General features: G+C 45.4%; 13 protein-coding genes, 1 long non-coding RNA gene and 3 pseudogenes across 16 annotated transcripts; 8 read left to right on the plus strand and 9 right to left on the minus strand.

Moving 5' to 3' along the window:
* The first annotated feature begins 22233 nt into the window (after positions 1–22233).
* LOC120652291 (probable NADPH:quinone oxidoreductase 1) lies at positions 22234–22982 on the plus strand. Its single transcript, XM_039930068.1, has 2 exons — positions 22234–22572; positions 22671–22982. Exons 1-2 carry the CDS (start codon positions 22479–22481, stop codon positions 22910–22912), a joined length of 336 nt encoding a protein of 111 aa, XP_039786002.1. The 5' UTR covers positions 22234–22478; the 3' UTR covers positions 22913–22982.
* A 4852-nt stretch (positions 22983–27834) lies between these two features.
* LOC120652281 lies at positions 27835–29785 on the minus strand (annotated as a pseudogene).
* A 1912-nt stretch (positions 29786–31697) lies between these two features.
* LOC120652282 (trimethyltridecatetraene synthase-like) lies at positions 31698–34300 on the minus strand. The gene is made up of 2 exons (XM_039930061.1): positions 33161–34300; positions 31698–32591 (listed from the first exon to the last, which is right to left on the minus strand). The coding sequence occupies exons 1-2, from the start codon at positions 34097–34099 to the stop codon at positions 31953–31955; spliced, it is 1578 nt and encodes a 525-aa protein (XP_039785995.1). The 5' UTR covers positions 34100–34300; the 3' UTR covers positions 31698–31952.
* A 146-nt stretch (positions 34301–34446) lies between these two features.
* On the minus strand, positions 34447–37342 carry LOC120652290 (annotated as a pseudogene).
* A 1242-nt stretch (positions 37343–38584) lies between these two features.
* On the plus strand, positions 38585–39537 carry LOC120652292. The gene is made up of 2 exons (XR_005666514.1): positions 38585–39033; positions 39140–39537. It is a non-coding gene; the product is annotated as an uncharacterized LOC120652292 (long non-coding RNA).
* A 2096-nt stretch (positions 39538–41633) lies between these two features.
* On the minus strand, positions 41634–42999 carry LOC120652293 (transcription termination factor MTEF1, chloroplastic-like). The gene has a single exon (XM_039930069.1). It carries the CDS (start codon positions 42982–42984, stop codon positions 41812–41814), a length of 1173 nt encoding a protein of 390 aa, XP_039786003.1. The 5' UTR covers positions 42985–42999; the 3' UTR covers positions 41634–41811.
* A 1321-nt stretch (positions 43000–44320) lies between these two features.
* On the plus strand, positions 44321–47469 carry LOC120652295 (ER membrane protein complex subunit 4-like). Its single transcript, XM_039930070.1, has 6 exons — positions 44321–44587; positions 44677–44733; positions 44896–45049; positions 46377–46474; positions 46560–46625; positions 47132–47469. Exons 1-6 carry the CDS (start codon positions 44480–44482, stop codon positions 47168–47170), a joined length of 522 nt encoding a protein of 173 aa, XP_039786004.1. The 5' UTR covers positions 44321–44479; the 3' UTR covers positions 47171–47469.
* A 436-nt stretch (positions 47470–47905) lies between these two features.
* Positions 47906–49259, plus strand: LOC120652296 (probable galacturonosyltransferase-like 4). Its single transcript, XM_039930071.1, has one exon. It carries the CDS (start codon positions 47906–47908, stop codon positions 48959–48961), a length of 1056 nt encoding a protein of 351 aa, XP_039786005.1. The 3' UTR covers positions 48962–49259.
* A 1947-nt stretch (positions 49260–51206) lies between these two features.
* LOC120652297 (putative MO25-like protein At4g17270) lies at positions 51207–55573 on the plus strand. Of its 2 annotated transcripts, XM_039930072.1 has the most exons (11): positions 51208–51431; positions 52084–52248; positions 52334–52452; positions 52774–52848; positions 53329–53422; positions 53521–53580; positions 53768–53833; positions 53913–54011; positions 54693–54737; positions 54824–54926; positions 55076–55573. In XM_039930072.1, exons 1-11 carry the CDS (start codon positions 51321–51323, stop codon positions 55135–55137), a joined length of 999 nt encoding a protein of 332 aa, XP_039786006.1. In that variant the 5' UTR covers positions 51208–51320; the 3' UTR covers positions 55138–55573. The 2 variants fall into 2 exon arrangements, with proteins under 2 accessions (XP_039786007.1, XP_039786006.1); XM_039930073.1 differs by lacking the exons at positions 54693–54737; positions 54824–54926; positions 55076–55573 and adding an exon at positions 54463–54686 and having other exon boundaries at positions 51207–51431.
* A 5597-nt stretch (positions 55574–61170) lies between these two features.
* On the minus strand, positions 61171–61940 carry LOC120652298 (skin secretory protein xP2-like). Its single transcript, XM_039930074.1, has one exon. It carries the CDS (start codon positions 61881–61883, stop codon positions 61383–61385), a length of 501 nt encoding a protein of 166 aa, XP_039786008.1. The 5' UTR covers positions 61884–61940; the 3' UTR covers positions 61171–61382.
* A 649-nt stretch (positions 61941–62589) lies between these two features.
* LOC120648127 (E3 ubiquitin-protein ligase SP1-like) lies at positions 62590–63754 on the minus strand. Its single transcript, XM_039924878.1, has 5 exons — positions 63653–63754; positions 63470–63544; positions 62917–63039; positions 62768–62833; positions 62590–62664 (listed from the first exon to the last, which is right to left on the minus strand). Exons 1-5 carry the CDS (start codon positions 63752–63754, stop codon positions 62590–62592), a joined length of 441 nt encoding a protein of 146 aa, XP_039780812.1.
* Positions 63755–64311: 557 nt separating this feature from the next.
* On the minus strand, positions 64312–68394 carry LOC120652299 (plasma membrane ATPase-like). Its single transcript, XM_039930075.1, has 12 exons — positions 68338–68394; positions 68041–68160; positions 66773–67897; positions 66565–66669; positions 66335–66479; positions 66070–66234; positions 65730–65968; positions 65595–65627; positions 65408–65489; positions 65128–65288; positions 64875–65048; positions 64312–64782 (listed from the first exon to the last, which is right to left on the minus strand). Exons 1-12 carry the CDS (start codon positions 68392–68394, stop codon positions 64312–64314), a joined length of 2877 nt encoding a protein of 958 aa, XP_039786009.1.
* A 5163-nt stretch (positions 68395–73557) lies between these two features.
* LOC120652300 lies at positions 73558–86059 on the plus strand (annotated as a pseudogene).
* Positions 86060–86838: 779 nt separating this feature from the next.
* LOC120648128 lies at positions 86839–88680 on the minus strand. The gene has a single exon (XM_039924880.1). It carries the CDS (start codon positions 88678–88680, stop codon positions 86839–86841), a length of 1842 nt encoding a protein of 613 aa, XP_039780814.1.
* Positions 88681–102868: 14188 nt separating this feature from the next.
* Positions 102869–111740, plus strand: LOC120652301. 2 transcript variants are annotated; one of them, XM_039930076.1, is made up of 14 exons: positions 102869–103126; positions 104023–104104; positions 105068–105171; positions 105334–105460; positions 105744–105838; positions 106322–106445; positions 107174–107254; positions 108057–108155; positions 108233–108388; positions 108461–108515; positions 108602–108675; positions 109055–109099; positions 110173–110340; positions 110940–111740. In XM_039930076.1, exons 1-14 carry the CDS (start codon positions 103089–103091, stop codon positions 111390–111392), a joined length of 1701 nt encoding a protein of 566 aa, XP_039786010.1. In that variant the 5' UTR covers positions 102869–103088; the 3' UTR covers positions 111393–111740. The 2 variants fall into 2 exon arrangements, with proteins under 2 accessions (XP_039786010.1, XP_039786011.1); XM_039930077.1 differs by having other exon boundaries at positions 102917–103126; positions 104023–105171; positions 105414–105460; positions 110940–111698.
* Positions 111741–112669: 929 nt separating this feature from the next.
* Positions 112670–116605, plus strand: LOC120652302 (rhomboid-like protein 19). Its single transcript, XM_039930078.1, has 8 exons — positions 112670–112942; positions 113298–113422; positions 113825–113885; positions 114215–114381; positions 114765–114876; positions 114975–115177; positions 115735–115869; positions 116092–116605. The coding sequence occupies exons 1-8, from the start codon at positions 112910–112912 to the stop codon at positions 116219–116221; spliced, it is 966 nt and encodes a 321-aa protein (XP_039786012.1). The 5' UTR covers positions 112670–112909; the 3' UTR covers positions 116222–116605.
* A 162-nt stretch (positions 116606–116767) lies between these two features.
* Positions 116768–119399, minus strand: LOC120652303 (probable glutathione peroxidase 4). The gene is made up of 6 exons (XM_039930079.1): positions 119220–119399; positions 119013–119089; positions 118851–118912; positions 117704–117822; positions 117212–117379; positions 116768–117092 (listed from the first exon to the last, which is right to left on the minus strand). Exons 1-6 carry the CDS (start codon positions 119271–119273, stop codon positions 117063–117065), a joined length of 510 nt encoding a protein of 169 aa, XP_039786013.1. The 5' UTR covers positions 119274–119399; the 3' UTR covers positions 116768–117062.
* Positions 119400–138647: the final 19248 nt, after the last annotated feature.

Consider the following 138647-nt stretch of genomic DNA (forward strand, 5'->3'; position numbering starts at 1 on the left):
CTAGCAGTCCGGATCGCGACGCTTCTTCCCGTACGTGTGGATACCTTGGAGGTGCCGCATCTGCTGCGCAAGAACGAGCCGCACGTGAGGAGGTTCTCGCAACTGCACTGCCAGCTTCCATCTGCACGACATCGACGCGCTTCAGATGTTACGCATCCGCGCGTCTAGTGGTAATCCCGTGATCTATAACTGCAGTAATCCTGCTTTATGCGGTAGAAAAATTTTGTTTTTACTACCCCATATTCCTTCAGCGGTATCAAGAGCTAGTGCTGTGTCGTTATAGATTCGGATATGTGCATATGGAGATATGCATAGTTGCAGATCGATCTATGACCTAGTTTCGTAGACTTGCTGCGAAGGTTGTGCAACGACATACTCCTACCGGTCGATTTTCCGCCATCGGATTTAAGTGATGCACATAAACCCGGTCGCTGGGGTTGGAGATCAATGTGATTAGTCGAATCGAAACGTAGGGCATAAGTCAGATGCATGAGATGCATAGGGCAGTAGATTGGATCTACTGCGAATTCTGTTTTGTTGCAAAAGCGTGTTTTACTGTAAAACAGTCATAACTTTTGTATACGAACTCGAATTGAGGCGAATTTTATATTGATTTGTATCTACAGAAAAAGTTAGACTTGGTTTTGAATAGCAACGCTATTTTTGTGAAATTTAGATTTGTGAAATTTGTCCTGGAAGATAGGGTTTTCGGCAATTTAAGTTCGGACGTCGGAATCGCATAACTCTGTTTTGCAGGTTTTGTGATCGGTATGGCCCATATATGTATGTGATGCATGTGTGTAATTGTTCCATGACCTGCGTGTCGTGATTATGACAATTCGGCTAGAGCCATATGAATTGTTGTATTTGATGTAATGGCCTACGTGCCAACCTGTGATGATCCAAGTCGTGAATGTAATTTTATTTACTAGCTATTAGGTGTAATAGCAAGTTCTAGTTCTTGGTGGCTTCATCACATGGAGGATGGTGCACATGAAACATGGAGATGGAGATCAACATGGTGAACAGATTCTATGGAGATGGAGATCATCATAAGAACATGGGTTGTACTGATTCACAGCTATATGCTTGCCGTTCTTATCGTTTTACTTCAATATGCGATAATGAGTTTTTAGCATACGATAGCAGTAGAATGACTGATCCCTCACAAATTTTAAGTTATCATGCCCTACCAACTAAACCTTGCAATGTCACAAGTCGTGTGTGATTGGTAGTGGGTCTATGAAATTAGGGCACCATCAATTTTCGTCGACTAGACAAGTTCGTATTGGATACTTACGCGCATAAGGGTTGGTCAGCTTGACAAGGTTATCTTAACGGTCAAGGACCTTGGGGCATAAAGGTTGGGAGGCGAGACATAGAAATGTCACCCAACAACAAGAGTCATATGAGATATGATTAGCAAGGAGTTGCTTACCGATCTATCTTGTCTTCTAGCGGTGATGCTAAAGCTCACTAGTTGACTTTATAGTTGTGGGTCTTGAATTACTAAGAATCAAAAAAGAGATATTGATTTTAGTGGGAGTAAATTCTGTTAAATGTTTAATGTCATTTACTCCATCATGAATACGTTTGTCTTAGTATTTTGCATTATTATTTTGTTGTAGATCATGGTCCGCAACAACACCTAATCTTTTTCATTGCGTTCGGTCCTTGAGAAGGACAAACTGAATGAGACTAACTATGCGGATTGGATCCGCAACCTGAGAATTGTTCCTAGGGCTGAGAAAAAGGAAGATATTCTGGATACCCCATTACCAGAAGAGCCTGCTGATGATGCACCTGCTGAGGAAAAAACTGCTTACAAAAGACTTGTGACAACAACCTTGAAGTAAGTTGCCTTATGCTCGCTTGCATGGAACCTGACATACAGATGCAGTTCGAGACAAACCATGAGGCACACGATATGATCGTGAAGCTTCAGGACATGTTTCAAACTCAGGCCAGGACTGAAAGGTTCAATGTGTTCAAGGCCTTTGTCGAGAGCAAACTAGCAGAAGGCGCTACAATGGGTCCGCATGTAATCAAGATGGTTGGTTACACACAGAGGTTGGAGAAGCTAGGCTTCCCACTTGGCCAAGAGTTGGCCACTGATTTTATTCTCGCCTCTTTACCGCCAAGCTATGGGAACTTCATCTCGAACTACCATATGCATGGAGCTAAAAAGGGCCTGACTGAACTGTGTGGCATGCTCAAGACAGCAGAGAGTGACATCAAGAAGAGCACAAGCGGCGGCCATGTGATGGCTGTCCAGAACAAGCCTGCTTTCAAGAAGAAAGGTTCTTCTTGAAAGAAGAAGGGCAATGCTAAGGTTGTGAACCCTAAGCCAAACCCTGCACTCAAGGCTAAACCTAGACCAGCCGCAGATAACGGGTGCTTTCATTGTCACAAGAAGGGACACTAGAAGAGGAATTGCAAGATGTACCTCACCTCGTTGAAGAACCATTCTTCCACCTCAGGTACGCTTGTTATTCATATTACAGAAATATTTCTCGCCAACTCTTGTGTTAATTCTTGGGTATTTGATACCGGATCGGTTGCTCACATATACAATTTGATGCAGGGACTAATAAAGAGTAGAAGCGTTGGAAGAGAAGAATTGACTTCCGCGTCGGCAATAATGCAAGAGTTGCTGCTGTGGCCGTCGGGACGATGCAACTTCACCTACCGTCAGGATTTGTCTTGGAGCTTAGTAATTGTTATTTTGTTCCTAGTTTGAGTCGAAACATTCTGTCTCCTTCATGTTTGATGAAGGATGGTTATTCTTTTGCGAGTGAAAACAATGGTTGTGCTATCTCTAAGAATAATATGTTTGCGGCTTTTGCGTCCATTGTGAATGGGCTATTTGTTTTAAATCTTGATGATTCACCTATCCATAATATTAATGCTAAAAGGCCTCGGCTTGCTGATTTGAATCCTACCTACATGTGTCATTGTCGTCTTGGTCATATAAGTGAGAAACGCATGAAGAATCTCCATTCGGATGGACTTCTAACTTCGTTTGATTTTGAGTCATATGAGACAAGTGAAGCTTGTTTGCTAGGCAAAATGACCAAGACGCCATTCACAGGTTTTCCAGAGAGAGCATCGGACTTACTGGAACTCATACATACTGATGTATGTGGACCAATGGGCTCGACTGCTAGAGGTGGATTCCAATACTTCATAACTTTTACTGAAGACTTGAGTAGATATGGCTATGTCTACTTGATGAAGCATAAACCTGAAACTTTTGAAAAGTTCAAAGAATTTCAGAGTGAAGTTGAAAATCAGTGTGGCAAGAAAATTAAAGCTTTACAATCTGATCGTGGAGGCGAATATCTAAGCCACGAGTTTAGCAGTCATCTAAAGAGTTGTGGAATTGTTTCACAACTTACGCCTCCTGGAACACCTTAGAGAAACGGTGTGTCTGAGCGACGTAATCGAACTCTGTTGGACATGGTTCGATCAATGATGAGCCAGTCGGACCTACCGTTATCGTTTTGGGGTTACGCTCTAGAAACAGCAGCTTTCACATTAAACAGGGTACCGTCTAAATCCGTAGTTAAGACACCATATGAGATGTGGACTGGAAAGAGTCCTAGTTTGTCTTTTCTGAAAATTTGGGGCTCTGAAGCATTTGTCAAACGTCTGCAGTCTAACAAGCTTGCACCCAAATCGGATAAGTGCATTTTCGTGGGATACCCAAAGGAAACTTTAGAATACTGCTTCTACAATCGATCTGAGGGCAAAGTGCTTGTTGCTCGGAACAGAGTTTTCCTATAGAAAGAGTTTCTCAAAGGAGAGAAAAGTGGAAGAACTGTGCAACTCGAAGAAGTTCGAGATAAGCCAATAGGTTCTGACTCTACAAGTGACGCTAATGTAGCTGAACAAGTTGAGACGCCTATGGCAAGGGAAGCACCGTCACAACCACAAAAGTCGGCAAAACTCCGCCAAGCGCGGGAATTACTATTGTTGGACAGTGATGAGCGTGCGACATATGCAGAAGTGATGGTAGACCCTGACTCCGTGAAATGGCAAGAAGCCATGAAATCCGAAATAGAATCCATGAAAAAAATCAAGTTTGGAACTTGATTGACCCACCTGATGGTGTAAAAACCATAGAGTGCAAATGGATCTATAAGAAGAAGAAGGATATGGATGGAAATGTTCACATCCATAAAGCTCGACTTGTTGCAAAAGGTTTCCGACAAGTTCAAGGAGTTGACTACGATGAGACATTCTCGCCCGTAGCGATGCTTAAATCTGTTCGGATTATTCTAGCTATTGTTGTACATTTCAATTATGAAATATGGCAGATGGATGTCAAGACAACTTTTCTGAATGAAAATCTAACCGATGACGTGTATATGATGCAGCCCGAGGGTTTTGTCGATCCGACTAATACTGGAAAAATATGCAAGGTTTGGAAATCCATTTATGGATTGAAGCAAGCATCTCGGAGTTGGAACATTTGTTTTGATGAAGTAGTCAAAGAGTTTGGCTTCATTAAAAATGAAGAAGAAGCTTGTGTTTATAAGAAGAAAAGTGGGAGCTCTGTTGCATTTCTAATCCTGTATGTGGATGACATATTGCTGATTGGAAATGACATTCCTATGCTTGAGTCTGTAAAGACTTCACTGAAAAATAGTTTTTCGATGAAGGATTTGGGCGAAGCAGCATACATTCTGGGCATCAAGATCTATAGAGATAGATCAAAAAGGCTTATAGGATTAAGCCAGGATACTTATATTGACAAAGTGTTGAAACGGTTCAACATGGAAGAGGCAAAGAAATGGTTCTTGCCTATGTCACATAGCATACATCTCAGCAAGACTCGGTGTCCTACGACTACTGATGAGCGGGATCGCATGAGCAAAGTTCCATATGCTTCGACAATTGAATCTATTATGTATACAATGATAAGTACCCGTCCAGATATTTCTTATGCTCTAAGCGTTACGAGCAGATACCAGTCTGATCCGGGTGAGAGTCACTGGACAGCTGTGAAGAACATTCTTAAGTACTTAAGAAGAACTAAAAATGTGTTTTTGATCTATGGAGGTGAGGAAGAGCTCATTGTAATGGGTTACACCGATGCTAGCTTTCAAACTAACAAAGATGATTCAAAGTTCCAATCAGGTTATGTATTCACAATAAATGGTGGTGCTGTTAGCTGGAAGAGTTCCAAGTAGGAGACGGTGGCCGATTCTACGATAGAAGCCGAGTACATTACAGCTTCGGAAGCTGCGAAGGAAGGTATTTGGATAAGGAAGTTCCTTATTGAGCTTGGTGTGTTCCCTAATGCCTCTAGCCCGCCGGATCTCTACTGTGACAACAGTGGAGCCATTGCGCAAGCCAAGGAGCCAAGGAATCACCAGAAGAGCAAACACGTTATGCGGCGATTTCATCTCATTCGAGAGTTCATCGATCGGGGTGAGATCAAGATATGCAAAATACACACGGATTTGTATGTTTCAGATCCGTTGACAAAACCTCTTCCGCAACCCAAACATGAGGCGCACACAAGAGCAATGGGTATAAGATACATTCTAGATTGACTCTAGTGCAAGTGGGAGACTGTAGGAAATATGCCCTAGAGGTAATAATAGAGATGATCATATTTCCTTGTATTCATGATTAATAAAGTGTTCATTGAATATCCATGAAAAGGAACTTGTATTGATTAACGATTATGTGAATTGTTTGTGAAACTCTTTACTTGTATAGTTATTCTAAAGATGTTCTTAGTCGGAGTTCATGCAAAGACACACATGAATATTAGACTAGCACGTGTATTAGTTGATGACTATGTTTCACAGGTCATGAACATGGAGATGTCAAACTAATAATATGGACTCATGTAGGACACGAGTCTGAACTGACTCAACACGAGAGATGGTGATTTCTCATTACACAATATGTACGTTGTGTCCTTAAATCTGAGATTATCGTATGTACTCAAGATGTGAACTGACTTACTTAGGAGACATCAAACGCTACTCCGTAACTGGGTAGTTATAAAGGTGGTTTTCGGGTTTACCAAGAAGCATGCTGTTAGACATGGTTAGTCGAGATGGGATTTGCCCCTCTCTGTCTAAGAGAGATATCTCTGGGGCCCTTCGAGTGAGTCAGATCAAGAAGTGCATGGCCATGCTGAGGTTTAGTGTTAACCAAGTGCAGGATCAAGAACACGGACTATAGGGGGGTGAATAGGCAGTTTAAAATCTAAAGCCAACAACACTAGAGAAATTTAATTAGTAACCAAGGAAAGCCCTATGTCATGCTATTACTATCTCTAGATGGGTTTGCAACCTAGGGTGATAAGATACAAATCAAGCTCTAGTAAAGTAAATTGCTCAAAGTAAAAACAAGAATTAAAGTGAGCAAGAGAAGTAACCAAGCTTGACACAAGAATTTATCCCGTGGTGTCGATGACTTGCCGGTCACCCCTAATCCACGTTGAGGTGGATTCCAAGAATCAACCGCTCATCTATCAAGAACCTCTTGATCTTGAGCCGGCTTGAATCAAGGAACCGCTCCACACCTCGATTCCACTAGAGTTGCTCTTCACCACTCCGGTGAGGTGAGCACAAGACCTCTCACAACCGAAATCGGGGCTCCTCAACAATCTCCTTGGAGGAGCTCCACGAAATCCTCTTCTCCAAGCCGTCTAGGGAGCGGCAACTCCCAAGAGTAACAAGTCGATGACACTTGCTTGAAGTTTCCCTAGTGCCACAAAGCTCAAACTATTGATGCAATGCACTAGAAAGCCCTCACACTCTCAAGAATGCAATCTCTAAGCAAGTGTGTGTGAGAGAAGGATGTCTTAGCTCTATAGTGTCAAGAATGTAGTCCAAATGGCCAAGAGAGACACCCAATGGCCGGGCATTGGGTATATATAGGCATCCCTACAAAAACTAGCTGTTACACTCTTTTCTGCGAAGTCACGGACCATCCACGTTTCAAAAACCGGACCGTCCGCCGTTATAAACCAGTGAGTCAGAGTGCATTTAATGCATGTCAGAACTAGCCGTTACAGCCCTGGCGGACCGTCCGCGCCACAGGGGCGGACCATCCGCAGTTATGTGTTCCACACCACCAGAGACGAACATCGTCTCTGGAACAATTTGAAAAAGCCCTGAGGACCATCCGCGCCCAAGGGGCGGACCGTCCGCAGTTCATCCTTGAAATCCACCAGAGACAACAATGTCTCTGGTACAAACTGTCAAAAAGCCGGCGGACCGTCCGCTCCCCAGGGGCGGACCGTCTGCCGCACAGATCATAAACCCAACCAGAGAAAACACCCTCTCTGGTACAATTTGAGTTAGAGCTGCGGACCGTCCGCCCACCTGGGCCAGACTGTCCGCCAGTCACACGTAAATTCCACCAGAGCCAAACATGCTCTCTGGAACGATTGCGGACCGTCCGCGCTCCAGGGAGCGGACTGTCCGTGCTTGTGCATTCAGCTCTCAAACTTGTTCTTTTTCAAAACTAGTCAAAACGTCGTTAGCCCTCATGCATGCACCTAGACATTTTGAGCAAAATGGCACTAATGACCCATCAAGCACGAGTACTCGACCCCTCTTGATAGTACGGCTATCTATCCAACAAATCCGGTCACTTTTCATCTACTAAACACCTTGTGACCGGTAAAATACAAAACCCATATTTTATACCTTTGCCTTGAGCCCGAGCTTTGCTCATCATCTCCAAAACTCCACATGTTCACAACCAAATCTCTTTCATCCGTGGCTCAACCTATACTCATTATCTCAAATGAAATCGTTAATCCACAAACCGTTATCATTAATTACCAAAACAAAAATTAGGAGCCTAGATGCTTTCACCAAGGATCTGAATCACGGCATCGAGAAAGAGAGGTCAGCTTAGAGCAAGACCAAATATCGTGAGGCAAAAGAAACAACATGTATATGACAGTGTGACGGCTCGTCTGATATAATCTTTGTGTGCGTATAGGAGTTGACATGTCTTGCTAGAGGCTGATGTCTACTATTGGGCCGAGTAAGAGTACTCGGGCCATGTCTATTCGCATGTGAGCCCATAGGGTCACACACTTAAGGGAAAGAAACCTGATAAGGATGAGATCCGAATTAGACTGGGTTTAGGTGCAGTAATGGACCTCTCGGACCCAAAAGAGGGCGCCCAAAGTGGGGCCAAAGAGGAGCCCACCTAGGGGGTGCCCCAGGGGCTATAAAAGCAAAAAGGGGGGCCTCCCAAGGGTTAACCCTAACCCTATCTACTGTTCATGCGTGTGAATAGTATCTGCTACAGTAGCCGCCTCTTTTCTGGCCGCCCCTCCTGTGCGCCAAGCCCTAGGTCGCCCTCGCGGACCTAGCAGTCCGGATCGCGACGCTTCATCCCGTACGTGTGGATACCTTGGACGTGCCGCATCTGCTGCACAAGGACGAGCCGCACGTGAGGAGGTTCTCGCAACTGCACTGCCGGCTTCCATCTGCATGACACCGACACGCTTCAGAAGTTTCGCATCCGCGCGTCTAGTGGTAATTCCGTGATCTATAACTGCAGTAATCCTGCTTTATACGTTAGAAAAAATTTTCTACCCCATATTCCTTCATGTAGGTCCCTGACCTTTATCCCATTCTAACTTTGTTCCGCCATAACGAACCAATAATACTAGGTTTCTGATATTCTGAAGGCAGTTCTTAATCCTTTTTTGGATCTCCCGTTGAAGATTTCAGTTGATATAGCCACTATATATGCATGACATGTACAGTCACTTTATTAATGCAAAAAGGTAGTGGCAACCTTATCATAACCTATCACATTCAACAACACTGTTTGACTATACGGACTACCTGCATATATTGTTTATTTAAACGATTTCATTTTCCTTGCCTACAAGATACCTTAACCACTTGTTCTCATATACATTTATGTTAATATATGCAGCAATAAAATTATTTTGTGTGACAACATTTTATAAATAAATCTTGTAATAGAAAATTCATGCATGTATAGCTGATTTTTTTTTATTGAGATTCAACACGAGCATCAAGCTCTATGCAACGGCAAATCACCAGATACAATATCCATTACATACCAGGGCACATCGCTCATGTAAACGCATGAACCACCTTCTAAAACATAAGCTCCGTGCGTAGCTAAAGAGTCAGCAATCTTATTACAATTTCTATTACACACTGAGATAGTACACGAAGAAAACTCCGATTGCATTATGTCTCGAATTTGAACCACCAAAGCCCCAATGCAGCTCCGATCAACATCTGTTGACCTGAGGGTCGTAGCTAGAACCGTGGCATCCATTTCCAAAATAATTCGTGACATACCTAGCTGAGCTGCATGAAGAATACTCTTATATGCCGCAATGGTCTCAGCATGTAATGCCGATGAGGCATGCTGAATATTCCCAGCCCCAGCAGCTAGGACCTCTCCATTCATATTTCTCACCACAAAGCCCCATCCTCCAGTTCGTTTATCAGAGTCAAAAGAGCCATCCGAGTTGATTTTGTAAATGTTCTCCGGTGGAGGTTTCCATGACTCTTGAGTTTTGGAAGTTAACTTCTTTTGGGTCTCATATAGCTTGTCAAATTGCATGAGGAAAAACATGACAGAACCACATGCATCAGTTGTTGTTGGCATCTTCTCACCAGCATTAGTCTTATTCCTTACTGACCACCATCTCCATAGGAAAACAAGCACTTTCAATTGCATACTCATTTGTAACTCCCAGATCCTAGCCAAAACTTCTAAACCGGATTGGCAGCTCACCAGATTAGCTCTGATATCTTCCATGTCCAGTAACCGCCAACATATTTTTGCAAATTTACATTTGAAGAAGATATGCCCACAATCCTCATCCAATCTTCTACAAACAGGACATATAGTATCTAATTCCACCCCACGTCTAGCCACATTTCTTCTAACAGGAAGGTTGTTATGTGCAAATCGCCATACAAATATTTTAACTTTATTAGGGACTTTAAGTTGCCAAATCTTGATCCATTGAAAATTCCTCTCAGATCCATTGCCACATGTAGAGCTAGAAGCGTCATGTCCTGTCTGAGCTTCTCTTCTCAATACAGCAAGCTTATAAGCTGATTTGACTGAAAATTGCCCTTTTGCATCAAAATGCCAGGCAGGCCAATCCTCCATTTGATCATTAATAGGAATTCGTAAAATTTCATCAGCATCTTGTGGCCAAAATATATCATGAATTAATTGTTCATCCCATTCACCTGTTAGTGGATCTATAAGCTCACCGACTTTAGTTAACAAAAAGGACCTTCTAGGTGTTGCTGGTTTTCTTGTTGAGCCTTTGGGCAGCCAATGGTCTTCCCATATCTTCACTTTCTCTCCGTTCCCAATTCGCCAAATAACTCCTTCTCTCAGAAGTTCAACTCCTCTCAAAATGCTTCTCCAGGAATATGAAATCCCATCTCTAGGAGCACAATGGAGAATATCAGAGTTTGGAAAATATCTTGCCTTTAGCACTTGGCCACAGAGAGTGTTAGGGCTGGTCAGCAATCTCCAAGCTTGCCTACTTAACATTGCTAAATTGAAAAGATGCAAACCGCAGAAACCTAGACCGCCATTCTTCTTGGATCTGGTTAATTTATCCCAACTCAACCAATGAATTTTATATGTTTTGTCCAGCTGGCTCCACCAATATCTCCCATTAATCATGCTGAGATCATCACAAAAACCTTTTGTAAGGTCAAAACATGACATAGCATAAGTGGGAATGGATTGTGCAACAGCCTTAATAAGGATTTCCTTACCAGCTTTTGATAGGAGTTTTTCCTGCCAACCCTGAATCCTGCTCCAAACCTTCTTTTTGATGTATTCGAAAACTGTTTTCTTTGATTTCCCAATAGAGATTGGTAACCCTAAATAGCGTTCACTCCTTGCTTCAGATACAATAGAAAGGCAAGATTTGATCTCACTTCTAATCTCTTGACTTGTATTTGGGCTGAACATAATTGATGATTTATCTCTGTTGACTTTCTGTCCAGCCGCCTGTTCATACATAAGTTCCTTTGCGTCATTCTCCCTTGCTCTCATCAGTATCAAGGAATCATCAGCAAAGAATAGATCGTTTATTCTTGGTGCTCGTCGACAAATCTTAATGCCTTCAATTGTACCCCTTTGTTCAGCTTTCTGTAACATAGCCGATAGACCTTCTGCACACAAAATAAATAAATAAGGGGACAGCGGGTCACCCTGTCTTAAGCCTCTTTGGGGGAAAATACGATGGGTATACCCTCCATTAACTTTGATTTTGTAAGTGAGAGAAGTAACACAGTTCATAATAAGCTGAACCCATCTAGTATTAAAGCCCATACGGATCAAGATTTTCTCTAAAAACAGCCATTCCACTCTGTCATATGCTTTGCTCATATCTAATTTAATTGCAGCTAGCCCCTCCTTGTCTTTTCTTTTAGCATTTAAATAGTGCATTAACTCATAAGACAAAAGAACATTGTCAGTAATTAATCTTCCAGGCACAAACGCACTCTGTGTGGGGGAAATTATATCAGGCAATATAGATTTAAACATGTTTGCAAGCACCTTAGAAACAATTTTGTATAACACATTACAAAGACTGATCGGCCGAAAATCTTTTAACAGTTGCGGCGAACTTATTTTAGGAATCAACACAATTGTAGTATCATTCCAGCCTACAGGCATTGGCCCCCATTTAGAACATCCAGAATTTCAGTTTTAACTTGATCACCAATTAAAAACCAGAACTTCTTATAAAAAATAGAAGGCATACCATCAGCACCTGGAGCTTTGAGATCACCTATACTTTGTAGAGCATTCCATACTTCCTCCCCTGAAAATGGCTTAATTAAAGCTTCATTCATTTCGCGTTTGACTCTAGGGTCAACACAGCTCAACACTTCTTCAAAATGTGTACTTGTAGAAGATGTGAAAAGTTGTTGATATTGGTTAGCAATAAAAGATTTTAGCTGGTCCCCCTCAACCACACTTCCATTGTCATCCTTCAATTTTCTGATCCAATTTTTAATTCTCCTTTTTTAGGCAAATGCATGAAAGAAAGCGGTATTCCGGACTCCCTTTGTTAACCATGCGTTATGAGCTCTTTGCTTCCAGTAAATATTATGTTGGTCTAATAATCTTTCCAGCTTAAAACGCAAAATATGTTCCCGGTTTACAAATTCTTGTGAAATATTCATTCTCCTACATCTCTCCAAGTCACCTCTGATTTTTTTAATTCTCTCTTCTAACTCCCCAAGAATGTTTCTGTCCCATTCCCACAGCTGTCCTAAAGTTTTCCTCTGAATCTCCATCATACCTCTACAGCCTTCCTCTATAGCTTTACCCCATGATTCCATCACTCGTGCCTGGCAGTCCTCTTCCTCAAGCCATTTTGCCTCAAACTTACGAGCTGGTTGCACATGTTCAAAACATTTATACATATTACTTCCCACATCAATGATAACTGGACTGTGGTCTGAGTGCCTAGGATCCCCATTTACAACCCTCACCATCGGGAACATACATCTCCAGGTGCTGTTCGCAACAGCACGATCAAGTCGCTCTTTTGTAAAGGAAGAAACCACATGATGGTTATGACGCCAAGTGTATGGGTCCCCCACAAATCCCAAATCCTGGAGATCACAATCTTCCAGTGCTAATCTAAATTTACCCATATTTGATTCGGCCTTTGGCTGTCCACCCTCTTTTTCAAAGCCAAATAATATCTCATTGAAATCTCCACTGCAAAGCCATGGCATTTGAAACTGATCCTTCAGATTGCGCATCATCCCCCATGTCTTATCCTTCTCCTCATTTTTTGATTCCCCATAGATACCTGTGAATCTCCACTCAATGCCATTCTGCCATTTTATCACACTATCAATGTGGTATTTCGAAAAGCTTTTAAGAGTGATGTCAACTTCTCTACTCCAAAACAAAGCTAAACCCCCACTAGCACCTTCACTATCAACTGTCACTAGGTTAGGTAGCTGCAACTTCCACCTCAACCAGTCCATCCATTTCCCATCATGCTTAGTTTGACAGGAAAAGAATGTCAGGGGCCTCCCACTTCTGGACATCCAGAAGTCATCGAATTGCCGGGCCATTCTCCAATCCTCGGCAATTCCAAGTTATTAGCCTCATTTTTCCACGCGAGGCTGCTTCAGCAGCCCCGCGTTCTCATTTTTAGTTTTTTTCAAATACTCCAATGTCTCACTCTCACTCCTACCCTCTAGAGGAAAATTTCCTTCAAAGGGCGGCACTAGGGCCGTCGAGCAACCAGCAAGGACTGCCATAGAATCACCTTCCTAACCTGCAATATTATTCAACAAGCTATCATCAGACTTTCATTTTTTTGTGTAAGTAGATAGCTTCATATCATCTCATGGGCCATCATACAAAATTAAGTCCTTTGAGAGCCTGATAACATCATTGGAAATTATATTTCTAGATCTTGAATAAGCTCCAGTATCATTATCATCATCATCAAGTACTCCAATTTCTTTCCCTAACCACTGCCATCATCATCAGTTCTCTTTGTAGAAGACTTTCTTGAATCTGAACTCCCCCAAGTACCTGAGGAGTTATTCTTTTTTGAAGAGCTACCACCCAGAGGGTACCATTCACCTTGATTTTTGAATCTTCTCTCCTCGGTGCACATAGTTTTTCACTATATGGCAAACATCCTTTCTCATCACGAGTAGCTGGGGTGGGACATTCAATCTCTGAGTGGCCAATAATACCACATGAAAAGCAAAAGAAGGGAAGCCTCTCATATACCACATCATATCATTCCTTCCTTTGTCTCCTAGATGAAAAAACAGAAACACCTCATGGCAAAGGGTCTTTTAAAGAGATCAATACTCTTGCCCTTAAATCCTTTCCCAGAGCCCTTTTCTGACTGTCCACATCAATTTTCAGCACTTTTTTTCCCAATTTTTCCTGCAAGCTTTAAGCCCCATCTTTCATCTCGAAGTGCTAAAGGTAGGTTCAAAATGTTCACCCAAATAGCTAAATCATCAAAAGAAACCTCACTTGGGCGTAAATCATAATTAAACTCCTTTAGAATTACAACCTGCCTTCCCACGGCTTGTCGTCCAATATACCACGGAGAGCCGTCTAAGATTCTCTTCTTATCCATTTCAGATTCAAACTCAGCAATGAACAGATTATCACCCACCATTCTTGCCAATAATCCCTTTGGATTACCCCATGCCGGTCGCATAGCAGCCATAATAGTTTGCAACGGTAAAGAATTAGGCGCAAGAACTTTACCAATATCTACATGATTTACCACATCTGAACTTGAATCCTCACCATCTTCCAACACCAAGACTTCTTTCTCCTTTGCAGTAAGATTGAGCTTGCCAAACAACTCTGAAACTTGTTCCTCAACTCCATGGTGTTGCATTGTCACTGTGTTCCTTGTAGCTGTTCTAGGAACATACGAAGAATCCTTCCCTAACTCCAAACCTACACCCTCCCCCTTACTCTGATTCTGCTCCATTAGCCCCGACCACCTAGACACACGGATCTGACCAAGGACAGGCAGCGATGCTAAAGATCACCCCTTAATCATCCCGAATCAGATCCTGGTCCAATAGAGAGAACCAAGAGAATAGGGAGAGAACGACCACTAATCTTCTTCAGAGACACTTACTAGGCAAGCAGCACACTCCCCTTGGGTGCCCGCACAACTTCCTCCGATCTCCAGGCACCAATCGCAAAAGTAGAAGGGCTGGAGATAGGAAATCGCCTCTCTCTACTGTTCACTACAGAACACTCGAGAAGGCAAAGCGAAGGGATTTACCAGTCGGTAAGTTTTTCCCGATCAGCCGATCTGCTCCTGCACTAGTGTATAGCTGATTTTGATATACGCATTGAGTGATACGAACTATTGAAGTTTACAAAACCTGGCAGCATGGATATTCTAGTCGCTAAGCTAGTTCACCCCGGTAAGGCCGATTATTTAATTTGTGCAAAGGACCTACACACCTGTGATTTATGAAATTAAACCACTGTAAAAAGGCGTATCCACGTCGCTTGTCTGTTTACGTATTTTGTGTAATCTACCTGAAATTATGAATGTATGATCCAATAATGCATGCAAGAAACGAGAAATTATGGAGCATGCACTGCTTGAAGAGGACATCGAAGGAGATGCTGCATGCTTTGTCCTACTCGTCTATTTCCGTGCAATGATGTGCTTCATTGTCTAGATTTTTTTTAAGACAATGTCTCGATTCTAGAGGACAAAATTAGGCAACATGTAAAATCTGAAGGCTGTTCACGCGCACATTGGATCAAATTAAAGCCGTTTTCATCATGGTTATTGGTGGGTATCGCAGGAGATTAAACAGAAGAGCTAATTAATGCTAATAATGAGCAACAATGGCCATGCATGCGGATCGAGATATATGGAGCGGCAAGGCATGGTGTGCTCACCGGAGATCGGACTGGTCGGCGACGCGGTGCGCCTTCCAGCGCTTGATGGGCCAGCGGGAGAGCACGGCGTTGCCGTACTCGGGCGCCCAGCTCTCCGCGAAGACGTAGCGCATGCCGAGCCCCTCGGCGAGGTCCGACAGCGGCCGCATCCCGCGCCCCTGCTCGGCGCGCACGTTCTGCAGCGCGACGATGTCGGCGCCCACCTCCCGCAGCACCTCCGCCACGCTCCTCGTCCTCCGCGACGACGACCTCCTCCACTCCGGTACCCTTGCGGCGCTCGACGCCGCGTCCCCCGCCGCCGTCGCCTTCCCCTTCCAGGCGCCGCCGCCGTCGCTGCTGCTGGCTCCCCCGGCGGCGTCCATTCTGCCCCTCCCCGACGCCATGATCTCGTCGTCCTGGAGGTTGATGGACACGCGCAGCTGCTTCGCCGGGGATTGCGGGCCGTGCGCCTTCAGGATCCCCTTCCTCGGCTGCTGCTGCTGCCGCCGTCGCCACGCGCCAGCGGCGCCGGTCGTGCCTTGCGGTTGCTCGTCGCCGTCGGCGTCGTCCGCTGCCGGCGGCACGGCCGATGCCATGGAGAACATGGCGGCGTTGAAGGTGGCCACGCGGATGGTGACCGGTGCCGAGGACGCCGCTTGGCGTCGTTGCTGCGCCCCGGCGCGGTCGGGGCTCCCGGAGGCGGGCCGGCAGAGGACGACGACCCGGGGCCCCTTGGAGCTGCTGGTGCCGGCGCTCGCGCGGCGGCCAGTCCGACGGCGTGGCGGCAGCGAGCGGAGGCCGTCGATGAGGCGCTGGAGCGCGTCCTTCACCGTCGCCATGGCCGGAGGCGAGGAATCGAGGATGCACGCCTCTCTCTAGCTATCTTAGTGGGATGGCAAGCACGACTGAAGTCGAGAGCAAGGTTACCGAACCGGTGGGAACCGGTCCGGTTTGACCGGCGGTCAAACCGGACCGGCCCGGTTCCTGTTCTGACCGGTATGAAACCGGCCAAAATTCAAAATTCAAATTTGAAATAAAAAAATGAAAAATTTTCAAAAAATTTCTAAAAATACTTTAAGGTGTGACGAATCTAATGGTGTCAAACTTTCTCAAAAATTCGGTCAATAAGTATAGTTTTGGACATTTTTAGTTAAATCGAAAAAGAAAAAAAATAAAACGGACAGCCCATTAAGGCCCATAGCAAATGGGGACCTTAATAGCGCCTACAACTGAGGGGGGGTCACGGGCGCCCCAGAGTCTTCCCCACCCACCCCGAGCCCTGTCCGCCGCCCCCCCCCCCCTTAGCGACCGGCGTCGGAAGCCGGCAAGCCGCCTCCACCGAGCGGCCGGCCGGCCGGTAGGACCGGTAAGCCGGTCCTGTTGCGGATCCGTTCGGCCGCGTGGCGGAACCGGCACGGAGGAGCGGTAAGCCGCCATATTACATCGGTTAGCCGGTCGTTGTGGCCGGTCTTCCGGTCCGGTTGGGTATCCGGAGCTCCGCGCCGCGAAACCGGCTCTAAGGAGCGGTAAGCCGGCCTGATAGAGCGGCTAGCCGGACATAGGCTCCGGTAAGCCGGTCCGATTGAAGGCAAAGGTATTAATTTTTTTTTTGCCCTAGGATTTAGGTGTATGACTTAGGTATATTTAGAATGTAGGTAAGATTTAGGTAGATTTAGGATTTAGAATGTTTTTGGATTTAGGATTTTTTGCACCATGTAGTAGAATTTTTGTAGATTTGATTTAGGTGTATTAGATGATTTTTGACACTATGACTTAGGAGTTAGAATATTAGATGATATGTTTTTGTTGTCCATGTATACAGATAGACAATGGCAGGCAGAGATGTTGTATGGGAACACGGTGAAAATCTGTATCCCGGATGGCGATGCAATTATTGTCGTACGCAGAAAGGAGGAGGTGGTGCGACTAGATTGAAACAACATTTGGCTGGGCGCGGGGCGGAGGTGGTCCATTGCAGGAATGTGCCACCTGATGTGCGGGAATTCTTTCAGCGTGAGTTGGATAGGGCAAAGAAGGCAACTGCTGACCGAGCCCGAGAGAGGTTGAGACGGGAGAAGGCTGCAGCGGAGGGAAACTATCCCGGTGATGAAGAAGATGAGGAGGCCCAGGTGCAGCGTGCCATGGATCTATCGAGAACGGAAGCAGAGTTTCGACGGGGGGTGGAATAGAGAGGAGGTGCATATGAGCGTGGAGGGGGTAGTGGTTCGACGAGGGGGAATGTTATGCAGAGGATGTTTCGAAGGTCCACTTCGCAGAGGGAGAGTCCTGTGGTGGAGGACTATAACTTGGCAGCTGGTGGGAGAAGAGGAATGATGCAACCAAGGATTGATATAGGCTCCTGGACGCAGAAGGGTAAGAACGCAAAGGAAGCTATTGGTAAAGCTTGGTCAAAGTTTTTCCATATTGCAGGAGTTCCTGAAAGACAGGCTGACAGTCCATACTTTATCAGCGCGGTCAGGGAGACACAGAAGTGGGGTAAGTTTTCTTTCATTGCAATGATACCTATGAGCTTATATTCTTGTATCTCATGATTTTCATATGGTTGCAGGTGAAGGTATCGCATCACCCACTGGACGGGATATTGATGGCAAGTACCTTGATCAGAATGAGCAAGACTTGAAGACGAGGTACGTAAAGTTTCAGAAAGACTGGCCCTTATTTGGCATCACGTTGATGTGTGATTCATGGACTGGTCCGACGAGGATGAGTGTCATCAACTTTTTGATATATTGCAATGGGGTCATGTGGTTCCATAAGTCTATTGATGCGACTGGAAGAACTCAAGATGCTACATATTTGTTCAAGGTAGTCCCTAAACATTTTCCATTCACGTTGTGTATGTTTTGACATGGTACTAAACAATCTGTCTTCCATTGCAGGAGATTCGAAAGGTGGTGGAAGAGATTGGACCGGAGAATGTCGTGCACGTAGTGACCGACAACGGCTCGAACTACAAAAAAGCATGCAATGAACTACTAAGTGACGTGTATGACCACATAGCTTGGACACCTTGTCTAGCACACACCGTCAATTTGATGTTGAAGGATATAGCTCGAAGACCTGAACATGGTGTTATAATCAAGCAGTGCAAGCGAATTTCAAATTGGTTACACAATCATGGTCAGTTGAATACAATGATGAGAACCGCAATCGGTGGTGAGTTGGTGAAGTGGAATGCCACTCGATTTGGAACCAACTACATGTTCCTAGAGAGCATCTATCGGAAACGTGATCGTTTCATGCAGTGGATGGCATCTACTGAGTTCCAACATAGCAAATGGGCGAATACCGAAGATGGTAGATTTACTCATGCAAGTTTTTCAAGTATGGAGTGGTGGGATGCTCTGAAATATATCATCGACACGGTTCAACCAATATACAAGTTCCTCCGCTTCGCTGATCAGGACAAGAAGCCAAACATGTGCGAAGTCGTGATGGCCTACCAGACTATGAAACAGGAGCTGCGTTCTTTGTTTGGAACAAATGTTTCCACACTGAAAGAGTATATTGAGGTGGTGGACGAGAGGTTGGGTGACGTGTTCATAGGCACGTATGTGGGTCCAGGTAAGCACACACGAGTCATCTATTTTTAAACTCTATTGACCTAATGCTTATTTGAAGTGATTTCTATTTTGCAGCTGCTGTCGTAAATCCGAGGTATGCATATACGATGGATCCAACTCAACAAATGTTTCGTGGACTCAAGGATACATTTCAGCGCATGACGGATCTCCAGAGCGCCATCCAGACATTGCAGGAGTTTGACGTGTTTCGGCAGAAGGTTGGCGAGTATAGCAATGAAATGGCAATGCGGATGGCGATGGACCCAAAGACATCCCCATGTAAGAGTTCCTCCATATGAAATTGTTATTTTCTCTATTCGAATATATTGCTTACATACTCGGTTGCACATGCAGCGTCCTGGTGGATGATGTTCGGATCAAGTACTCCAAAGCTGCAGTACCATGCCATGAGGCTTGTTTCACAATGTTGTTCGTCCAGTGGATGCGAGCGGAACTGGAGTACTTTTGCCTTGTTGCATACAAAGGTTCGCAATCGGTTGTCGCACAAGAAACTTAATAAGCTTGTCTATGTCAACTACAACCTTCGTCTCCGACTTGAGGAGGTCTCCGGCCCACAGATGCGTGAAGAAGGTGATTTCATTGACCAGCTGGCCCGTCTTTCTTTCTATAATGAGAATAATCCGGTGCGGGAATGGATGGAATATGGTAGATCTAACCGGGCTCCAGTTCTGGATGATCTACGTGAGGCTACGGGGAATGATTCCATCAGCGATTGGGCACGTACAAATATAGGTGACACTCACCTAGGGAAGAGAAAGTTGCAGAAGGGGACTAAGCAGGGTGACCCGAAGCGTCGAAAAGGCAAAGGAACAGCAAAACCAGTGAGCAGCGACACCGAGACTGATGATGGCGAAGGTAAGCGTAGTCCTCCGTATCAGGAGTCCGAGGATAGCAGCTCGACCGATGATGGTGATGATGGTGATGGTGCTGAGCCTGATGCTGGTGGTGGTGGTTGTGGTGCTGATGCTGCTGCTGGTGGTAGTGCTCGTGGTGTTCGTTTCACAGGTATATATTGCACATACAAATACACACATATTTCCAACTATTGACTACTAATTATGAAATATGGTTGATTGCATGGGAAACTCAGTTCACACATGCTACTCAGGACACCGACCATGGAGCACCGCAATCGTAGAGGAGAACAGGTGGACTGACGGACTATGACAGTCCACAAAACTCTTCTTCCTCCTACAGCGATTCGAGGCACTCTTTTCACTATCCCATTCCTGATATTAGCATGCAACCACCGACGAGATGGGTGTACGAATGAGAAGACCCTCATTTTTACACTATGTTAGTTCAGGAATAGCAGACAACATCGTCGTGGACGGGCCAAACTTAGCAACACTACAAGGCTGAGCTGCTTAGAGTGCGAGGTATCGCTTTGATGTCCACCGCCGAATACCAAACCACATCCCAAATGGGGGTCTTCCCATTCCTACGTTGAACTTTCATTTCATGTGTATAAGTGTATGACTCCGTATTTGTATGCACGCTTATTACTATTGTATTTGTATGCATGATTATAACTCATTGCTTTGGTAGGGTCATTTACATTAAAATGTGCATAGCTCATGTCGAAATTTCCTTTTATTTCACACCGGGTGATCCATTTTTCAAGCGTCGGAAAAATACTCTAAACTACCGGTATACCGGCCAAACCGGCCGGTATACCGGTATAACCGGTCGGTTTACCGTTTAAAACCGGGCCGCCTAAACCACCGGTATACCGGCCAAACCGGCCGGTATACCGGACTATTCTACCGGCATACTGGTACGTACCGGTATAACTGCAGAATTCGAATTCAAATTTCATTTTGTTCGGTTCCGACCGGTATCCGGCCTAACCGGACCGGTAAACCGGTACCGGAGCCCGGCGGTTAGACCGGTCCGGTCAGGAATGGAAACCCTGGTCGAGAGACGGCAGAAGCTACACGACTCACATAGTGCAGAGAAACTTTGGCAACAATAAGCAGGCACTGAAGCAAGCAGCTCACTGAATCGACCCCTTCAACACCGGCCTTCCTGCGGACTGCGGTCTACGTCTGCAACACTATAGTAAAGTTGCTGCAGTTGACATGATCCGGTGATCCACAGAGACGGACGGGTTTCTCATGTGGGCCGTCCCATATCTTTCATCATCCTCAACTGCTCCCTGACGGGTGTGGGTCAATGCATGCAGGCCTTCAGTAACAGGGGCTTTTGCAGCTTCTTCTTCTTCTTTGAGTGGCTTTTGCAACTTCACCTTAGGAAGAGGAGGTGATTTTACAAAGCAATACACCAACCAGAACCAAACACCCTCGCCCCAATGCTAAAAAGTTGTCCTTTTAGTAATAGAGGTGCTCCAACAAACAACCAATTTCATTGCTGATACCAATTTTTTTTACAATTGTCAAAACACACATCCTTCTCCCTCAAACGTAGGGGGTTCCTCCCTCTACCCTATCCTTTGAGTAATATGCTACAGGATTTGCTACCAAAATATAAAAAGTATTATTGGTGATAGAGAAAAAAATATACAGGATATCTGAACGCTCACAAACACGCACGCACACTCATCCCTATGAATACACGCACGCAACCCTACCCCTATGAGCACCTCCGAGAGACTGAGTCGACAAATCCTAGAGATTGACAAAGTCACCACAGGTGCTCCGCTGTCGACGGGAACGTCGCCTACCACCGAAAGCACAAACGCCGTTAAATTCTAGAAAATTCGCTCCCACGGAGAGTCGAACCCAGGACCTCAGGTGCTACTGAAGCTCTTATAACAACTAGGTTACAGGCGCTTTCGCTACTATCTCGGCTAGTGTAATAAAAAACAATACACCAACCAGAACCAGAAAGATTTGGTCTGGGCTGGGTCTACATGTTAGCTAGGGTAAGCCCACAAACCAAATAGACTCAGCGTGTCGACGGGCCAGCCCAATTAATGGACCAGCCAGTAAAAGGCCAGCTATGGGCTGCTCAGCCTGCTAGCCGATCCACGTCGTTAGCAGCACCCTGCTATGGGGGGCAAGGAGATGCGACCGACCCATGACGTCCCTCATGAACTCACGGCTGATCTCACTCATGCTCCCGGCTTCTCGCTGCCTCGGAGGCCAGTAATCATGGGGGAGAGGGCGGACTAATAATCTTCCCGTCCGAATACAAAATTCACCTGAGGACATAGGAGTATTTGATTTTATTAGCAGAAAAAAGCAGTGGCTGTCACTTGTTTACTCGAGTGACGGTCGTCATTAACCACTAACCTCGCCGCCGCCGGCTACCCTGCGCCTCCAGCTTCACCTCCCCTCTATTTATTGGCTCAGCCTGGAGGAGCAAGAGTGTACTCGAGGTAGGAGAGGATCGGAGCTTCGGAGGACGACGGCCAGTAGCACTGAGTACTATCCTTAGTGAGTAGAGAGGAGCAGAGGACAGTGCGGTTCTGCGTCGAGGATGGAAGCGCCGGCGGCGAAGCCCGTCATCCGCGTGGCCGCCATCTGCGGCTCCATCCGCAAGGCCTCCTGGCACCGCGGCCTCATCCGCGCCGGTACAGCCTCACCGCCACCAGCTCACCGGCGTTCTATGCTCATTGCTCTTCGCTCCTCGTCTCCATCCTCTTCCTGCTAACGCACACCATACTGGCAGCCGCGGAGTTGTGCGAGGAGTCCATCCCGGGGCTTCGCGTCGACGACGTGGACGTCGCCGGCCTGCCGATGCTCAACACCGACCTCGAGACCGACGGCGGCCGCGGCTTCCCGCCCGCCGTCGAGGCGTTCCGCGCCAAGGTCCGCGACGCCGACTGCTTCCTCTTCGCCTCGCCCGAGTACAACTACTCCATCACCAGTACGCATTTCTGGTTTAATTACTCCCTTCGTCCTAAAAAATAAATATAATTTTAGCACTCAAATTTTATATCTCACAAAGAGCGTAGTTTTAGTTTGTAATCAACAGACTAAAACCTCCGACATAACTACTTTGGATCCTTTGATGAACCGATTCAATTGTGCGATCGAGGATGAAGAAACCGATCGATGGAAACCATGTGATCCCCTATATACTCTCTACCTTCTGATATGCACTTTGGAAAACTTGTCTGATCCGACAATTCCTACCACGTAAACCATCGACACGTATTATGTTTCAACAAAGAAAAAAATTGTTTTACTTCATGAGCGTAGGGGGTTAGATGCCCATTGCCCACCACATACTTATCAGAGCCTACCGATGCTCAACACCGACCTCGAGATCGACGGTGGCCGTCGAGGCGTTCCGCGCCATGGTCCGCAACGCCGACTGTTTCCTCCTTGTCATCGTCTCGCGCGAGTACAACCACTCTATCACCGGTACTCTCTCTCTCTACTTTTACGACACGTGCCTTTCGTGCCACCAGCTTAGAGCAAGGTTAATAATACAGCCAACTGTTAGCTGTAAAAATTCTTGTAGCCTACCTCTCAGCTAATTAGTATAGTAGTTTAGTTCTTCATCATAAATATAAGGCCCACATGTCCCTCTCACAAGATTTGTTGGTTCTTGTGCCCAAACTGGCTGCAAGCTTGCAGCCCACCTCTCCTGTCTCTCCTTTTCTCTCTTCTCCACCTTAACATTTAGCCCTCTTACAGCCTGTTATAATATTTGTTCTCAGAGACAGGTTCTTCGACGACGGTTCTTCAACAGAGTCCCCTCTAGTCACTAGCTACTAAATCCAGTGGCTTCCCTAGAGTCAAAAAGAGCCCCGGCACTTTGCTTGAATTGGACCAATGGCTACTTTGGACCCTTTGTGTGAGGACGAAGATCCACCAGTGGACCCTGCGGGACCGTCCTGGTTGTGGACCCTGCAGTTTTTGACTGGTGAGGGTAGTTTGGGAATGGAAAATGTGGTATGGCTCCCTCCATTATTGTCATGTCTCGGTGCGGCAGGTTGCAACTTATTCTTACTGCTCTCTCCTTCCTCGCAACCTCATCGCGATTCCATTCTGAGGATCGCGCGCTGCTTTGCTTCTCAACAATCGATCTGACACGCGGGAGCGCCTCCTTCCTTTTTCATATTTTTCTAGCGTGGAGCGCTCCTCTACTTTCTTTTTTCTTCCGACCAAGTTTGCTGCTCACGATGCAGGTTTTCGTGGCCCACGATGCGCAGTCCCCACCCGCTGTTAATTTTCACCCACCCCACGTGAGTGACGTTATTTTCTCTTTTCATTTTTTCCTTTACGTTCCATAATTGTTGTTTTTTTTTCTGGATTTTTCTTTTACCTTCTATATGTCTGAAGTTTTCTTGACAACTTTTATATGAAAATTATACTAAAAAATTATACCTAAGACTTTGTGCTTGGAAGTTGCATGATAAATTTGTGCGTACAAAAGTTGTGTGAGAAATTTTTCGGATAACATATTCGTACAAATTGTGCTGAAAAGTTATCATCTATAAGTTATTTTAGAAAATTACACATTAAATTTGTGCAAGCCGCTAGCTCTCGGTCACGACGCCGAGGCGTCCCTGCCGAGCCAGCAGCTTCACCGGCGCCGGAATGCTGCCACCAGCCACCAGGGGGTGGACCGTCCACCCCCACGAACATTTCTCTTTTTTAGTTCTCCCGCTACAGAATTAATTTAGGTTTGAAATTTCTTGGATACATGCGCCCTTACATCCTTGATATCTTTGCATTTTTTGTAGAATTTTTGGTGAAGATTTGGGTCGTCGATTTGTAGTTCCAATATAGAACAGGGGTGGACAGTATATTTCAAATATCGGCCACCCCCACGGACATTTCTCTTTTTTAGTTCTTCTGCTACAGAATTTATTTGGGTTTGAAATTTCATGGATTCATGAGCCCTTACATCCTTCGTATCTTTACATTTTTGTAGAATTTTCTGTGAACATTTGGATCGTCGATTTGAGTGTACAGTTTATAGAACGGGGGTGGTTGGTCTTTCAGGCAACCACCACCCATGAGGCCATGCTCACTTCTCTTCTTTTAAGTTCAGAAGCTGAGTGAAATGAAAACAGATTCGAATTCGAATCGGCATAACGACATTCATGCTGCATGATGTATGGAAGCTGCCACACCCGTAGCTGCTATCCAGCATGCACGAGATATGCTCAGCACTCCTGCACAACATTCTCTCAGAATCACCGCCGGCTGCTCCTGCCCTCGGTGTTTCCTGCTTCCGTTCTAGGCTTCCAGCTGCAACAACGCAGAGATCCTCTACGCCGCCTCCTGTCGCTACTCCGTCTGGTCGTCTGGATCTTCTCCGCCACCAGGTCCTACCTCTCCTTTTGGTTCCTCACGGCGTCATATTCCGCCGCCGCCTCCCGGTCCACCGAGGCCACTGCATGCTCCTACTCAGTACTCACCGTCCAAGAACACAGTTGCAGGATAACACCCGTCGACCCAAGCAATATATAGATGGAATTGTTGGTTATTGCTGAGTAAAGTTACATAACCCCGGTCCTTAGAAGAGGCCCTCGTTTCTCCATATTGGAAAGCGGCAATGGATACCGAGTTTCAGGCTTTTATTAAAAAATCAGACAAGGGCATCTTGTGTCTCCAACTCCTGTTGACTGTAAGTGGGTTTATAAAGTTAAGCGCAAGGCTGACGGCAGTATTGATCATTATAAGGAATGTTTAGTTGCTAAAGGATTTAAGCAACTGTATGGTTTGGACTATGAAGATACTTCTAGTCTGGTTGTCAAAGTGGCTACCGTCAGACTTGTGTTGTCATTTGCTGTTTCAAAGAAGAGGACTATATGGCAGCTAGATGTTCAGAATGTGTTTTTACATAGTGTTCTAGAGGAGGATGTTTATATGAAACAATCAACACTGGCTATGAAGATTCACGGTTTCCTCGCTATGTTTGCAACTTTGATAAATCTCTGTGTGGATTGAAACAGGAGCCTGGCAGTTGAGCAATAAGCTTCAAGATCTTGGTTTTTAGGCATCAAAAGCTGATACTTCTCTATTTTTCTTGAAAAAAGATATTGTTATATATTTCTTGGTGTACGTCGATGATACAATTGTTGTCAGTTCTACCCCGCAAGCAGTTGATGCACTGCTAACAGATCTGCGTGATGATTTTCCACTTAAAGACCTTGGTTCTCTGCACTATTTTTTGGGGCATTGAAGTGTCAGCCAATGAAGATGACTTGTTACTCATTCAGTCCAAATATGCTCGTGATTTAATCCATCGTGCTGGTGTCACAGATTGTAAGGCTATTGCTACACCGATGGCTGATATTGCTTTCGCGGTCAATAAAATTTTTTAGTTTCTTCACTCTCCTACATCAGTGTAGGTCTCCTCGAGATATCACCGACGCACCGCGTGAGCCTGGCTAGGCGGAACATGGATTTTTCTGTATCGCCAGAGCCCAGGCTCAGGCTCGTGACCTCCTTTTGTTGCATGGCGTGAGCCTGCTGTATATACATGCAGCCAATCACCTTCCGCCTCGTGAACTCCTCGGTGGACGGTGGACCCAACCATCAGTCAAGCCCTGATTTGTCCGAGGCTCAACGGTCCTTAACTATGTCCTGCCCAAGTAGGCGAGCAGGCCCTTCGGGCAGAAGCTATCCTCGATCGCCAACACTTTCATTCCGTTCAAATATAAACTGTAGATGGTATATAGGCCCTGTTTGTAATCACGTTTTTCGCGTTTGCGATGGAATTTCAGTGAGATAAGTGGAATAATCCCGCCGAACGCCCCACAACAGACGCGCAACTGCCGGTCGTCCACGGTGTGGAGTTCGAAGAAATGAATTGTCCGCCCGCATTCCAAAAAGCGATCGCGGAGCACCGTTCGTGAAAACGTGAACAAACAGGGCCATATATATATGACCACACTACGGGCCCGTTTGGTAGAGCTCCGGCTCCTCGAAAAACAACTCTGGCTCCGGCTCCTCTGGTGGAGTGGCTTCTCGGGTGGAGCCGAAGTCGTTTTGAAAAACGTTTGGCAAAACAGCTCCACCAGTTGGATTGAGGTTGTGAAATGTCTAAATTGTCCTTTCTTTTTTTCTTTTTTTTCCTTTTTTCCCCTCCTTTTCTTTTCCTCTCCCTTTTCTTTTTTCCCCTCCTCCTCCTTATCCATTCGGCGCACCCCCCCCCCCCCCGCCTCGCTCTCGCCGCCGCCGGCTCCCTCCCCAGCCTCATGATCCCGCCGGCGGCGGGCCCCTCCCCAGCCTCGAGCTCCCCCCGGCGGCGGCTCCCTCCCCCGCCTTCCACCTCCGTCTTCCCCCTCCGGCGCCCTCTCCTTCCACCTCCGCCGTCCGTCTCCCCTCCTCCCGGCGTTGCTGTCGCACGCCCCGCGCCGCTCCCGCCTAGGCCCGACGCCCGGCGCTGCCGCTCCAGCCCAGGCCCAGCACCCGGCGCCGCGCCCCTCTCCGCCGTCCGCCTCCTCTCCGCCCAGTGCTGTTGCCGCCCGCCCAGCGCCCCTCCCTCCCTCCCAGCGCCGCTCCCGCCCATGTCCGACGGCCGACACCGCCGCTCCAGCGCCCGGCGCCGCTCTCGGAAATCATCGCCGCTCCTACTAGTGGGCCCAACGAGGGCACCAGTGGAAACAGAGGGGTGGAGCCACGAGGAGCTACGTTTTGGTGGCTCCACCCCTTGTGTGGAAGCTGCTACGGGCTCCAAGTGCGGCTTCAAGTCTGGAGCGGCTCCATTTTAGACCCTTTGGCAGGGCTCCGGCTGGAGCTGGGTTTGGAGCCGGTTTGGGAGCCCTGCCAAAGAGGCCCTACAAATTAAAGGTGCACCTTATATTATGCTGTGGATGCTGGATGCGAATTTCTCGATTCCGGACATCTCAGATCTCCAAGTTCGAACATTAATGATCAAGGATTTTATTTTATTGATAACCTGGCTTAATAATGCATGGGATACATAAATTTAAGTTGGTAACATATCAGGTGCAAAACAATCTCTTTGTGCAACCGTACAAATTTCTAATCTGAGCTATAGGATCAACAAACACGCAATGGACAACAAACACAAAACAATAGAGTATCCGTGGAGCATAGAGGTGATGTCTTGACGAAGTCTTATATCGTCGGCACAAGCACGCATGCAATGCACGCATGTGGAGGCCAAATTTGCATGTGCCTCGATCGATCAGGGCACAGCATAGAGGTGAGCCGGGAGCTTGGGCTCGGCGACGGCCTCGAGCGGGACCCTGCGGGGCACGGTCAGCCCGAACGTCTCCTCCATGCTCAGCTCCTCCGCCGCCACGCCGTCGGGGAGCCTCCACGCGAAGGCGTGCAGCAGGTTCGCCAGGATCATGTGCACCATCTTGAGCCCGAGGCCGATGCCGGGGCACATCCGGCGCCCGGACCCGAACGGCAGCAGCTCGAAGTCCTGCCCTTTCACGTCCACGCCGCCGCCGACGAACCGCTCCGGCCGGAACTCCATGGGAGCCTCCCACACGGCCGGGTCGCGGCCGATGGCCCAGATGTTGATGAGCACGCGCGTGCCTGCCGGGACGTCGTAGCCGCCCACGGACACGTCCTCCCGGGACAGCCGCGGCGTCAGGAGCGGCACCACCGGGTGCAGGCGCATCGTCTCCTTCACCACAGCCTCCACGTAGGGGAGGTTCGGCATGTCTTCCTCCGCCACGAGGCGGTCGCGGCCGACGACGCGCTCCAGCTCCTCGGTGGCCCTCGCGAGGACGCCGGGGTTCCTCAGGAGCTCCGACATGGCCCACTCGACGGTCACCGCCGAGGTATCCGTGCCGCCGCCGATGAGGTCCTGCCGAGGTATCCATTATTGGCAATTGCTAATATATAACCAGCAGCTAATTAAGACTATTATTAGACTAGACTTACTTACCAGAGTGAACCCCTTGACACCATCCCGGTGGATGGGGACCTCAATGTTGGGGTCGTCGGCGAGCTCGAGGAGCACGTCGACCATGTCCCTGGCAACGAACCCCTCGCCCTCGCGCTGCCGCCGCTCGTTGTGCTCGTCCAGGACGTGCTCCAGGAACCGGTCCAGCATCCTGGCCAGCCTCTTCATCCTCCTGACGTACCCCTGCGGGTCCAGCCAGCCGAGCCACGGGATCACGTCCCCGACGTTGAGCACGCCGTTGAGAAAGAATATCTCGTTGATCATCCACCTGAACTCCTCCGGCGTGAACGGCGAGCCGGCCCCGTCGACGATGTACTTCCTGCCCAGCACCATGCGCGAGATGACGTTGAGGTTCACCAATGTCACCATGAACAGGTGCTCCCTGAGCGCCACCGCCGCTGCCGCGCGCCCGCCACCGGCCGACGACGACGCCGCGGCGGCGCGCAGGTCGCCGAGCATGGAGCGCACCTCCTCGGCGCGGACGTGCTCGAGCGACGCGAGCCGCCTCGCGTTGAAGAGCTCGGCCTGCCAGAGCTTCCGCCCCTGGCGCCAGTAAGCGCCGTAGGGCGAGGAGAAGAGGCCGGAGTTGTTGTAGGAGGTGTAGCGGCCGGCGGCCGTCCGGGGGCGGTCGACGAACGCCAGGTCGCGGGTCTTGAGGAAGAACCTGGCCGTGCCGGGCGACGAGGCGACGACGGCGTGGGAGGAGCCGAGCCGGAGCGACATGAGCGGGCCGTGCCGCGGGCGGAGTGGTGCGGGAGCGGGCCGAGCAGGTGCAGGCTGCCGATCACCGGCAACGGCCGGGGGCCCGGCGGGAAGTTGTACTTGCGCGCGGGGCGGCGCCCGCGGAGGCGGAGGACGGACGCGACGAAGAGGGCGGCGGCGAGCACGACGGCGAGGAAGGATGCCGGCGACGACGGTGCTGCTGGTAGCTCCATCGGGCGGGATGCAGGACACGGACACCCTCCAAATTGAAGGACATTGTACAATTCGATCGGTGCTGGCATGTAGTATCTGGATTTGCATGTGTCCGGGCGTGATGGCTTGATTACGGCCACTGGGGTCGGTGTCGATCGTTATACGCTACTGATCAGATCGGCAGTGTGTGGACTGTGTATGCGTGGATCGGAGGTTGCATGCGAATCTGCGATGCATTTTGGCCAAGTATTATTCTACCAAACACGTGCAACATGTGTGGCTACGATTCGTGCAACAAAGATATATATGGTGATATGGTGTCAATCATGAGAAGAGAGATTAGCGAATTATATAGAGCTCCAGATGCCTAAAATTACTAGTTCTGGTTCTGCCAGCAACCCATCTGTATCATAGGTCTGGTCTGCGATCGAGTCCAGCTGACTGGTGTCGAACCAGGTCGATGTAAGTGGTGAAGGACAACCGGTGGAATGGGGAGCGATGGGGGATCTAGCAGTAGGAGCCACAGGAGATGAGGAGAATAAGGGGACGGGGGTACCTTGGTCCTGCTACCTGAGCGTCTTGGCCATGACCACTTGACTAATATGAATACAGGTTTTGTGTAGAAGCCATGTCCTAGATATGCAGGAAATGGATCCAAAGGAAAAAGGATTTAAGTAAACATGGAAGATAATTCAGGAGGCAGGAGCAACCGAGCAAATTTGATTGAAGTATTGCCCATGCAGCGGTGCTCATCCGATCCGTTAGCGTAATCGATGTTCTCCCTTCAATATGATACCACTTAATGGGAAGCCAAAGGTGCCCAATATTTAAAATTGAAATTCACCAAAAGTGACTATTTTTTTGAAAATTATCTCAATTTTTAGGCCATAAAAATGCTTTACAAAAATCATGGAAAAAAATGTAATATTCCGATGCTGGGTTGAAGAACTTTACAAAATTACAAAATTTTGATGTAGCTTCAACATTCTCAAAGTAATGTGCGATCAAATATAATTTTACAAATTCTTTCATACTGTTATAGGAGTAGCGTTAGGTTTCTTTCATAATTTTAGGTGCTGAAAATTATTTATTTCAGCTTAATTATTTAAAACTAGTCTATCAACCTGTGCTTCTGCACGGGCTAGTTAGATATATCTAATAATTATCTATCTTACGCTCTCTTTAAACAATTAAATATTCTAATTCAATACGGTAAAGATACATATTTATCATTATGTAGTTGTAATAAACGTGATAGGTTTCGTTACTAATATTTTTTTCTCACTTTGCATCACATCTTCATATATGTTTGATCTGTATCTAATTGAACATTTTGTTTGAGCTATGTAAACAACATAAAAATTGATATTCTTATCTCTTCTCTTATACATGAATATATGGTGACACACACATTATGATTAGTACTTTTATATAAATAATAACATATGATGAAAATAGTAATTTAGAATTTTATATTGATGCATTTTAAAATTTTATTATAATAATATAATTTTGATTCAGGTTTTGGATTTATTTTAAATTTTTATTATGATATCATTTGATAATATATATGAAAATTTAAGGGGTTATTTAATATTATTTTATAGTGACATAAATGAGTAATTTACATAAAGATTAGGGGGTTACTTTAGATTATTTTTTATAATGGTAGAGGTCGGTAATTTAGATACATGTTTAGGGGGGTAGTTTAGTCTATTTTTATAATGTCAAAGGTGAGTAATTTATTAGAAAAAGATAACAGATCCTATGGATATTATGATTATTAGAGTTGCCAAATTGATGCCCGGATGTTTCTAATTTTTGTGAGATTTTATAGAATTTCTCTATTTTTTAAACTGTCCACTTAGGATTCTAGGTGGCTTCACCTGAAGACTTCAAAAAGAACCTCCAATTAGTAATAGTAAGGTAAGATTTGCTAAATGGTAAGTCTTATCTTGCACCAATAACACTGGATAGGAAAATTTGAGTTAAAAAATAAACCTACACACACAATCAAGGACAAAACACGAAGAAAAACAACATAGACGGAATGAGAAACAGTATCTTCTTTATTGCGGCCACAAGCACATCCAAATCACGCATATCGTATACGCCACGCAGATGGAGGCAGCAAGCAGACACACCTGCCAGTTTTCCATCATGCATGCACGCATTCATGCATCACGGTCACGGCCCAATAGCATAGAGGTGCGCCGGGAGCTTGGGCTCAGCGATGGCCTCGAGAGGAACCTTCCGCGGCATGGACAGCCCGAACTTCTCCTCCATGCTCAGCTCCTCCGCCGCCACGCCATCGGGGAGCCTCCACGCGAAGGCGTGCAGCAGGTTCGCCAGGGTCACCTGCACCATCTTGAGCCCGAGCGTGTAGCCCGGGCACATCCGGCGGCCGGACCCGAACGGCAGCAGCTCCAGGTCCTGCCCCCTCACGTCCACGCCGCTCCCGATGAACCGCTCCGGCCGGAACTCCGCCGCCGCGCGCCCCCACACGGCGGGGTCGCGGCCGATGGCCCAGGCGTTGACGAACACGAGCGTGCCCGCCGGGACATCGTGGGTGCCCGTGGACGCGTCCTCGCGGGCCAGCCGCGGCGCCAGCAGGGGCGAGACCGGGTGCAGGCGGAAGGTCTCCTTCACGACGGCCTCCAGGTAGGGGAGCTTCGGGATGTCCTGCTCCGTGACGAGGCGGCCGCGGCCGACGACGGCGTCGAGCTCCGCAGCGGCCTTGGCCAGGACGTCGGGGTTCCGCAGGAGCTCCGACATCGCCCACTCGACGGCCACCGCCGAGGTGTCCGTGCCGCCGGCGATGAGGTCCTGGATGTGCGTGTGTCCATTATTATTATCATCCGTGCCAAGAGCACCAGGAGAAGAACGATGAAGCAGTTAAATTAGTCTGCTAAAGTGATTACTGATGGTCCGTACCAATAATGTATGTACAATTCCTCCTTAATGTACAAAAGCTTCTTCGTACTTGTAACTAATAAAATGAAACGATTTGCAATTCCTCTTTGTCCGAAATGTTGCAATCGCACTCCACGGCCAGACACACCTCAGCAGTGTGCCTGTCGCCAGGGGAACCGAGTACACCACTCGATTCATTATCTAAAAACTGTGCATCGTTGTTTAGCTTTCAGAATTGTCAATGTCGTCACTCGTAGTGGAGCTAAAAAGTGTTGTACTCGTAGTGGAGTATCGTTGTTTAGCTTTCACTTTCAGAATTGTTGGTGATGCTCACAAGTCAGAACCAATCGGGAGTGGAAGTAGCAGTCAGGCTGGTTGGTCGTGCATGGACTTTAATTTGTGCCTTTCAGGAAGATGGAGCTTCTCACTTCTTCAAGAAATGGCAACATCTTGTTAACTGAATTTAATTAATCTATTCTTACCAGGGTGAACCCCTTGACGCCATCCCGGCCGATCGGGACCTCGAGGCCGGGGTCGTCCGCGAGCTCCAGCAGCAGGTCCACCATGTCCGTGGCGACGAACCCGTCCCCATCTCGCCGCCGCCGCTCGTCGTGCTTGTCCAGCACGTGCTCCAGGAACCGGTCGAACATCTTGCCGAGCCTCTTCATCCTCCCGACGTACCCCTGCGGGTCCAGCCAGCCGAGCCACGGGATGAAGTCCCCGACGCTGAGCACGCCGTTGAGGACGAACAGCTCGTCGACCATCCACCTGAACTCCTCCGGCGAGACCGGCGAGCCGGCGGCGGCCTCGTCCTCCCCGTCCCCGACGACGTACTTCCTGCCCAGCGCCATGCGCGAGATCACGTTCAGGCTCAGCATGAGCAGGTGCTCCTTGAGCGCCACCGCGCGCCCCGCGGACGACGACAGGGCGCGCAGCATGCCGCGCAGCTCCTCGGCGCGGACGTGCTCCTGCGACCGGAGCTGCCGCGCGCTGAGGAGCTTGGTCCGCCACAGCCTGCGCGCCTGGCGCCAGTACGCGCCGTAGGGCGACCAGACGAGGTCGGAGAAGTCGTAGGCGGTGTGCCTCCCGGACGCCATCCTGGGGCGGTCGATGAACGCGGCGTCGTGGGTCCTGAGGACGAACCTGGCCGCGTCCACGGACGAGGCGACGACGACGGGGACGGAGCCGAAGCGGAGGGACATGAGCGGGCCGTGCCGCGCGGATAGCGTGAGGAGGGAGCGGTGCGGGAGCGAGCCGATCAGGTGGAGGTTGCCGATCACCGGCCACGGCCGAGGGCCCGGCGGGAGGTTGTACTCGCGGGTGGCGGCGGCGCTGCGCCGGCGGCGGAGCACGGTGACGAGGAGGAGCGCGGTGGCCAGCACGGCGGCGAAGGAAGACGCCCATGGCAGCTGCAGCTCCATCGGAGCTTAGGTGGTGGGAACTGGGACGTGGCGTGCTCTGCGTCGAGATGGCTGCAGCACCTCATGTGATGGGATATATAATGCGGGGTGATTGGGCGATTGGTGTGTTATGCGTCGAGATGCCAGACATTTTTCAAAACGCGGGCGAGTACAACCGCCGAGGGTTTGCGGCGCGCGCAAAGCAAAGGCCACGACGCAGCCGGCGGCGACGGAGGCGGGGCTGAGCTCCACCTCCACACGATGCTTCTTCGGCAAGGTCGTCGTCGCAGTTGATCATTCAGAGGAAGCGATAGGGGAGCAGTTCAAAAGGACAATGATGATCCGTCAGACTTGTTCAGAGTGAGATATAGCTTTCCCTTTCGTTAAAGCATGTGATGGATGATATTTTACCCGTCAAAATATTAGAGCAGTTGATGTAGATGTATACATCACTTGCAGTAATAACTTGTTATGACAGCAGATTCAGCTCACAGCCAAAGTAACCGGTGACACGCACACATATATGCGCTGGATACAGATCTTATTCATCGTTTGGTAGTGCAGTGCTTCCAGTTCCAGACATGGGAGTTTTAATGTAGAGAAGATGATGAATTAGGCGGCAGGAGTGAACTTGATCGAGACACTGTTCACGCAGTGGCGCTCATCCGTGGGCGTCTTGAAGCCTTCTCCCTTGAACACATGGCCCAGATGCCCCCCCGCACACTGCGCACGTGATCTCTACCCTCCGACCATCAGGATCAGGCTAAAATCGATGAAATGTGAGTGATCTGGATATATCAATCAACATGAAAAAGGTGCATGCGAGACTGTAAGCTGATGGAGGTAGAGGCATACTGTTCGGTTTATGGCTCCTGGAAGCCCCTCAAAGAACGCTGGCCAGCCGCAGCCTGAGTCGAATTTGGTGTCCGACTTGTACAGGGGGGTTCCGCAGCCAGCGCAGTTGTAAACCCCATCAGCTTTAAATTTGTTGTACTCTCCTGTGCCGGGTAACCTGAACATGAATGTGAGCGTAGCTTGAGGACAGATGCTTCATTATTTATTATGCTGGGATCAATTTCAGAAAGCCATTTACACATCAACTGACAAAAAGGGCATTATTCTTCTGAACCAAGATAACAGAAAATATGCTGGAACAGATGTTTGCTATGCTGGGCTTATTTTGCAGCAATGCAGATTTTCTGGTTGTCACTCCCTCAGGCCAAGAAAATCCATGCGTAGTTAGTCATTTAATCTTGAAGTTAGTACATGCAGCCAGTGTAAATTAGTCTAATTACAAGGGCCCTAGCACCCAATTCGCACTAATCCTAGATCCACCGAGCCTAACTTCTTGTTATTTGAGATGCCATGACTGAACATATTCTCAAGAGATTGATAAAGCATTGAAAACTAAATCAACAAGTCAATTACTAGGGTACTGATTTGCACTAGTAAACTACCAAAATAGGCATAAGCATTTTCTTCTTAAATGTAATGATATGCAGCTCTCCTGCGTGTCTTTGGGGAGGGGGAGGCATAAGCACTTGAAATTTATGCAAATTTTAATTTTGACTGTTTAAAGTGCTAATGTATGATAAAAATTAAAATGATAGTACCCACCATTTTCAATTTTTGCCTGACTAGCACAAGCATCTGCAAATATAAAACGCTGCTGAGCAGGAATGCTGAAGACAGTATGAAATTATGAATTGCTATGCAACTAAGTTCCGTGAAAGGAAGCCATCTTGGTTAGGATAGTCACATGCTTGGTGTGATCATGGACTTCCGAAGACTAGCTCTCACATGTTTAGTTTCAACTAATTTACAAGCGGATGGGTCAGGAACCTGGTCTGCCAAAGAACACCAAATGAGACTCAAATAGCATGAAACCTAAACTCTAGCGCCATAACTAAAAACAATGGTAGAAATAAAGATATTTTTCTCCTTTAGATAAGTATATATGCACTAGGTTTCCAGTTCCAAGTTTAGATGATTTATAGTGCTACTGGTAAATCCTATTTAATTTGTAGGTGTAGGATGAGTTAGATTTTCTATCCTTTCTTTTGACACTACAGGATGACTTTCGAGCTACTTGTATACTATATATATCATTATATCAATTCTAATTAAAGAATAAGAATAACTTGAACCTGATGGCTGCAAGAGAGATTCTTGAACATGTTATAAGCTTTGTAGAGCAATGAGCAGAATTTTACTTCCAACAAAGATATTTTGGCAACAGAAATCTTAACACTCGTTCTGAATCATACCTCCAAGAGAAAACAGACAGTTACCTTTACCCTTTCTTAGATGCCAGTGCATCCGCTATTTCCCCTGAGCTGTATAAGCCATGTTCAGATCCACACATTCATGAGATGGTCCTTTATCTCGAGAGGAAAAAACAAACTATGCACAAATTTATTGGCAGAACAGCACGTTACTGTTCCTATTTTTTATTTGGACAGAACAGAATTGCTTGTATTTCACTAAACCAGACAAGTCAACTATGCACAGGAAGGCACGTGGTAAGAAATGAGAAATCATGACGAGCCAAACTTTCAGGACATACATCAAGTCAAGTGGCAAGCTTGCAGTTAGATAAACAAGTTGGCTTCGGGTTTCCCCTTTTCTAGCTCTAAATCCCTTTTATAACATAAGTCAACTTCCATACGCCTTGTTACAGAAACAAAACACCAACTTGGAGCTGTTGAGATGAAAATCTAAGAGCGTCAACGAGGAGCTACAATCCCTCGTCGGTGGCTCAAAAACTCAGCAATCTCAATCAATCGTTGGCCATGGCTCCCCAAGCGCCTGCTACTGGTACAAGACATCGGAGCTACGACGAATCGCACGAGCATCCAATTCATCCATAGGCCCAAGAAATGGGGGGAAAGGTAAGCAGCACGCCCAGGCACGGATCAACCACCAAACGAGGCGTGGAGCATCACGGATTCACGGGGTAGTACGCGTGGCCCGTGGTTGTAACTGGGTGGACGGAGGGAGGGGAGGAGAGGATACGGGGTGGGGGGGAAGAGTACTGACTCGGTGCCCTTGAGGCGGAGGATGCGGAACTGCTCGGGGGAGAGGATGGCGCGCCACTCCTCCTCGCTCCTCTGCTTGTCGCTGTTCCCGGACGCCATCGCCGCGGCGAGGGGGGAGCGGGGAACAGAGTGGGGGCAGGGGGTACGAGTCGCGATGCGGTGGCCGGTGAGGTTAGAGGTAGCAACGGCGATGGTTTTTGCTGAGGCCACCCGCGGCTTTGTTTCGCGAAACAAATCAAACAATATGTTTTGCTACGGAGGAAGTATCATGTAAGATTTATCTTATATGTATAAATTTATATGTCTATCGATAATTTCACCAATCTCGAAATCTCTCAAACGTCTCTTGGACGCGTTCATAATTATAGGAAATACCTACAAACATGCGTGCTATAAAATGATTATGCATCTATATGTGATATGTGTAGGAGTATACAGTTTGGGGTAGAGGTATTTTACTTTGCAGGACAACGAAACAGATGGGAGAGGTATGCACATTCTTGCTGCGAAAAGGTTCATTGAATCTGGACGTGTTCCCACTTCATACTATGCCTTTTAGCAATACAAATGGACTATGGATTGGATTAGCAGTACTTTTCTCTCACAGTAAATCAGCACCAGTCACTAGCCACAACCAGCCGAACGGAGCGACTTTGATCACTGACATCTAGCATGTAATAATATTCCATTCGTTCCAAATTGTATATCGTTTTATTAAATTTAGATGTATACTTTTTAATATGTATTTAGATATAGTATTAATCTGGCTGTATAGTAAAATTTATATATTTATATTTTTTAAAAATAACCTACAACTTGAAACAGAAGGGGTGCGTTACAATGTTCATGGTCAGTGATAGATCAGTCAGTGATGAATGCTCGATGCCTTTTGATCCCTCGTCCCTGCATAATCTCGCTAGCGATACGTCACGTCACCCGAGAGTTTCGTGCGGATGGAGCGGTGTCGGCGAAGGGCATGTTCAGCTCGAGCGTCAGGAATATATGATGACTCTGTTCGTTGCATCCGGCCAACAGTATTTTTCTCTCACACCAAATCAATATCAGTCAGTAGCTACCAGCCAGCCAGTAGTATTTTTCTCTTACAATAAATCAGCACCAGCCACTAGCCACAGCACAGTGAGCAGAGTGGATGATTACGGACCCTAATGCATCCTTTAAAAAAATTAGAAAAACAGTGATTATATCTAAATTTTTATCATATTTGTATTCATACGACCCAACTATGCGCGCTCACAAGGCAAGGCAAGTGCATCCTCTTTAATTTGCATTAGCTTTACCCCTGTCGAGCATCATGATACCCTCTTCTAACTGATGATCCCAACGACGCAGCTTAAGTCATCTAAGACGCTCGATGGCAGCGCCGCAACATATTAGTACAAGTTCTAGTGAACTTCAATTGTTATGTTTTGATATACTGTAGTCTCTACTCCTAAAAGCCCGAATGGGCGACTCGTACGTCGGCGACCCTCGCACCCCCCGCTCGTCAGTCTGCCGCCCGTAATTCTGCGCCCTTCGTCGCGCGGCTGTCTAGGTCCTCTTAATCTTTAGCCGTACAATCGTTGCGCGGAAGAGCTGTACCAATCGGTTTGCCCTGCACGCGTATGAGGACGTGCTCGGGGGCTGCTGCGGCCATCTGCACCATCCAGAACCTCGATTTGGTGAGTTGCCCGATCGATTTTCCCATCTGCACCTCATTCATCCCACGCACATCAGGTGCTTGTGTTTTTGTCCAACCAATTTCGTCCAAGTCGGCGATGACTCCTCTCTCCCGCTTGTTGGGAACGGGCTCATGTTGGCATTGTGATGCGGGAGGAGGCCGCTGCAGTGGGTAGGGGCATCACGGAGGTGCCATCGGCCATTCGGCCGTCAAGCCCCTCTTGGGCCCTGCTCATAGAGGTGACCCTGTTCGCTGGCTACCACCACTTTCTGTACCCTGGTTAGTTAGTAGATGTTAATTTAGTATTCTATTTTGACTCAGGACTCTCTTTTCTTTTGTTTGCAGGACTGAATTCTGCTGGTTGAGTGGCCATGAGATATATCGAGAGAAGGGTATTAGGTTCAGACGAGCTGATTCCCAGGTATCCTCTTTATGATGTTGCTGGTCGTTAGTACCAAAAGATGGAATTTATCTTATAGATTTATTTTCACCACTCGGTAGGTTTCCCCTTTTACTAACTCAAAATGCAACTGTTACTTCCACACAACTGTCTAAAACAAGAAAAGCTTACCTGGACAAGTATGCACAGGAAGTAGCACAAGAAGGTATTTAATCCATTCGTGGACATGGTGTACATGATATGTTATCCATTCGTGTAATATTTCATTCAACGGATCAAAACAATTTTGGTGCTGTTGAAATATCATTAAGGTGATGGTTTCATGGTGATTTAGGTTGCTCTATGTTTGAAGCAAAATCAAGCAATGTAGGCAATGCACTCGGCATTTTGAAATATCTCTTGGCCACTTGTCATATGGCATTTCCCTTTATTATTCTAAATTCCAGTTCATTACCAATCCTACTTGTTGACTTCTTAGTTTCCGGTTACATTTCGAGCTTGTAGAAACTAGGTAATCTTTTTCTTGTAATTAATTATAGAAACGAATTAGTTCAGTACCATTTGTTGATTTGAAGGGACAAGCCAACCTGTGGCCACTCAGTTACCATCATTAGTTCTGCACATCAGAGATCCCTTCCCCTGCTGATGCTCAACCAGATGGGCGGTGTGTTTCATGTAAAGCTGAGGACCTGCACACAGTGCTAGCATTTATAGGTTCACCCATAGTATTGTGATGTCTCCACTATTGTCGATCCTTAGACATATTTCTCTCATACTAGGACTGTCGATCTATCTGATTGGCATGTTTAAATCACTTCCATCATCAGTAGTCCTGTTCTCTACTGATGTGCTCAATTATTAGTGCTTCGGACATGCATTTGGTTGTAAGTCAGTATTCCTATCACTTTCATGCATTTGCTTCGGACATGCTATTTCACATCACAGGAACAAGGATGGGATCTTAATGATGTGGAGTTCAATGAATTCTAGGGTTGTATCCACGAGGGCTTTGCTTTCTATGGTTAGCAACGGATTTGATTTAGTTCTTCAACTTTTGGTTAAGGAAAACTGGTGAATTATTTCTGAAAGATTTTAACATTAGGATGGCATATGCTACCTAATCTTACCAGTTAATATAGATTGTTCCAGTTCTTTGACCAACATAGATCAGTATTGAAATGCCATGGTTCTGAATAATCGATGGAGCCTGTGGTTAAAAAAAAAAGTGCAGTTAATATTTAATAGATTAGCGCAACAGTCAATTACTTGCTTAAATGCCATAGAAAAATCTGGTTCAGAATCTGAACTTGGAGTAGTAATAGCATAACTTGAAATTAGGAGTAGTACTAGCATAACTTGAAGTTCTTTCGGCAAGAGTGGCAGGTCGTCTCGTGTGATTAGTGTAGTCTAAACAAATTTGTGCATAATGTGGATGTGGGTCCAAATTTTTTTTTTGGTGTATGTGTGTGTGTGTGTGTGGGGTGGGGTGGGGGGGTAGGTCCAAATTAATTTTGTGACTGTAATTCAGGGGGAAAAATATGAGTGAAAGGAAAAAAAAATTCCATAGATATACACTTAGTTGTCTATATTTTGGCATTTGATTGGAACATGATTTGTACGGGCAAAGGAAGGTATTCTGAACTTTTATGCTTTCGCATAGATCGCCTTTTTGTAGGCCAACATTCAGCACCGTATAACATCACCGGACGAATTTATACGGTGCTGAATGTTGGCCTACAAAAAGGCGACATGTCCAGCAACTGAGTGTAGCAGAGATGCGGATGTTGCGGTGGTTTTGCGGGCACACAAGGAGGGATATAGTCCGGAACGAAGTTATTCGAAATAGGGTCGGGGTGACACCAATTGAGGAGAAACTTACCCAGCATCGGCCGAGATGGTTTGGACATGTCCAACGAAGGCCTCCTGAGGCGCCGGTGCGTAATGAGGTTCTTGAGCGGGTCGATAATATAAAGAGGGGTAGAGGTAGACCTAAACTGACGTGGGATGAGTCGGTTAAGAGAGACCTTAAGGATTGGAATATCTCTAAAGATATAGCTTTGGATAAGAGCGCTTGGAGACTAGCTATCAATGTGCCTGAACTTTGAACTTATTTTTTTCGGGTTTCATCTCTAGCCTACCCCAACTTGCTTGGTGAAAAAAAGCTATGTTGTTGTTGTTGTTGTTTATGCTTTCGCATAGAGCTAAGGGCAGCTGATTAACTAAGGTCATGCTAACCCTTCTTTCGGAATATGCACTTAATTTTATGTATTTTGGTGTTGTTGATTTTTTTTTTGCGAGTCGTTATTTTCTTATACATGTTAATATCAATTGACTTGATAATGTTTTTATTGCCTATGATCTATGTATTGTTGCGAATATTTTAATCGTCCGTAGCAACGCACGGACACGAGCCTAGTATGTATCTAAAATCCAGTTCTCTAGACAAGTAGCCAATGCCTTTGTTCACTTCATGTAGTTGCAATGCAACCATGGAACCAACTAGATTCATGGTATCATACTTACAAGCGGCCAATGCCAATCCGTATGCACATGTTTACACCGCCGAGAACCACTCGCTCCGCTCGATCGCTACCAATGCGACGCCGCCGTCCGGCCGTCACACCGCCGCCGCAGCCTCCTTCGCCGCCGCGCCGGCGTGGTCGCTGTCGTCCACCCACGTGGCGTGCCACAGCGGCGACCGCCTCCGGGGCGGCGTGGACCCGACGCAGCCGGCGAGCGTGGCGCGGAACTTGGCCTCCCCGGGGCGGAGCATGGCGGGCAGCGGCAGCTTCACCCCGCGCGCCGCGCACGCCTCGTGGCGCGGCGCGATGCGCGCGGCAAGCGCGTACGAGAAGTACTCCGGGAACTCGAGCAGCTCGCCGGCGTCGCGGCCCATGGCGCCCAGGAGGTACTCCGCCTTGGGCCGCATGTTCCCCTCCACGCCGTAGCAGAAGAGCGCCGGGAAGCGGCGCGCCATGGAACGCGCGGCGCGGGAGGGCAGGCCCAGCGACTCGAGGAACTCGATCCGGGGCAGCAGCTTCTCCTCCACCGAGAAGGACAGCAGGTCGGCGCGGCGGTGCAGGTCGGGCACGCCGAGCGCGCGCAGGAAGTAGAGCGTCGGCCGGAGCCGCGCCGCGACGGGGGACACGAGCAGGCGCGGCCGGCGCCGGAGCACGCGCGGGAGGTCGGCCTCCGGGACACCCGCCTCCTCCGTCAGGAACCGGAGCGCGGCCGCGATGGTCTCCGCGGGCATGGACAGCAGCTCCGGGCACATCCCCGCCGCGCGCCGGAGGTCCGCGGGCGGCACGCCAGCCGCGAGCAGCACCGCTGCGGCGTCCGCGGATACGGGCGGCGACGGCAGCACGGGCTCCGGCGCCGGCGCCGCGGGCGCGGGCGGGAGGCCCGGGACGGCGAGGCTGGTGGGCCTGGTCCGCAGCGCGACGGCGACGACGCGTAGCCGGCGGCGAGGCGCCACCGGCCGCGGGAGGCCGGCTTGGCGCAGCAGGAGCTCCTCCATGGCCGGGGAGAGCTCGAGGAGGTTCCGTAAATCAAGCTGTAAACTTTGGCTGGCGTCGCGAGGGAGCAGTGAGGTGAGGTGGATGGCCTTGGCGGCTGGTGTCGTGGCGAGGATAAGGCGGGCGGTGTGGGGTAAAGGCGGGAAGCAGCGTGGAGAGCTGGATAGCGCGGCTGGGAAGGGGAAGGGTGATTGGGCCAGGTGTGATCCCCCGGATTCTTCGTAGGGGCGCTGGGGCAGCGACGCCCTTGGAGGGAGACGACGACCCAGAGCCATATGTTTTTCCTCTTTGGCCGGCAATGCTCTTCCTCTTGTCGATGAAAACTGGAAATGGTGGGAAAAATTCATGGCCACAAAGCAGTGTTCTTGAGCAACAAGAAGAAGGCTGTTCGGCTGTCTGACCAACGGGAGGGGGGCGATATTGTATCAGATCAGGAAAAATCTATGACATTGGCTGGCCCCGCGATTTGGATACAAACAACAGTATGCAAAATCTTCTAGGCCACAATGACATGCCGGACTTTTTAGCTGAACAAATTGTTCACACTTTTGTTACTTCTACTAAAAAATTGTTCACACTAGACCACACCAGGATTTTTGGCACTTTAAAGTGCCAAAAGGTTTATCCAAGCAAGGCCGGGAGTGTACAAATATATGGACAGGAACTAAACACCCCTTGTTATCTTGAAGACTTTTGAAAATTACTATCGAGGTAGTCATAATAGTATTAATTGTATTCATTGCCACCAAGTTTACGAGGGGAAGAACAATGGAAACGGGGAGGAGGAAGCAAGAGACGATATAGCACCATTTCGTGTCTCGGTAAAAAGGGTCATGGGAATGAAAATTTCAAAACTCATGTAAGGTATCAGTTTTACAAATGGAGAAGATGTATGGGGCGAAACAGTTGATTTTTTTGCTAGGAGGCACGAGTAGGACTGTCTTCATTATTTGTTGGAATTGGGCTTTATTAGCTATTAAGGTCTAGGAAAACACAAAAATGATTAAACGGGTTTACTAAACATCTACATGATTTTTTGATGGAAAATATTTATCTATTACTCAGGACTAATAACACCATCCCACACAAACTATAACAGCAATATACACCACGCTGTACAATGTGTAGCATGTTTCACTAATTGTGCGACTTCTAGGGCAGCACTATTACATTATCTCTTTATGGCCAAGAAAGCTACATCCTTTGAAGAACAATCCATATGCCTAACACAATCCAACAAGAATACAAGTCAGTTGTCCCTACTTATAAAAGTAAAACAAGTCTCACATATTGCGGTTTAGTTGTTCAAAAGGTTCGATTGCAAGGAGCACAAATTAGATATAGAACGCAGTTTTAGTAAAATAGCATCGAGACAAGACAGATGAATTTGATTTTTTTTTAATTTGATAAATCTGATACGCCTTTTTTGGTGTTAAAATTTGGGAAGTTGGGCATGTAAAGTTGTAAACAGACCCGCGCCCACGGTCAAACCGTGGGCCTCGAGCTAAACAGGCCCAGCACGCACCACAAAGTAGCAGACCACAGCCCACGCGCTCCAGAGCAGGCTACGGGATTAATACGCTAATACGCGATCACGTAAGGACCTATCCGAAAAACCCACCGTCCCACTAGTTGGGCTGTTGCAACTTGCAACTCGGGAGGAGCAGTCGCCGGCGCCCCCCGTCCCGATCCCAGCCTCGCACCAACGCCGAAACCGAGCCCCGCGGCGGCGGCAGGGCAGGGCAGCTCGTTGATCCCCGAGCAGCGGCGATGGATAAGGGCAAGGGCCTCGCGCGCCGCTGGGCGGTCGACCTCCACGACGCCTCCTCCTCCGCCGTCCCGGACCCCCCCGGCTTCACCAGATCCGCGCCCGACGCCGTAAGCCCCGCCACCCCTCTCGCCCCCACCGGTTTCCCGCTCGCTTGGGTACATGGCGCCGGAATTCACATGGTTCCGCTGCCCCGCAGGACGACGCCGCCGGCGCGCGCCAGCGGAAGGACTCCGAGACCGCATGGAAGGCGCAGGTAAGCCCCGATCGATCCTCCCCTCCCTCGACCTAGAGTGGTTGACCCAGCAGATCCGGGCTGCGCTCTCGGCGCCACCTGGCGGCGCGGATGGTAGGCGTCGCGCGCAGGGTTTTGCGGGGCCTGGATCCTGATCCGCGTGTGCTCTCCTGGTGCGAGCAGAAAGCGTGGGAGGTCGCGCAGGCGCCGTTCAAGAACCTCATGATGATGGGCTTCATGATGTGGATGGCCGGGAGCACCGTCCACCTCTTCAGCATCGGCATCACCTTCTCCGCTCTGTGGCAGCCCATCAGCGCCCTCCGATCTGTCGGAAAAGGTTTTTCTTTGCCTTTTGTCCAAGCGAATTCTCTGCGTTCTACTTTAGGACAGCAGCTTGGTACATGTTCGTTACCCAGTTAATTGGAATTAGAAATTTACAAATTACAATAGCTGTTCAAGTGAGACTAGGAGGTCAGATGTCCTTCGGTACTCTATCCTTGTGTTTCTGTGACTTCTGTTTCTGTCTGTCTACTTGCTTCTTCTGACTTCCATATTCTGATCTACAATTTTTCGATAGCATGATGTGTCTGTTCAAAATTTTTTTTGTCAATTTTGGTCGCCTGATGTGTGGCCACATTGAATTATTCTGAATGCGCAAGTGACATTAGGTGGATCTTAGTCTGGGAAAATAAAATATTGTCTTACTCTTATAATCCTTGTTCAATGGATAAAATAAGATGTGTTCACGTTTATCATTCCTAAAATAGGAGTTACTAGTTCTTGAGTATATATTATGGACTATAAAATCATAATCCTGAACCATTGCAAATTTGCAATGAAGGCAACCAAGAAGATGAATGCCAGAAACAGGGCATGGTAGAGCTGCTATAAACTGTTTTCTGCAGTAAATCTGACCATGTGTAATGTCACTCTTAACCCCCATCCCAGTAGAAAGGATTAAGATAATGGGCAGCCATATTATGTGCATGACTAACTATACTGAACTCAATGTCTTCATGTTAGTAATGTATTTGCAAATAAAATCTTTGGTCTTCTGTAGGCACATTGTATGGAAAATTTTTAGTTTTTTATGTGTGATATGCCCCCATAAAAGGATGCAGTGTCGGTGCTACCTTGTACCTGATTTAAAGCTGAATAGTCGATGCACAAAGATTTATTCTGGAGTCTCCAGAGCAATGCAATAAGGTCTCCCAGACTCCCAGTGCTCACATTATGAACCATGAGTTCATGACAGTGCTGCTATTGGCGAACCCCTAGGTTTCACTTGAATTCTACCTTTGTCAATTAGTAGGCAAAGCCCATTACAAAAATTCACTGTGGATTACAAAATCTTCTTTGTTTGTGGTCTCTGATCTGGTTATTTGTTTCCCCAGTGTCAAGTGCACTTGGGAAAAAAAATGAATGTAATCTTAACCAGAACTATATAACCATTAACCGATACTTCTGTTACACTCTGCTTTTGAATTCTCCTGGAAACAGGACATATTATGCGGGTTCTCTTTCTAGCTTGGGATGCATCCATTTTTCTTTGGGTCATATCAAGCATAGAATCAAGCCAGCACATATCAAAATTGTGATTACCTTAGTTGCCTTCTCAGACATTGAGCCTTTTCTTATGAAACATCTGTTCCATGTCTTTGCAGTTTTTGAACCATTTAAGGACCCTAGGGTGGACACCATTGCTCCTAAGTTGCTCTTCATTGCTCTAAATTTGGCTGCGATGGGTTTGGGTGTATGGAAGGTAAGTTCCACTAACATGGTTTGTTAAACAAAATAATCTTGTCATTTATATGCATTTCAGGTACTTAATATATTTGCTTCTGCAGCTTAATACGTTGGGTCTTCTTCCAACAAATCCATCAGATTGGGTATCTTCACTGGCACCTGCTCGGGTATGTTCCATACTCTCTTAATTTCTTGACTTCCAGTTTTTGGTCTAAGGGGCCATTACTTTTAGAAGCTTTTTTCAAACTACTTTTCACCTTATTAATTTGCATTGTTGGTTTCATTTTTTAACTAATGATACATATTACTTTTCAGCTGATTGCTGTTGACCCATGTTTTTGAAAGTTGTACTGGTTCCAGTTATGAATAATTTTGATATCAGATGGAACACTGACTCATCTGGCTGATCTACCAACTAATGGTCACCGCCAATAAAACATGTCAACATACATCTTTGCCTTAATGAAATGTGCCAATTTTACTGCACCGATTAAAACATGCTTTATAAGTAGCCAAATTCAATTCATTACACAAATCCCTGTACCTCCCATTTAAAATACCTTCCAAACCAACAGTTCTAAAGGTCCAATAACATGTTTGCTTGCCAAGTGCCATGTAATGGTCAAAGTATATGTCGGCTGCCTGAACTGATCATCTCTTTTTCTTGTGACAGGAGATTGAATATGCCGGTGGGGGCATCCCCTTGATCTGAGGTCGTTTCCCGCCTTTGAAGTTCCACTGTTTGGAAGATGATCTGTACTAAGTGAAATATTATCCTACACACAGGAGAAGTGTAGTTCTCATGTGGACAATTTGTATTACTTTTCGCTTGAGCTGTACTAATTTTGTGACTGCGTGCCAGTGCCCCCGTGGTATCTATTGAACAGTAACAGACTTAGGTAAACATACTTTACTCGTTTTGCCAGGTTCCTTGTTTCAGAAGGGTCTGTTGCTACTTGCTAATTTTATCATTGGCTATGAGAGACAAGAAAGGACAGTGATTAGTGAGCACCTGTGTTTGCAAATGCATCTGGGAGGGCTTGATTCTTTTCTGAATGGCATCTTGGACTTTGAACTCCTGGTACATCCTTTCTGGGAATGGAACCGAACGATCCAAGTATAGGCATCCAGCAACGTTGGGAAAAGGGAATCACCCAAGTATAGGCAAGCGTTGGCCACCATCTTCCATCCTTCCCCTACCTTGCCTCCTAGCCCTCCACCCCAATGCCTACCGTCCTCCATTGACGCGACCTTTATGTATCCCTCCGCCCTCCACTCCTTCACCTTCTTTCCCCGCCATTCTGATGGTGGGCCCCATCGCCTCCTAAACCCTTTACCCACCATTTCCAAGGACCAGGGCGGCCACCACCTCCCCTTGTTCGCCGCCGGCAGCCCCGCTCGGCCGCCTTTGGGTCCTTGTGCCGTTCCCCCTCTCCGGCGACAGACAATGTCTTGCAACTGCGCCATTGTCGTAGCCGTCTTTATTGTTATTATCATCCTTGGTGCCGGCCATGCCGTCACCGGCGCCCGCGTCGGCGCCATGATGATCCGGCAGCCGTCGTCCTCCCAGATGTTCAGGGAGGCGCCCGCGTTCTGGAACGGCGCCGAGTGCGTGGCGGGCGGCGGCGGCGGCGGCCGGGTGGACATCGCCATGACGCTGGACGCCAACTACCTCCGCGGCACCATGGCAGCCGTGCTCTCCATCCTGCAGCACACGGCGTGCCCCGAGAGCATGGTGTTCCACTTCCTGACCGCCGAGGCCGACGACCGCGGCCTCGCCGCCGCGCTGCGCGCCTCCTTCCCGTCCCTCGACCTCCGCGTCTACCGCTTCGACCCGTCGCGCGTCCGCGACCGCATCTCCCGGTCCGTGCGGCAGGAGCTGGACCAGCCGCTCAACTACGCCCGCGTCTACCTCGCCGACACGCTGCCCGCCGACGTGCGCCGCGTCACCTACCTCGATTCCGACGTGGTCGTGGTCGACGACATCCGGACGCTGGCCGCCGTGGACCTCGCCGGCCACGTCCTGGCGGCGCCCGAGTACTGCCACGCCAACTTCAGCAACTACTTCACCGACGCCTTCTGGTCGCACCTGGCGCTCAACGGCACGTTCCGAGGCCGCCGGCCCTGCTACTTCAACACGGGCGTCATGGTGATGGACGTCGTCAAGTGGCGCGCCGGCGGGTACACGCGGCGGGTGGAGGAGTGGATGGCCGTGCAGAAGCGCCGCCGGATCTACCACCTCGGCTCGCTGCCGCCGTTCCTGCTCGTCTTCGCGGGGCACATCCGGGCGGTGGACCACCGGTGGAACCAGCACGGGCTCGGCGGCGACAACGTCAAGGGTCGCTGCCGGGGGCTCCACCCGGGCCCGATCAGCCTCCTCCACTGGAGCGGCAAGGGCAAGCCGTGGCTCCGCCTCGACGCCCGGCGGCCGTGCTCCGTCGACTACCTCTGGGCGCCCTACGACCTCTACCGGTACTCGTCGCCGGTGATCGAGGAGTGGTGACGACCATTCAGCATGCATGCATTATTGCAGCACCTGAGGATCATCGATCGGAGCTAGTAATGGTAGGACAGACACTTCTTCTTGCAGAGGGGAATCGAAGAGGCACACATGCATCTCCATACACGCACGCGAGGAAAGTTGATTTCACAAGACAAAATTGTTGTGCTCTGTTCTTTCTTGGGGTCTTCATCATTGGAAAGCAGAACGTACGAGGAGAATTAAGGCACAAGCTGTCTTTACTTTATATTCTCCCCCAAAAAACTTGATGCATGGCTATCTCTTTTTTTGACTGTGCATGTCACCCTCTCAATTTTGTACAGTATATACATACATACGATGTTGTAATATGTACAGATTAGTATGCATGGTGGGGAAACTAATGCTGACAGATGAATGTACACTGTATTGTGCATTTCAGTTCATGTTAACACAGACACAGATTTCATATACTACTATACATCTTTGGTCCAATGCATATTTTCTGGGCTCTATTTTATCTATCCATTTATTTTCTTGGTTAAATAAAAGGCAAGCCATTTATTCAAAGAAGCAAACAAGTAAATCAAATTGTCCATCGACAGTGAGACGTCTATTGTAACTTGACCAGAAGCGGCGTGAGGGATAGAATGTGCATGGGTGTGTCTAGAGGGATGAGTATGCTTACATTTATGTGACCATATGCATCTGTTTTATGTTTTGGAAAAAATAAACAAATATTACATTCATGTGACCATATGCATCTGTTTTATGTTTTGCAAAAATAAATAAACAACTATGCCTCTCTCATGCCTTCTATATGTCCCACATGATGGAATTGTAGATGATTGTTCCATTAAATAGTAAACACACGTGGGAGTAGCTATATGCGTGTGGAATGGATTTTCCTTATATACTAGCATAGTGCCCATACATTGCTACTGTTAATATAATAGATCTACATAATACCATCAACTTTGTGTTCATTCACTTCATGTACAGGCTGTGCCGTGATTATGTGAGACATTGATTGTCTATGTTCCAAATTCCGATTGGGATTCCAATTTATTTGTCAGGGTTCCGACTCTGATTCGGATTGATTTGTCCTGACTCCAATTAGGATTCTGATTGACAGACCAAGGAAACGTTGTTTGCTTTAGAAATAGTACACACAGACACGAATAATCTATTAGGAATGCGGTAATTGCAATGATCACAAAATAACTAAAAAACTTTCATTACTCTACATGTAAGAAATACTATAAAAGGATATTGCGACATCATTATTGTTGAAGAACGCACCGTCCATCTTCGTGCAGGAGGTAGACGTAGAGCCATCGAGGTAGCAAATATGAATGGACAAATACTTGTAACTGTGAGGTGCATATAAATTATTTTACCTAAAGAAACAGGCATGACTAGCAGTGAAAATATGGTGTAGTTAAAGTAAAGAGGGTCAATACTGCAATACTTTGATTTCATCAGTGAAATGCTATAGAGATTTACTCTCTCCATTCTAAATAGTTTGTTTTAACAAATCTAGATACATAATTTTTTCTATGTATCATAGTGTATATCTAGATTCATAACAAAATTTATTTATGTAGATTTGCTAAAATAATCTACAATTTGAAATGGAGAGAGTATTGTTGCCACAGTGAGTTAATGCAAAGAAGCTACCACGGGCACTTTGGAAACTAGGGTGAAAGAGAGGGTCGACGAAAGGTAAAGATGCGTTTCAAATTTATTCCTTCATGACAAATGCTTGTTTATAAGTTATAACTACCCTTACCTCTCCAAAATGCTTCACTTTTATTTATTCATCCGTTCATAACACTTTCTACATATTCAAGTGTTTTTTATTCATAAACCTTCCTTTGCCAAAACTATATACTCCTATATTTCAATACTATCCATCTGTTCCAAATTATAAGTCATTCCAAGAATTTTGGAGAGTCAAACTATCTCAAAGTTTGACCAAAATTATAGAGAGAAATATAAAAATTTATGACGACAAATAGGTGCAATATGAAAATATAGCTAACAAAGAATCTAATGATACTTAATTGGTATCATAAATGTTATTATCTTGTTATATAAATTTGGTCAAACTTGAACAACTTTGACTCTCCAACATTTTTGGAACGACTTATAATTTGGAACGGAGGAAGTACTCTGGAGTAAAAAGAAAGAAAAGGGAGGGGTTAAAAGCAAAACCTAGGTGCGGCAAAAAAGACAGGAGTCGGAAAAGGGCGTCGCAACCGCCCGAGGCCGGGCCGCCCCCCATAGATTGACGACAGTGTGCATTATTACGCCCCGTTGCTTTGCCGTCTGCCGGCCGGCGAGTCGACAGGGAAAATCTCCGAGGGGAGGAGACCGCGAGATGTCCTTCTTCTTCCGCATGGCGTCGCGGCTGCGGCCGTCGACGCCGGAGGAGGTCGTCCGCTCCATCAAGGACTCCTTCCTCGCGCTCAACACCAGGACCCACACCAAGGTGACTTACCCAATCTATCCTCCTCCCCTTCCCCCCTGCTTCTCGCGTCCCCGCCCGGCGCGCCTCCTGTTCTTGCGCCTTTTCTTTGGAGATCTAGAGGCCGATCCATCCATGCGCGCCCGGTTCTGGATAGACCCCGGTGACGGAATCGGATGCAAAGCTGTCATCTTGTCGGCGGTTGATGTCCAGTTTCGCTGGTCATCTCAAATTCTCAAGATCATGGTTGTTTGGTTCTCCCCCTGTGCCCTGGGGGATCATTTTCCTTCTTTTTCTTTATAAACCAAGGAGTTCGGATCGGTTGCGGTACTCTCTTGCTATGTATTGATGGGTTGAAATGGGATAATGCGGAATCGTTGAACCCTTCGTCGTGGTGCTTGAATGAACCAGAGCATACTGATTAGTTAAATTAAAAGGGTGGAGGAACTATGGAGTTGTTAGGATGTCGTGCTCCTGTAGTGTTTTGTTCATCTCTACTGCGTTGACAGGATGCGATTTCTTTATTTCTTATTTCCCGTGTTCCATGCTCCTGAAAGCTGCTAGTACTCTCAGATTATGCTGGTGATAAGGCTTCTTTGAGTTCTTTATCAAATTATGAAAACACAACTTGTAAACTGTTTGGTGCGCACATGACCCGTATTTGCCTCATTGTTAGGCTCTGGAAGAGGTTGAGAAAAACATTGCATCCTTGAGATTGTTGATCTCTGGTGATGGAGAGGTGGAACCAAATCAAGAGCAGGTCCTGCAAATAACTATTGAGATTTGCAAGGAGGACATCATTTCCCTCTTCGTCCAGAATCTACCTTCCTTGGGTTGGACAGTACGTTGGCTCTCCAGTAAACATCTTACGTCTTTACCTGTTTCTATATAATGACGTGTTGAACTGATTGGTTCTGTGGTTGCAGGTAAGAAAAGATCTGGTTCACTGCTGGTGCATTTTGCTGAGGCAGAAAAATGATGAAAGTTATTGCTGTGTGCAGTATATTGAAAATCATTTGGAGCTTTTGGATTTCCTTGTTGGTTGGTAAGCCATCCATTTCTTGTTTATAAGATGTCAAATAAACCATTGCCACATGAACGTTGATTTTTGGTGATAGTTTGATTAGAGATAGGTGGCCTGTAGTTGTCTAGTTGCTTTTGCTTGTCTCACGGCACATATTCACCTTTTTAGACATTTCTAATTGTCAATGAGGTCTTAATTAGTCGTGTGGCGCTAAAGTTTGGGCCTTTTACTCCTTGATTTTCATCTATATGTGGTAACAGCTTGTTACTTTGTTCATCCATTTTTTTGTGTCTGCACGATATCCTTTTATTTAAGCTTAATTGTTTGATTTTTTTCTTACAGCTACAAGAACTTGGATATTGCATTGAACTGTGGGAATATGTTAAGAGAATGCATAAAGTACCCAACTCTAGCAAAGTAAGGGTTCAAATTTCCCATTCAATTTTGATTCCCATTTGTTTGCAGTTCATAGGACATTCGCAACCAAGCATACCTTAATAAATATAGTACTACATGCATCAAAGAGAGAACAAATTGCAATGATCTATGTGTTTGGGTGTACCTTGCTAAACTCCCCTTTTCTATAATAAGTAACACATAAAAGTTGCTTGCTCTCCGATGACGCATGATAATCGCTATAGCAAGGGAAACCAGAAGATGGACAGATGATGTGTGTTTTTTAAAAAAAGACTGGGAAGTCAAAAAAGACAACACCATTGCAAGATTACAGTTACATCTTTCTAGTTTCAACTTCCAATGCATTGTGTACTAACTCAGCCGTCAGACCAGAACTGTTCCATGTTCAACTCAGTTGAGAACTTGAGATAGATCCCTAAAATAGCACTGAGTTCCCTAAACGTTAAACTGGATGCATTTGATTTTGAAGTGCTCTTTCAGATATATATTGGAATCTGGTAGCTTTGAACTGTTCTTTGAGTATGTTGAGCTGCCAAACTTTGATATTGCTTCTGACGCTCTGAACACCTTCAAGGTAATTCCATATGTGGAAATTTTATTTTGTGTAATTTGAACTCCTATTGATGGTCGAAGAATCAATATTGATGGTCGCTTTTGATAAGATTGTTGCAGGATCTGCTTACCAAGCATGAAACTGTAGTTGCAGAGTTCTTGGGTTCCCACTACGACCAGGTCACTATCTTGTTCTGAGACACCTTTGTTCACTCATGTCAATGATAAAAAGACAAAAGACAGCAGAAGACATTTGTTAGATAAAGTTTCATTGAAGCATCCTCTAACGGTTGAATCAGACAACCAGCACACCAGATATATTCTGTTTGTTTTTGTGTATCACTCTGATTTTTTTAATCTTTTCCAGTTCTTTGAACTCTACTCAAGGCTCTTGTTGTCGACTAATTATTTAACAAGAAGGCAGGCAATGAAGGTTTGACTATTTTCACTTCACTATATTATCGTCTCATTCACTTCATAAGGAAATTTATAGTGAATCATGTTGTTTTCAGTTCCTATCAGAATTTTTACTGGAGGCTCCTAACTCTCAAATAATGAAGCGATACATTGTGGAAGTTCGTTTTTTGAACATTATGATCAATCTACTAAAGGTATTGTCTATATTATTTTAAATCTTCTTTTGGAAATTACCTGAGAATATTTTTCATATAACCATTGCACTATTCTGTCGCTTCCTACTTTTATATTTATAACTTTACTGTCTTGTTTTATTCTTGTGGATGCTTTACAAATTGAACAATTAAAATACTCATTTGATTATACTGACCAGATTTTACACTATGAATTTGGAAGGTAAAAGGCACTATTGCAATTTGCATTAAATACAACATTTTGCTGAAATTTCAAATGCCAAGGTCATCACGCATCAATACAGGTTCAAATTTTTGGGTTATAGGATCTGTTTGTTGAACCCTACTTGTATCAGTTGGCTATGATAGTTGCTTGCCAACTAAAACTTTTTCCAGCATAAAAAAAACTAAATTTTTTCCAACCTATGTATGTCTTCAGAACTTTTAATTAATGGGTGCTTGCCTAATTTAGGTAGCTCTTGTGGTAGTTCTGTTTCTTGACAAGATGGGTGACACAAGTTACAGGCTTGCTGAAAAAAAGTAAAAGGTTCAACAATTTAATTTCTCGTCATACATAATACTCTACACCCTATCTGAAGGGTTATTACTGAAAAATACGTTGGTACATATGTTCCTGAACATTTTTCACGTGCTTCAAATTTATCATGCATCTCTGTTTCCACTAACTTGCACCTTTTGCAGGATTCGAGTAAAAATATCAGAATATGTGCCTTCCACGTTTTTAAGGTGTCATCTTTTGAAGTGTACTTACATTTACATATGCAGCCGTGCATTTGAATGGCCCCTATTAACCATTTCCTATGCTCAAGCAGGTATTTGTTGCCAATCCAAACAAGCCTCGCTGTATAATTGAAGCTTTGCTACAGAATCGTCGTGAACTGTTGAAGCTACTTCACAATCTTCCTACCAGTAAAGGTACTGTTGTGCATGAATGTTTTATTTTCCACATTGAACCACTTGGCCAGTTGGGGAATCTAGACTCCCGGACTGACCAGCACACCATAATGTTGAGGAATGATGTCATGGAATTATTGTAAGATTGTTGCTTTTCCTCTGTTATACAGGTGATGATGAACTTGATGAGGAGAAAGATCTGATAATTCAGCAAATCCAGAAGCTGGCATGATCATCAGCGCGGAACCTTACAGTTATCGGAGCAATGGTACCATGTCCTTTTGGAGGGCTTCAGCACCCGTCAACCATACCACTAGAAGGCCCAAAATCATGTATATAGCACTGCATGCATATAGCCTCCAAGGGCTGTTGAATTTTTGGAGGGTTTTGCTGTTGGTCTCAGGAGACCGTGGCAGACGATTGTCCTTTTTGAAGGATTTTACAGTTGGTTTTGGGGGGACCAGAGTAATTGGATATATACAGGGAAAAGATAGCTGCAGAGATGAATGAACGAGAGAGCAGGTTTTCTTTGAGAAAAAAAGAGACGAGGTGTAACCAATGTAAATTTGTAATGTGGTGTGTGCTGTCAGCAGATTCAGAGTATGTGTAATTGATGGTACTATTTGGAAAAGAAATATCTAGTACTCTTGTGCTTCCAGAACTTAAAACACCATGCAAATAGTTATGAAAAATTACTACAGAATTCTAACGTTGCAGAATATGCATATCCTATCGTCGGACCTTTCCCAAAAATATTCAAAGGATTCCTTGTAGCAGGACTGTTATACTGGGGAAATTCTTGGAAACTAGCATGAAACATTTAGAGATAATCAACAATTGAAACTGAAGCGTGGAAACATGTATTCCAGACATTCGACCCCCCACAAACTGCATTAAGATGAGATATAGGCAACAACAGCATCCAAGCTCAAGCAGGTAGCAGTAAAATTCAGAACCCGGAGCGCAGCAGCATACCATACAGTACAAACGCCGAGTTACAGAAGAAAACAAATCAAACGACAGCACGTAGACCATTGTCTTGTTCACAACTGATCAGAATCCAGAAGCCTATCGCCAGGCTCAGAGCTCGTTAATGAGAATTGGCTACCATATGGCCTGATGGCCGGCCAACACCTGGCTGATTTTCATGCTCGCTGGCCGGTGCCTGGGCTTCATCTACCGGCAGCACCCGCCGCAGCTCTTGCACCTGCGCCCGCTGCAGTGAGGATGCAGCGGGACCAGGATGTAACTCTTCTTGTCACGGTATGTCTGCAAATGCAAACGCAGTTCCAACAAGATGAGCATCAGTACCAACATGATTAGAGCAGATAATACAAGTCTTAGTTTAAAAGAAAAACCACATAATACCTAAGAGGAACCAGTTATCTTTGTATTAGGCACGTAAATTAAAGCTGAGAAGAAGGATTGGAATCTAAGGTTGTTTCAGTGCACATGTATTGGGGTTTTTGGTAATATGGGCCAATGCAACCTAGATAGTAGATACATATATGGTCTATTGCAGGGCCGTTGCGTTGCATGGATGTGGTGCTGATAAATGAATGATCGTCCAATGTACCCATAACATTAACACGTATCTTAATATTAAGATGACAATAGATTTTGTAATGATGAGTTACTCCTTCCGTTCTAAAATATAGGTCGATTTAACTTTTTTAGGTTCATATATATTCTCTCGCCTTCCCTCTCTCTCATCCATATCATAAAAAATTTTATGTACGATCTATGAGACCTAATGTTGGTTGTAACGTTGCTTTTTTATTTACTTGGTATTTACAATAAATTTGGTCATCTTCTCTGTTGGTGGAAACAACTTCTATGTGTCCTCTTATGCTATGAAATGTGATGCACGGAACGAAGCTTCAAACATATATTGTTTGCTTTAGTGGGTTATAAGTTATATTATAACATATTTGTTTAATTAGTCTCGCGCGGTATAGGCTTATCTTTACCTATATATAAAATGCGGACTGATTCTGTCGTATGTTGACTTTGGTACGTCGCTAGCTGCTTCCATATGGGTCCTAATTAACCTCTAAAATATGGTCGTCTGCTCTGAAACACGGATTGATTCTATTCAGTTTATCGAGCCGCTTACAAGTAGGCCTCCTCTCGGTGTGCTCGGCATCGCCCGCGTCGCTCTAGATCGTGATCGGACCTCCCTGCCCCAATGACCGTGCGGAGACGTAACAATCCAAAAATTAAAATTCAAAAAAAAAATTCTTACACGTGGCCCCCACATGTCAGTCTCTCTCCCTCTCTTCTCCCTGTTTCTCCCTGTCGCGCACATAGCGCGGTATGGCGCTCGGAGTTTCCCGAACGCGTGCGTGGCCGTCGAGGAGCGTCGCCGCGTGCTCGGCCGTCGGTGACGTCGCCAAGTCGACCACGCCGCCTTCCCGAGCTCGCCACCTGCCTCACTCTCCTCTGCGACTCGTCTCCTCTCCTTCTCCTCCTTGCGTTCGCCATGAACGGCGTTTGAAGCAGCTCGCGTTGCCGGCCCGATTTCGCGAGTCACTCCCCATGGAATTCAAATCCTTCGCAACCAAAGCTTCTCCACCTCTCTAGCACCCTTCCCAACCCCACCAAACCTAGCCCCAAGCCCCATCTCGGCTGAAATCAGAGATCCCCAACCCGCCATTACCGCCGCTGTTCGGAGCTCTGGTCGTACGTCGAACTCCCTCGTCCGATCATCGTTTTCTTCACTTGACGGCTCAAATCGACCCTAGGTGATGCATTGAAGCTCATGCTCCCCTTGCTTTTCCATGTTCACCAAGTTTCCGCGCTCGTTCCACGCCATGTCGCCGCCGGCCGCTGTGCTTGCCGCCGCCGCACGCTGCGCGCCGCGCTCGCGCCGCCCGCCCCCCCCCCCGCCACCCTTGCGCGCGCACCAGAGCCGCCCTACCCCACTGATGCCCGCCGCCGCTTGGCCCCACCGCCGCCTGGAACGGCGAGCGCCGCCGCCGCCGCGTCACCCCAGCGCTGCCGCCGCCGCGTCGCCCCCCTGCGCCGCCGCCGGCTATTCCGCTGCCCGGGGCCGCGCGCGGGCCCTGCCTGGGCCGCGGCTGCGCCCTGCGCGGGCCGCCGCCGCCGTGGGCCCTCGTCCCCAGCGCCGCCGCGAGCCGTGCGCCTGGCCGGACCGCCCCCTCCCCTGTTTTGTTTCCCTGGCCGGTGGGACCCACGGGTCAGGGTAGGGTTAGTTATTTCTATAGTTGTGCTGAAACTTCAAAAATGTGTATTAAATCAAGGAAAAATGGGAAAATATGAAATAAATTTTGATGGATTTGTTAGAGTAAGATCTATGGAGGAAAAATATCCATGATGGAGAAATGACCTTTTTACCCCTGCAAGAATTTAGATTGTGTTTAGTCTTGCTTAATTGGTTTCTATAGATCTGTTAATCTAAAAATTATTAAATTTTTGCAGTAGCTTACTTTAAGCATGAGTTATCCACCATAAAATTTTAATACTCATAGGACCTAGTTTAGTATATGAATATAAAATGTAACCAAACTTAAATATGTGTATAGGAATAATAATATTTTTTACATGTAAATTTTTATACAAATTATAAGAGGCAAATAATAATATCTTTGCTAGTCATATTTTATTTTATAGTAAATCATGCTCTAATTGATAATTTGGCCTCTAATTGTTTCTACCACTAGGGTTAAAGTTAATTATCACCATACTTGCATCCTGTTGTGTAAATTGTTAATTTGTTTAATGCTTATCATCTAATGGCAAAGGCATGTTGGCATTTACTCATTGTCTCATATGCATGACATTTACTCATTATTTCATATGCATACATATAGAATCCGCGACCGAGGAAGTCGTGTACGAGGTGATCGCGGAGCCGCAGGAGCAGACGGAGCCAGCCCCACAGGAGTTTCGTGACGACCCGGCCCAAGGCCCAGTGGACCCTAGCTCTGAGCAGCAGCCCGCAGGCAAGCCCCGGTGCACATCCTATTATTTCAAATTATGACATCTATATATGTTTCTATTACTTGTGCATTAGGTTTAGGAATTATTTGGAACTCTAGTTGCATGATCCCTAGGTTCCCTGGAGTTATACTAGTATGTATATGACGATAAAAATGCTATGCTTAATAAGATCTCGGTAGAAGTCGAGTGATTTCTGGTCACTCGCGAGATATAGGATGTCTCGTTATTTTGAGTATATGGAATATTGGAATAGGTTGGAGAAGGAAAAGAAAATAGAGACCGGGCGGGGAAAGGCTAGCCCGTCTGTGTCGATTAAGGACCGTTCGTTGTCTGGCCCTGTGATCGAGTTTGAATTGTACTAACTGCATGCTGGGAGTAGGAGGTAGTCGAAACCGGTAAGCCTAGTACTGCCTTGTTTCGAAAGTACAGAGCTTCTACCCACCCCTTAGGGCAGTCGAGTGGCCGCGGAGAATTGGGACGCATATGTTTACTTTTGGTGGTCTCTCGTAGGGCTCGGTTGACTATATGCAGGTGGGGCGGTTCTGTAGTTCGAGGCGGGGAGGGGAATGGTTGGTTTGTATTGTCCGACGGGGCAAATACGTGCCGTGTTGGTTAGGTCCACCTTGCAAGGTTAAATCGGATCGATTCGCCGTCAGTCGCTCTTGGATATGAGCACCTTGATCGCAGCACCGCATCGTAGTAATGTGATGGAATATTAACGTATATGTTGAAGGAAATATTAAGATTACTAATTGATATTCTATTATGATTGTTCTAGAAAGGGGTTCTGCAAATGTCTAGAGGATATTAATTTATATAGAATGTGAGCTAAAATATTGAAAGTAAGGACTCACTCTTATTTGCTTTTCCGCAAAACAACCCACAGCCAAAAAGCCGTGTATGTCTAGATAATGGGCTATGTATACCCATAGTCGGGTAAGTCTTGCGGAGTATTAGTATACTCAGGGTTGTGGCTCAAACTATTTCAGGTCAGGATGAGATAGACTTCTGCCCTTGTTGTGCTAAGTTCATCCAGCTTGGCGCGGATGGTTGGGAGGTGGTCGGACCAGATGCTTAGTCCTTGCCAGTTACCAAATCACACACCCGTGGGCTGAGTGTGTGATTCGATGCTGCGCTTCATGTATTATAGAAGTCAAGTTTCCTATATCGGACTTTGTTTTAAACTGAAGATGCACTTGTATATTATTTATGTACTCAAACCAGGTTTGTAAACTTGATGCACCCTAGTTGGTATTGTAGTTGTATTTTTATGTACTCAACATGTTTGTACTGCCTGTGCTCACCTTAGTGTGAGACTACTGGTGTTTGTTTCGATCAGAAGGTCTGTTTCGAAAGAACTGTCAAATTAAACCGTTAAGCCAAATGTGCCTGATGTGTTCAAATGATGGTCATTTAGCTTAATTTTGAGTTTTAATTTGGCGGTTCTGTGACAGGAGAGGAGACCATCAATGGTGGAGGAGATGCAGGGGATGACGCCGGAGTAGTACTCGGCAAGAGAGGTCTGGAGAAGGCTGGAGCTGGAGAAGTTGAGGTAGATGCAGAATAAACCCGATGCCGGATGGAGTCATCAGAGAAGTTGAGGTAGATGTATGGCCGCGAGCGCGGCGATGGCTACGAACGCGTCGGGCGAGCCACGCCTCTATCAACCGTTGCGCGTCCATCCAACGCCGGCATTGTCACCAGCTCACCCCCCTCCACTACCGTGCTCGGCCATGCCGGAACTCGGAGGGGCCTAGAAGACAGCGACGCACCGGCCTCAACTCCGTCACTCCGGCAAACACAAGGCGAGGTGGCGAGGACGACCGGGCAACAGCCAACAGGCTCCTCGCGCCGTCGTGTGCGAGTGCTGCAATCGGCCGTTTCCCGGCCCGCACGCCCTCGCATATGCCACTCCGCGCTCCCTAACGCGCCACCGCAGAGCCCTCGCAAGCGGCAGCATGCGCGTGCTGTCGTGGCGGCTCCGTAGCACCGAGGCTGCATGATCGAGTAAGAAAGGATAGAGAGAAGAATCCTGAGCCTGAGTGGTTCAGGTGAACGAGCATAGAAACGGAACCAGCAATGAGGAGAGGATAAGGCTGACCGGACGCGAGACGTGATTTTATTTTCCTTTATAAAATTCCAGAGGATAAGGGTTGTTCTATAAAATCTACTAAACAATAACGTAGTTTCCACCCATAGTAACGCCCGGGCATATTTGTTAGTACTATTTATAATAATATATATGCTCTCTCCGTCTCAATATAAGGCGTATGTTCACTCGTGAGTACGATTTGACATCAAATAAAATTATAAATCATTGGAGATGATAGTCTATTGATAACTTTTATCTTAACCAAATAGAGTTTGCGTTACATTTTGACACTCAGACAAGGCTAGAGAGACTAGAGAGTAATTCTTAGTCCACCCGTATATGCCGCATGGGATCGATATCGGCCATATCAACGAGACAATTCATATGAGATCGAGCACATCCACCAGCAAATGGAACCCTGCCTACTTGGACGAGAGCGCCTTGCGGACCCTGGAGCCCACCCTGGCCTTCCCCTTGGCCTGCGGAGCCTTGTCCCCAGCCTTGGCGTCCGCCGCGGCCACCACCATTCCCGCCTTGACGTCCGGCGGTGGCGCGGGCACCGGCGGCCCCGGCGGCGCTGCCTTCTTCTCTGCGACGGCCGGTAAGCGCACAGGAACAGGCTGCGGAGACGTGGCCGCGGGGGCGCCGCCAGCCGGAGCCGGCGACGGCGTGAGTGGCTGCGGCGGGGCCGGCACCGGCGGGCCGCTGTGCTTATTAGGGTCAGGCACAGGCGCGGCGCCGTCGCCATCGCCGGCGGGCTTGGCAGTTTCACCATCCCCGTCCTGGTGGCGGACGGTGAGGCGGCGGAGGGGCCGGAACGCCGGCCGGGCGTGGAAGGCCCTCTGGAGCCTGTCGCAGATGCTCGGCGGCTTGCCAGCCGCGGGGTGCGCCGCCGCCGCCGTAGTCTCCTTCTCCGCCTGCATCACGTACAAGCTTGCACTTGCACTGGATGTAGGTGCTCTTCCGAAGGGCAGAACAAACCTTTTTTATAGGCAAACAAATGGCAGCTCACACAACAGCAGCTAGTGCCCAGTGGTGACGTGAACCAGATGGAATTCAGCAGTTTGCGTCCGTTCTTTTCAGCTGATGCTCCACGCACGAAACGAGCTAAAGAGAGCATCCATGAACCGACGAGAAGCGGCATCACATTCGGCAGACAAAAAGGCTGCCTTTACATTGCTATAGAAATTAAACTATCGCCTGTCGAGATCTTTCGGAAAGATCTCCGTGTAGAAGTGAACTAAACTCGTTTCCAGAACTGACAAAGGCGGTTTTTAAAAAAAAAAAGAACTGACAAAGGCGGGCTTTTCCTGCACTACGATCTACAAGCACACCACTACATATCAAGTAGTAGTATGTCGACATTCTCGCAACAATTTTACAGCTCGTTTCCAAGTTTTCTGTTTCTCACTCTTTCCTGATTCCTGGATCCATCAGCTCATGTTCTGGTTCTGCATTCGACAAAATAACCAGTTATCATTAGCCCGCAGCATAGTACACGGAGCTGTGTGATACAAAATATCAGAAAGGTCAAACAGTTCATACAGGATAACTCCAATCCAGGAACTAACAGTGGCCATTAACAAGATGTTCATAGTCAAATCAAAGGAGCTAGAGTGAAGTAAAATGTCAGTCAACCTGCTGAGGTTTTCTAACCTGTAGCGTCAACTTTGGAGTGCAATTCCCAGAATCACCTTTAACAGCCTATTCAGATTACACGAGATAAAACCATAAATATAATGACACAGACACTTTATCAATGTGCTAATACAGTTCGATCCAACCAGGAAAATTTACGAGTAATTACCTCACCAACAACAGTTAAGTTAGTGCCTGTCGGAAGAGTCCATTCAGTTCTCCTCAGTCCAAGTATCTGCAGAAAAATATCTTACAATTAATATCTTTCCTTCTGGCAGCATCATGCCATCACATACAGTTTAGGATTTATTAGATAACCCTGATTGAGCATTCACATCCACATGTTCGAGGTTGCGTCTCAAAGTCGTCACTTGCTAGGCGTAAAACAGAGCCATCTGCATTATGAGCCCTAACAACCTCGAAACGCCCAGTACCATCATCCTAATAAAAGTAAGATGTTAGACACTGTTTAATCTGAAAGTTATAACCAGTCATGAACACGGGAAGAAAAAAGATGCAGTGATGCAGTGATGCTCACGAAGGATATAGAAGTCGTGATTCTTTTTTTTCTTTTCAAAAGGATAGACATATGAATAGAATGGTCAAGAAAAAATTCTGAAGGATTTTGCAATTGTCAAGCTATCATATCTGGACATCCGTCAATGTAACAGGTTTTTCATCGAGTATGCACAGAGAATCAGAAGCGCATTAAGGGTTTGCGTCAACAGCTCAAGGAAGCTAGATATATAGTTGCAGACAGTTACCAGGTACCAAGGAACCTCTTTTCTTTTAGAAGATATCTGTTCAGAACATCGAATCCATTGTTCAGCATTATTATTTTCCTTCTTCCTGACCGTTATGTGTTCAGTACCATCTTCATCCTCCGTCCTCTTACTACCACGTATTCCTTGGCATCCTTCTGCTTCTTCAAGAAGATCTGTGATACCTACAAAAGCCAGACATGTCAGCCGAAGCACAAGCAGCAGCCACATTGGAAGTAATCTTCAATCAACATTTTCTTGGAATCAGTAGTTACATTGTTTTCAACTATTACGGCTTCCAGGCCACTCTGCTCGCCGATAATTGGCGTGTCTGATCCAACTCGTCCGCTGAGAGTCACAAGAGGAAGGTACCCGGATGAGGCGCCCAGTGTCATAGCTGTCAAGGACGCACACAAAGGACAGAACAAATTAACATGTAAAGAACGGTCCTATATACTTGGGCATACCATCGAACACTTTGAACGCACCTTAGCGCAACTTTAAAATTACCACAAATTCCGCGTCTAGAATCTAGGCAATCTAAGCTTTAGGCGCATGGGTGGCACCGCCGGCCGTCGTGATTACCACTTTATCTTGTCGTCGATAGAACGGTATCGAACAGAACACAGTTTAAATCCGAAGCAAATATAATAAATATTAGCATACCAGGACATGAATCAAACCTATAAGATTTAAATTTTGGGTTCATCACAAACAAGTAAAACTGTTGCAAATAAGTTAAAGAGGGAACTCTAAGACGTACGTACTGGAAAGGAAATAATTTTTTAACTTATACGACATAGGACACAAACACGTCTATAAATAAACAAACGACCTACGAGGACCGGACCGACGTGCACCTCGTACATCATGAGTTCCTAGAAAAAATGCGCAGCCAATTCAACGAAGCGCGCCGCCGGCCGGGCCCGCTGTGCAATGCATGCGTATGCGTTTACATGGTGTAGTAGGGCGACTTGACCGCCGAGATGTCGATGCCCCGGAGCTTGGCCGACGACTCGAGGTGGCCCCTGAGCGTGCTCGTCTCGCGGAACCTGGCCACCTCCGCCCGCCGCCTGGCCTGCTCGGCGATCTCCGAGAGCTCCGCCGCGTAGCTGCCCCTGCCGCCGCCGGCCTGCAGCTCCGACGAGTCGGGCGCCGGCAGGCCGTGCAGGCTGCGCTGCGTCGTCGCCCACTGCGCCTCGCGCTCCTCCCGGCCGTACTCCTTCTTCGTCGTGAAGGCCGTCTTGTTCTGGACGTTGTTCCAGGCCCTGCCGCTCAGCACGTAGCGGACGGCGAACTTGAACAGGTCCAGGGGCACGAACGTCACCAGGCTGTAGAGCCAGATCACGCCCGCCCAGCCCCACCCGATGGGCTGCATCTTGGCGAACCCCGACTTCCAGTAGACGGCAATCAAGGTGGCGATCTGAAGAAATTAAACCACGGCAATTAAGGCAGTCAGGATCATCAACATGCATGCTCCTGTGCAGCAGTGTGCAGGATCAGCTAGCTGCTTACAATCTGTGCGATGACGAAGGCCGCGCCCAGCATCAGGCCGGGGCGCTCCGCGAAGCACCAGCTGCGCGACCGAGTCACGAAGATGAGGGCCTGGCTGATGATGCTCACTTGCAGGTACAGGGCCGACATCATCTCCTCGTCGCTGCCCCTGATCGATCTCACGTGGAAAGTGCTCTGCATGCAGTCCAAACCAAGACGAGGTTATTCAGCAGAACAGTTGCGATGCTTCGTTTTCTTGGCAGGACATGCTTACCGAGAAGAAGTCTGTGCTCTTCATGGCCCAGAAGAAGATGACAGTCATGAGGGCCATGTAGGTTCCATACACAATGCCCGTGGCAAATATCTCATTCAGCTTCCAGCTATCAGGGTGTGGGGAAGGTTTTACTCGGTCCTTTGAGATAGTCATGATTGTGCCTGAAATCATACAACAACCAAAGTTCAGCGCATTTATTTTATTTTTAAAAAGTAAACATATCGCTAGCTATTGAATGTTCAGATTCCCGTTCTCCTCTGAATCTGCATTGCAAACCTACCGTCGTTCAGAATGGCAATGACCAGAATCATGAACGGTGAGAAATCAAATTTCCAGATAAGTGCAATCAACATGAATCCAAGCTACACAACGAAGACAACAGGTTAGATTTTCTCAATAATAAAATAAAATAAAAATCACTGTGCTGCAGGTTGATGCTTCTACAGCCCGAGGAAAAAAAAACTTACCACAATACGAATTGTGATCGAAACTGCATATATCTGCAGAAATTACAAGAGCAGGAAATCAGTGTAATTGTCGCTGAAAGTAAAAAGGAAGGCATGCTCCTAACATGCAGCAGCAAGTTGGAATCCAATTCTCACAGTGTAATTCTTCATCCTCTGGAAGATGGCCCGACTTGTAAGCACGGCACTGATGATGACACTGAGTCCTTCTAGAGTAAGCACAATGTCAGAGGCACTCCTTGCTGCATCAGTAGCACCAGCCACGGCAATTCCGATATCCGCCTTCTTCAAAGCAGGCGCGTCGTTCACGCCATCTCCAGTCATCCCACAGATGTGTTTCATCTCCTGCAGCTTCTTAACAATCTCATACTTGTGCTCTGCATCAAAATGCAGCTATGTCAGACTGAATAAACCTGAAATTAAATGGGATCTGCAGTGTAATTGACTGAAAAAATAAAACCAGCAATGCAATGCTCACCTGGGAAGACACCGGCAAAACCGTCAGCCTTCTCGATCAAATCGTCCACTGGGATTGAAGCCGTAGCCTCATCTTTGTTCTGCCCAAGCAGAGCTGACGACGGGTACATGTTAGTGCCCATCCCTAGCCGTCTCCCGGTCTCCTTGGCAATGGCAAGCTGATCACCTGTAGGGTGTCAAAGTAGTGTCGGCTTGCTTGAACAATTTCTAATTAAGGTTTGTAGTGTAAAGCAGTAGAGAATTAGGTGATGAAAGACAGAATGTACCAGTGATCATCTTCACGTTAACACCGAGGTTGAGAGCACGCGTGATGGTGTCAGCGCTGTCTGATCGGGGTGGGTCAAGCAGAGGAAGCAGTCCGACGAACTCCCAAGGCTCTCCAGGGCTTTCTTTGCTCTTCTCCGGGACTACCTATAAAGCATGGCAAATGTCAGAAGACATAGTACATTACTCGAAGATGTAAAATTGACTGCGTTCTGAAAAAGGTAAGTCATGCCTGTCTTGCAACTGCAAGAGATCGAAGGCCACGCTCGGCGTACTTGTCGATCACAGTGTGAACCAGGTTCCTGACGTTATCTCCACAGTTGCAGAGGTCCAAGATCTACATGGATATGGATACATGACATGGTTAGTAACAGATGTGATCCATGCAGAAAGAAATTAAAGATAATTTTTTCGGTGGGAGACAATGATAAACAAATAACCTGCTCAGGTGCGCCCTTGCTGACACGGTGCCAGCTGCCATCGGCGAGGTCAATGTAGGTGAGGGCCGTACGTTTGTCGACGGGGTTGAAGGGGAGGAAGTGAACCTCCTCGATGCCGTCCCTGGCCTCCTTGGGATCACTCAGCATGCCGACCATGGCGGCGTCGATGGCGTCCTGGTTCTCCACCCTGGAAGCCCTGGCGGCGAACAAGACGACATCGTCCTTCTCAACGCCCGCGGCAAAGATCTCGACCAGGCTGCGGTCGACGCTGAGCTTGTTGAGGGTGAGCGTGCCGGTCTTGTCACTGCAGAGCACGTCCATGCCGGCCATCTCCTCGATGGCCGTCATGCGCTTGGTGATGGCGCCCTGCTCCGACAAGCGGTGCGAGCCGATGGCCATCGTGACCGAGAGCACGGTGGGCATGGCGATGGGGATACCGCCGATCAGGAGCACGAGGAGGTTGTCGATGCCGTCGCGGTACCGGCGGTGCTGGATGGGGTACATGACGATGATCTCGACGATGATGCCGACGGCGATAGAGGCGATGCAGAAGTTGCCGATGGACGTGAGCACCTTCTGGAAGTGGCCGACATGGTTGGTGCTGTCGACTAGGTGCGCCGCCTTGCCGAAGAAGGTGTGGACACCCGTGGCGATGACGACGGCCTCGATCTCGCCCTGCTTGCACGTGGAGCCCGAGTAGACGCTGCTGCCGGGGTTCTTGGTGACCGGGAGGCACTCGCCGGTGAGAGCCGACTGGTCGATCTTGAGGGGATCGCCCTGGAGCAGGCGCGCGTCGGCCGGGACGATGTCGCCGAGCTTGATGCTTATGATGTCCCCAGGAACGAGGACCGCCGCGTCCTCGTCGCTCCAGCGGCCGTCGCGGAGCACCTTGGTCCTGGGCGCGAGGTTGGCCATGAGCTCCTTGGCAGCGCTCCCGGCGTTGTTCTCCTCAATGAACGAGATGGTGGAGTTGAGGACGAGGAGTACGACGATGCCGACGAAGTCCTGCCAGTCCGGTGGCCTGTGGTCGCCATTGGCGAGCCCGATGGCGATGACAGCGGCCATCTCCATCACCCACGACAGCGGATTCCACATGAACCCTAGGAACTTGAGCACCTTGCTCTCCTGCACGCACGGCACAATATAATTGTCACACACGACGCGAACTAACCTGAATCAGATCTAAACAATATACACATAAACGGGAAAGAAAAAAAAAAGGAGCCAGATCAGGCTAGCTACACTAGACGGATCGATCATGATCTAACCTTCTTTTCTTCCAATTTGTTGGGGCCAAACATGGCGATGCGTGCCTGGGCATCCGATGTGATGAGGCCTTTGCTGCTGCACTTGAGTTTGACGAACACCTCCTCCACCGGGATGTTCTCCTGTCAAGTGGACGCATTGTTAATTAGATCGAAACAAAGAGCACACAACTGAAGGCCGATCTCAAAACTTCAAAATTAGCTGACCAAAAACAACACTGCAAACCGGATCGACAGATCGATTGGAAGAGGAAAACGCAACAAACGAACCAAAAAGACGCAGATCGGATCAATTCTAACCAGATCGACGGACTCATGCTTGATCTCGTTGAGGCCCTCGTCCATGGCGGCCGCCATCGCCGCGGGCAAAACCCTGGCCGCCCTAAACCTCCCACGAGAAAACGGGGCGCTATCTGTTGCTGCGTGCCAACGAGATATCCACGCAACGAGGCCCACGTCTTTGTATTTATAGAAGAGCAGTAGTAGCAATACGGCCCGTGTTGAACTCCACGAGACCAGAGTTCGTGCCAGCGGACAGCTGATCTGCGGTGGGGATCGTGATCGAACGGAACACTGACCAGCGGCGGGCGTCGTGTTCCTTCGGAGTTGAAATCCACTTTGGACACAGGGAAATAGGATCCTCAACGCCTCATCAAAAAAGGATTTTTCTGCTTCCTACATCCAATATCTCCGAGACCGACCCATGTTCTGCAACGAACAAAATAGCCATTGGTTTCAGAAGTCCACATACCACAGCAAAGCGGTAGACAATTCAAGTCACGTAATAATAGATCCAACTCCAATACATACAAGATCACTTTGCTCCTATGTCGATAGTACACTCTGTTCTGGTGGCAACTAGCAGCAATGTTTTTCTTTCACACTAAATCAGCACCAACCACTAGCCAGCCAACAGTACTTTTCTCACACAGCAAATCAACACCATCCACCAGCCATAGCCTGCCGAACAGAGTAATGTCTGCATCTAATATTACATACTTACATATTGTGTTTAATAAGATTTTTCAGTCACCAATAACTACGTATTGTGTTTAATAAAATTATACAGTACTACTACTACTATAAATATTGTAATGTTGTTAGAAGAAGTTTGATTATAGAAATAATAAAATATGGGTAATTCTTTTGAAACACACTCCCTCCGTCCCAAGTTATTTTCAAAATTTTAGGATAGATTAACAAGAAGATAAAATGACCATATTTGTCACTATTTATTATTCATATTTAACATTAATTGATTTTCACATACACAACACTTTTCAAATAGAATAAAGTGACTTATTTTTTGGAACAATTTTTAAATCATAAAATAATTTAGTTTTTTATGACAGTTGCTCGTAGTTCAAAACGAGTACAGAACAGAAGCTACACGTGGGCTGAGCGGTGGCCCATTCCCCCTCCCCTCGGGCTCTCTCTGTTGGGCCTCAAGGCTGGGTGGAGCGGCGCGTTTTTTTCTTTTTTATATTAAAAAAAAAATTTAAAAATATATGTCCGTTTTGTAATATTTCAAAAATACCCCCGGTCGCTCCCTCATAGGGCGACAGGCCCAAAGTGTAATTTTTTTTCTTCAAATTCGCAAAGAGGTCCCTGGAGAAAAAAAAAGGAGCCTGTCGCCCCCAGGGGCGACAGGGTCCCCTCCCCTTTTATAAGCCCTGGCCGCCATATGCCGCCATTTCCTTTGTCATTTGAGCCTAAAAATTCAGGAAAAAAGCTGGAGTGTTTGCCATGTTGTCACATCTTTTTGAAATGGTGGAAGAGCACTACTATTGGGTCACGTATGTCTGGGCAAAGAATGTGACATTTGGGAAACCCGTGAACGCCGTGCTGAGTAGTGGCAACCTGTGATCTCGTACTCGCAGCTAGATACACTATGGTTCCTATTTTGAGCTATTCGAGCGTGTAGTCGTCATCATCGTCGGCAGTATCTCGGCCGCTAACTCCTACCGCACCTAACTTGTCCTTCATTAAATCACGGAAAAAAATCGCAAGAACTTCCCTTATTTCACGAGCATTATGGAACCCACAAACATAACAAGTTCACATCAATAGTATGTATAGGAACAAATGACAAGTAAACTAGCACAATCATAAACATCGGATACAAATAAGCGGTCGCAGCTATCCCATTACAAATAAACATCAGAGATACAAACATCAGATATATCTAACCACCCCTAGGGCGTCGGACCCTCTTAGCCCTCTGCTGGGCACGGACATGGCCCTCGGAGTAGGTGAGAACATCCGGAGACCTCACCTGTCGCTCAGGACGCGCAAGGGGCTGCGGTGTCTGCTGCTGAGAGATCCCAAGTGGTGCTCCTCCTAGCTGTGAATACCCCAAGACATCGGGGTCACCTTGCGCGGCAAGCTCTTCTGGACTCAAGCTGTCGAAGTCGTCTAAGGTGAAGGTCTCGTTATCTGGTCGAAAGGAGGAAGAATAAGGTCTGCCGCCCGCATGGGGGTAGAATCCTACGCAAAAAATGTGGATGTTAGCGTACGCTCGTATATTTTGTCATGACATGTAGAAACCGAAATACGAAACATAAACTAACCTGTGCAGGCCGTTATCTGTGGCCCCGGTACCATCCCTGTATACGGTCCGCCAACTGGTGCTGTCCCTCTAAACATTCCAGTATGGCCGAACGCAGTAGCTGGATCGTATCCTGTATGTGATATTAGTAAATATGTAGGAACACTTGATGTAATTTTAAAGAGATATGTACGTTACCTGCACTTGGGAAGAACTGCGACGTCGGCCCGTGCTCGGTCGACGGACACGGGAACGACGACGAGGCCTGAGACGACCCGTGGCTGTCTTCGTACTGCACACGGCTTCCGAAGTTGTGCACTACATGACGCAACTGATCACGCTGCCTCGACCATGCCTCTGTCTGCTCAAACTGGGTCATTGGTGATCCGGCACGTACCCTCATCAAGTAAGTCGAGCAGTCCGTCTCCATCATGTTGCAAAGACGAAGCTGCATCAATTCAGTAAAGGTACAGTTACAAACACATGAATTATCTTATGAATATGATTATATATATATATATATGCAAATATGATCAAGAGACTCACCGCGCCAGCTAGTGCCTCCACGTGGTGCCGGGACATAGCCATCCTGAGGCCTCGCCTGGTGTGGCTGCGGGTGAGTGTCAACAAAAACCAGACGAGCCCGAGTCCGGGGTAAGTACCAGGTGAGGTAAGCCCTAAAGGAGCTGTCTGTGTGTGGTCCTGTTGGATGGACCAAGTGCTCGTCTGCCTGTTCCCATTGGTCCACCCACGGCTGGATCTTGGTGAGCCAATCATCAGAGCACGGCAAGCCACTCCATGCCTTCAAATAACTGATGGTGTACTGGTAAGTCTGCTCAATGTGTCGAACAATTATTTTTGGTTCATAATTAAGGTTGTCCATAATAAACCCATACATTTGTTTTGCAACAAAGTCGCATGATATATTGCGATGCGAGGGAAGAACTTCTGACAGCAAATAAGTGTGCTCTGTCACAATGGAACATTTCCAGTTGGACTTCCATTTTCCCTTGAATGCATGTACTCGCCATGTACATCCAGCATTGACACACTTCACCTCATATTCTTTACTACCAGACTTTACGACTCTAAATTCTCGTTTCAATGATATTGCCCATAGTCTTACAGCATCTTTTACGACTTCAATGTTTGGATATGTTGCACCTTGCACTACCTCATTCCCTCTGTACTCTCACTCCTGATTTCGTACACCTTCTGCTACATGACTGCCAAAACCATGCTCCTTCCACTCTTTTGGCAATGAGTACTGCTCGTCATCAGATGAGCCCTCATATTCTTCCATCTCTATTGCGGTTTGGTCTTCAGCCTTCATCTCGTCCACAATGCTATGTATCCTCTCTCCCTCATCAGCAAGGCCCTGTGGTCCCATGTTTTGGTTCTCTGTCTCTTCTGACTCATCTTGCTCAACATAATTGGTCTCTCTTCGAATACTCGTAGTTCCTTGATCTGCACAATGTTGGATTTCATTTTGTGTCTTCTCCCGGATTTGAACAAGAATGGCCAGAGGCCACCCACGCTCTAGAGCTGCTTGCATGTACTTCTGCCAGTCATCAGTGCTGTGTATCATCATCAATTCCCATAATTCACTTTCTACCTCCCAATTAACAAGAGACTGGACAGTGATCACATGTGTCAATGGATCAACATGGAACCCACGCTGCAGCCACTTACATATGGAACCAAAACTCCTTTCCAGAGGTTTATCTATGCCGCTAGATGTGCGCTTAAAGGCAGAAAGATCTACTCCATTTGGCCCATACATAACATTGTATTCACCATAAAATACTTGAAACTGCATCTTGCTCGACATATCTGTATATCACATAATACTTATCGAGTTATACTCTTTACTTCACTACCTTATTCAATAATCCATAAAAACTAAGTATGAAATTCAACTACAACGTATAAGTATTCATAACTACGTGATGACACTCAAATTCTATACTGCATATATTAAATTCTATTCTAAATCATAATTAATTTATAAACACGTCTCTAATAGTAGTGCAATTGTAATAATAAATGCGTAGAACTAATTTTCTAAACTAATTTACTACTACGTAACTACAAACTAAAGTATCATTAAACTCCTACTTAAATGATTCTACTATAGCACTAATTAAATTAAATTACTCACCCCTACTTAAATTACTCATACTTAAATACGTAGTACTTAAATATAATAATATATCAACTAAATGTACTAACCTGCAGATCACAAGTGCTGAATCCGGCAGGACTTTGCCGCTTTCCTTCTCCTCACTCCTATCTTTTTTTCTGGATTTTTAGTGGAATTTTCGGACTCAAATGAGAAGGGAAGGGGAGGGTTGGAGCGAGCTTATATAGGGGGCCATACCCCGGTCGCCCGAGGGGGGGCGACAGGCCCCCCCTGTCGCCCGCGGGGGGGGGGCGACAGGCCCCCCTGCCGCCCCCGTGGGCTGGGCCCAGCGGTCGCCCGAGGGGAGGCCCCCCTGTCGCCCGTTGGGGGGCGACAGGCCCCTTTTTTTTCCAGGGATCCCGTTGCAAATTTAAAGAAAAAAATTACACTTAGAACCCGTCGCCCTTTGGGAGGGCGACCGGGGGTATTTTTGAAATATTTCAAAACGGACATATATTTTTGAAATTTTTATTTTTTTAAAATATAAAAAAGAAAAAACCGCTGGAGCGGCGGACGGGGCACAGCCAGCCGGCCCGCGGCGAGGGGCGTCGTCGTCAGCCGAACAACGGTGCGGGCGTGCGGCCAGCTGGCGATGGCGAGCGACGGCGAAAGGCCAATCGTGGCAGTTACTAATTGAACGGGCACGCCACTTGTCACCTGTGCAATTTTCAGCTTGATCGGAATTAAAGCCGAATAGCAGCAGCATAGCCGCCGCACCCTGAGTTCCTAGCTGGGCCGATCGAGCGGTTGGTTTTTATTTGGCGTCCTGCTGTTCTTGCAATCTTGCTGACGCTCGCCACTGTACTCTGCCTGCCCGCTCCACCCACCGGGGCCACGACCACGACACTCGAAACCGCACCAGAAGGGGAGGGCCAGGGGCCCGTGGTCATCCACGCGTGGTCGGCGCCGCGCTCCCTCAGCACCAGCCTCATGTACTCCTTCGCCCAGGTCCGTGTCCTGCCAAACCTCCTGGGCCGAATCGGGAGGTGGTGATCGAGACGAGCGGACGGGGATGCGTCCCTGCCGATTCTGGTCGTTCGGTCAACTGCGTGATAAGGCGTTCTGTTGGGGCCTGGGGGGGGGGGGGGGGGGGGGGTTGCGCTCTGTTCGCACGCGTGCTCTGTTTCCAGCGAGTAACGGATGTTCCGAGTTCTGCTTCATTGATTGGATTTCAACCATGCGTTTCTTTATCTCTGACTTTCATCTGCTTCTTTTTTGGTTCTACTGTCTTGTTCCAGAGGGACGACATGGAGGTGCTTGACGAGCCTCTCTACGCCAATTTCCTGCGTGTCACCGGCCTCGACAGGCCCAACCGCGAGGATCTTCTGTCAAAAATGGTGAGGCTCTGCGCACTCGTTCACTCAGCTGTAACTGACGGCTTGCATTGAATGCAAATAATCATTCACCATTTCATTTGACCTGAATACCTGATGAGATGTTTCAATGATGGGGAAGTGGCTTTTGTAACGAGGTTAATGATAATAAGCTGCATTATCTCTATTGTGCAGATGCCACCTCCATACACTTTTCTGGCCCTAATCAGCTGCCTGGCTCTAGGACCCATCTTAATAAGAAATTCCCTTTATTTTATTAATCCCCACCCATTTCATTTCATGCAGAGGACAGCAAAATGTTTCCAGAAAATTGTATCGTCCATTGTATGCCTTCTCTGTAATTGAGTCACTTGGGGTATTTCTGGTGCAGGAGCAGGACCTCGATGGAAATAAGGTTGTCAAAGAAGTTATTTTTGGCCCAGGGGAGAAAACGTATCGTTACTGCAAGGTATGACCTCAAAACTTCACCGCCCAGCTGTTTGTGAAATGCATAGCTATTATATCCACTAATCTCCTTTCTTTTTTTAGTAGCACATCTCAAAGCAACGCCTTACAAACCTGTCTAGTGACCTGATGAAGAAGGGAAAACATTTCATATTGATACGCAACCCTCTAAATATACTGGTATCTGTCACTTTTTTGTCTAAGCATCACATGCAGCTTGACGTATTCTTCTGTTGCACAATTTCTATTTTCTATTAGCACATCGGCAGAAAGAAAATCCATTATGCTTTCCAAATTATTTTGCTTTAGCAGAGTTTGCATATTTTATAGTGTACCTAATACCTACTGGCTACCACTAATAACACTTGATTCCATATACCCAGCCATCTTTAGATAAAGTCATTTCACCATCCTTCTTGGAGCTTGGTATAGGCGAACTTGTCTCAATATACAGTGAATTATGTGAACTTGGGAAGGCACCGCCTGTGATAGATGCAGATGACCTGCAACAGGAACCTGAGGTAAATCTATAATTAGTTAATGCAATCATTTTATCAGAGTGACAATTGTCCATCTTATGAATGTAGTCCAAGAATAATAGATGCCATCTTGCATGATGTGGTGTAGCAAGCTGCTTTGAAGAGCACGGCATTTTAGTTGCTCCATTAAATCTTTAGCTTTTATGCTTTACCAACCACTCTAGTGCTACATTAGTTTTGATGATCATGACTCATGAGCCCTGCAATTTTAAATACTGTGATGCAATTGTTTGTGGTATCAATCCTTTGCTACATTTTCCATGTATTTACATTTGTGGTTCAATGCATTCAGTTTGTTTGTGCCTCACATGCAGGCTGTCTTGAGGGGACTCTGCGAGGATCTGGGCATTCCTTTCCAGCAACAAATGTTGAAGTATGTATGTTTATGTTGAACATGAAACTAGCACTACTTTTAGACTTCTGTTGTGATCAAATATGTAGCTTTTTCATATATAATGTTTGAAATTGTTTCATTCTGTTAATTCGGTTATAATTATTCCCCCTTTTTAGATGGGAAGCTGGCCCAAAGGAATTTGATGGTATATGCCCCCCCTGGTGGTATAGGAGTGTGCACAAGTCTACAGGTTTCTCTAAGTCCTGCCAATATCCTTTGGTAAGCTGACATTAAACACCTCTTTTTTCCAGTATTTCATTAGTACTTCTGTCCTGGTCTCCTGGATATTTGCATAGATAGTCAGTTATAACATTGATTGAAAAGGGCCAGCTGAAAATAGGTAAATGGTATGATTGTCCATGGCTGACAAAACCTACCAACTACTGAACTACCAAGGCAAACTGAAGGATTTTATTTAGAAAAAGATGACATGAATATCTCCATAAGTTTCTATTTTTCAAAACCATATTTTATTCAAGGTGGCATGAGCATTTAACTGGGAATTTGTGTGCAATTTAATAGGGTTTTTTAGGCAAAAGGTGAAAGTGATACCATGATCATATGTTTTGCCATACCAATTTCTTCTGCTGAAGCGACAAAACTATGTAGTTGGAGACAGTGCTTTATAAGAATGCATTTTGTTGTAGAAGAAGGTTGGTTCATGTTTTCTGCTGGAGAACTTGCTCTCTTGATCACTCAAATCTGAACATCTTGGTCTTCTAGTTATTCGTGACTCAAGCAATTTTTTTAACCACCAGTATCTTAAATATTTTGTTAGTGGGTTTTCCTTGATAAATGATACATCATACAACAGTTGTTTAACTGAAAACTTTAGCACAAAGTCATTGGTAAGTTCTGAAATTAACATATAAAATATGGTTCTGATTGATCCGAAACCAGATTTACTATTGTTCTCCTTGAAAAGCCACTGTTGGTACATAACTTATGATCATGACTTTGTTGACATTTGTGCATCCTGTTGCGTGACCTTATGCTTTAGGGTGATGATTAAGCTGTGACCAAATGAAGCACCTATTGAAAGAGTGTCTTGTTAGTAAACAAGCACTTTGCAAACTATCAATATTTTAACACATTGCCTTTACAGGTTTATCAAAATGCAATTCGTGTTTCTTGCTTTGGTATACCATTTGGTACAGTTCTTAATTACCATGGAGTTTCTTCTTTCATTGCAGACTTTCCCATCTGCATTTTATAATCTCCTTGAGCAAAGCTTGCCTTTTTACAACATGTTGAAGCGTCAAGTAAGGAGACCAATAGTGTAGGAAAGTAGGATGCGTATAATGTGATCGATGTATTGCATTGAGCTTCTAGGACGAATATATAGGAGTACATGGCTTGGAGGGCAAGTAGCCTCTCCTAGAGATAAGGAATGTTATTCCGGGATTACAATCAATCCTAAACTAACCATATCCGGAGTTGCCTAATATACTCTAACAAATAGGACCTCATCAACCACCATTACCTGATCCTCCTCTGCCTGTCCCTGCGAATAAAAAAAATTCTTGTTTGGGTTGGAGATGAACTTTTGCCACGTGACAGTGCAAAGGTATTTGTCACTGGTACCTTGTAGTACGCCACCAGTATTATCACATGATAAATCTCCCTTTTCTTTTCTCTAATCATCTATCTTGTAAAGGTTTCAGTGTTTGATTCAGTTGTACAAGGAGGAGATGCTGTTTGGGAAGGTTTACGTATATATGATGGAAAAGTATTCAAACTAGATGAACATTTGGATAGGTGCAGTAGCTAGTTCTATCTTTTTGTCAGCATCTGATCTATCTAATGGCTGACCTACACTTTATTTTTTATCTAGATTGTTTGATTCAGCAAAAGCTATGGCCTTCAGCAATGTGCCCACTCGTGACTGGGTAAATTACCTTTTCTAGGATCTTAATGATCTGTATATTATATTGCAACATGGTTTTTGCTGATGTCTTATATGCCTTCTTGTGCTTGTTTTGGGTTGAAGGCACACCATATTTTCTTTGGTGTGGTTGTGTAGAATTTAATTTACGTGTAGAGAGGATTGGTGACAGCCAAATTTTGAACTATTTCTGAACTGAGCTGTTATTTTGCACATGGTTTGGTGCAGATTAAGGATGCCATTTTTAAAACTCTGATTGCAAATGGAATGTTTGATAATGCTCATATAAGGCTCACACTCACCCGTGGGAAAAAGGTAAAATACAGATACAGTATGTTATTTGTTACCTTCTAGGCATAACCTGCTTTCTCATTCTATTCACTGGCTGTGTTTTTCAAGTGAAGGTGACATCTGGAATGAGTCCAGCTTTCAATCTTTATGGGTGCGCCCTGATTGGTATTCATCTTTCTGTTCACGCGTTGAGACAGCCTTGGCATCAACCATGTTAAGTCGATGCAAGAGGTCACTGATATACTTCCTTTGAGATAAGAACAAGCCATTAGCAGTGTAGTGAGCTTCAACTCCAAGGAAATAAGAAAGCTGGCTTTATAGAGAATCGTTTGGCAAGAGTAGAGATAAAAGCATTCACTTCAGCTGCTGCGGATCCAGTGATGATTATATCATCAACATAAACTAGTATATAAATAACCGAAAATGGGGAGTTAAGTATAAACAATGAGGAATGTGAGATGCTGAATCCTTCTGATACTAAAAAAGTCAGGTACGAAGCTTGTTATACCAAGCACGAGGGGCTTGCCGAAGGCCATAAATAGGCTTATGCAACTTGCAAACATAATCAGGAGTCAAAAAGTCTTCAAACCCAGGTGGTTGTTCCATGAATACTTCATCAGTTAAAGAACCCTGCAAGAACACGTTATTTACATCGAGTTGGCGAATAGGCCAACTATTAGTCACAGCAAGAGTACGCAATTTACCTAGATGCCATTGACTTATTAATATTAATAAAAAAACAACATATGTAGAATCTGACTCGATCCAGAGGTATTTCCAGCCCTTGGAGTGTGCTATAGCGATAGCCGTCATAACCCCAACCCACTCTGCCTGATATGCGAATCCGCTGCCCAACGAAAGCGCAAAGCATCCATGTACCTCTGCTGTTTCGAAAGATTCCTCCGCATGACGATGGTCCTGGCTGACCTCTCGAGCATCCATCTGTATTAACTTGAATCCATCCAGGAGGTGGAGGTTGCCATAGAATAGAGTGGATCACTGGAGCTTTGCGTGGTTTCCCTTTAAGCCTCAACGCCCGAAGTCTAAGCAGATCAGTCTGCGAAAGTGTGCTTCGAGCCGATGACAGTTGCGCTTTCCAAGTTCTCACGTGCGGATGGGAGGCGCGAATGCTATTTGCCAACTGGTGACCCTGCTCGAGCAGTTCAGAAAGTTCCTCTTCCGTTTTCTCACGAGCAGACAAAACTTGGGTCAACTTCTCTTACAAAGCCTTTTGCTCAGAAAGCAGACTTTGTTTTCGAGCCTCTAATTCCTATTTCCTGAGATTTGGCATTCTTCTCCCGGATCCTCGCGAGATGATAGGGACTTTGCACGGCTCACACACGTTGCTATACATCAAAAAAGCTTCTTCGTCTGTCTGTCAGCAGCGTATACAAAGGCTGCATGATAAACCTATCATTATCCATCTCACGAACCCACCCTTGGGACGAACTCGCTCCTGGTTCTCAAGCTTCCTATTTCTAAATCGAGGAAACAGATACCAACCAAGTCGTAGACTTACCACTTGAGTATGCTCATACAGCCAAACCTTTTGATTGCAAACATTTGTAGTTAAAGCCATACTGTAATCACCCACCAACAATACAGGACGGAAAAAAACTAACTTGCTGTATTTTCTTACCAGCAAAGCAAAATGCGGCCCAAGCAGCGTAGGCTTGTGAATCTTCTCATCCGCCATAAAGTCTTGCACACACTTACCAATAGCATAAACAGAGTTCAACAGGTTGTCACCAACAGACTGCCCCCATGCATACTCCCACAACCCTTCAAGATCACCAACATAATCCCAGAAAAAACATTTGAACAACGTACCGGACGAAAGGTAAGTGCGAAGGGCGAAGTTGCGAAGGAATAGTTGTTACTACTCTTAGTATAGTACCCACGGTCCATTTGATCATTTGCAGCGGTACCTTCAATCATCATCTTCAGTTGAAAGAGTACACATTATATTGAGTACCTCCCTATCTTCGATCTCTCTTGTAAGAAATCCTACGCATCCCTCCCTTGTCAGAAAATAAATAGGAATATGAGCCTGTACTCACTCACGCTGCCGGAGTACTTTTTTAGAATTGTTGGTTTTCATTTTATTTTTGGATCCATGCAAGCCATTTCCTGTTGATAGGAAGGCAGAGTAACAAGTTGATTTCGAGTACCATACCACCTTTCCGGTTCACAGACAGATCGAGGGTCACACCTTACACTTGCGTCACCTGCCTGCCCTTCTCGGTTTAATTGAATAAGACCGGCCGAGTAGGACCCAGGATTCATTTTCTGAATGGAGTCTTCCTGGATCCGGGATTGATACCGGGTCAAAGCTTCCGAGCTAACTGGACCAATACCTAACCCTACCCTTTTTCTGAGAATCATTCCTCCCCCACTCTCTGCCCTTCTAAAAAGAAAATGCATTCCTTCGCACTGTGCTTTACTTTAGCTCTTATAGCACTCTTTTCCTTAATGCCTGTTGGCTTTAGCACTGTGCTCTTTGCTTTTAGTCTCGCTCGGTCCATCCTAAGAGATCGGCATCATACTAAGGACTGTGTCGAGCAAGGTCCGAAGGGATTTGAATTCCACCGATTCCCGGGTAAAAAGGTTAGTGGCAACACCACCATTCGAAAGAATGAGCACCTGTCATGCATGAAAAGAGTAAGCTGGCGGACTGATTCCGCACCTTCTTCTCCTCTGGTCAGCTCGCGCCAGATAAAGGGCGAAGGCCGGTGTGCAATCTATAAGGGAAAACGAGTCCTGAAGAGAAGTCCACGCGTGATGACCAATATTCATCAGAACCCTCCCTCGGTCAGCGTAGTGCCAGCAAGGAATAAATTAGAAGGGCAAGCAGGTTTCAATCATTTGTTTTTAGCATCTTCACTATAATATAAAGAGTAGAGAGAAAGAAGCCTTTTGCATCTGGAAAGAGGACACCCACTACAACTTATTATCTTAGGGGCTTGCTTCTTGTGAAGAACTATGGCAGCTCAAATGAATGCTCGCCTACTCATGTAGCTGTCTCTTCTTATTTTATTGCGTAATATGAATTGTAAATGCTGAAAAAATCTTTCTCTATAAAGTAAAAAAAATAAGAGTTGTCAATTCGGTAAACTCATTTAAAAAAAGAAATGAACAGTCACTATTCGATGAACTAGGGTGGGCCAGGGAACTCGTAGCTTATGCACGCGCACGAGGCATGAAAAAGGAGGAAAGTCATTACATAGGAAAGGAGCACATGCCATAGAGGAATTATCATGTTATGCCTGGTAATTCTGACTTCAGAAGAAAGAAAAGAAGTCATCCCAGGAGTGTGTGTTTTCTCATAGGAGAAACCATCCTCTAGTAAAGTTAGCTTTCAGCACATAAATGTCAGTACGTCACTCACCACCTAGCTATTGTATTCCATCCCACTCAAGTACCACTTAAGAGGATAATAACTAAGTAAAGGGCGGTTAAGAAAGAGTTGTGAGAAGAATTCTTTAGTCAATCCGGCAGCCAGGCGTCCTTGTATTGCTTGTAGTTTCGGCAAGAAGGGCGTTGTATGGTATAGCTAGTAGAGCTGTCCAACCCAGAAAGCAGTGAATAAAGAAAGAGATCCCCATTCTTGAGAAGAAAGAGTCTGAGGAAATGCAGTAAGGTCAATCATGGTGAATGAACACTTACTATAGGAAATCAAAGAGTTGGAGTTGGGAATTCGATCTATTAAAAAGGCCTGTGCCTTCTACTCTGGACGGGGAAGAAGCCGTCAATACTGGATAGTTTTAATCATTGACTAAATGGAAAGTACGGTACTAGTTCAGTGATAGTGCTGGAAAACTCAGATGCTACACACATGGGCTAGAAAGTATCTCCTTTATGTTCTTTACATTTACAGTTGACCGACTCAACCCACAAATGTTTTCTACTGGAAAATTTGCCTACTTATCAGACCTTTTCAACTGGAGCTGAGCGAGGGTTCATAGACTTGAAACAACTCGGCACTCGCATCTGAGAATTATCGTATAATAGATAGGCCTGTAGAACTCCCCCGAATAAATGGGCGACTCGCCAGACTCGAACTGACGTAGGTGATAGATAGAGTCCTTTCCATTTTGGATTGATAAAGCGTCAGGCCCAAAGAGCTCTACAGTAGTGCCTTGCGAGGTCGTAGACCTGGTAACCCATCGTTCGCCTAAGATCGAAAATGCTTAGTCACATCACTCTTCATTCAGTTCAGTCCATTTGCTTAACACATGCATGTCCAAAGAGATGGCGATGACAGTCTCTCTCTTTAAAATCGAGATTGTGTGGGTGTTCAGTCTACCGCTCATGTTCACGTTCTCAAAATATGGCTTTTCGTGAGCTGTTATTTATTTTATTTTTGGATTGTTGAATTGTTGGTTTTCGTGTTCAGTCTACCTCTCATGTTCACGTTCTCAAAATATTTACGTGTAGAGAGGATTGGTGACAGCCAAATTTGAACTATTTCTGAACTGAGCTGTTATTTTGCACATGGTTTGGTGCAGATTAAGGATGCCATTTTTAAAACTCTGATTGCAAATGGAATGTTTGATAATGCTCATATAAGGCTCACACTCACCCGTGGGAAAAAGGTAAAATACAGATACAGTATGTTATTTGTTACCTTCTAGGCATAACCTGCTTTCTCATTCTATTCACTGGCTGTGTTTTTCAAGTGAAGGTGACATCTGGAATGAGTCCAGCTTTCAATCTTTATGGGTGCGCCCTGATTGGTATTCATCTTTCTGTTCACCTTTTTTTATCTTCTCTTTTTGCATCCATGTGCACTTTTTCCCATTTGCAACATGAGTCCACTTTGATTTTTTTTTTAAAAAAAATCCTCAAATGTGGGGTTGGACGTCCCCCTGCGCTTACTCTAACTGCTACGCTGCAAGTGTAGACAAGGCATGTTTTTCCGCAAGCCATAATGCACAAGCTGGTGACTGTTGATTGCCTTGTTATGGTTTTGCCATACGTCTAGTGTAGGGGAAAGCAATGCATGCCACTATTAGGTCTAATTTAATTATAACTGAGGCTAATATAGATGCTATTTTGCTAGTTTCCAATAAAATCTTTTGTTTTGTTCAGTGCTTGCAGAGTGGAAACCACCAGTTTACGATAACTCACATGGTATAAAGTTGGTAACTGCCACCACACGACGAAATTCTCCCAATGTAAGATCTTCAAATATACTTCTGCACAATTTTGTTTATTTAACTTTAGCTAGCTTTAGGGTTATTTTATATTAAATTAAGGGTCGTGGGGAAGAATAGCAGCATTGTGTAGTGTCATGAGCAAATGTAGTTTTAATTATTAGGTGAATTTCCTGCTTGCACAATCAGCAACTTGGATAAATATTAACCAGCATTATCATTGTCTGTGTTACCAGCAACAGGCACAACCAGTAGTAGCTCCAATGCTCCATTACCAATCAGGATGACTGATACCAGTTTCGTCCATACCTAGTGGCCTCGGCTTGTTCTTTTTTCATACAATCGCCACTGAAAGCATTGGTTTTATGTTTTAATGGAAAAACCAGTATTCACAGTATCGCTAGTTCAAGCTTGAAAATTAATTATATTTTTAGGATCATTGTTAAGCTTATATATCTCAGACTTAATCTTAAAATGACATCTCATGTTAAACAACCAAACATCAGTAAGGTTGCTCAAATATTAAGGAATTGCGGCTAACCAAATATTGGACATATATATTATCTGCTTCCAAGAATTTTGTTGTTTGGTAATTTGGTTCCTTAATAGCCACTAGCTTGCGTCTAGGCTGATAATTTCTATTAGACCCGATTCAGGGACATGTTAACTTGTAAATATATTTCTCTCCTACAGGCGATATTTAATTAATGATATGGTAGACAAAAGTGAACAGGAATTTATAAAAAGGTTTTATTCAGCCACTAACTCCTTAACAGTTAGTGTAAACTATTTGTCTATTTCCTACATCAATTACATTTTTCATTAGCGTCAATGTCTTACAGTTTCATTGTTTCCAATGGTTTCATCTGACTATGATTCAATCAATTCTAATATTACTGTCCTTTGAATTGACAATTATGCGTGACCAACGTTATTCTTGTGACTTGTTTCAGAGTATAGATTCCAAGATACATCACAACAATCTTATCAACAATATTCTGGCAAAGGTTCTTTTTCCTTACGATTTGAGCTCTTCCTTAGTTAGCTCCCTATATATACCTTAACTAAAGTGGTGCTTTTTTTTATCTTTTTGATATTATTACTATTAGTGCTCAGTTATTCATCATCTTATGCAGATAGAAGGTAATCTTGCCCAGGCTGAGGATGCCATTATGCTAGACAAGGATGGTTTTGTATCAGAGACAAATGCAACAAACATTGTAAGCATACCTTCAGCATATCTACAAATAGACATTTGTCATATGATTGTTGTTAAACTGCCACTGTGTTTAACTGCAGTTCATGGTTAAGAAGGGAACTGTATTGACACCTCATGCTGACTATTGCCTTCCAGGAATTACACGCGCGACTGTAAGTATAATTAGATTCCAGCTGGAACAACTGGGGCCAGTCTATACATGTGCCTCCTTTCAATTTAGAGCACACAAAAAAAATCTATTTTTAAAAGTTCTTCCTGTTGTATTTTGGCACCTATACTCTTTCCAAGGCTCAAGTGGTTTCACAGTATTCAAATTCTCTTGATGGTCAATACTACTAGATATTCATAGAATTTTTTTCTGAAAATACAGGAATGGTTCTTTCGGCTTTCATTTGATATAGGGATTTTGACATAATATGAAGTTGGGTTGTTTCCTTTAATTCATTATTTTATATGTTCGAATTATTGGATTAGATGTTCTAACTATCATCATGGAGAACTGTAACATATTTGAAATACAGAACTAGAAAGTCCTCATTAGCCTTACTAATACTATGTTCCTCTGGGTACTGCTCATTTGCATTATTTGGAGGATCGAAGTATAGAACACTAAAAGTAGTTCTATTTTCCATGTTCAACAAAGAAGAGAAACTGCAATTAGCATATGTTTGCATCTGGAAAATATTATGAATATGTTGTGTTACTGTGTCCTTGTGGCATTTCCTGTTCTGTATACTGGCTTTAGTTATCAGAAAGTGCTACATTGATGCATCAATATAGAAATACGCACAATTCTCGTTATTTGAAACAGTGTGTTTACTAAGTTGAACATGTATCTTTCTAATATTGCTCTAAAAAAATATAAAAACAGCAGGTCATGGATCTTGTGGTAAAAGAAAACTTCGTATTACATGAACGGCGCATCAGTCTGTCAGAATTTCATGCTGCAGACGAGGTATGGTACTTTACTTACAGATATCAGTTATGTATTTTCTTATTAAAGTTATGTGCAAATTTTTGTGCCAAATTATATGATCTTTTAACTAAAGGAGTGTTGATGAACTAACATGACAAGATGTAGTGTACTTTCTCAGATTTTCCCTATCAAAAGGCTTCCATGTAGGATTTGCCATGCACATAAAACTTGATGTTTAGAATTGCCTGTAATAGCATTAGTCTGCCACACCCATGATATGCTGCACTCTTACAGCTGTGGTTGTCACATGCAGGTATGGACAACCGGAACGATGGGTGAAATTACACCGGTGAGTTGACTTTGTTTTGCTACAGTCATGTTTGTGTTTTTCCTAGTCAGTCAGATTGTATTGCTGTCAAATGGTTTTGATAAGCTTGAAAAGTGAGGTTGGATTAGGTGAATAATAGTGTGCAGAAACACTTGCATATATTCTCTTCCGAGGAACATTATTTGCTCATTCTTCTTATTGGTTATCCAAGAAGGTTTGGCCACCCTATGTAGATGGCCCTCCATTCTTTTACATGCTGACAAGTGACATCAAGTATTACTAGACCTGAACTTGTAAAGTGCTTTTTTTCAGCAACACCCCTTTTGCTACTTTCATATGTAAGCATGAATTTTCTGATATGAGTTTCTTTTTTCCCCAACAACTGTTCTGAGATGAGTTTCATATGTTCATATGTAAGCATATTCTATAGCTGCTTTGTTGCTCATACGTTCTGCTCTGATATAGGTTGTAATGATTGACGGGCGTGAAATTGGTGATGGGAAAATAGGTCCAGTCACAAGACAAATCCAGAAGGCATACAAAATCCTGACAGCAGGGCAAGGGGTACCAATACCCAGAAACGATATCGCATAATCGTCACTGGGGCATCCCTTATGTAGTTATCTACCACGAGGACCAACCCTCAGGGAGCCTGAATGCATTCATCTAGAATAATAATAAAGTAATAACCGCCATATGGACATGCACCAGCACCGTGCATCATTGTTGTACCAAACAGGATACTGTTTATTATTATCTACAGCTGAAGATCATGTTATTCAATGAGTCATGGTTAATGGTTTGTTCCCAACTCAATTATGTTTACTGTTCTTATTTCTGATCCAATTTGTCATCAATTTCACTGCATACTTGGTGAGATTCCAGTGCAATTAGTAAATTTCTGAACTTCTGAACCTGAAAACTTGTGGGAAGCTATGGCAAATCTTAGCAACAAGATGAGTCAATGACTCAAATTGTGTTGTGCCAGACACATAGTTGGTCAAATATTGCTCCCTAAGATGTGACAAGCTGCGACTATGAACAAAACAGGCAAACCCGCGCTCATCAAAAGAAAAGGATTAAGTTCGTTAATAATTTGCAATTGTGTATACCGAATGGGTTCATTTGTGATGAATTTTAAAATAATACATAGAGGAAACTCAAAACACATAATCCATCTCCTGCTCTTTGCTAAACTACTCACTGTTGTCCGCCGTAGTGAGACTGAAACACGCTAGGGAATACTCCATGTCTACTAGATTGTCCCATCTCTTATAGAAACAGACCATGCATCTGGCAAAAGAAGCCGGGCTTCTTCAGCAAGAAACATGAATCCATGGAGTCCCCGTACGGTAGAAACATTCGAGCCAACCAAAAGATGCAACAGCAGAAGTCCAGCTCCGAAAATGTATTATGTTCGTGCATCACACAATGTATTTAGATGAACAAATGAAGACGCATACAGAGCATAACAGTACGGAGAGGATACCAGAGCTGCGTAGCAGTTCATGAAATTGGTACTACCATACTGCAATGAAAGCATCAGTTACGATAACAATGTAGCCTCAAAGGACTGCAATGACAGCGTCATTAGTAACTCTCTCGAATATGTCGCGCTGCAGGAACAACAATAAGCAGTCACTGATCCACTGGTTGCAGGGTTCTTTCATCAACGTGCCGTCTATGAACTTCAAAGCGGAGGATGCTGTCTTGGCGGTGGCTGGTGTCCCGGGAAGGATGAGAGCAAGCTTCAGGAGCAGATAGACCAGTGGATACACGGTGTTCTTGCCAGTCTCCACCATCTTAACAGAAAGATCGCTGACAGCGTTCATTTCACGAAATCTTGCATCAGAGCGTACGTCCATTATGAAGGCTGTGAGTTGCAGATCAAGTGCTGCGATCGCATTATCAGAGAACTCGGATTGGTAGAGCCGAGCATACTCAATGAGGTTTTCCTTATCGAAAGCCTGGAAAGAGTTCTGTGGACTAAGGCATGACGAAAGAAGAAATAATGCCGAGCTTTGCTCACTGAAACGCCTGTCAAGCTCGTTGAGGTGAATATTGATGACCTTCTCAAAGAAATCAACATGGTAGTGTTCCAGGTTTGTCATTGTTGTAGCCTCATCCCTCGGCCTTAGCCGGGGATCGAATTTTTCTCCCATGTTGGGCATAGGAATTTCATTATCACTGCAGAACATGCCGATTTTGTTAAGAAAAGATGTCCATCCTTCGTCCCTCATTACCTGCAGTTGCCTCTTCACCTCCCGGAGGAGCGCCATACAATTCCCTGCGTCCACGTATTTCCCATCCAGGGCCAGTGACAGCTCATTTGTAATGCTCAGTACATCTTGCATCAACAGCAGTCCAAAAGCAAAGTCATAGGACAATCCTTCAAGTACTTTGTATGCCAGATATGATTGATCATTGTTTTTGACGACATCTCTCACAAAGAAAAGTGCTTCACAAATTGGATCGAAATAAGTAGCAAATTTCACGAGTGCCTCATAGTATGAACCCCAACGTGTTTCACCAGGCTTCTTAAGATCATTGTCCAGGTTCACCCCTCCCTCTTGGATTAGCGCACAAACCTTTTCCGTGAACTGGGGACAGTCTTGGATTAGATTTGACAATGCATCTACTGTTTGGAAGAGCTGGGAAACATCAGATTGGCCATGGGAAGAGCATACAAGAGACGAATGCAGCTGGCAGACATAAGGATGAACGTAGTACTCCAATGCATTTTTGTTAGTGATTGATGTCTTTAGTTCAGTGAAAATTTCATCACTGTAACCAAACAAGCCATAACCTTGGCCACGAAGCTTTGACAAACTCAATCCAGCTTCAGAAAGCATTGATCCAACCGCCATTTTGAGAGATGAACCATGGGCTGATGGCTCCGGCACAATACCAAGAAGCCTCTCCACAACATCACCCTTGCCATTGATATAGCGTGCAAACAGAACCATACAGGACATGAACTTGCTAGGTATGTAAATCACATCAACATATACCCCATAGAAATCTCCCTGGAGCTCACAGGCAATACCTTTTCTCGTTTCCTTTGCAAACGCGTGAGCAATATCCTTGTCAAGGGTAGGCGTTATCGTCCACATCCGACGCGGACCACTCCGCTGGGAGATACCAGGATCCTGAAACAGCATGTTGACCATGAAGCCTGACATGTCCACAATCATCCTTTCGGCGAAGCATCTCCCTGACCCATTGTCCAGAAAAGGCATCCCTTCTCTGAAGACAAACCTCATGAGATCAACTGCCCGATCAATGTCAACCTTCTTAGGAGATGAACTTTCCTGACGCTGCTCCATAACGACATCATCTGCATCTGCATCTGCATCTGAAGATTTTCCCTTCCTCTTACGAGATGGGCCTTGCTGAAGCTCCTCCATGAGGACATCAGCTGCAGATGTGCTTGAAGATTCATCAGAGTGTATGCGGGCACAAAATCCCCCCCCCCCCCATTCGCTTTAGCACGACGATCGCAATCGGAGAGGAGGCGGACAATGCCGAAGTAAGATTTCACGTCAGAAAGAAACCTAGATTATACTTGGCTTCGTCGCATTTGGCACAGCAGCTTATGCGGGTTTAGCAGTAAACATGATCGTGGAGGGAAATGGATTTGGCGATCAAGAAATGGTACCTCGAACTCGGGGGAGGATGAGGCGGCTAGCCGCGGCAAGAAAGCGAAGCGACGCGTCTTTGTGCGCTGCTGCCCTCTTTCGCACTCTGCAAAGTGTTTTGCAAACAAACCTAGCGTCCGAGGATCTCTCGTCTCCTTGGGTAATGTAATGTTGACGATCAAAATTGGCATTAGACAATACGTACCGATCTGATCGGTATGCCCTAGCGGTTTGACTGGTCAGACGTTTTAGTCGGTCCGGCAGCAGCCGACCGGTCTGACCGGTAGTGTCGACCGCTCTGACCGGTCCAAGTGGAATCCGAGTACAACTAGGGATTTTAATAGATTTAGATCTTGTAATAAGATTTCTTTCGGAATAAATCCACCCCACCCTATAAATATAAAGGGTCACGGCCGATTAGGGAATCCAATCGATCAAATCAATACAACTTTTATCTTTTTACTTTTCTTTTGCTCTAGCTTTTTCCCATCTACTATATGTTGTTCCTCCTTCGTCTCTACGTTGATTGAGAGCGTTCTAGGTGGCCTGCTGACCCTAGAACAACCCTGCATGCGCCTGCCTCGACGGGTCCTTCCCGGGCGACATTCGTTGGTCTCGCCGCCGGCCTGCCCGGCGACAACCGGTCTGACCGGTATACCCGACCGATCTGACCGGTCTGAGCATCGGCATTGCATCGTGTCGTCGCTCGCTGCGCATTCAAGCGTTTTCGTGTGTTGGCTCTAGTTTTGCGCCAACATATTTTGGCGGCTCCGCTAGGGAAAAGAAGAAATAAATCGGTTGCCATGGCCGGTATTCCTAAACCTGGTGAAGTTGATTCTGCCAATATCCGGAGGCCGAATGTTCAGCAATTTTCGGTCGAGCATCAGAAGATTCTTGATGGCGTCCAGAAGAACATCAGAGAAGATAAGGAGAAGGAGATCCAGAAAATTAGAGAAGAGAAGGAGAAAGAGATCCAGAAGCTGGAAGAAGAAGCCATGAATCAGTACATCTCGCACTTCTCCATCGACCGGCAAGGGAAGGTCACGACAGATGGCGCCTTCGACGCTTCACAGTTTGAGGTAAATTCGATGAGAACGAACAGCCTATCATTAATTCCGAAATAGCTAATGCTATAGATGATGTTGTTTTTTCTCATGTGAATAATAAGTTGGAATTTATTGGCCAAAATATGCATGATATGTTTGATGATCGCTTTAGCCGAATTGAAATACATCTTGGTATGAAATCTGTCGGTAATAATACATCTACATCTAATACCGATAAGACAATGTATGGCTTGGCAATTCCAACTAATAATGCTATTGTGACTAATTCGGCTAATCAGCGAGGCCGAATTATTTATAATACATCACCTAACGTCAATGTGTCATATGGGGGCATCAAGTTCGTTGCGACATTCTACACCGCCGAACTTTGCTCAACCTAATAATACACCGATCACTAATCGGCTTAACGCTGATGATGTTGGATCAGGTAGTATTAAAGAGGAGGTGATTAAGATATTTCGGCAAACTTTTGGTATAGAGCCTAAAGCCAAATGCCGATCTTATCAAAGACCATACCCTGAGAATTACGATTATGTTCCATATCCTTAAGGGTTTAAAATTCCTGAATTTGTTAAATTCACTGGTGATGATAGTAGAACTACATTGAAGCATATTGGTCAATTTATTATACAATGTGGTGAAGCTAGCACTAATGACATTTACAAATTGAGATTATTTACTTTATCTCTATCGGGTGCTGCCTTTATTTGATTTATTTCGTTGCCACCCAATTCAGTTTTTACTTTTGCTGATTTAGAGCAGAAATTCCATGATTATTTCTTTACTGGTGAAACTGAATTGAGATTGTCACATCTTTCATCGGTTAAACAAAAAATACATGAAGGTGTTTCCGAGTATATTAGAAGATTTAGAGATACTAGAAACCGATGCTATAGTTTGACAATTTCTGATAGAGATTTGGCTGATCTAGCTTTTGCTGGTTTACTTGATTTTCATAAAGCAAAGCTAAAGGGACAAGAATTTCTAGATATTAGTCAAGTACTACAAAAAGCTCTGGCTAATGAAAGCCGAGCTAAAGAAGCTAGAGATTCTCAAAAGTCCAACAAAAAACCTAATCGTCCTGTTTATGTGCTTGGGTGTGATTCCAATTGTTCGGACGATGAAGGTAAAGATGTTTATACCGCTGAATTTGTTTGGCCCTCCAATGATAAACCTTGTGTGTGCGGTTCTCTTAAGCCGATTCACAAAGATCGGCAGGAAAGATTTACTTTTGATGTATCCAAATGCGAGAATATTTGATGAATTGTATAAGAATGGATACATCAAGATGTCGCATGTCATACCGCCACTTGAAGAATTAAAGCGGCGAGGTTATTGCAAATTTCATAATACTTTCTCTCATGCGACTAATGATTGTAATGTGCTTCGGAGACAGATTCAATCGGCTGTTAATGAAGGCCGAATAATTGTTCCACAAATGAAAGTGGATCAGAATTTTTTTTTCTGCACATACATATGTGCTTGAGTTGAGTAATCTCAAAGTGTTAATTCGGCCGAATCAAGCCGAGTCAACAAGAGGGAAAAATATAATTATCGGTGAAGAGAGATTTGAGCCCTCGAAATCTCACCAGGAAGCTCCAGCGAAGAAGATCCCTGAAGATTTATCGAAGGATTCAACGCTCGGGGGGCAAGAACAGAAAAAGGGCGCCAGATCTGCTCAGACCGGTTTGACCGATCAGGAAACCGGTCTGACCGGTCACTCTGGGAGTTTTGGAAAAAAATTCCAGAAACAATAAGGAAAAAAGAAAGGCCGAGTTTTAAAGAACTCTTGGCCAAATATGAGAAGAAAGGAGTCGTCCAGAAGCAGAAAGGATGGCCAGATAAGGTTAAGGATACAAAGCCATCATCGTCTCAAGTGCAATTGAGTTTGAGCCAAGGTAATTTATTTAATAGGCCGATTGCTTCTTGGTATTGTTGGTATCCTTGTTATATGTCTTTGGATTATAGTAGGATGCACATGCAGTCATATTATGTTCATTATCCTCATATATATCCAAGTTTTGCTTCGCAAAGACCGATTAGCGATAATCTGGTCAAAAGGGACACTAATTGCAGCAAGGAGTGTGAGAAAAACATAAAACAAGAGTCAAAATATCTACAGCCGGGGTGGTGTCCCTCAGGTTTATCTCACACTAAAAAAAGGAGGTTGCAAAGGATGCGCAAGAAAGAGTCCATGGAACAGCAAGCGGAGGTTGTTCCAGCAAAGTCGGTGACCATGAAGCCGGTATGGAGGCCCAAGCAAGTTGTTTCGTCGTCAGCTTGAAGAAGAAGCAAGATATGGTCGATAAATTATTATCGCCCTTAGCACGAAAAAATGGCAGATGTATTCATCGCCCTTAGACAATTTTGGTCCAGAAGAGTGTTCTTTGGCACGCAAGCTTTACCAAAGAACAGGGGGGGCATATGTCGACGACCAAAATTGGCATTAGACAATATAGACCGGTCTGACCGGTACGCCCTAGCAGTCTAACCGGTCAGACGCTGTAGTCGGTCCGGCAGCAGCCGACCGGTTTGACCGGTCAGACCGGTCCAAGTGGAATCCGAGTACAACTAGAGATTTTTAATAGATTTAGATCTTGTAATAGGATTTCTTGTGGGATAAGTCCACCCCACCCTATAAATATAAAGGGTCACGGCCGATTAGGGAATCCAATCGATCAAATCAATACAATTTTTATCTTTTTACTTTCCTTTTACCCTATCTTTTTCCCATCTACTATTTGTTGTTCCTCCTTCGTCTCTACGTCGATTGAGGGCGTTCTAGGTGGCCTGCCGACCCTAGAACAACCCTGCGTGCGCCTGCCCCGACAGGTCCTTCCCGGGCGACGTTCGTTGGTCTCGCCGCCGGCCTGCCCGGCGACAACCGGTCTGACCGGTATACCCGACCGGTCTGAGCATCGGCACTGCATCGTGCCGTCGCTCGCTGTGCATTCAAGCGTTTTTGTGTGTTGGCTCTAGTTCTGCGCCAACAGGTACGAGGTGTTTTTATTATTAGTAGCAGTAGGATGTACTGCTACTAATAGCTCACGTGTTATTATACGTTCTATATATATAGGTACACCCAACTAATTATTACTGAACAAATTTCCGGTAGTAACAGCTGCGTGCAATTACTGGTGATTATTGACACTTTTTTACTAAATGTGATTCAGTAATTTATGACTGATTTGTTCAGTAATTTCATTGTGGGTGTAGAATAAAGGAATAAGTTCAATTTACTCCTCTAAACTTATCAAAGAGTCTGGAATACATCCTGGAACTACAAAGCCAGGCATCGGACCCCCCCCCCCCTTGTTTTTCGCTGACGTGGCGGCGGGCCCTGCATGTCAGCCTCTCTTTCTCTTTCTCTCTCCACCTCTCCTCCCCTACCTCCCTCTCCCCGCAACGCGCTCTTTTCTTGCCGGTGCCGGCGGGGGGCCGCCCGCAGACTCCCAACAGCGCCTTGGGCCCTCGCTATCGCCGCCTCCTACGGCGAGGAAGGCGCCCACTTCACCGTCTCTGCCTGCTACCCCTTGGGCTCTTCGCCACCGCTGCCGCCTCCTACGGCAAGAAAGGCGCAGTTGACGACGAGCGAGAGCCCATGCCGGGGAGCTCCTCCCGCGGCAGGGCGGGCATGCTCGGCGCAGGGCTGCACACTAGTGGCCCGCGACGAGCACGCCTCGACGGCTGCCCCGGCCAGTGCGGCGGGGTCTCGTTCCCAGCAGCACAGTGACGGAATCGGAGGGGGGGAGGGGCCGAATAGGGGCGCGCGGGGGTGGACGGTGGTGAGCTGAGCATGCTGAGCTCGCTCTCGGCTGCACGGAGCAGCATCGCGGGCGAGATGTCGGTGCGTCGGCGTGTGGCACGGGGGCCTAGCCATCGTCGGCTGCTAGCGGCGAGGCGATGGGGGACTGGCAAGACTGGGCGGCAGCAACGGTGGTGGGTGGTAGTGGGGCCGGCAGCGACAGCGACAAGTCAAGATGGCAATGGGTATGTACCCGACGGGTAGTGGCCACCCACACTCGTACCCGCTGGGCTAAATATTACCCGTTGGGTTACCCGCACCCGCACACGGGTAGAAAAATACTTCTATACCCATACCCGGCGGGTAACCCACACCCGAAAATATACCTGACATTCACATGAAAAATTAAGTCATTCCAAGCTTCATTCACATGGTTACAAGTCACTAATCCACCATGAATTAAAGAAAGATCACACAGGTTACAAGTTCCCAAATGCAATTAAAAGATAAGACATAAAAAAAAGCAAATGCACATGCATTTCAACCATGGCTTCGACTAGGCTTGAGCTTTGACTATGATGTGCGGGGCGCCGGGGACCGAAGCTCCAAATCCAGCCGAGGGCGCTGTGGTGGGGCCGTGGGGGCATGCGGCCTGCGGCGGCTGGGACAGGCGGCTGTGGGGATGCGGGTGGACCTCTTGCTGGTGGATCTCGGGCTGCGCTCTGAGGGCCTGGGCGAGCGATCGCTCGACCGCGCGACGGCCACGGAGTGACCCCGCGATGGGAGGGGAGGGGCGCTAGAGTTTGGGAGGGGAGGGGCTGAGGGGGGCGCCGGAGTTGGGAGGCGAGAGGGGCGATAGGCGGCGACCCGCGACGCAAGGCGCACAGGCCGAGGGGGCATCGCGGCTTGAATCGCAACCTCCCAGGTTGAGGTGCGGCGGCGGCTGGGAAGTAGAGTGGGGTGAGGGAGGGGAATAGGGTTATGGTTTAGAAAGGTTCATAATATATATACTATGCTGGTTTAATTGGATTGGGTCAAATTTATGGGCTATATGGGCTAAAATATGTTAGAGATTTAGGCTAGTTTAGTTTCTTTCTGCGGGTATTTTTTACCTGCGGGTAGGCGGGTTTTGGTAGTATGCATCCGTACCCGTACTCGCTTACCCGATGGGTAAGGAATTTTGCCCAATAACGTACCCATGGGTAGAAACCTTAATCAGGTTTCGGGTACCCATTGCCTTCTTGAGCGACAAGGGTGGGTGGGGACGAGCTGTTATGCCTCCTCCCCCCATAGCAAGCAGAGAGGGAGGCCACGGCATTGTGGGGAGAGATAGGGCTGTGACATCCCAGAGTTTTAAAATGCCAAGCAAGAAATGTTAAATATGATATCATGCATAATTAACCAAGAAAATGGAATCGAATACATTTATGTGTGCATGCATGTGTATGTGTATAGATGCATAGGTCGGAAACCGTAAATAATTTTTAAACCAATGCAAGTATACATATGAAATTGAATAGGCGTCTCTCTAAAATCATGTTAAATCAAAGTCTTGTTGAAGTCAAAGAGAGAAAATAAAAATTTGAACATAAAATGACAGGTCCTTAGAACCGTAGTTTTCAAAGATTTCAACTAACTTTCAAATTTCAAACTAATATACTTTGAAAATAATTTTTAAAATAGAGCTCAAATGATTTTTTGTCCAAAACCAAAGTTCTAGCATTTTCGATGTGAAACAACTTTCATGTGCAAATATTTTCGAGTTTCGATACAAAAGTTGAAGAAAATTTGAATTTCAAATTCGAACCGACGAATAACGTACATTCGTCGGGATGTCAAATTAACTTTTGAACGAACTCTCAAACGAACTAGTGCCTGAAACAAAAAGTGTAGCATTTGAAATTCTCTACAACTTTCATATTCAAAGTTTCTCATGTTTCAACAGAAATTTTTTAGAACAATTCAAAATTGAATCGGTCAAATTTCTCTTTTTCTCTCTCTATTCTATCTTTTCTCTCTCCCTCCCCTGTCTGCGCCGGATGCCGAGGCCGCCGGCCACGGGCCGCGCCCTCGCAGCGCCCCAGACCTCTCCGCGCCCCTGGTGCCTCCCTGAAGCTTCTCGACATCGCCACGCATCACCGTCCATTTGCGCGCACGCCGAGGAATGCCGTCGAACCGCCACGGCGACGTCGTGACGACCCGTCCGACTGCGCCTCACCCTCCTCTCACCTTGGAATCGCCCAGACCCCTCTCCCCGCGTCGGATGCTCGCACTTCCTTCTTCCTCTTCCCCTCCTTGCGCCCAGAAGAGCCCCAAGCCGAGCCCCCTGTCCCAGAGGCCGACCGCCGCCTGCCATTACCGCCGCCGTGGTCTGCTCACCGCGGAGCACCCTCCTCCACCCTCCCTCCGCCCAAACGACCCCCCCCCCCCCCCGAGCTAGCTCCTCGTCGCCGCTCTGATCCTCTTGCACTCGGCCCCGCCTTCCTTCTTCCGTTGGAGCACCACCGCGGCGGTCCAGACCGCCGCCGGCCGCCCCTCTCCGCGGCGCCGCCCGCTCCGGCCATCCCGCGCCCAACCAAGGCCACCCCTAGGTCCCTCTCGCCCTCCTCTTGCTCCTCCCCCTATTCCCCCTCGCCGCCGGGCGCCGTAGGCGCCGGAATCCGGCCGTCGCCGCCTCCCCTGTTTCAAACCCCGGCCAGGGACCTCGGTTTGAGAAGAACAGAAACCCGGGGGGGTTATTTGAATAGCTTGTGAGTCATTTGAATAGTAACAGCAAGGGCCCCTTTGTAATTTCTAGCTGTAAACTTTGAAATTCAAAAGAAATTCGTAGAAAATTCGTAAAATAGCAAATCCAGTTGTTCTGGAATCCTTATGAAAATATCTATGCAGTAGAATCATAATATGATGGTTGTTAGTTGAAACTTTTTGCTGGAAAATTAGATTTATGTTACTAGATGCATAAAGGCTAGTTGTTTATTCTTTTTCTTAATTATTTCTTGAAGCCTTGTTATGCTCTGAAATTTTTGTGGTGGTTTGTTCATGTAACACTAGTGTTTCTATAAAAATTTTGTGGTCATTTCTCATGTGTAGCTAATTCTTTGATTTAATCCTTGTTTAGTAGACTTTAATTATGATAAATAGTTTATGTTGATGATAAATCATGAAAATATTTCTGAGTGTTCTTTTTGAATAGTTTAGCTTGTCCATGAAGTTTGAATCCCAATTCATGAATAGAACAGGAGCTAAAAATGAATCTTGTAACTATGATATCTGTTTTGTTTATTTTGTCAGAATTAATTATTTGTAGATAAAATCATGAAAATTTCACAGTCGCTAATTCATCCCTTTTTAGACCTACTGTTAAAGTTTGAGCTTCTTTTATACTCTAGTATAACCTGTATAATTCAATCTTGTTCTAGGAGTTGTCTGATTACATGAATTGTTCTGGATAATGGGCTACAAGTTTTGGGATGAATTTTGCAGGATAGCTAGTTCTGTTTACCTTCTGTTTGATGTAGTTTTTGTTGAATTTACTACAGTATGTGTGATGAGTTGTTGATTTATTAACAAACCATGATTTAATTGCTATAGGAAACTACTCCCACTTGTTTAGAAAGTTAGTATAGTTTTCTTGTGCTGTTGATCATGTTGCCTAGTGTAGTTAGATATGTTGAGTTACTACACTATAAACGATTGCCCAGGTGATATGATTGTTTGCTATTTGTTAGACTACAACTTTATCGTGATATGAGTGTGTTTATCATACTGTTCTTGCATCACATATAGATATGACTACTCTCGCCGACGGTACGTACGAGCTGGTGCCTGAAGCGGAAGAAGGTCCCGGAGAAGCTCAAGTGAACTTCGCCAACGCCATTGAGAATCCGAACCCGACTCCAGAAGCCTCTAACTAACACTGACCTAGTGTTAATTCCAGGCAAGCCCCGGAGCATGTCCCTCTATTTTAAATTATGCAACTTATTATTGTTCCTATCTACTTGTGCATTTAAGTTACAGGAGTTGACTGGAACCTTAGTTGCATGATCCTATGTACCAATGATTGAACACTAGTATGTGTAGGTCGTTAGTTAGCTATGCTAATGGTTCGGTAGAAGTCGAGTGATTTCCTGTCACTCGCGAGAAATTATAGGAGTTGGTTGTTTACTACTTGCTATAACTATAAGGTCTACGGGCAGGGTCGTGATACTCGGGATGCCCCGTCTGTTTAGTGAAAAGTGATAAGGCCACAGTGTGTGGTAGTGGTGGTTAAGCGTTTGAACGTACTAATCACATGCCGAGAATATGGTAATCGGTAAGCTTAAGTACTGGATTGAACCGCAGCCGGAACATACTCCCCACCGTCTTGAACTTGTTCACATCTAGCTAATGGCGAGTACAGAGTCGTCGTACTGCTGTACTTGAGGGCGGTGGGCCTGTTCCGTGAAGCGGGAATTGAAGGGAACTGTTGCGTGGGTGACTCTGTTCCCATGCGTGTGTTTAGGTCTGCCTGGCCAGGTTAACAAATTCAATTCGAATCGTCCGCTTCTCACAGTTTGGGACTGCTTAACCCTTTTGCCACATAGAGTAAGAAGTGAAAGATGAGGATGATGAACATGGTTGATTGGATAATAAAAGATAATTGTTTTCACCATGCATGCTGTTGGATAGATGCTCACCTAGAATGGGAAATTGAACTAGAACCTGAAAACTATAACCTGCAATTAAGGATATACTCTTTACTGCTTTTCGGCAAACAAACCCCTCAAGCCAAAAGCCTTGCATGTCTAGATAAAGGGCTAAGTATACCCTTAGTCGGGTAAGCCTTGCTGAGTATTAGTATACTCAGTCTTGCTTGTGGCTTTGTTTTTCAGGTGGTACATCTGAGGATGTGATTGACGTCATGTACGTGCTTCATCATGACGTCTGGTTTCGACGCTAGACTATCGTTCGTTTTTCGTCAAACTTGAACTCTGTTGTACTTTTATAAATTCAAACTTGGTTTGTAATATTAATTCAATTTCATACTATGTGCTGTAAAATTGGTGGAATGTTGCATTCTCTGGATGACTTTGCCGATCCTGTTTTAAGTGGTTTAATCGGGATTTTACCCGACATCACTGCCAGATTACTCCGTTTTAAGTGCGTGTTAACCCTAGTTACTGTTTCGGTGATGGTTAGCGCACTTAAGCCGGATTAATTTAGGCGGGGCTGCCACAAGGAGGTAGGGGAGGAGAGGTGGAGAGAAAGAGAAAGGAGGGGCTGACATGTGTGGTCCGCATGTTGACATGTGGGGCCTGTCGCCACGTCAGCGAAAACCACCGTGAAAACTAGCCCAGGGGGGTAATTTGTCCCGTTTTGAGAGCTGAGGGGCGTGTGATGCCCGATTTTGTAGTTCGAGGGGGTATTCCAGACTCCTTTACAAGTTTAGAGGGGTAAATTGGACTTATTCCTAGAATAAACGCTACATCTAAAGTATAGTATTACTGTAATGATGATGATGATTGATGCTGCTGCTGATGATGATAAAATAATAATATTGATAATTATGATAATAATATTTTTTACATAGACATTGGGACATACTCGCGCACATATTTACCTTTATGAAATACATATGCATCAACTTGACTGGCAGAACTATTGCATCTTAATATTAAAAAATAATGAAGTCAATATAAAAGTAATGTCATGTGGTCTGCTCTAAATTCCTCCTCTCACTCTCCCTACGTACTATCTCTTTGGACGTGGATCTGGTGGCCGAAATTCTAACAACCTATATAGATTCCAGCAACCTATGAATCCGCGGATCTCGGCCGTCATCTCCGAGAACGGAAATCTAGGCAAAAGGCACGAGCGCCGGTGCTCGAAGAGCCTCTGGAGACTCGGGCAGCGGCACCGAGAATCTGAGACAATTCGGGTCGTGTTTAGTTCCCTTGCAAAAAATTTTTGCAAATGAATTTTACTAATTTGAAGTATTGAATGAAATCCATTTACAAAACTTTTTGCACAGATGGATTGTAAATTGCGAGACGAATCTAATGATGCTAATTAATCTATATTTAGCGGATAGTTGCTGTAGCATCACTGTTGCAAATTATTGATTAAGTAGGCTCATTAGATTCGTCTCGCGATTTACGGCCCATCCATGCAAAATATTTTATAAATAAACTTTATTTAGTAGTCCATACATGTGTTGGAATATTCCATGTGATGTTTTCTTTTTTTATTTACAAGAGTTTACGGGTCGGATCTGCCTCGTTCGCCGAGTCCAACGGAGCAGGTCCCGGACAACGAGGAGTCAACCGTATCGGTCAAAGGCTCAAAGCGGCCGGCGCAGCGGAAGCCGCAGCGCTGCTGCCTGCCAGGCGCGCCAGCAGGCAAAGAGCGCGCGCCGTGGCCCCGCTGCCCCGTTCCCGTGGGCCCCCATGGGTCGGGCCCGCCCCGGCCATCGGGCCGGCGACCGGACGGAGAAGCCTCGGAGTCGGGGTTTCTGCTGCGCAGCTGGCGGTTTCCAGCTGCGCGCCGGTGGGTAGCCGGTAGCCCAATCATGCCGCGCACGTGCCGCACTACATGGCTAGTTGGCTACCGGCATACAGTACGGATTTGCAGACGAGGCCTCCGCTCTCGTGGCCTTGTTTGTTTCCTTCCGGTAACTCGCCGAGAAAAAAATCTTAGGCGCTGTTTGTTTTTTAAGGGTTTTTTTAGCTTCTGTAACATCAAAGGAATTTTACCATTTAAAAGTATCAAATAAAATTTATTTATAAATATTTTTTGACAGATGAGTGCTAATTCGCGAGACGAATCTATTGAGCCTAATTAATTCATAATTTATTATAGTAATGATACAGTAATTATCCACTAATTACGAATTAATATAACTCATTAGATTTATCTCATAGTCTACATAGTTTTGTAATTAGACTTCATTTAATACATTTAAATACTAAGATTCTTTTTGATGTGACATGGTCTAAAGTTTATCCCCGGAAACCAAACAACCCCTTACATGCATGAAGTAGTAAATAAAGTATATTTGCAAAAACTCTATGGATGAGTGTAACTTTTCGCGAGGAATCAAATGATGATAATTAATCGATAATTGGCTACAATGATGCTACAGTAACCATTCTCTAATCATACAGCCAAAGATCTCATTAGATTTGTCAGGATTCCTAGCGCATGAGTACCGGAGTTGGTTTTGTAAACTGCTTTTGTTTGACACCCCTAATTAGCGGTCAAAGTCCTTTCTAAGACTTTTAGACTCAAACCAAATAGATTATGTATACTGCGACAGAGACCGTTCGTTTAACTTTTAAATTTTGTTCTATAAAAAATTATTTGTTTAGATTGTAGTAAAATCAATCTAATTGAAATAATATCAAACATCAAGAAATAATTGGAGGGGCATGAAGTCAATCGTGTTTAAATAGATGTCCCTTTTCTAGTTCCAATGCATTGCATTTATTGAGGATTTAGGAAACTAAATAAATAGCACGGTCTTCAATCACAGCTGCTATAGTTAATTAGAGATAACTTAGTTATTTTGCACTACTGGTAATATGTTTGAAATTTTCTAAAACGAGCAATCTTTGGGAACGGAGGGAGTATTTGCCTATTCCTATGTCAATTTCTATTTAATATGCTGTGAGGCATTTTAGGTAAAACACATATGGTTTACAATAATATGACTAGCAATCATATTAGCTCCTAGAATGTGCAAATTCTATAAGGCTCCGTTTGGATGTAAACATTGAAAGCCTTGGTATTGAATTGGGCTAAATGCCAAATCTGACTAGCTTTGGCATTATGTTTAATACCAATGTTTTTGTTTGGATGGAGATGAAATTGGTGGATGGAATTTGACGAGATGAAAAATACCAAATCGTGTTTGGATGCATACACCATCGAATTGAGAATTGGATGCACACACCAGCTAAAAGAGAGAAGCAGACTCGTGGCTCCGCCTCCGCCCACCACCGCGCCGTCGCCTCACCTCTCCCGTTCTTCTCCACGCCAGAGCTGTTGCGCCCCTTCCTGCTCCGCGCTACCCTCGTCTCCTACTCCGCGCCGTCGAGGAGCCGTGCCGCCGGACCAGCACTCTTCTTCCCCATCCCCGACGAGGAGTCCCGGTGAGGAGGCGGACGCGTGGGCCTCCAGTTCTCCGTCGGTCCGCCTGGGGAGCCCCTGACGAGGTGAATCTCCGGAGAGGAGGAAGGGGAGGGACGGGGCGGCTCCCCTGAGAGGAGGAAAGGGAGGGGCGGCGCGGCTACCCAGAGAGAAGGAAGGGGAGGGGGCGGCGGAGGAGGGCCGCAGGAGGGGCAGCACGGCTCGCCGGAGAGGGACCTCGGGAGGGGCGGCGGAGAGGAAGAGAACGCGACGAAGATGCGGGAGACGACGGAGAAGAACAATGCCAGCGAATACGAAGGGGTCCGGCTCGGTATTGGGGGCAAGTGATTTCCCGTGCGATGAATACCGCTTGGTATTGGGTTGGAATTCCAATTCCGAATTCTAAACCACCCAAACAGCCGGTATTTACGGCTGGCAATGCCAATGCCGATTCCAAGCCTGGAATACTGACATCCAAACGGTACCTAAGTTCTTTATGGAGAGATCTATTAAATTTGTACAGTACAATGCCCCTCTATACAGGGAGTTTCCTGTTGCCACAAAGATGCATTGATGTGTAGTGTTGCTGATTCTGAATGTACTACTCGGTAGCCATAAATGAGTGCAAATAGTATGAAATATCCTCTGGTGCGCACGTGTGGTGCCAAAATCATTATCCATTTAATATCCATATTATCCATCATATAAACGAAAGCATGAAAGTAGGTGAAAGTTTTTGTCCAGATCAGATATGTTCTTGCAAAGTTGTTTGAAAAGTGACATGTAAGAGGATGATCCCATTTTCCTAAAATTCTATCAAAAACATCAAGTTCTACTTGTTCAGTTTCTCTGTGGTGATCACAAAGACAAAGATAGGTTATATGCATCTGTACATGTTTTTGAGAAAAAGTGTGTAAATAATTTTACGAGAAAATAAATCGCTATGGAGTGTACATAACTGTCAAAATAGAAGAACATAGGGTCTCAGGCGTGAAAACCGCCGTTCTTTTTCCTTTCCGGCTCTCCCTTCCCAGCCGCTGTCGCCGTCTGACGAGGCCGAGCCCGGAAAAGGGGAAGGCAGCTACGCAAACGCAAGGCACCCGAGCCACCACCCCACACCCCCGTTCCCAAGCAATTAAAAAGCCAGCCGGAGGAGGCGAAGCGGAAGGTGGGGGAGGAAATCGGAAGCGATCAGAGCGGAGAGCAAGCTTGCTTGCTTGCCCGAATCCCCAATCCCCATCCTCCCTCTCTCGCCACCGATGGACCAGCTCGTCAATTTCATCATCCGCCCGCCCAGGTGAGCTCCCTCCCCGTGCCGTGCCGCCTTCCGTTTCCGCCGCGGCGCCGGGATTCGGGTGTTCTGGGTTTGGATCTGGGTCGCGCCGCGCCGGCTCGGGGGATCTCTGCTGGGGTGGATGGACGGGTGCCGCTGCCTGGGGTTGGCTCGCGCGGTCGGAGTTGTACGGCCCCGGGAGTCGAATCGGATTCACTGGTGGTAGCCTGCGGGTTGGGCTTGAGACCGCGAAAATTGAGGTGGATTCGTGCTTGGTCTTAGGTTTACGCGTGATGGTGGTGGTAGTGTGTGTCTATGAGGGACTAGCAATTCGGTTCCTCAGGCCTCAGGGTGGTCGTAGCTTGGTATTGCTCCAAGTCTCAGAAATTCGGATGGTCTGGTAAACCTGAGTGTTTTTGTATCTGTTCAGCTCAGTAGTGATTCGCTGGACCAGTAGGATATCTGTGTTCTCTATGATTGTATTGTTTGTAATTTCGGAAATGAGAGGGAGTGCCTGCTGTTTTGGTGAATTTGATGAAGTTAAAATAGCATGTACATATCGAGCATGCCGAGAGTTGGTCTTGAGAACATATGAATGAGTTTGGCGATGCTAGTAATGTGAGCTGGCAGGGTGCTTATTTCTCATGGTCATCGTCAAATCTTATATGTTTCAAATGTTACTAAAGATGTCCCTGTCTTTATGACATTTCTTTCATGTCCTTAATGGTCTGTTGGTTTCATTAATACATCCATTTCTGCAACATAAACTGCTGTACTCAAATTGAAGTACTTCTTTTACTACTAATATACAAGTTACTGTCCTGTAACTTTCAATAGCCCTACAATGTACTGTTACGATCCTTTAAGCAACTCATTGTTAATGGAATCACTTACTGGTCTGCTATTTCATTGCATGACAGAGCTGACTACAGTCCTAATGACGATCTGTTAGAACAGGAGTTTATGCTGAAGGGGAGATGGTTCCAGAGGAAAGACTTGGAGGTGATATGGTTTTTATATACTGCAATATGATGATAAACAGACTAAAATCAGGCTGTGAACCTCTAAATCTCTTGGCACTGTACTAGTTATTTTGCACAATTTTTGGGGAAAAAGGTGCCCTGTGGACTGGTGACCTGCTAGACGAACAATAAAGCTGGTGCAAATGCAGGACTAACAAAGGATATCAATATACTTGCTTTTCAGGATATCCAGTAATAATGCATATTGTTTGAGGGATAATAAAATGTATGGATTCATACATTAAAATATTACGTAAATGAGTAGTGATATAGGTCTATATGAGATATTTCTGTTTTACTTGTTTACTCACTGAAACTGCTTGACTGATATTAAGTTGTTCATGTGATTTCCACTTTTTTTGACTGTTGATCGTTGATATGCAACTGTTGAATTTCGAATATATGATACGGACATACGGTGGTTGGTGGATGAGAACTAAACATGATCGTTACTTTCTCTTCTTTATTTGTTCTTCTATTTATGTGCCTCATAACATCCATTCCATCTTTCAATATATCTGTTACCATTATGCACTTGCTGTTTTCCTGCTATACAGTGATAGAAGAAGGCTGGTGCCCATGTTAAAGCACCACTTTTCTATTTAAGTCTTTGCGTCATGCTATAGCATATTCACTAGAATATCCTTGTATTGTATTAGTGTCATGTTAAGTCTTTATGTTATGTTAAGGGTCTAGTAGCATATTCCCTAGAATATGCAGTTGGAGTCTATATATATGTAAGACTGCCCTTTGGGCCTTGGTTAATGAAATTGATCCATTTTGGGCCAACATACAGTAATATATAACGAAACTGATTTACAGCCTTTCGAAATTTAATTGGGTAGATTATTTGCCCATAATGGACAAAAGTAATCGGGTAACTTATGCAGTTTTGCCAAGATTTTATCTGTATGATTAAATATGCTTACTATTTCTTTTTCAGGTCAAAAATGGCCTGGGCAAGAAATTGCAATGTAGTCATTATATGCCTGTTGTGATTCCTGAAGGAAATGCTCTCCCTTGTGTCATATACTGTCATGGTAACAGGTAAGGCCACGTGTATGTTCATAATAATGTGAATCAGATTTTTAGTCAAAATGTCTTCCCACCTATAACAAAGACAAAGCTCAGTTCTTACACATAGTATTTGTTATGATATTCTATCTGTGTTGCCTTGGCATTAATTGATCTGCATTATTTATTTTCCAGTGGGTGCAGAGCTGATGCTAGTGAAGCCGCAATTATTCTTCTACCATCAAACATTACAGTCTTTACACTGGACTTTTCAGGGTCTGGACTCTCTGAAGGAGAACATGTCACTTTAGGCTGGAATGAGGTGAGTTCTTGTGCTTACAGAAGATAGAGATTAAACTTGTTCTTGTTCTGAAATAGTTTTTACATTCCGTGTTAGTAGACTTATGGCCAGGCAACCTAAGAAGTGAATAAAACGAAATATTTTGGTATATCTGACTGATTAGCATGTATAAACCTCCCTTGAGGCCTTGACCCCTTTGTTTCATTCTGTTCTGAAATAACATGTCTTAGCCACGGCATATTCTCATTATTGGTTTCCTTGTCATCGAAGCACGCCTGCTGATGAACTGTTTCTTGTTTAACAGAAAGAAGATCTGAAAGCTGTTGTTAACTATTTGCGTACAGATGGAAATGTATCTTGCATAGCTTTATGGGGTCGCTCAATGGGTGCTGTCACAAGGTATATTCCTTATGTTTCAATGAATGTGGTCCTGAATGAGTAAATCACTATAGCACATCACTCAGCTTAGTAGAGCGATAAGATTATTGATTTGAGCCAGTTGTTATAGATGGTAAATCTAATTGGCATGTTTGGCAGAGGTGTCTTATTGGATGGGAATCAAAATATGACCTGGCCACATTCCTAAAAAGGGGCATTTTCTGATAACCATGGGAAAGAAAGTGCAAGGGGGAAACTATTGAATTTTGTCTCCACAGTTCAGTTTTGTTGCCGCGGGCAAAAGGCACATTTGGGACATTGGTGGCCAGGTCATGTCGTCTTAGATGTTGGTGTGAAAAGACCACTTGCCTTTTTAAAGTTTGTACCTGGCATTTGTCTTTAGAAACATTTATATGTTGTGTGCCCCTATTCATGTGTGTTACAAACCCTCCCATACATCTTTCTTATCGTTAAAGCCTATTCACCCTTATTTATCATTTTTAGTCTAATGTATGGAGCGGAGGATCCATCAATTGCTGGAATGGTTCTTGATAGTCCATTCTCCAACTTGGTTGACTTGATGATGGAGCTAGTGGACACGTACAAATATCCACTGCCAAAATTCACGGTAAGCTCTCTGATGATAAGTACCTCGCCACTTGTTAGTTGTTATTGTTGATGTGTCAATGACCTTGTTTGTCCAGGCAGTTGTGGTAGTTACTGTGTGCTTTTACTTTACAATGTTGTTAGTGTCATCATGGCTTACACAGACCTTATTTCGATGCATGCGCGTAGTCCTGCAGCAGTTACGATACGGCACCAATAGATCAAAACAAGAGGTGCATGGACAAGACAAGAAGAGCTAGATGAAATTGCAACTCATAACTTCCTTATAGTATGCACCAATAGTAGTAAGTAATTTTGATTATGAACTGAACTATCAGAATATGAGAAGTCTTCCCATATATAGACCAGGCAAGGCCGATATAAAAGTAGAGCACTTAATAGTCAGACCGTTAAAGCTTCGTAGCCAAACAATTAGTAAGACTATAGACTCAAACCTCCCATTGGACTCATGTGTGATCTCTGCATCTTTAGACTCCAATTTTTGTGCCTAGTATGAACTTGTATTAGTTCCAGTGTTGTATGGTTGCATATACTATTACTGTCGGTCCTTCTATTTACTACCCAGATTCGTACTTTGACTTACTTTTTTATGTGTAATTATAATTGTACTTCAGTTTCTGTCGACTGCTATATTTTTTCTTTTTACAGAATATATAATTTCAGCTTTTTCACATACTTCCATACAGTGTTTACATTTTATTTATTGCGGTGCCTATGCTTGTTGATTAGGTCAAACTTGCAATACAACATATGCGAAAGATTGTCAAGAGGAAAGCTAATTTTGACATCATGGATCTTGATACTATTCAGGTTCGTTATATCTTTGTATAGAGCTATTTACTTGTATTAAATTTTGATATTGTCAAGTTATGAGCAAGATTAAGTGATCTTTAAGCATCAAATTTCCTGCTGTGGCCCTGCATTCACTTTCCTTTTAGACTTTTATGGAAAGTGTTTTTTTTTATAAAAAAAATCCTTTATTTCACTTTAACTTTCCTAGATTATTATCACAAAACGTTAACATTTGGTTTAGTCTGTTTCACTTTTTTCTTTATTCGAACTTGGTACATCCAAGTTTTACGTTGTTGATTTTCTGCTCTTAAATAATGTGAGTTGCTATTAGTTGCTAGGAGATTTCTCAAATCCCAATTCATCTTGCTGTTAACTTTAACAGTAGAATATTTCCTACACTGCTAGGTTGGCAAATTGGCATCATATATGTACGCTTTCGTCAACCCCCCCTGTTTTCTTCGCACCTTGACTAAACATGGGAATTATGCAAGCCTTTTCTCAGAAAATGTTCTTTTTGCACTAACTGCCTATTAAACTATGCTGCAACATTATTGGAAACTTGTAGGGTGTTCAATTCTGAGGAATGGGATGGTGATGGATCATCCGATCTTGTCTCCTAACCTAACCCGCTTGTTCTATTTGAGAAACAAAACGGGCTGATCCATCACCATCTCCCTCACAAGCATAAGGAATAGTGTCATCCCCCCCCCCCCCCAAAAAAAAAAGGGTTGATCTCATAATGGACCATCTCACAACCCATTGTTTCTGTCTCTGTTTTGATGGCAGACATGTATTTACTACTGGAAATGTAACCTTGCAGGTAGCAAAACGTTGTTTCGTTCCTGCTTTGTTTGGACATGCAACTGAGGATGATTTTATACTTCCCCACCATTCAGACAAGATATATGAATCATATATGGTAACCTTCCATCTTTCCCGTCAATGTACAAGACCTTTTGTCTGCCAAGTTAGTTATGGTTGTTTCAAATTCTACAGGGCGACAAAAACATCATAAAATTTGACGGGGATCACAATTCACCGCGTCCTCAATTTTACTTTGACTCAATTACAATATTTTTCCATAATGTGCTAAACCCTCCTGAAGTGGCTGAGGATCATTATTTCATGACGCCACATGGCAGCCTTGGTCAGGTAGTATAGAACAATATTCTTCAAAGCCTATTGAAATATGTTGGTTTTACTTACCTTAGGTTCTGCTGACAGGGTCATTGGGATACAGAGCATGACATAGAATATAGGTTTGCTCAATCACCCACAGGTATCATTTGCAAACTTTGATCTTCACTTGGATTTGGTATATGAATAATGAATTACAGCACAATCTCTGTGTGTTTTTTTTTTCAGGAACAGCCCATGCAACTACCACTGAAGATGCCATTGCGCAGTTGCGTTCTAGAAGGCTCATGAGTAGAATGGAGGTGGGTGTTCAACTGGTTGATACTCTGAATGATTTCTTAAATGAACACTATGCTTCCGAACATTATCGATTATATTGCTCCATCCATTTTCAAATACTTTGAATATACGCATAAAACTAGGAAGTCACTACTTGTACAAAATGTGACCAGAATATCCCTAAATTAACAAAAATATGGGGTGGACAATAGAGGAATGAAGGAGTTAAGAGGGCCATTCTGGGACAATCCTAAATTGCAAATCCCCAAATATTGTGAACATAGCTTTTAATCAAAAGTTTTAACATCTAAAGACGGGTGTAACCCGATATTTGCATTAGCATTGTTGTCTTTCATAATGGGTAGCAATCATAGTACCAGCTTCTTATGATTGTTTTTTCAGGTCCCATCTGGTGCCACCACAGAAGATAGGGCCGACCAAACTGAGGTGCTTGTTGGTGCTTCTTTGTTTTGTTTCTTTTGTTCTGTACGGATCATGGCCCTAGTGGTCTCTTCACAATCCAACTTGGCCATTATTCATTTTTAGCTCAAAATTGTACAAGATTAGAGCCCGGCCCTTAGATTATTCAAGTCAAATTTTAAGGCCCTTTACCACCCCTATGTAGCACTGAAGTTTCCTACTTGAACGTATCCTCTTCCAAACTGTAACATTTAGTTGTACAAAAGCAAATCTCCTTAAGTCAATCCTACAGCAACTGGATTTTTTTTTAAAAAAAATAAGTATAACATGGTTATTTGCCATCAATTACTGGCATACTGGCTCTGATAGGGTGTTCCAGAAAATATTCGACCCAGGGCATATCATGACTTCATAACTTGTACTATATACTGGAGTATTTAGGGCAGTTATGAGGTTGATGTGTTCAAGTTGGTAAACTATGTATGTAAAGGATACATAGCAAATTGCAGTTAATATATTTTATCTGATGATTAAAATTATTTGATGTGCACCAATATGTCCATATACAGGGTGCCTTGCACGGTTGCACCATATTTGCTGATCATAATATATAACACATCATAACCATAATACCAGCTCCCTTTGCCATATCTACCTTTTTCTGTTCTGTTCCTTGCTGCCAGGCCTGAACTTGATATGTTCCCAGAACCATGCACTTGAGTAGCTAACGTTTACTGTATGAACCTTAACATAGAATAAGTGGGTCAGCTAGCTAGTTCATTTTTATACCAATTCCTTGCTTTGGAATCTGTATTAATTCATTCTAATAAGTTTTGTGCCAACCCAATGACCCAGAGAATTTTTTCCCTAGTTGTAGTTGTAATCACAATGGGTTTTACTGATTTAGACCTCATCTGACTTGGTTACTTCTATGCAAAATACATATTGTTCAAAAACATGTGTGGACCTGTTTGATACCTCATTCTCAATATATTTTGTAGGTAAATTTCAGTGATTTGTTTGAATGCTATTTTACACCTATTGAGCATGAGCATAACCATACAGAATTACATATTCTTACTTGCATGCTGTCTGAACAGGGATTGGATAGCGACGTTGGTCCCTCCTCATCTAGCGTATCAACAGCAACCCCTCCCAATGGTCGCAACGGAAGGCTGCTCACTCCAACCTCTGATGATGGCGAGTATGTGGAGTACTCATTTGATAGCTTATCAGATATGCCTTACACCGTGGAAGATGAAGATAGAGTAAGTTATAGCTCAAATTCCTCCAGCTTTCGGAGTTATAGTTATCACGTTATGTTGCACTATCTTCTGTAAGAGTAGTCTCCTGCCAAGTTTCTTGCGGTGGACCGGTTTGACCGTTGAACTCGGGGAGTCAGAACCCCCCCCCCCCCCCCCCCCCCCCCGTTTTGAAGAACGGCACCTTCCGAGAACAAGGGGAAGCCTCCTCCCCTCTATTGGTTGAGCTTATAGTAGTAGTGTTTTAGGTGGAAATAGGTTCTGGAGCTGGGTGCCTGGATCATTGATTATAAGATTGTGGTGATAAGTTCAAACTAATATTTAGTTGTTGAGTGATGAGAGTACACCTCCTAAGGACTATTGGTGCAGATGAACACTCCAACTTGAAATGGGGATCTTAACAGCTTGAACTGGACTGACCTGTTAGGTATGTAGAGAAATTTTATGGTAGCGCATTTGTTGTGGTACCATATATCTCATGCATGTAGTTACTCAAATCAATGTGTTGAGGAATGTTGAACACACTTTTATTTTGTAAGTTGCATCCCTTTTTATGTTGTTGAGCTTCTCAGTGGTAAATTTTGTGTTGCTTTGCTGAAATGCAGATGCTGATGCGAGCAATTCTTGAATCACTGAAGGACTATGAACAGTCAAATACAAAAAATGCACAATCAGCTGCATCTGATGCTGCATCCAAAGAGAATAATAATACCGTAAAAGATTGCAACGGTGTGGCAGATGCAGCACTGGAGCCAGATGCTCCTGGCAAGCATACTACTGTCTGCAACAGTGGAGCAAAAGCAGGTGCAGAGCAAAGTGCGGATAGCCAGGCTGTAGACAACACTTCTTCTGCCAATGCTTCTGGCTCTTCAGAGCCCCCAGCGTCAACACAGATTACCAATGGGAAGTCTATCTCAGTGGAATCCCAGAAAACGACTCAAGATGTCAATGGAGAGGATGGCACAAGAGCTACTCTGGTAGTTCAGAAGAACCGGAGCGGTGGCCTGATAGATGGTTTGACACAAAAGTGGGGTTCCTTCTTCAAGAACAATGACTGAGATGAGCAGAGTACACGAATAACCCCCTTGACAATACGTGTTCCAGTGTGTTAATAGACATAGAGTTGCCTTTGGCTGATGTCCAGCTTGATTCATTTTACGTGTAAAATGGAAAGGAAACTGATGGTTTCAGGATGTTCGTGTATATATAGAACTAGGAATTGTAGCTCCCCAATTGATTGTATATCATGCGTCAAAACACTGACTACTTTGGTTCTGGTGAATTGGCAAGCCTTTCCTGCCGATGGGTTGTAACAAAATTGAAAAGCTCATTATTTTGTAGTCGTGTTTGTGGTTTTTTATTTCTTTATTAAAGGGTAGTGTGCGTCGCAATGTGGATTTGAATTCTGTGTCACGTTTCATGTTAATTTTTTGTGTTGTGTTTGTGCCAGCGATGCTGAAAATATCTTTTAAACATTTGAGAAATTTAATATGACCTCTCCTTTACTTATGTCTGTTTTGCTCTAGCAATTTTTAAACAAGATTAGTTTTAAAAATGCTTAAAAACGATGGAAGGCCTAAAACTTTCATTATGTTAAGCTATAAGTCGGACTCTCGGCGGGTTCCAGCTCAAGGATCTTTACTATATGCTGCTCTGCAACATTCAGTTGATCCCCTATTTGTGTCTTGAGGCAGTTACGTGCTGCAAGAGGCCCATCTAGCTCCCTACGACGCAAAGGGTACGTGGAGTCTAGCTGCGTCAGCGTCACCGGCACGACGGTGGACGTCGGAGCACGGCGGTGGGGGCAAGGGGCTCCTCCAACAATCACTCTCCGGGGCACAGCATGGGGCAGGGCACTGCCGCACTGAGGCATGGCATGATCAGCCACAGCCGGCAGGCCCGTGCCGCGCTCCCCACCCCACCCTTTTTCCTCGCTCGGCCGTCGGCAGCGACGGACGTGCCCCGGCCCCCGACCGCGGTCGATGGCAGGCCGGCGCGCAGGCGGCAGGGCGACACTTCAACCGTGTGGCACCGCCCTTCGTCGGCAGCATCGCATTCATATCTCGCCCATCCAAAGGCGGATGCAATCATGCAATGTTAGGCTCGAGCCACGCTCGGGCGCGGTGGGGGCGCACCGCGCACGCACTCTCGCCGGCGTGTCGAGCGCGTGCGCGCGCGTCCTGGAGGAGGAGAGGATTCGGACCGAACCGAATCCCCAACGAGCGGGACACGCCTGCGCGACTCTGCGAGTGGGACGGGCCGGCCCATGCCCCCACCACTTCACCAGGCGTCCCACTCCCACCCGGCCACCCCTTCGTCCTCGCCCGCCGCATAAAACCCGCGGGCCGCGGCTCGACTCCGTCCCTGGCACTCACCGTCGAGGCGACGAGACGGCGAGCCGTGGAGGCTACCCGCTCCCATTGCGGTGGCCCGTGAGATTGAGTTCCTTGCCGCGCAGCTGGTCGCCGGCCGCGAATCCTTCCCGAGCCCGGAGCCCCCGCCGCCGCCCTGCGACGACCGTCGGTGACCCTCGGGTTCCTCGGGGAAGCGAGGTTCGCATTCGCTGCCCGACGCGATGAGCGCCTCCGCCGCCCTGACCCCCGCAGCGGTACGGCCAGTTCCTCCACTGCCACACGCACTCTCTCTCTTCCTCGTTCCCCGATAGCCGAGTTCTCGTGCCCGTGCGCGTGAACCCGTCGCCGGTGATCTGCGCGCGCTTCATCCGCCTTCGGATCGAGACATCGAGTCGACCCGGTTCGAATTGCTCGCCTCTCGTGTGCCATTCCGAACGAGGTGGCCGGATTCTGCCTTGCTACCAAGTTTCCCGGGTTTCGCAATGGGGGATCACCGTTTCCCGGAGTACCAGGCTTCTAGTTGGGCTTGGGCAGGATCGATTCACCTGCCGTCCTAGTGCGTTGATGCGTGTCTGAACTCTGATTGATCTGATGATCTCGCTGGTGCAGGGAGGGAAATCCTTCACGGGGTTCACCAAGCTGTGCAAGGGCCTCGCCGTCATCCTGTTCCTCGCCCACATTTTGGTCCACCTCTTCCCTTCGGCCGCCGGCTACCTCGCCCTGATACCGGCCAGGTACCCGCTGGATTCCTGAACCCACCTGGTTAACTTAGCCGCTCTTCTTCTCTGTACAGGATGACTGCAATTTTATGTGATTTGGACTCCCATTAAGCTCTTTCTGGGTTGTGTTTGATTGTAATCTTACTGATTTGCACTTGCATTCAGTAACTGTTCAGCTGCATTTGATTGGAATAAGGAAAAATATTGTCTCTGAGTGTTCTGGTAAGAGTGAGGTGGTAGTTACTGCTCATTGTGTATGTGTTTCATTCAAATCTGGTGTACATTTGGATCTTAATTTCTACCCGTATATAACTACATCTATCTACTACTAAGATCCTAATTGTACCATTTCTTCACAGTAGATTATCTGACAACTGTTTCCTTGTGATTAACTAACTAGATCTGATTTCTGCGCAGGACGATCCCATTTGCTTGGAACCTGGTAACAGCTGGTTATGTTGAGCAAACAATTCCAGGGGTATGTTTTTCTCAACACATAATACACCATTCTATGATTATGTTGAGCAAACATCGAGAACAAAAGATTGACTCTTAGCACGTCAGAAAATTGTCAGGCATGCTATGATATTGCGATATGGTTTCTGTTTTTCGTAATATTTTCTGACATATGGTGATTTGATGTGTACGTTAATTTTTTGTTGGCCTTAAGTTCTAGGAAATCTATTTCTCCCTAGTTAATTACTTCATTACGCTCTCATACCATTACTGCAGCACAGCACGATGTCATGAAGGTTCATTATTTGTTACATTAGACAACTGTTTCTGACATGGGTTATGTGCTTCCAGGTGATTGTCAGCATAGTTGGTCTCCTTCTGTTTGGGAAGGTGTTGGAGCCTCTATGGGGTGCTAAGGAGTTGCTCAAGTTCATTTTTATTGTTAATCTGTCAACTTCAGTGTGTGTCTTCGTAACTACTATTGTTTTGTACTACATAACACAGGAGGAGAGCTACCTGTAAGTGTCACATTTTTTCAATAGCGTAATAGTCAAATAGTTTTTCTATTACGTATTAAATGGGCACTCTGTTATATTCTGTAGTGAACTCGCAAAATTATTGTTGAACAGGCAACCTGCAGACTCAGCCATGCCCGCTAGTCGAGTCTCGTAATTCTTTGAAATGGGTTGCTGAGCTCGCTCATTTAAAAACTGAAATGACATTTCTATCTCCCAATTTTGATCATAGTATCACTAGGTGATAAGAAAGAACTAGATTTAGCTCGTTGGAGGAGATGCAGCAGCATATTCTTTTCTGATTCTTTTAAAGATTTCCATGCTATTTCAACATGACCTAGTTGTACTTCGCGATGAAAATTGATGTTATATGTGTCATTCTGCAGCTATACACCTCTTTCTGGGTTTTATGGAGTTCTTTCAGGACTACTGGTGGGCATCAAACAAATTTTACCTGATCAGGAGCTTAATCTTTTTGTGCTCAAGATTAGCGCAAAGGTGTTTGTTCACTTCTAAAATGAAATCTGTCCAAATTCATACTCAGTTTTGATTCTCTTCCGAGGTTTCCTGACTTTTTTCTTCTTCTGTTTATTCAGTGGATTCCATCTATGGTTGCATTTGTCTCAGTTTTTGTAAGCTTCTTCCTGAAGGAATCAATGGCATATCTTCCAACCATATTATTTGGTATCTATGTGAGTTGGATTTACCTGCGATACTTCCAAAAGAGACTAGAAGTGGGCCTAAGAGGAGATCCAAGTGATGAATTTTCATTTTCCAGCTTCTTCCCAGGATTTTTGAGGTACTGATTTTCCTGAGTGATCTTGCTGTAACAAAGTAGGGAATGGTATAAAATAATTCTGCAAAGCACAACTATTCAAAACATTTCAGTGTACCCCTTACGTAACCTGTTGATCATTTTGTAATCCCTTACCCTTGCAATGACTCTACCTCCAAAACTATGTATAAAGAAAAGAACTACAAAAAATTAGTTGTAGAGGAAAAGGTGCTCAGCCAACCTGCTGTCCACCAAGTTAGAGGTGACTCCTAGCTCCAGGTAATCATTCAGAAATCTAGCACAACAGTTTCATGTTCCTTTTTCAGAGTTCTACCTCTAGGGTTCTTGCAAATAGTTCTTCATTTTTTTGTGAAAGTTAGGATTGCTAAACATGTTTGAACTAGCTATGTAGCACTCAACAATGCTAGAAAGAAATTGACCCGAATTTTATTTTTTGTTTCACTAGTTTATAGGATGTATTTCCGTCTTGTCATCCTATTGTTGTCAGAATGCTTTGGATTTTTTCTGACTGTCTTATACATCTAGATAAGTTCTTGCTGCTGATACATTAACATGTGCAGGCCAATTTTGGACCCTATAGCTTCTATCTTCCACAAACTTTTCTGTGGGCGATCTGCAAGATCTGAAGGCACCGGCCAGGCACTGGATGGCTCACAGTTCCCTGGTTCAGGCTCCATTGAGGCGAACAGGAGGAGGTGCGGATCCCCTTCTCTCATCATCCTAGGATCATCATTGAAACCATTTGGATCGTCAAGCACATGCTGTTGCTTTTCCTACCCTTTGAGCACCATCACGAATATGATTTCTACCCATTGATTAGCTCGATGTTCTGTGGAGCTTGAGCCCCCTAAACTGTCTGGTGATATCGTCTTCAATCGTCCATCACATTTAATCGGACTGTTGTCCATTCCTTGCAGAGAAAGGGGCCAGAGAGCTCTGGAGCAGAGACTGGCAGAGAAGCTGGCCGCGGTCAGGAGCGCGGAGGGCAAGGCACCGCCATCACCTCCAACGGAGCAGCTGGAGGATGATGCTTCTGATAAAGTCTGAGCCCTCTTTTCGGTTGGTGGAATTCAAACCTGCATTGTGCATTTGCTGACTGTTTTTGCGCATGCCGTTGTGTGAGCGAGACTCTGGAAAGTGGAGTAGTTCACAGGCATGACAAGAGTCATGAGTGGTCAGTCCTGTGAGTAGTGTAGCAAAGGGGAGACAGTGCAAGAAGGCAAATGCGACCGCGCGTGCGGGAGCCAATCGTTGCAAGACAGCGAGCAGTTTTTTTTGTACCGGTGTTTTGTTCCAGTTGTCAAGCCTTCTTTTGAAGGAAAAATACATTCTCACGATGACCCAGCTAAATCGCTGGACACCTAGTTGCCAAGCCTGGCAAAACACTTATGTTTCATGTGCGATCTGACCGAATGCTACGTGCCAAAACAACCCTGTATCTTGTGCTGTCTTGCCTAATATGGTGTTTATCTAAGATCATTGTGCAATCCTGCCTAAAAACGTCTCGACCAGAGATGCTGAAAGATTCGGTAATCTATGTGTTGGGCGATCTGGGCAGGATATATTATCTACTTAACTGACATGGCACAGTCGTCAAGCATAAGCACAAACCTTGAACTACAATGCTTGATCAGTGTTACATAGTTTGCATCCATGAAAAAAAAAACTGCAAAAGAGCATGAAGGAGAAGATGATGGCTAGTCAATACAACATCTACTTACACAAAAGGAAACGAAGGCACGATGAGCATGAAGGTGAAGATCAGGGTAATAATACAGAAATGTACTACAGAATGCAAAGGCGTCTAAATGTTGCTACACAACGGAATAGTTTTTGCAAGCGCCTACTTCTGCCAGTGGGTGATGGATAAAATTAGAGGGCATGAGATCTATTCCTCAAGGGCCTTCTGGATGTCCTTCTGCAAATTTAAACGAACACCAACCATAAATAAATAATGTGTGTGTGTGTGTGTGTGTGTGTGTGTGTGTGTGTGAGAGAGAGAGAGAGAGAGAGAGAGAGAGAGAGAGAGAGAGAGACCTCAATTGACATTGGAGCAGTGGAAGTTGAATATCTTTCAATGACCTTCCCATTTTTGTCGACAAGAAACTTAGTAAAATTCCATTTGATTCTTGACCCAAACAAACCAGGCTTGCTCGCTTTCAGAAACTTGTAGACCGGCGCAGCATCTGGACCATTTACACGCACCTGCAAACCAGTTTGAAAAGGTAATCATCCTCTTCATAGAAATAATACATGGTTTGCCTGCTGATTTCAAGTTTATCCAAAATACAACTGATTAGCTGTATTTTATTCAGTGAGACAGATGCAGACTTCATCTCTAAACAAATTTGTGCAAAGCCAACTTAAACTTCTCTGATTATGCCAACAAAAACCAAGATAAAAATGCCTCATCATGTTTTGTTTCTACTGCGTGAAGTTAGTTTCCAAATTGATGTACCCTACCATGTAACATATAGACACCATGGCATCATCTAGAACAAGTAAGCAAGTTCAACAAACAGTTATTACCTTCTGAAAAACTGGGTATTGTGCTTTAAATCTGGTGCAAGCAAAGTCTTTTGCCTGCTCAGCGGTCCCTGGCTCTTGCCGCAAGAACTGATTGCAGGGGAATGCTAATATCTCGAAGTCTGGTAATTTTAGAAGTGAAACAATTTTGATTAGATCAGAGAATAAAGACAGAACAGTTCAATGGAATATCACCCACAAAATAATTTTGATGTAAGGTTGCATAAGACAATTGGTTTGATATCTACCCGCAATAAAGTTAATTCGACGCAAATGTGTAATAGGATACAGTATTTGATGCATAAGTAACAACATATAAATATCGTTCTGACTTCCAGGTATCATTTGAACTCCTTGCAGTTTTGATTTAATTCTGCTGAACACTGCCCATAATTTGATGCTGGGTGGCTGATAACTAAGGGTGATGCTTTCTTTCAATTTATGGAGTTGTTCAACAAATTTGGTGAAATAATCCTCATGGAAGCAAATATCTTATTGAAAAACAGAGTTCCCATTGCCTTCTTTCAGAACTTTTTTTTGTTCACCTTCGTCAGGTGTCTGTAAGTTAGTATCACTATCCAAATGGTCCCTGAAACTGTGTTTGGATTGAAATTAATAGTCTATAATCTTAAAAGAAAATTGAACAAATCCTTACTCAGAATTTTTCAAGTCTAATCCTCTCAAAATGGTTCCAATACAAAGAGAGGCTATGAAAGTTGACAAGATTAATGACTCTTAAATGCATTTAGAGCAATAACACTCCATAAACCAAAAGATCGCCACTCCTATTTGATAAGCTAACTCTATGAAATTGAATGAATCATGTACCAACCAAGAACACAATATTTGCAAGCAGTCCCAGGTATGGCCACTGCTGAACGACACTTTTGGTATCAGTGCTGTCAGCCAAACGATGTAAAATCTCTCTAGACTAGTTATGCACTCTGTTTCAGGTGGCCTTCTTTTGTTATTCCACTTCAAATAGAAGACTACAGCCACTATTCAAACAAGCATCAACGTGCCACAAATCCAATTCCAACTAGAACCCTTCTTGAATCACTTGTACAGGCCAACATCCACAAAGGTTCATAATTCAGACCATGAATAAGCACAGAAATTGGTCAAGAACAGCAGGAAGCAAAGCTCTGACCTTTGTCCCTGTACTTCTGATAAAGCTCCGTCAGCTGCGTGTAATTGGTCTCCGTGAACCCACTGGCGGCATCAAGAACACCAACCGTTTCAGCATCTCCCAAACCAAGCCACCAACCAAAAAAAGAACAATTCTATCAACTGCCAGGGGAAGAGATGATACCATTTGGAGGCGACGTTGACAACGAGGAGGACCTTCCCCTTGTAGGTCTCCAGGCTCACTTCCTTGCCGTTACAATCCTGCTCCGACAAAAAAAATCCCCAATTTTGTTGTTCGTCCAGAACCAGCAACAGAAAATTTTTCAAAAGCAAACAGGATCACGAAAAAAGGAACTTGATTTCGGGAGGGGGGGGGGGGGGATCGCCGCACCTTGACGGTGAATTCGTGTATGGAGGTCTCCGGCACGGACTCGACCGCCCCCATCCCGCCTCGGCTCCTCCTCCGCTTCGCCTCCTCTTCCCTTCCCTACCGGGCGCGGAGCTCTCTCGAATCCCCGTCTCCTGATTCGAATTTTCTCGTGTAACCTTTTTCTAGCATGGAGAGAGAATGGAGCGGAGAAGCGCGTGTTTATTTATAGCGGTATTGGATCATCAGAGCTCCAGGCGTGTGGGGCCCACGGAGCAGTGGCACAGGCTGTCAGGCTGGTCTCAGACCTGGAATGTGAACGACTTTTGCGGCCTCTGGGCCCACCAACAGCATTTATGTGACGGCAAGAAGGCCCCCTCTATATCGGTGTACCAGGTACATGGATGAGGATGATCGATGGTCCTGTTTGGATGAGAATAGCACCAGTAGTATAAAAACTTTGATCAATAATTAGGGGTACTAAATAAAAGTAATTTATAAAACTAACTCCACAGCCACGTACGACTTCGCGAGACGAACCTAATGAGGTCTTTGACCGTACGATTAGAGAATGGTTACTGTAGCATCACTGTAGCCAATCATCGATTAATTACTATCATTAGATTCGTCGTGAAAAATTACACCCATCCGTGAAAAGATTTTGCAAATAAATTTCGTTTAGTGCTTCATGCATGTAAGATTTTTTTCTCGGAAATTGTGTGCTATACTATGCTAGGGAAAAACAAACAGGGCCCATGATACAGCAAGTGTAATAACAGGGTCAAAAGTTGAAAATTACTGATACGTAAAAGGAATTTTTTCAAAATGGTACTCCATCCGTTTATATATTTTTATTAGATGTAGTTTGACTGTATCAAATCAAACTTTGACTGCAATTATCTTTTAGTGATAGTTTAAAATCATGATCATTGGAAAATATATTTAAAATATGGTATCAATTTTGTGATATGCAGCTCGTATAATTGGAGTAATAGACCATGTCTTATAGCAATGAGAGTAATTTTGAAACAAACATACGTTACTCTTGGCAATTGTTCATTGTTAAAATATAGTGTTTCGATCCAAAGTCTAAAATTTGTCTCCATGCGCACATGTAGAGGTTAAGCTGTATTTTGCTTCCTCCTCCCATGCAAAACAAATGTTTTGTTTTCTCCAAAATCCCAATGCACGCAATGAAAAGTATCACGTGAAAGTTTTTAGATGATGGAAAACGTCTCGGCCTTGACCTCCTAAAGGCTACAGCCTACAATCCACTTATTACATCAAAGTGCAACACTTCTGTCTGCAAACACACTCATAAAGTTTACAAAAGTAAATAGGAGACATCAACAAAATTCTCATGGAAATTTATTAAGCAGCAATCCTATTGCTAAATCTCCATCCATAGTTGACGAAAATTTGCATAGTTGTTGTCTCCAGTGATCGGCATGCATCCTTCAACAAGTTGGTATCATCATCACACTTTTGAAGCAGCGACCACATCCGAAGCCAATGTGTGGCCCTGAACAATACCTGCATATAAGTTTTCAGCGAAGAATTGTCAAAAACAATATCATTTCTGCTCAACCATAGAGCCCAGCAAAGCGCAGAAACTCCACATAATAATTGCATTTTAGATTTACAGTCAAAGCGAAATAGCCAATCATTATAGAAGTGAGCAACACTCGTTGGTGGTACCAAACCAAAAGTGTACTGTACCACTCTCCAAAAGAATTTTACAAAATGACAATCAAAGAAAATGTGTTGGATAGTTTTGTCATGTAAACAAAACACACATTTTTTACTACCATGCCAATTACGCTTAGCTAGATTATCTTTAGTTAGCACAACTCCTCTATGCAAGTACCACATGAAAATCTTAATCTTAAGGGGAATCCTTGTCTTCCACAAGGTCCTATTCTGCCTTACATGACCATTGCAAATTAAAGCACTATACATTGAATGGACGAAGAAAATTCCACTTTGGTGTAAACCCCATTTAAAGACATCTCCACTATCATTCAATCTTACTTGAGCTATCCTTGCAACTAGGTTATACCATGATACCAAATTATTCCCTACCAAACCACGTCGGAAAGAGATATTTAAAGGAATGGAATTGAAAACCGTTGCAATAGAAATATGTTTCTTTCTTGCAATGTTATACAGAGAACGATACTGTTGACTAAGAGTGAAATTGCCTAGCCATTTATCCTCCCAAAACCTAATGTTCTCACCATTGTTTAGTTGGAAACTGTAACACCCCGGTGTTAATTTTGACGCTAATACCGTGCTTAATCGCTATTTAAGGTTAATCACAATCGTTAGCGTTAATCGAGTTCTCGCGCGGTAAACATCGATTTAGTAGTGTTCGATCGCGGTTTTCTCTCTAATCCGAGTTCCAAATCAACTTGCGCCTAAAACAAAAGTTGTAGACCTTCTATCCCTCTACAACTTCTATTTTGGCCAAATTTCAAGTTCCCATATGAAATTTCAAGTTTCGGACGGTCAAACGCGAGTCAATTTCAGTCAAACGAGATCACTGTGCCTTCCCTATTTTCGCCAGTTCGCCGCCGATCTCGACGTCGGCGTCGCCACGCGTCACGCCGGCGAGCCCATCGCCGCTTAAGCGCCCCACTGCTGAGTCGGACGCCAAGTCTAGTTTCGCCTCCCCATTCCCCTTTCCTCCCCGTGCAGATCACGCAGCGGAGCTGAGCTCGAGTGAGCTACCGCCGGTGCCGATTCTGGCCACCCCTCGTCGTCGTGCCTCGATTCCCCGCGCCCCAAGCCGCGCAACCTCGTCCTCCACCTCCTTCGCCCCATCTCGTGCCCGTTCGCGCCAATCCCGGGCCGAATCGATTCCCTGCGCCACCGGTCGTCGTTGCTGTTCCGTGCCGGAGCTCCGCCCCTCCGTCGATCCCCGTCCTCCGGTCCACCTCCGCTCGATTTGAGGGTACGGTGAGCTTCCTCGCTCTCTCCTCTACCTTCCCCACCCCTTTTCCCCTTGGTTCCGACGCCGCCGCCGCCGGAGCATCGCCGCGCCGCCGTGAGTGCTCTGCGCCGCCGCTGTGCCCGCCGCGGGCCACCTCTGCGCGGCCTCGCACGATGCCGCCTCACGCTCGGGGGTCGCCTAGGTCCTCTGCGCGGCCTCGCACGACGCCGCCTCACGCTCGGGGGTCCCCGGAACGCCGCGCGCCGCCACCGCGCCAACGCCGCTGCCGGGCTCCGCCCTCGCACCGCTCCTGCGCGGGCCGCGAGCGCACAGGCCTCCCTGTGCGCGGGCCGCCGCTACCCACCGCGCTGCCCGCTGCCCGCTGGCCGGCCGGCCGGCCCACGGCCGCCGCGCGCGCGCCAAACGCGTCGCCGGCTTATGCGGCCGAGGCGGGCAGCGGAGCAGGGGAGCGCCCCCTTTCCTCTCTGTCCCACTGTTGGGTGGGGCCCGCGGGTCAGTGAGAGGGGGGGTTAAGGATAGTTTTTATTCTTTTAGTTGTTTCAGCTGAAACCTTTGAAATTTTGTAGAAAAATGCAGAAAAATGCTAAAAATGCAAACCAAATTTTGTTGGGTTTTTTAGATCAAGATTTTTAGAAGAAAAATACTCATGCAGGTGAAATGTCACTTTTGTCCCTGCTAAAATTTATAGTTTGTGTTTAAGCTAATTCATTTTGTATCGGTTGTTCTGTTTGTCTAAAAATCCTGAAAATTTTATGGTAGCCTACTCTTTGCACGTGTGGTCCACTAAAAAATTTCCAGGTGCATAGCCTATGTGCATTTTCGTGGATCTGTTGTTGTTCAATTTATAATGCTAGGGCCAAAATAATTTACTTTCTGCTTTGTATCTTTTCTTGAGTCTCATGCATTGCATATTTTATTCGTATAGACGCTGAAACCGAAGTAGCCTACGAGCTAATTGCCGAGCCGGTCTAGGAGCCGCAAGCAGGAGAACAACAGGAGGACGCAGTCGAGCACACTCCCGAAGAAGTCACTAACCCCGCTGACTTGCAAGGCAAGCTCCGGAGCATATCCCTTATTTTAATTACTCCATGTTATATTTAAAGTATTGTGCATGTACGTTCAAGGAATTGATTGGAACCATAGATGCATAATCTTGATTACCCAGTGTCCTTACTAGTGTAGTTATCGCTAGCACCGCTATGCTTAAGTAAACTCGGTAGAAGACGGGTGATTTCCTGTCACCCGCGAGATATAGGGTTGTTACTTCAGGCTTTGTTATGCGAAATAATGCAATGAGAATGGAAATGGAGACCGGGCGGAGGGAAAGTTGGACATGACTATGGAATAAGGAAAGTTGAGTCTCCGCCTGTGTCGATTGAGGACCGTTCCATTGTTGGCCCTTTGACTGAGGATTGAACAGTACTAACCGCATGCCGGGAGTAGGAGGTAGTCGAAACCGGTAAGCTAATTACCTAAATTGCGTTGGAATCTAAGTCTCGACCTGCGGTGTTGGGTAGGGATGATGGATGGTGAAGTGGCCCATGGGTTCACCGGGTGTTCGCACGTGCGGGGCTCATCATCCGGGTGCTGGCGGGCTTAACTCAGGCTTCAGGGTAATCGTGGGAACAGTTGCTCGATGGGACCCGCCGGGGTCGCACTTGGCGTGTGAGTTAGGTCCACCTTGCAAGGTTAAATCGGATCGATTCGCCGTGACTCGCGGATATGAGAGCCTTGGTCAATGCGTCGCATCGTAGTAAGGATTGAAAGGACAGAAAGAGAAAAGATGGTTTTATGTTGATGTTCTTGAAAAGATAATATGATTAACCATGTATGCTCTAGAGAACTAGGCAAACCTAGTTTCTAGCTATCAACACAAGTGGAGCTAAAATATTGAAAGTAAGGATCCGGTATTAGTAGCTTTTCAGCAAAATAACTCCAGAGCCAAAGAGCTGTGCATGTCTAGATAATGGGCTAAGTATACCCATAGACAGGTAAGCCTTGCTGAGTATTAGAGTACTCAGGGTTTGGTTGTAACCCTTCTGAGCAGGCTGTATTCCGGAAGATTTCGAGGAAATCGGTGCGCCCTGGATTGGTCAGCCTCTTCCTCCAGGTTGGATGGTCGAGTGGATTCCGTCTTCTCCGTGAAGTGCAGGCAGGTGAGCCTCACATCAGTGGGCAAGATGTGAAGCTCGTCTGTTGTCATCGACGCTATCTATCGTATGGTATTTTTGAAGTTTGTTTCAAACTGATCGTATTTTTCGCTGTGTTTGAACTCTGTATACGTAATGTAACCCTGGCTTGTAAAACTTTATTGTAATTTAAATTTGGAGACTTTTGTTTAACTCTGGTTGTAAGTTAAGTTTGAAAACTTTTGTTGCTTGTAATCACCTGTGCTCGTCTTTTGGCGAGAGTTCCCGTGTAATCGATCCTGGTTATAGCAGGCAGTCTGGGTGTACTGGTGAAGTGCAGAATCGGAGGATTAAGTTAAATGGTTAATTAGTGCACTTGATCGGTATTATTTGGACTGTTCTGTGATAGCTGGTATCAGAGCTAATTGCTTTGGGGGTGATTACTTGAGTGTTTAAGTGCAAAATTTTTGGGTTTTTCAAAAAGTTGACGCTAGATGCGCTAAGGAATAGGATAGATAGTTCGTATGCCCTATTTATGTGTTATAAGTTAGGAGGCATCTAATTATCTATTCATTCCAGCACTTTCAGCATTTACTTCTCGTTAAACCTTATTTTTGTGCACAACTACTATTCTGTAACGACGCACCTACGCTGAGGTAAGCAAGGTAAGCATTCTGGTAGTCCTTAGAATAGCCCACGTGTTTCATACGTGCGCGGGTCCCGTATGATGAGCATACGAGGAGGTGATAAGGCTCAATTCAAACGAGCCTGTCGCTATCTGCCGCCTGATATGGAGTACGGATTTCTTGCCGTGTGATTGTGATCACGACCATCTCGTAAGTCAATGTTACGAGATGTAAACCTGTCATGCGGTTGGCCATGACCGTGACCCTTGGGACACGTCTACCCTTGGATGTCCCGTAAGGCGAGTGTACGGGAAGTGAATACGTTGTTATGACGTATGCAGCGCTGCCCATTCAGCGTCGAACGTTTGGGTGCCGTTTCTATAGTGGACGGTAATGTATGGGTGGATATGTGGGAAACTGCATATGCGTTACCCGTGTGGCGTAGGACACATGGGGGTCGTTCGTGTGTGCTGGCACGAAGGGTCCAGAAATGGATAATTATCTCCCTTGTTGTCTTGGTTTGTCTACAGGAACACTAACTTCGTTAAGCGCGTTATGAAATCCTTGATCGTAGGAACGACTAATATATATAGGGAGAGTACGTAATTGTGCCACTAGTCGTCTTCGTATACCATATTTGGTACTTGCTTGGGTGAGAAACGATAGAACGTGCATGCATCTGGCATATTTGAGTTGGTTGATCGCTTTGTTGTTTGTGGTTGCGCCTCATCAAAAATTTTATTTTGATCGCTTCGTAGTTAATAGTTGTGCAACCTTGAGTTACCAATGTGCGGTTCAAGTGAGTAGATGAGGTTTCAACCGAAGCAAGTCGGTTTATTTTCCCTTGGTGAACCATATCGTGAGGGAAATGATTCATGCCATGTGATCATATTAGATATGCACATTCTTTATTTGCATGAATTAGTCCTGATAGCGGAATGGCTAACCAAGGGGTGGTTATTTTGCAGATGGGTGATAACCACGCTGCCAACCATGAAAACGAGAATCACGGAGCACAGCCACAACCACCTCCCTCCTTGGCTCAAGCTATTGCGGCTCTTATCGCTGACCGCAATGAGCAGACCGAGTTGATGAGGCAATTGGTGCAAAACAATGCCGGCAGGGGTCGGCAAGCGCCACCAGCAGAAACTGACTATGTCGGTTTTCTTGCCACCCAACCACCTCTGTTCTACAAGGCAGATGATCCCCTTGAAGCCGATGCATGGATTCGCACCATTGAGGACAAGTTCAGTATCCTCAATTGCACAGAAGTAGACAAAGCCGCCTTTGCAGCGCAACAACTGAGAGGCTCAGCGAAGATATGGTGGGTAAATCACAAGTCTCTACTCCCCGCTGGTGCGCGTCTCACTTGGGATGAGTTCGTGGCAGCTTTCAAAGCCCACCACATCCCTACTAGCTTAATGAGGAGAAAGATGACGGACTTTCTAGCACTAAAGCAGGGAACTCACACCGTTCTTCAATATGCTCAAACCTTCAACCAGTTAGCTCAGTATGGCGGTTTTCATGTGGATAGTGATGAAAAGAGGCAAGATTGCTTCAGGAGGGGACTGAACACCAAACTGCAAGACAAACTGGCCCTAACTACTTGTGCCAATTTTACAGAACTGGTTAATAAGGCAATTACTCAAGAAGATGCTACATTAGCTCACAAGGCGGACAAAAAGAAGAAGGCACCTATTGGATCTTCCAGCAGTGCGCCCCAGAGGTACAAGCTAGTACAGACAGGAAGTCAGCGGGCTCCAAGTCGTCCACCGCAGCAGGGCCGTTGGGTCGTTAGGCCGCCACAGCAGCAGCCGTGGGTGCCATGTCTCCCAGCGCCACAGCAAGGGCAGAGACCTCCTGCTTCGCAGTTTGTACGCCCCAGCAACTATCCTTGTTATAACTGCGGGCTTCCTGGGCATTTTGCACGTGAATGTCCCATGCCACGCCGACAAGTCAATTACCAGCCTCCTACACCAATTTCAACTTCTAGTACCCAACATAATAAGAAGAAGACTGTACCTATCAAAACGGGTCGTGTGAACTACACTGCACTGGAGGATGTTATTGACGGTACTCAAGTGATGACGGGTATGTTCTCCGTTAACCAGCACCCTGTTATTGTGTTATTTGATTCCGGAGCATCTCATACCTTTATCAGCGAGGCATGTGTAACACGGCTCAACTTACAAGTAACACACATGAAAAGACCCTATATTATTCATGCACCGGTGTAAGCATCTAGGCCCTCAAGGTATGTTTCGGTGATTAATGACAACCATTATTGTGACTAATGAGTTTGTGCAGCTTAATAAATCATTATCGCTCATTTGGTCATATGTCAAAAGAGGCCCCTCAATTTCATTATTCAAAAAGGCGATCTCGTATTCGACTCAAGATTATAACAATACTAAGGATCTTTCTAGTACTAAGTGTCACAAGGTTGAGAATGACACTTAGATTAGTATAGGTTTTATAGTTTTGTAGAGGTCGCACTATTAAGAGGGGTTAAGGCCAAGTAACTTGAGCATGGACATGATCTTTCAAAAATGGATGCACACTATGGTCACTCAGGTTCTTAGAAGTTCAAATAAGTGGTTTTCATTCAAGACTCAAATCAGAAAAGGCAAAAACAGAAAAAGTTCAATACACCGGTTTAACCGACGCTGACCATTTTCTATACGTCGGTTAAACGCTGTGATCAGTGTCTGGACATTATTAACACCGGATTAACCGACGATGTTCAAAATTAACGTCGGTGCAGTTGTCCAGAGTTGGTTTTTCCAGGGTATTTCAAGATTATACTCACCGGTTAAACCGACAATTTGGTTTGAGTTAACGTCGGTGCAGTTGTCCAGAGTCTTGGTTTTTCAGTTGATCAGTGGACAACTACACTCACCGGTTAAACCAATGATACGTCGGTTAATCTGCCCAAGTTGTAACGGCTAGTTTTCAGAAGGGGCAGTTTACATTCATCGGTTAAACCGACGCTGGCTATTGGAGGATCGTCGGATTAACCGGCGCTACGCAGTTTTCTGGCAGCTTTTCTCCAACGGCTCTATTCGTGTGAGCTGCCTATATATACCCCTCCAATGGGCCATTTTGCTACTCTTGACACCAGGCAACATCCATACACTTATACAATAGTCAAGAGCCACCTTGAGCTTCATCTTCCATCAAATTGATCATTCAATCATTCGAGAAGCAAGGCTAAGGACTTGAGTAGAGAGAAGCTTGTGTGCATCCGTTCTTGGTGATCGGTTCTTGCTCAAGTGAAGGCCCTAGCTTGTTACTCTTGGTGATTGGCATCACCTAGGCGATCTTGGTGATCGAGGTGTTTCTCGCGGAGCTTGCCAAGGATTGTGGGAGCCCGGAGAAGAAGATTGTACGTGGCTTGATCTCCACCACGCGCGGGATGGTGAACGGAGACTCTTAGTGAGCGCCCTCGTCTCGGTGACTTGGGAGGTGACAAGACTCTTAGTGAGTGTCACAACGTGGACTAGGGGTGTGTGCCAACACATCGACACCACGGGAAAAAATCCGGTCGTCTCTTGTCCACTCTCTTTATTCAAGCATTTTCTTTCATGCAATTTATTCATGTGCTTGACTTAGAGATCATAACTTAGCTCTACCTTGCTAGGCTTTACTTCTCTTTATTTCTCTCTTAGCTTGTGTAGGTAGCTCAGTTATCCGGTTGGTGAATTGGTGCCTTACTAGCTTTGCATAGGTTAAGGTTGCTTTATTTTGTTTTAGAAATTGAAAAAGGCCCAATTCACCCCCCCTCTTGGTCCATCGATCCTTTCAACCGGGTGCACAGTTAAATGTCAGTCAATGTGTTTCGGGTGTATCCCTTGACCTAGATGGAAAAAATTTTCGAACCACTCCCATTATTCTTCCAAACCGAGGAATAGATATCATTCTCGGAATGAATTGGATGGAGGAACATCGTGTTACCCTTGATACTTCATCTCGCATCGTCCGAATCAACTCTTCCACACAAGGTAGTTTGGATATTCATCTTTCTAAGCATGAACTACCCATCAATGCAATCTATCACCTTAAAGGAAAAAGTATAGCAGAAATTCCGGTGGTCAGTGAGTATCCTGATGTGTTTCCAGAAGAATTACCAGGTATGCCTCCCGATCGAGATGTGGAGTTCGTGATTGAACTACAGCCTGGTACATCTCCTATATCTCGGCGATCATATAGAATGACTCCTAGTGAGTTGGCTGAATTGAAAATCCAATTGCAAGAATTATTAGATTAGGGTTTTATCCGACCCAGTACTTCACCATGGGGTTGTCCGGCCTTGTTCGTGAAAAAGAAAGATCATGAGTTACGATTGTGTGTGGACTATCGACCTTTGAATGCGGTCACCATCAAAAACAAATATCCCCTTCCTCGCATTGATATTCTCTTTGATCAATTAGCCGGTGCCAAGTTCTTCTCGAAAATAGATCTTCGATCTGGTTATCATCAAATCAAAATCCGGCCATCAGATATACCAAAAAGCATTCTCCACTCGTTATGGTCTTTATGAGTATTTGGTCATGTCCTTTGGATTAACCAATGCTCCAGCCTACTTCATGTATCTCATGAATTCGGTGTTCATGCCAGAGCTGGATAAATTCGTCGTGGTATTCATTGATGATATCCTAATCTATTCCAAAACAGAGGAAGAACATGCTCAGCATCTTCATATAGTACTCCAGCGTCTCAGGGAACATCAGCTATATGCTAAACTCAGCAAGTGCGAATTTTGGCTAAAGGAAGTTCCATTTCTAGGTCATGTTATCACAATTGAGGGTATCTCTGTTGATCCCAGTAAAGTACAGGATGTACTGAACTGGAAGGCTCCAACCTCAGTGGCTGAAATCCAAAGTTTCTTAGGTTTAGCGGGTTATTATCGTCGGTTCATACCAGAATTTTCCAGAATTGCTAAGCCTATGACTGAACTTCTCAAGAAAGGTACCAAATTCTATTGGAGTGACCAATGTGAGGCAGCTTTCCGGAAGCTAAGAACTCTACTTACTTCAGCACCAATCTTAGCTCAACCAGATACTACAAAGCCATTCGATGTTTATTGTGATGCTTCGGGCACCGGAATTGGCTGTGTTCTGATGCAAGAGAATCGGGTGATTGCTTATGCTTCTCGATCACTCAAGCGTCACGAAGAGAACTTTCCTACACATGATCTTGAATTAGCAGCTGTAGTCCATGCTTTGAAGATCTGGAGACATTATCTTCTGGGCACGAAGTGTAACATTTATACAGATCACAAGAGCCTCAAATATCTTTTCACCCAAGCCGATCTGAACATGCGTCAAAGACGATTACTCGAGTTGATTAAAGATTATGAGCTCGAAGTACACTATCATCCCGGAAAAGCAAATGTAGTTGCTGATGCGTTAAGTCGCAAGGCTCACTGTCATTGCCTCTCTGCTATACCCCTGAGTGAGTCTCTCTGTTTTGAGATGGAAAAGCTGAACTTGAGCATTGTACCCCATGGCACATTGGCTCATCTAGAACTTACTCCTACTCTTCATGATTTGATCATCGAAGCACAAAAGAAAGATAAAGGAGTAAAGGAAATTCAGAGAAGATTATCAGAAGGAGATCCGAAAGTAAACTGTTTCCACCAAGATAGTGAGAATGTGTTATGGTTTAAGAACCGAATAGTGGTACCTATGGATTTTGAACTCCAAAAACAAATTCTTGATGAAGCTCATACTTCCCGACTATCTATCCATCCTAGTAGCAACAAGATGTACCAGGACCTGAAATAACGATTTTGGTGGACTCGGATGAAAAGAGAGGTCGCTAAATATGTGTCCGAATGTGACATCTATCGCAGAGTTAAAGCTAGTCATCTCAGGCCAGCAGGAACTCTGCAGCCTTTGAGTATTCCGAAATGGAAATGGGAAGATATTAGTATGGATTTTATAGTTGGGTTACCTCGGACCCAGAAAGGTTACGACTCGATTTGGGTTGTGGTTGATAGACTAACCAAGTCAGCACATTTTATTCCAGTCAGTACTCGTTATTCCACAAAAAGATATGCTGAATTATACATTGAGCGTATCTTATGCCTGCATGGTATACCCAAGACTATCATCTCTGATCGTGGAAGCCAATTCACTGCTCGCTTTTGGGAACAATTGCATACTTGTTTAGGAACTCGTGTGATTCGCAGCTCTGCTTACCACCCTCAAACAGATGGCCAAACGGAGAGAATCAATCAGATTTTAGAAGATATGCTCCGTGCTTGTGTTTTAGCCTATCCACATAAATGGGATCAATGTATGCCATTAGAGGAATTTTCTTATAACAATAGCTATCAAGAGAGCATCAAAATGGCACCATTTGAAGCATTATACGGTCGTCGATGTCGAACACCTTTGAATTGGTCTGAAGCGGGTGAAAGAACTATCTTTGGACCCGACATGGTTCAAGAAGCTGAAGAACAAGTCCGCCATATTCAAGAAAATTTGAAAATTGCGCAGTCTCGGCAGAAGAGTTACGCTGACAGAAGGACTAATCCACTCGTCTTTAAAGTTGGTGACCATGTATACTTAAAAGTATCACCTTGGAAAGGCGTACAAAGATTTGGAGTAAAAGGAAAGTTAGCTCCCCGGTACATTGGTCCATACCTAATCGTGGAGAGATGTGGCACTGTAGCTTACCGGTTGAATCTTCCAACAAAATTTTCGGCAATTCATAACATCTTTCATGTATCACAACTCAAGAAGTATCTTAGAGTTCCGACTGAAGTTGTTGAAAGTGACTCGATTCAATTAGAGTCTAATCTCACTTATCCTGAGCATCCTGTAAAGATTATTGATCGCAAGGACCGAGTTACTCGTCGCAAAACTAACCGATTCTACAAAGTTCAATGGACTAATCACTCCGAAGATGAAGCTACTTGGGAAAAGGAGGAATTTCTAAGATCCAAGTATCCGGATTTTTTAAACGATTATCCAGGTACTCCACCTTTGAACCTTCTTGCTTTATACGTTCCCTCGTGCCTGAATCTCGGGACGAGATTCCTTTAAGGGGGGAAGGCTGTAACACCCCGGTGTTAATTTTGACGCTAATACCGTGCTTAATCTCTATTTAAGGTTAATCACAATCGTTAGCGTTAATCGAGTTCTCGCGCGGTAAACATCGATTTAGTAGTGTTCGATCGCGTTTTTCTCTCTAATCCGAGTTCCAAATCAACTTGCGCCCAAAACAAAAGTTGTAGACCTTCTATCTCTCTACAACTTCTATTTTGGCCAAATTTCAAGTTCCCATATGAAATTTCAAGTTTCGGACGGTCAAACGCGAGTCAATTTCAGTCTAACAAGATCACTGTGCCTTCCCTGTTTTCGCCAGTTCACCGCCGATCTCGACGTCAGCGTCGCCACGCGTCACGCCGGCGAGCCCATCGCCACTTAAGCGCCCCGCTGCCGAGTCGGACGCCAAGTCTAGTTTCGCCTCCCCGTTCCCCTTTCCTCGCCCGTGCAGATCACGCAGCGGAGCTGAGCTAGAGCGAGCTGCCGCTGGTGCCGATTCCAGCCACCCCTCGCCGTCGTGCCTCGATTCCCCGCGCCCCAAGCCGCGCAACCTCGTCCTCCACCTCCTTCGCCCCATCTCGTGCCCGTTTGCGCCAATCCCAGGCCGAATCGATTCCCTGCGCCACCGGTCGCCGTTGCTGTTCCGCGCCGGAGCTCCGCCCCTCCGTCGATCCCCGTCCTTCGGTCCGCCTCCGCTCGATTTGAGGGTGCGGTGAGCTTCCTCGCTCTCTCCTCTACCTTCCCCACCCCTTTTTCCCTTGGTTCCGGCGCCGCCGTGAGCGCTCTGTGCCGCCGCGGGCCGCCTCTGCGCGGCCTCGCGCGACGCCGCCTCGCGCCCGGGGGTCGCCTAGGTCCCCTGGCCGCCGGCCTGCCCCGCCTCCCCGCCGCCTTGCGCCGCGCCTGCCGGAACGCCGCGCACTGCCACACGCCGCCGCCGCGCCACCGCCGCTGTCGGGCTCCGTCCTCGCGCCGCTCCTGCGCGGGCCGCAAGCGCGCGGGCCTCCCTGTGCGCGGGCCGCCGCTACCCATCGCGCTGCCCGCTGGCCGGCCGGCCGGCCCACGGCCGCAGTGCGCGCGCCAGACGCGCCGCCGGCTTACGCGGCCGAGGCGGGCAGCGGAGCAGGGGAGCGCCCCCTTTCCTCTCTGTCCCACAGTCGGGTGTGGCCCACGGGTCAGTGAGAGGGGGGGTTAAGGATAGTTTTTATTCTTTTTGTTGTTTCAGCTGAAACCTTTGAAATTTTGTAGAAAAATGCTAAAAATGCAAACCAAATTTTGTTGGGTTTCTTAGATCAATATTTTTAGAAGAAAAATACTCATGCAGGTGAAATGTCACTTTTGTCCCTGCTAAAATTTATGGTTTGTATTTAAGCTAATTCATTTTGTATCGGTTGTTCTGTTTGTCTTAAAATCCTGAAAATTTTATGGTAGCCTACTCTTTGCACGTGTGGTCCACTGAAAAATTTCCAGGTGCATAGCCTATGTGCATGTTCGTGGATCTGTTGTTGTTCAATTTATAATGCTAGGGCCAAAATAATTTACTTTCTGCTTTGTATCTTTTCTTGAGTCTCATGCATGGTATATTTTATTCGTATAGACGCTGAAACCGAAGTCGCCTACGAGCTAATTGCCGAGCCGGTCCAGGAGCCGCAAGCAGGAGAACAACAGGAGGACGCAGTCGAGCACACTCCCGAAGAAGTCACTAACCCCGCTGACTTGCAAGGCAAGCCCCGGAGCATATCCCTTATTTTAATTACTCCATGTTATATTTAAAGTATTGTGCATGTACGTTCAAGGAATTGATTGGAACCATAGATGCATAATCTTGATTACCCAGTGTCCTTACTAGTGTAGTTATTCGCTAGCACCGCTATGCTTAAGTAAACTCGGTAGAAGACGGGTGATTTCCCGTCACCCGCGAGATATAGGGTTGTTACTTCAGGCTTTGTTATGAGAAATAATGCAATGAGAATGGAAATGGAGACCGGGCGGAGGGAAAGTTGGACATGACTATGGAATAAGGAAAGTTGAGTCTCCGCCTGTGTCGATTGAGGACCGTTCCGTTGTTGGCCCTTTGACTGAGGATTGAACAGTACTAACCGCATGCCGGGAGTAGGAGGTAGTCGAAACCGGTAAGCTAATTACCTAAATTGCGTTGGAATCTGAGTCTCGACCTGCGGTGCTGGGTAGGGATGACGGATGGTGAAGTGGCCCACGGGTTCACCGGGTGTTCGCACGTGCGGGGCTCATCATCCGGGTGCTGGCGGGCTTGACTCAGGCTTTAGGGTAATCGTGGGAACAGTTGCTCGGTGTGACCCGCCGGGGTCGCACTTGGCGTGTGAGTTAGGTCCACCTTGCAAGGTTAAATCGGATCGATTCGCCGTGACTCGCGGATATGAGAGCCTTGGTCAATGCGTCGCATCGTAGTAAGGATTGAAAGGACAGAAAGAGAAAAGATGGTTTTATGTTGATGTTCTTGAAAAGATAATATGATTAACCATGTATGCTCTAGAGAACTAGCCAAACCTAGTTTCTAGCTATCAACACAAGTGGAGCTAAAATATTGAAAGTAAGGATCTGGTATTAGTAGCTTTTCAGCAAAATAACTCCAGAGCCAAAGAGCTGTGCATGTCTAGATAATGGGCTAAGTATACCCATAGACGGGTAAGCCTTGCTGAGTATTAGAGTACTCAGGGTTTGGTTGTAACCCTTCTGAGCAGGCTGTATTCCGGAAGACTTCGAGGAAATCGGTGCACCCTGGATTGGTCAGCCTCTTCCTCCAGGTTGGACGGTCGAGTGGATTCCGTCTTCTCCGTGAAGTGTAGGCAGGTGAGCCTCACATCAGTGGGCAAGATGTGAAGCTCGTCTGTTGTCATCGACGCTATCTATCGTATGGTATTTTTGAAGTTTGTTTCAAACTGATTGTATTTTCCGCTGCGTTTGAACTCTGTATACGTAATGTAACCCTGGTTTGTAAAACTTTATTGTAATTTAAATTTGGAGACTTTTGTTTAACTCTGGTTGTAAGTTAAGTTTGAAAACTTTTGTTGCTTGTAATCACCTGTGCTCGTCTTTTGGCGAGAGTTCCCGTGTAATCGATCCTGGTTATAGCAGGCAGTCTGGGTGTACTGGTGAAGTGCAGAATCGGAGGATTAAGTTAAATGGTTAATTAGTGCACTGGATCGGTATTATTTGGACTGTTCTGTGACAGAAACTACCTAAGTTCAGAAACTTGTCTTTAACCTTCATTAAGCCCGACCAAAACTGTGAGTCACATGGTCTTTTTGAACCTGCGAAATTGGTTTATCCTTTATGTATTTCCTCTTTAGATGATTTTGCCAAAGGCCATCCTCATTGATCAGTTTAAACAACCACTTGCTTAGTAAACACTGATTTTGAATGTCTAAGTTTTTTATGCCCAAGCCTCCTTGATCTTTTGGTTGACACAGAATGCTCCATTTAGCTAGTCTGTACTTCTTTTTATGATTATCACTTCGCCAAAAGAAACGGGACCTGTAATACTCCAATTTCTCTAGAACCCCCTTGGGATCTCAAAGAAAGAAAGCATAAACATCGCTAGGCTCGTTAAAACTGAGTTAATCAACACCAATCTGCCCCCCACAGATAGGTGTTTCCCTTTTCAACTACTTAATTTCTTCTCAAACCATTGTTCAATAATGTTCCAATCCCCATTGCTTAATTTTCTGTGGTGCATCGGGATACCGAGGTATTTAAAATGATAATTCCCTAATTGGCAACTAAACAACTGTGAGTATTGATCTTCACGTAGAAGTTGTGCTATGCGGTTTTTCAAGCATTGTTTAACATCAATTTCACGTGTAGATAGAAAAGAATGTTCCGCTTTTTTATCTAGCGCATCAAGAGCATCAAGTATGTCTTTCTTTTCTTTTTTGTTTGCCCCACTTACATTTTTTGCCCATCCCTGAAGGAACTGCCGAAGCCTCCTAATTTTAGCTTGCCATTTTTCCATGGGTGTAGAGCCTGTATCTTGTTCAGACCACACTTTCTTTACCATGTCCATAAAGCCATCTCTGAGCAACCAACCTAGTTCAAATTTAAATGTTGGTTGATTACTATCAGATGATGCTCCTCCCATATTTAGCAGTAAAGGCGTGTGGTCTGATATATCCCTAGACAAGGCAATCACAGTGGATAGGGGAAACTTCTGTTCCCATTCTGTGGCCATTAAAATTCTGTCCAATTTTTCATAAGTAGGGTTTGGTAAAGAGTTAGCCCATGCGTATTTTTGTCCAGACATTTCTAGTTCCCTTAAGTTTAAGCCATCAATAATTGCATTAAACAAGAAGGGCCAGCGGCTGTCATATTTGTCATTATTTTTGTCAAACGGAGTTCTTAAAATATTAAAGTTGCCACCCCCAAGGATAGGTAACTTTTCATGACTACACATGTTAACTAACTCTGTTAAAAACTGTTCTTTCAAATTGTTTTGTGCTGGACCATAGACCACCACCAAAGCCCATTTGAAGCCATCCATTTTGGTGCACAAATGGAATTTAACATAGCGATCGCCCTCACCTATTGCTCCTATGTCATAGACGTTAAGATCAATTCCTAAGAAAATCCCGCCTGAGCATCCTCTAGGCCCCTTAACATGCCATAGAAAATCTCGTCCAGCACACAAATTTTTAAGAAAAGGGGATGTAAAGTTCTTCCTATCAGTTTCCGATATAGCAATGAAACTAAGGTTATGTTCTTTCGTGAGATCCGAGATGAATTTGTGTTTTTTTGGGTCTTTAAACCCATCACTGTTCCAAAAAACTCCCTTCATTATACAGAGTTTGGAATATGGATTCCTCGGCCTTTTTTACTCTTTTTGGATTTTGGTTTTGTTTTTGAAGCAATAAGATCAACTTGATCATTGCCCAAATCCATAATCTCCCCACAGAAGTGATTAAGAATAAATTTATCCAACTCCTCTTCCTCGGCCAATTCTTTTTCCTCTTTTTCTAACACATTAGTTTTTTTATCAACAATGTGTAAATCAAGCATCCTATCCAATTCTATTTTTTTTCAAATGATCTATCGACCCCTTTACACTAGTAAAACCAGCTCCAAGGGAAATACCAATACTACTATAGTTGGAAGTAATAAGGTCATCTGAAAAATTTAGAAAAGAGTTGGGATGTTTGGTGTCACCTTCAAAGCGTGATGCCTTGAGCTTTTCAGTCTTGTCGAGGCACACCTCGTCCGTTGTCTCCGCTTGGCGCTTGCTCCTGCGCGCCATGGCTTGGACTGGCGATGCCTCTGGGATGGCCGCCAGTTCATCAACCGACGGCGCCGCGCTTTCCATGTCGGACATTCCAAAGCGCTCCAGCTCACGCTCAACTTCATCACTGTCCAGCTCAGATTCTTCACCATGCACCCCCATTGGAGCAACCCCCTCGTCAAGGCCCAACTTAGCGCCTAGCTCCTAATTCTCCATCTGCACGCCACCCTCTTGTAGTAGCTCTTTACCATAAGCTCTATCAAGAAGGTACCAATCTGAATAATATCAGTAGAAAATATATATGCCTCATGTGCATATGTCTAAGCGTGAATGAAATGCATATAGCAATCAGTTCTCCCCGCGAAGATAACTTTGTGTGATGACAATGACATAGTCAACAACAACCAAAATTATATTACAGAGATAAAAGTTAATTCTCCAGCTTTATAAATGTACAAATTTGCTATTTAGTTAAATTATATAACTCCAATTTGATATTAAACCTTAGCAAAAAAATCTCTTCATATATATTAGTTGTAATGTAATCTAGTATATACCCCATAAATTGCAACCGACTAGGCATTTTACTATGTAATCCCACCCTTAGAATATATAAAACTTGTAGATATCCCTCTAAAACACAAGTCGCACAAACTACATAACACAATTTCACCAGAACACAACACGTAGGGTATTACACCAATCACGTCCGTCTGAGTTTTCCAAAAAAAGTGTTTATCCCTTGCTATACTACTGTCAACCATCTTAGATCTCACCATTCCACTTCCAAACAATCTACTACCTTATTAGTGAACTGTCAAAATAAACCCCGATACTATAAGCAACACATGCGAATATCTCTAACCTTGCCTATAGTTAGAACCTAATTTACCCTCGGCTAACACTAATGGTATATCTTAGATTAAGGTTGCAAGAAGATATCCTTTGTGGGAATATTAACAAAAATGAAAGATATGCATTAAAGGCTGGAGTTTAGTTGGTTCCAATCTTGTGCCACCTGTTGGTGTTTTGTTATATCTTTTTTTGCCACAGGGCTGAAAGATGTGCATTAAAAAAAAATAAATTGAAAGATGTGCATACAAGACTGACGTTCAATTGGTTTTTAGTCTTTTGCCATCTATTAGTTGTGTAATATATTTTCCTACATGAGCGTTAACAAAATGCATAAAAAGAATGGCTTTTGGTTGTTTCCTGGTTTCAAATTTTTCATGTATTTTAACAACACAATACACTATAATAATCTTATTATTGTTTGCATATTTACACGGATCTTTGGTAGAGTACCAAATCTAAAAAAATTATGGATTGCTTCAGGCTAGCTAGGTAGTGGTAACTTCCAAATATTCTGGATCTGGAATTAGATGTACGCTAGAAAAATTTAGATAAATTATTATACCTAGGTTTTGACTAAATACAAATATTT

The sequence above is a fragment of the Panicum virgatum genome, chromosome 9K, assembly GCF_016808335.1.
Source record: "Panicum virgatum strain AP13 chromosome 9K, P.virgatum_v5, whole genome shotgun sequence".
In the NCBI taxonomy this organism is placed as follows: domain Eukaryota; kingdom Viridiplantae; phylum Streptophyta; class Magnoliopsida; order Poales; family Poaceae; genus Panicum; species Panicum virgatum.

Coding starts and splice junctions, on each gene's coding strand:
- LOC120652291 (XM_039930068.1), top strand. CDS start 22,479: ATGGAAGCGCCGGCGGCGAAGCCCGTCATCCGCGTGGCCGCCATCTGC. Junction 22,573..22,670: donor CCGCGGCCTCATCCGCGCCG/GTACAGCCTCAC, acceptor CCATACTGGCAG/CCGCGGAGTTGTGCGAGGAG.
- LOC120652282 (XM_039930061.1), bottom strand. CDS start 34,099: ATGGAGCTGCAGCTGCCATGGGCGTCTTCCTTCGCCGCCGTGCTGGCC. Junction 32,592..33,160: donor GCGTCAAGGGGTTCACCCTG/GTAAGAATAGAT, acceptor ACGCACATCCAG/GACCTCATCGCCGGCGGCAC.
- LOC120652293 (XM_039930069.1), bottom strand. CDS start 42,984: ATGGCTCTGGGTCGTCGTCTCCCTCCAAGGGCGTCGCTGCCCCAGCGC.
- LOC120652295 (XM_039930070.1), top strand. CDS start 44,480: ATGGATAAGGGCAAGGGCCTCGCGCGCCGCTGGGCGGTCGACCTCCAC. Junction 45,050..46,376: donor CCTCCGATCTGTCGGAAAAG/GTTTTTCTTTGC, acceptor ATGTCTTTGCAG/TTTTTGAACCATTTAAGGAC. Junction 46,475..46,559: donor TGGGTTTGGGTGTATGGAAG/GTAAGTTCCACT, acceptor TTGCTTCTGCAG/CTTAATACGTTGGGTCTTCT.
- LOC120652296 (XM_039930071.1), top strand. CDS start 47,906: ATGTCTTGCAACTGCGCCATTGTCGTAGCCGTCTTTATTGTTATTATC.
- LOC120652297 (XM_039930072.1), top strand. CDS start 51,321: ATGTCCTTCTTCTTCCGCATGGCGTCGCGGCTGCGGCCGTCGACGCCG. Junction 51,432..52,083: donor ACACCAGGACCCACACCAAG/GTGACTTACCCA, acceptor CCTCATTGTTAG/GCTCTGGAAGAGGTTGAGAA. Junction 53,423..53,520: donor ACGCTCTGAACACCTTCAAG/GTAATTCCATAT, acceptor AGATTGTTGCAG/GATCTGCTTACCAAGCATGA.
- LOC120652298 (XM_039930074.1), bottom strand. CDS start 61,883: ATGCAGGCGGAGAAGGAGACTACGGCGGCGGCGGCGCACCCCGCGGCT.
- LOC120648127 (XM_039924878.1), bottom strand. CDS start 63,754: ATGACACTGGGCGCCTCATCCGGGTACCTTCCTCTTGTGACTCTCAGC. Junction 63,545..63,652: donor AGCAGAGTGGCCTGGAAGCC/GTAATAGTTGAA, acceptor TGGCTTTTGTAG/GTATCACAGATCTTCTTGAA. Junction 62,665..62,767: donor ACTTAACTGTTGTTGGTGAG/GTAATTACTCGT, acceptor TAATCTGAATAG/GCTGTTAAAGGTGATTCTGG.
- LOC120652299 (XM_039930075.1), bottom strand. CDS start 68,394: ATGGCGGCCGCCATGGACGAGGGCCTCAACGAGATCAAGCATGAGTCC. Junction 65,969..66,069: donor TTTTGCCGGTGTCTTCCCAG/GTGAGCATTGCA, acceptor ATTTTGATGCAG/AGCACAAGTATGAGATTGTT. Junction 64,783..64,874: donor CCTTCGTCATCGCACAGATT/GTAAGCAGCTAG, acceptor TAATTTCTTCAG/ATCGCCACCTTGATTGCCGT.
- LOC120648128 (XM_039924880.1), bottom strand. CDS start 88,680: ATGGAGGAGCTTCAGCAAGGCCCATCTCGTAAGAGGAAGGGAAAATCT.
- LOC120652301 (XM_039930076.1), top strand. CDS start 103,089: ATGGACCAGCTCGTCAATTTCATCATCCGCCCGCCCAG. Junction 107,255..108,056: donor TGGATCTTGATACTATTCAG/GTTCGTTATATC, acceptor GTAACCTTGCAG/GTAGCAAAACGTTGTTTCGT. Junction 110,341..110,939: donor CCGTGGAAGATGAAGATAGA/GTAAGTTATAGC, acceptor GCTGAAATGCAG/ATGCTGATGCGAGCAATTCT.
- LOC120652302 (XM_039930078.1), top strand. CDS start 112,910: ATGAGCGCCTCCGCCGCCCTGACCCCCGCAGCG. Junction 114,382..114,764: donor ACACAGGAGGAGAGCTACCT/GTAAGTGTCACA, acceptor GTCATTCTGCAG/CTATACACCTCTTTCTGGGT. Junction 115,178..115,734: donor TTCTTCCCAGGATTTTTGAG/GTACTGATTTTC, acceptor TAACATGTGCAG/GCCAATTTTGGACCCTATAG.
- LOC120652303 (XM_039930079.1), bottom strand. CDS start 119,273: ATGGGGGCGGTCGAGTCCGTGCCGGAGACCTCCATACACGAATTCACC. Junction 117,823..118,850: donor TCAGAAGTACAGGGACAAAG/GTCAGAGCTTTG, acceptor TAAAATTACCAG/ACTTCGAGATATTAGCATTC. Junction 117,093..117,211: donor CTGCTCCAATGTCAATTGAG/GTCTCTCTCTCT, acceptor TTAAATTTGCAG/AAGGACATCCAGAAGGCCCT.